Source organism: Saccostrea echinata, unplaced genomic scaffold (assembly GCF_033153115.1).
Source record: "Saccostrea echinata isolate AGI-Se365-2 ecotype Australia unplaced genomic scaffold, CSIRO_AGI_Sech_v1 ptg000016l, whole genome shotgun sequence".
NCBI classification, from domain to species: domain Eukaryota; kingdom Metazoa; phylum Mollusca; class Bivalvia; order Ostreida; family Ostreidae; genus Saccostrea; species Saccostrea echinata.
Window position 1 is genome coordinate 16,596,494 of NW_026889765.1, and position 144,179 is coordinate 16,740,672.

Below are 144,179 nucleotides of genomic sequence, written 5' to 3' on the forward strand. Positions count from 1 at the left end.
TGGCCACAACTTGGTCAAACAAAAATTGCTACAGTCTACATTTAAAGTGAAATATATGGAGAACAAACAGTATTCGAGTTCAAATGTCCATTAAACAATACCAATTCTGGAGCAGAGCAAACACGGACCTCTAAAACATCAGAGGTGGGACCAGGTGCCACAGAGGAGTGAGCATCCCCTGCCGACCGGTCAAACCCGCCGTGTGCTCCTTGTCATGATCGGGAAAATCGGAAAAATCCGTCGACAATTCAGTGTGTAAATAATGGCCTAACAATTACAGTGAAACCTGTCTAATCCAACATACACTGGGAGACGAATTTTATGTTGAAATAGACAGGGTGTCGAATTGCACAGTGTAAAAAATCATAGAAAATAGTAAAACTGGAGAGAAAAATTAACGTCGCAATTCACAATGTGACGCATTGCAGAGGTGTCGGATTAGACAGTTTTCACTGTAGTATGAAAAAAGTCAGTCAGCATATGACTTAATGATAGATTGTATTTGCTTGCAAGGCCATTGTATCGACCATAAAACTTAAAAAATGATGACTTTAAACGAGACTGCTGATATTCTTGTTTCATCAACTTGTTTGTACATAACTTACCTCGTTTTAGAGATTGTTCGTACGTAGAGCATGCTCTTGCGTATCGAATCAATTCAGAGATATGAACCCCGTATGCAGGTGATAAGGGTATATTGCTGCATAGGTAAGGGAATTTGACGATTGAAAAGTTAAAGTCATCACGTTTATCATATACCTTGGTTGTTAGATTACCATTAATGTCTTTTTCTAATAAAATATCCGAATATGAAGCAGATGTTTCAGACTCTGTGGTATCTTTTTTCTCAAGCTCACCGGGATATATCGTGTCGACATAAGAATGGAAATAACCATTGTTAATTGACGATACGTCGTCAATATATCTAAATGTCGAGTTGAAGGCCACAGCAAGTGTTTTCTTCTTTTCACGTAAAAGATTTTGACCAAATTGACCAAATTCTGCTTCATATGAATACAAAAATAGGTCTGCTAATAAAGGGGCACAATTGGTACCCATGGGAATTCCGATAGATTGTTGGAAGATCTGGTCTCCAAATACCACATAGATATTGTCAATCATCTTTTTAATGTCAACTTCAGAGTACTTGTGCGTACAATCAGAATGTTTTTTAACAAAGTAATTTTGCAAATGACCAATGACAAGGTAAGTAAGTTTACGAGTTCCATTTTTATTGAAAAAGCAGCTGTCAACGATGTCAGAAAGTCTGGACTTTAATTTATCGTGGGGAATAGTTGTATATAAAGTTGAAAAGTCTTAAGTTTTTATGTTGTTGATTTTGGTAAAATTTTGTGATTTCAAATTTTCCAAAAGTTCCTTGGAATTTTTTAGTATCCACATCTGATTTACACCACTTCTCGAATATATTGGTGTACAGCACTCTTGAAGTTTGTCCTTCACTACTGTTAAAATCTTAGTGAGAAGTAAAGAAAGAGGCTTGGTAGAACATAAAGCTCAATACTTTGAATATTATCTGGAAAGTCTTCATTTCCACCATAAACCAGTATTATTTATTTCACAGATCTTCAAAAAATATTGAATTTTCAAAATGTCACAAAAAGGTGTTGCACTTCTGACAATTTTAGCATCATTTATGGCATAACTTTTTTTGTGAATTGAGATACCAATGAGATATTTGGCAGGTATTTAGACATTACCTAAAGACATATGCTGAGACATAGAAATTTATTCACATTGTCCGTACTTTAAGTGCAGGTTGAAAAATATGTGTTTGATCATTTTCTTAAATCACCCATAAAGACGATGACATCAACTTTTCTATCCTCAAATTCCCTTATTTATGTTACAATATACCACCTGCATATGAGGTTATGTCTCCCAGACGATTCATTATGCAGAATGTTCAACACTCAAAAAGAAATTTAAAAAGAAACGGTCTACTTTAAAGAAGTTGATGATGCAAGGTATCAACAATATTCGTTTAGAGTCAACATTTCGCAAATTCTGTGGTCGATATGACTTTGTTTGCAAATACAACCTGTCGTTAAGTCTTGTCTAACGTCTTTCACACAAATATATAGTTGTTATCATTTTCTAACGGAATTGTCTTCGGATTTCTCTGTGTTTCCAGACCATGACAAAGGATGTTCAGCATGTGTGACGGGTTGACTGGGGATGCTTACTCCTCCATGGCACCTGATCCCACCTCCGATATTTGTAAAACTCCATGTCTGCTCACAAATTGGTTTAATTGGCCTATTTTTCTGTAAAGTAACAAACTATTTGGATTTTCCATTATTTTCAAGAAAAGAGACAAAATGGACAAAATTCGTTCAATTTTGAGTATAGAATTTACTCAGCGCAAGCTTGCCCCAGAACAATATTCACATATAACGTCGATTGTATACTAGTAATTCTACACAAAGTATCAAAAGTTTGAGTTGGGGCAGGCCTACACTCAATGACTTTGAATCAGAATATCGACGTAAATTATGTAAATTATTATACTTTTTTCTCTCAAAATCATTGAAATTTTGAATTTACGAAATCTTTTTGACATCATATCTAATATATGACGTCATGGCTGATGAAAATATGTATATGTAATGCTTTCAAATCTGAGGATATCCATTTGTTTTAGATATGTAATTATAGATTTCTCAATCAAAGTTTGATTGGTAGGGCAAATATATTGGTATAACAAAATATAGTTCTTTTATCTTATTTTACTTACTTATTTTAGCCATTGTGGACATAAATGTAACTTTGTTTTAAGATAAGCTATACCATAATTTAGACGATGAACCATTCCTTTAATAAGGCAGGGCAACTGAAACCGAGATTTTTCATCGAAGGATGCTTTTGATCAATATCCACTAGAAATCAAGAATTTTTCCACCTCCAACTATGATTACCTATGATAAATTTTATTATTCCAAGTGAAACAAAGAATAAAGTAATTTATTTTAACTGACCTCAAGTTAATCATTACAAAACAAGTTAATAGGAGGTGATCCTTATGTCGCGGGTTCGAATCCCACTGCGGAACGTGGAGACCGGTCCTTCGTATTAGACCTATAAACTGAGGTCCCGTTTCGCAGTAGGTGCTGGCAAGAAAAAGATCCCTCATTGTTCAATGGCTATGAGTGCCGAGTATAGGTCTAAATTTGCAGCCTTCCACCGACAAGTGGCAGCGTCTCCGTATGAGTGAAAAATTCTAGAGAGGGACGTTAAACAACAAGAAACAAACACATCTTGATCAAATAGATTTTTAAAATTAACATTTTTGCAGGTTATTTTTTTTTTAAAGATAATTTTCTATAATATTTGTAAAAATAAAAACAAAATCCTGTAAAAAATAAATAAATATAATAGAGAGGTTGAGATTTCACGTACGCGTACAAGTTTAAAATCTCAACCTGTCTAATAAATTAAGTAAATAATACAGATTTACATGGATAGAACTGTGTTTAACAAGTCGGATTTTCTTTCATGTATACGATAATAGTTATTGATCTTTGGTAAGTAAAGCAAAGATCACACATATTCACTAAATTGAAACAGGAATGTCGATTTCTTTGATCTTTCAATTGCAATTTATAGAAATACTACTTTTCCACTTGGTAAACCCTTAAAGCTTATTCTCCAGATATTTCATATAAATATTTCAATCTGTTAAAACTTTTTTTTAATTTATGAACTCTTCCCAGACACACACATGATTCTCACTACATGGCAGAATCATAGAATAAACACATGAATCGAACGACATTCAAGTATTTCAGACTTTATTACAAATTATTTTCAAAAACAAAGTTTATACTAGGTGGTTTCGTCATATTAACCGACACAAACGATTCTGGTACCTTGACGTATAGTGAAAATATAGTACTTGAAATCATGTACACTGATTCAAAGAAATACATGTAGCCCCACCCCCACGCACACACATGCTGTTTTATTTGTTTTTTTCTCCTTCTTTCCCAATATTATCCCCTTTAAAAACGATACTTCCTATATCCAAACCAGGTACTAATACATGTATCTATTATAGATACAGCAATAAAATATAAAGAACCTCTACTTGGGTTGAAAAATATAATCTATTTGAAAGAAAGGGAATAAAATGAAGAATAAACAGAACCTTATGAATACAAAAAATGCTATTTCTAAAATCAATATAAATATTTTATAATTAAGTACCAGTCCATATAAAAATCAGACAAAAGGTGATACATGAAGGTTCTCAGAATTTGATGATTTTCCACACATAGATTTCTCTTGCAATATGATCCATGTATGTAAAATAAAAAATGTTTTAGTTCATGGTTACTATGGAAACCTGGTCAAAGAAATTTCCCTAGCAACCGGCCAATTTTTCCATGTGGTAGGACAAAAAGTCACTTATCTTTTAAGACATGAAATGAAATGTAAATATGAATAAAATTATTCCTCTTCACTAGCATAAAGAATATACACATTTTAAGTGTTTTAACAACCCAACAAGAAGATATCAGATTTAAAGTTAGTTCTGTAATACACATTGGAAGATATACATGTTTTGCATTTTTTGCTGATTCAGCATTTTTCTTGATTTTGGCAATATTCAAGGTCAAATTAAAATTTGCATCTAAAAATTTCAGCTTTTGCATGTATTTCACATAAAAGTAGAGGAATGTCTCTGATAAAATCCGAATTCAAACACGTGGGGTTTTTGAAAATAAGTGTCCGTTACCTAGCAACAATAATGGGTGTTTTGATAATTAAATAGTGAATAATTGTACAGTGTTACACAGAAAAATTATATTAATTGTTATATTAGAGTACTAGAAATAAATTTTAAAGTGATAGAACATAAATCAGACTTCTTAGCAAATTAAAGACTATTGTAAAGTTATTTATCTCCATGGCAACAGCAAATTCCCCATAGCAACAAGGCCGCAAAGCTTAATTTTGGCAGATATTCATGTAAGTGGTAAGAAATGTTTCAAATTTAGTCCTAAAATTGCAGTTAAGCAAAATTAAAAATGTATTATGGACCTCATAAAAGTATTTTTGTTATATAAATTTCCCATGGAAACGATTTTGAAAACACTTGATTTCATTGAGTGTTTGAAAGATTCATTCTCTGCTTTTACTTTGACCTTTATATATGAGCAGGAGAATAAATAGTCACAGAATTTCTTCAAACATGCTATATATGCTATCACAGAATATGAAACTATTAACTCACATAAGGCAAATATTTGTTGCTATGTAACATGGTTACCATGGCAACGTGCCCAAAATTTTGAGAGAAAAAACATGTATGAACATGTTCAGAGTCCCATTATTAATGTTTACAGCAATTCAGAAAAGTGACAATGGCTGTGTGTAAAGTCAAAAACTTGCTGTCTTGTATGCAAATGGACAATGTAATTTTGGTCTAATGAAAGTATTTATGTATTAACAAATCCCATGGCAACAATTTTGAACACATACATGTAACAACTTAGATATATCTGATAAAGAGTTAAAGCATTTTTTATATAACCATTGTCTTTGAAGAGTAATGGCACACAAATTGTATAGTTGGAATTCGATGTACTTCTCTCAAATATTCACTACTAGGAATACATTGTGCAATCATATCTTTAAACTTTTAGATGACACATTTTTACTATGGAAACCCTTTGTCAGCATGGAAATTGGTCCTTTAATGCTTAAGGTAGTACAAAACACCCATGAAATTTTTAAACTCATTTTTACGTTTGAAAAAAAGAATAATGTCACTCTAATGACTATAATCAATGATCTGAGAAATATAATAAACTGTGACATGTTTTCACCATATTTAAAAAAAAATGAAATTTTTAACTCATTTTTTTACGTTAAAAAAAAATATTGTCACTCTAATGACAATAATCAATGATTTGTATTAGAAATATAATAACTGTGACATTTTTTCACCGTATTTTCTAAAAAAAAAAAAAAAACCAACCCCCCCAAAAAAAAACCCAGATGTGTTTGTGAAATACTGATGCCCCCGTATGGCAGCTAATGGCAAAGGTTAAAGTTTCTCAGACTTAAGTCAAACTCCAAGGTCAAGAGATCAAAAATGTTGTTACCAAAAGAAAGGACTTGTGTCAATGGACATACCTGATAAATATGAAAGCCCAAACACCAACCGTTTAAAAGTTATGGGCAAGGGTAATGTTTTCTAAAAGTGGGTCAAACTCCAAGGTCAAGGTCAAAAAGTCAAAACTAATGGTACGCAGGGGATCACTTTGTCATAAGAAATACACATGCAAAATAAAGAAGCCCTAGCACCAACTGTTCAAAAGTTAAGTTGAAGGTTTAAGTTTTTCAAAAGTAGGTCAAACTCTAAGCAGAAGGTCAAAAGGTCAAAAATGTTTACACCCATGGAAAGTTCTTGTCAAGATGAATACACATGTGAAATATGAAACCCCTAGTACCAACTGTTCAAAAGTTATGGCCAAGGTTAAAGTTGGGTAAATTTTTGCAAAAGTGGGTCAAACTTCAAGGTCAAGAGATCAAATATGTTGGTACCCAACGGAAGATCTTGTCACAAGGGATACACATGTGAAATATAAAAGCAATAGCTCCAACCAATCAAAATTTATAGACAAGGCTAAAGTTTTTTGCGGACAGACAGACAGTGGATGGACAGGACAAAAACTATATACCCCCGAATATTCGATTACGGGGCATAAAAATTAGAGACATCCTATAAATTGGTCTATCAAAAGCTTTCAATTAGATGGTGTTCATGCCATCCACATACAATATGACCATCTGTTAATAAATGCAAATTATCTCTTCATCTATTTAAAATACAGCCCTGATATTTGAACATATTTACAAGGAAGCTTTATTATTTACAATAAAGGTCAAGGTCATATTAAAAGATCAAAGGTCAAATATTGTGATGTCCTCTACTGGTTGTTTTAATTTTTTGGCATTGATTTTTTTTAAATCGACAAAAAATCTTAAACCGCTAATAAATTGTCTGCATTTTGACACATTTCAATCTGTTTGTTTGTTTGTTTCGTTCCCTTTCGAGAATTTTTCACTCATATGGAGACACCACCATTTGCCAGTGGAGGGCTGCAAATTTATACCTATACTCGGCACTAAGGGCCATTGAGCAGTGGGTCGGTTTTTACGGTCTCATCCAAAGGACCGGTCTCCACATACCGCAGTGGATTCGAACCCTCAATGTAAGGATCAGCTCCTCTAGAGCAGACGCTCTAACCACTGAGCCACGCAGGTGACCATTTTAATCTGGGTTCCATTTCAATCATTCTGTTTTTTTTTCCCTTAAAATTTGAATAATTTATTATCTCTTAAAAGAACTTAAAGTGTAGTAAATGTACATGTGAATTTTCAATTCCTAGGCTATGTACTGTATACAGGGAATCCCCCCCCCCATTTCATTTTCGCCCCTTTCACCTTTGCAGCAAGTAGGGGAATTTAAATCGAGACGAATTCAAAGAAAACAGCGTTATCTCTTAAACAGAACTGTATGTGGGCGAATTCAAAACTGGGCCAAATTGTTTACAGATGTGAAAGGGCGAAAATAATCCTGTATACAGTATGTTCTATTTTTACATCACATTCTAATAAAATACACTGGTATCAGTATCTTTTACTGAACTTCGGTAACAAAAAGGTTACCTTTATAAACAGCATCACACAAATGCAATAGATTTATTTGATAATTTTTAAAACAATAAACTTTTCCAAATTAAATGACTGATTTCAAGTCTTCTTACGGGAGTCAGATAGGTCATATTTTCAACTATAAGGGCAAAGAAAATGGCAGAATTCCTTTCATATGCAGGGATATTTTGTATACTAGAAAAAATGAATTTGAGGGAAAATTTGGCCTATCTATTGTCTACTACCTTTAAGACTGCAAATATTTTAAATATTTTTTCCTTTCTACTAGAATGCTGATTAAAAAAGCCCATGTTCATGTCCAGGTAAAATGTTCTAAATCAATAACCTAGAAGTAAACTTTCAAAAGGCTTTACAGTGTACCAAAATGTTCACTTTAAAAGATGGTTTATTTCTTTGTCAATGCAATATCTAATCTAAATTGATACATATCAACATTTATTCAAAATATGGAATAAAACTTTTTTTTTAAAATTAATATTTTTTTTTCCGAAGGTAGGGGTTTGTAGATTGTTTTGGCTTTTTTTCTGTTCGTTTTTTTTTTTTTTTTAAAGAATTTTGAATGTGACACATAAAGTTATCTCCCTTGTGGTACTCTTCTTTTAATTAGGATCAGAAAGATTTAAGAAAACAAAGTGGTCGTGGAGAGAATATTTATTGTTTCACAATGCTTTGTATTCCCATTCCTTCTAATCATCACCTGTAAATAACTTGTGTCAAATTATACACCAATCAAATAGAAATACACCCCTGCCCCCAGAAAAAAGCCAACATACAGCAAATAAATTTTTACCAACAACTCAAAAACTCGCATTGCTGCTATTGGCACGCACTCAAATCATCTTTCAAATTACGAGTTCCGAAAAATAGATATAAAGCTGAAAGTATTCATCAAGTGCATTCATGACACAAATTATTAAAGTTCAAAGTAATGCTTTTTAAAACAAATACTCCAAAAAATTTTAGTGAGGTAGGTACTAGTATTTGCCTCAATGGTTGTTACGGCCTTGATTATAAGGTAATTTAGTGACTTTTTACAAGATCTTAGTTACCAGGGATAACGAGTCACCCGCGTGGCTCAGTAGTTAGAGCGTCTGCTCTAGAGTGGCGAAGTAAGGAGTTGATCCTTACGTCACGGGTTCGAATCACACTGTGGGACGTGGAGACCGGTCCTTCGGATGAGACCGTATAAACCGAGGTCCCGTGTCGCAGTAGGTGCTGGCACGTAAAAGATCCCTCACTGCTCAAGTGCCGAGTATTGGACAAAATTTGCAGCTCTCCACTGGCAAGTGGTGGTGTCTCCATATGAGTGAAAAATTCTCGAGAGGGACGTTAAACAACATACAAAAACCAGGAATAAGGAGTTTTTATCATGCACTAAGTATAAGGTGTATAATTTTTGTGCTTGCTCATGTATTCATTAGACGGATGTAAACCCTACTGGAATATAGCATAGTGGTGGAGAACTCGCTTCGTGGATTAGAGGTCCTGGGTTCGAATCTTGTCCCCGGCGCCATGTCAAACCTAAGACATTAACATAGGTAGTTCCCTCGATAAATCCAGCATAAGAGTTAAATGTCACGGATCTTTTGGATAAGATCTTTTAAATTAAAACAGAGATTGCATGTCATGTTAGGCATTCAGGCAAAAAAGATCCCTCCAAAGCAGAATTGTCTTACTTTTAATGATGAATGTATTCAGATTTTTAACTACTTTGAATAATTAAACCCAAAAAATGACTACGTAAACAAAAGTGACTAATTAAACAGTAACATTACACATAGTTGCCACTTACGATGTAAAGACTATATTTTAGACTTTATCTCTACATAGATGGTAGCCATGGCTACACTTGGAATATATTTTATGTGTTTAAATGCCCAATGTTTACTATAATTGCATCATGTATGGGTTACATGACAAAATTCAATTGCCAATGGCAAAAGAAACAACAACAAAAAACTCACTTTGCATAAATAGGTTATTATAGCAATATCAATCTTAAAGTAAATGCCCTTTTGCAATAATAACACAGCAATGTGGCACAAAATTTGTTGCTTACGTTTAATTTTGATAAAAAATTCCATCTAGTGATAAGATGTGGAGAATAGAATCTACGATCGGTAAAACAGCAAAGTGGCACAGGTTTCATTTTACTAAAAAAATCCATCAAGTGATTAGATATGGAGAATCGAATCTACGAAATTAATTCTTTTAGACCCTGTTAACGCAGAGAGCACAAAAATAGTTCCTATCTTGGTTATGATACCGAAAAGAAAAAATGTTAAATTTTCCTAATGCATGTATCTTAGTAGTATTGTACCGTATGTTATACATGTAGTTTATTAGTTATTATTAGCTTCAGTAAGAGATTGTGTAGGACAAGAACTGAAAGCCAGGTTATTGTTGATACTTTATATATGTATATCAATTTAAAATTTAAAAAACCTGAATATTTAATTTTTTAAAGATTTTTTTTATACATTTTCCCCCATATATTTTCCATAATACATGTATTACATGTAATACATAGCGACGCTCTATATTTAGAGTAAGTTCTGAACTTTTTAAAACGTGGAAATTTAGACCAGACCATTGCCTATAAATTTGCATTCCACTTGTTTAGAGTTTAATCTTACTGAAAAAATATCAAAAGATAAAAACTTGAGGAGAGTTAATTAGAAATTACTTTTCAATATTATTTCCAAAGCAACCCTCGTCGATCAAAGTTATCTTCTTATTTTTCTTGAAATATCCAAATCATAATTGCTTTTATTTTGGAATGTTTAACGAAACAAAGAAATATTAAGAAATTATTGCTTTTTATACTTTTTTTCCAAGGTAACAAGACAGAAAGTTGTTTGTTTTTGTTTGTTTTTGTTTTTTTTTTACTTTTGGACACAGTCATTGCCACTTTTCTGAATTGCTGTGAACATTAATAATGGGACTCTAAACACGTTCATAAATATTATTTTTCAAAATTTAGAGCATGTTGCCATGGTAACCATGTATATTGCAACACATCTTTGCCTCACATGAATTAAAGGTATCCAAAATTACATTGTCCATTTGCATTCAAGGCAGCAAGTTTCTGACTTTTATACACAGTCATTGTCACTTTTCTAAATTGCTGAAAACATTAATAATCTGACTCTGAACATGTTCATACGTGTTATTTTTTTCAAAATTTAGGGCAAGTTGCCATGGTAACCATGTTACATAGCAACAAATATTTGCCTTATGTGAGTTAATAGTTTCAAATCCTTTGATAACACATATAGCATGTTTGAAGAAATTCTGTGACTATGTATTCTCCTGCTCATATATAAAGGTCAAAGTAATTGCAGAGAATGAATCTTTCAAACACTCAATGAAATCAAGTGGTTGTTATGTTCTCAAAATCGTTTCCATGGGAAATCTATATAACAAAAATACTTTTATTAGGTCCATAATACATTTTTAATTTTGCTTAACTGCAATTTTAGGACTAAATTTGAAACATTTTTTACCACTGTACATGAATATCTGCCAAAAATAAGTTTTGCGGCCTTGTTGCTATGGGGAATTTGCTGTTGCCATGGAGATAAATAACTGTACAATAGTCTTTAATTTGCTAAGAAGTCTGATTTATGTTCTATCACTTTAAAATTTATTTCTAGTACTCTAATATAACAATTTATACAATTTTTCTGTGTAACACTGTACAATTATTCACTATTTATCAAAACACCCATTATTGTTGCTAGGCAACGGACACTTATTTTCAAAAACCCCACGTGTTTGAATTCGGATTTCATCAGAGACATTCCTCTACTTTTATGTGAAATACATGCAAAAGCTGAAATTTTTAGATGCAAATTTTAATTTGACCTTGAATATTGCCAAAATCAAGAAAAATGCTGAATCAGCAAAAAATGCAAAACATGTATATCTTCCAAAGTCTATTACAGAACTAACTTTAAATCTGATATCTTCGTGTTGGGTTGTTAAAACACTTAAAATGTTTATCTTCTTTATGCTTGTAAAGAGGACTAATTTAAGTTTATTCATATTTACATTTCATTTCAAGTTTTAAAAGATAAGTGATTTTTTGTCCTACCACATGGAAAAATTGGCCGGTTGCTAGGGAAATTTCTTTGACCAGGTTTCCATAGTAACCATGAACTAAAACATTTTTTATTTTACATACATGGATCATAGTGCAAGAGAAATCTATGCGTGGAAAATCATCAAATTCTTAGAACCTTCATGTATGTCTTTTATACCCATTTTGTCTGATTTTTATATGGACTGGTACTTAAACATCTTGGAAACTCACATTCTGGGAAATATTCTCTTTTATTACATTTATGTTAAACGTATAATTAATCAAAATATAAGCAGTCGTACTAGTTAGATTTTTTCTTAAGACATGTGATTGCCGTAAAATTCCGAGAGACCGTTTTAGTATGAAAATCCTAGATATGACAATTTTTATGAAACTTTGATGTTCTGATAGGGTCACTTGTTTCCTTACTTACATAAATGTTCTACCAAGCCTCTTTCTTTACTCCTCATTAAAATGTTAACAGTACTGAAAGAGAAACTTCAGGAGTGATGTGCAACAATATATTCGGGAAATGGTGTAAATCAGATGTGGATACTTAAAAATTCCAAGGAACTTTTGGAAAATTTGAAATCACAAAATTTTACCAAAATCAACAACATAAAAACTTACGACTTTTCAACTTTATATACAACAATTCCCCATGATAAATTAAAGTCCAGGCTTTTTTATATCACTGACAGCTGCTTTTTCAATAAAAATGGAACTCGTAAATTTACTTTCTGACAAATCTGTTTCATATTTGAATATTTACTAGAAAAAGACGTTAATGGAAGTCTAACAACCAAGCTTTGTGATAAACTTGATGACTTTAACTTTTCAACTTCCCTTACTTATGCAGGAATATACCTTCATCACCTGCATACGGGGTATATATCTCTCAGTTGATTCGATACGCAAAAGCATGCTCTACGTAATGAACACTTTCTAAAACGAGGTAAGTTATTGACAAACAAGTTGATGAAAAAAGAATATCAGCAGTCTCGTTTAAAGTCGTCATTTCGTAAGTTCTATTGTCGATACAATGACCTTGTCAGTAAATACAAATTATCATTACGTCAAATGCTGACTGATGTTTTTCATACTAATTGTTAGGCCATTATTTACACACTGAATTGTCGACGGATTTTTCCGTTATTTCCCGGTCATGACAAGGAGCACACGGCGGGTGTGACCGGTCGGCAGGGGATGCTCACTCCTCCATGGCACCTGATCCCACCTCATGTTTTAGAAGTCCGTGTTTGCTCTGCTCCAAAATTTGTATTGTTTAATGGACTTTTGAGCTTGAATACTATTCGTTATCTCCATATGTTTCATTCCTCTTCCCTCGTACTTGGAATGAGTACGCAAGAGGGTAAGGGACTTAATCATCGCTGTGTGTGTGTGTGTGTGTGTGTGTGTGTGTTGCTCTCATTGTTTTTGAAATGACTTTTAATTCATCAAGGTCTAAGTTCTTAGATGACTGATGATGATACTTAACGAAAAAAGGGAAAAAAGTCTAATTTCCCCATGTGCACAACAACATAGCCTGGTTCCGGCCTACCCATAATGTTCTGCACTGTGCGGAGCATTATGGGTAGGCCGGAACCATGTTACGAAAAGTCTAGAGAAAACAAGTTTGGCGCGGTTTCTGACCTCTCTAAATTTTCCTTGTAATTCCGGGACGCCTCTCTATTTTACATAGTTAAAACTGGCACTTTTGTTGCTTTCAGTTTCAGTGCTATATAGGTATCGAGGACGTTTTGGATTACTGCCTGTTTTACAGTTTTATACGGCAAGTTCAAATCGGCAGACGATTGAAGGGCGTTAATCAATCACTGATTTCTAAAGCTAGATCTCACCTGACACCGGTAGGGAAAGTGTAGATATTGATTAAAATCAAATGTTAAATAAGGCACCTACTGAAATCCAAGATGGCAACTGTCATACCCTCACTCTTGTTATACATTTTATATCGGGGGGGGGGGGGGGGTTAGGTCCGTGGTTATATACAGTAACGTGCTAATTTCAGCGATTTTTTTGGTTTTTATTTTAATGAGTGTATTCAGACAAACATAGAAAACACCTAATACACAAAAATGCATTCTCCTGAAACCAAGCGCTTATGATTTGATTAATGAACAGTACTTTGTTGTCTGAAGATTTTTCCTGGGTAAAAAGGCAAACAACCTACATGTATATGTTAAAAATGAACTATAAATAATTTTAATACGTACACCTCTAAGCTATATAATTTTCTTAAAGTACAAAAAACATTTTTCTTTATTTATAGAGGGTGCTAGTCCTCTGCGTTCATTTGGTTAGCTGTACTTAGTTTCTCTGTTTATTCCGGAATTTGACTTTCTCTCAATACAACCAAGTAGAACTTGAAACTTTACGTTGCGTGGACGACTTCTGGTAGGCCTTCACCCGCCGTCTTGGGTCGAACTAGAGAAGAAAAAACATAAAATTCTTGTATTTTTAAGTAGATACCAGTACACAGGTTAGTTATTTTGAAGAGATATTGAATTATTTCAGCTTATTCAACCGTAAACTATGAACCTGGAATTGGTTTTATGAGTTAATCCAAGTCTTAGTCGAAGTCTCAGTTTCTTTCTTTGTTGTCAATATGGTGTCCAGTTGTCTGCAAGACAAAAGTTCTGAATTTTTCAAGTTATTTGGCCCAAACTTATTGCTCAACCAATCTTACATTTTCCATAGACGTCATTTATGTATATTGTATGGCCATGTTAAGATGGATATTGAACCGAATCAATGACAAGTTTCTGTCATAGGCGCTTGATTTCAGGATGGTGTATTTTGTGTATAATGTGTTTTTTTAATTCTATGTATGTCTAAATACACTGATTATAGTAAAAATCAAAATTCACTGAAATAAGCATTTTTAAAGATATCATATTTCTGTATATAAAAAGACACAAGATTCGCAATTCTCCAACTTGGATTCCAGGAGGTGCCTCGGTTGAATCAGTTCACACTTGATATTATTCAATTTTATGATCGAATAACTCCCTTCTATGTTCTATCCATGTGTGGATCTAGAGGGGGTCGAGGGGTCTGAACCCCCCCCCCCCCCCTGGACTTTGCAGAGTTATTAAAAGTATATACTGAAGCAAATAAAAATGACTTTGGACCCCCCCCCTTGAAAACGTGCACCACACTATCATCACCACCACGAATAGGTTTTTTCACGTTTGGGAAATGGATTTTTTCAGGGGTTTTTTTTTTTGTTTGTTTGTTTTTTTTATAAAAAATCCTCTATCCGTGCTTGCTATCGTCTGCCGATTTGCAATTGCTGTATAAAATATGAGGTAAATCCAATCGTCTTTGTTATCTTAGACTAGCACTGAAACTGAAAGCAACAGAAGTGATGATTTCTGACTGTGTAAAGTATAGAGGTGTATAGAGGGAAAGTCGAGAGAGGTCAGAAGCCATGCCAAACTTGTTCTCTCTAGACTTGCAATTCCGAGACGCCTCTAAACTTTACTTAGTCAGAAATCATTACTGCTGAACCAGTATTTTTTTTCAACTTGATGGGAATGGTTCCCATGCTGATTCAATTAGGAAAAATAGGGTCGAAATAGAAAATTTTGGAAATTTTCCATCAACAAATGATGTTATATTCTTTTATTTTAAACTGGTTAAGTATTGATCTACTTTTTAAATATGATTTAAAGCAAATAAACAACCTATTCATTGCTTTATATATTAATGTCTCTAGACTTGTTCTCACACTATCATGCTTTCAAGTTGTCAATGATTACAAACAGTAGGCTGTCTACAACATGCATCACATCATATTATGACTGATATAAGATGTACAGTGCGGGAGTTAACTTGTGATTTCAATTAAACATTTAACGTGACGTCAAATTTGACTTCAATGATGACAAGCAATACAATCCCGATGTATTTAAAAGAAAATGGTAATAGGCTCGGAATCCCATCCTTGATTATTTGCGCATTTGTATTAAACCCCCTCCCTTCTATCAAAAAGAGAAAAGAAAGATTATCCCTTCAATTTCGTAAATTTCATATACATGTACCATGTACAACATTTTTTATCTGAAAAATATCACATTGTTTTTTTCCATTACAGTTGGCTACATAACATTCAGAATATCGGTCTTTCTTATATATTTTTTTAGTCTCAAAATTGGGAAAATCAATGGTTTTTGGCATTGGGAATTGTAATTGTATTAGGGATGAATGGTATTGTTTATCAGTACCAGTTATCACAAGTTTGACTCTACTCATTATATGTTGTTGACTGTATGTTCTTCAATACCTTTATAACTTGTAAGTTGTAATGAGAAGGCATTAAGAAAATCAAGCATTCCTTTGAAATGAGATTGGAACTTAAAAAGAAAATCAACTATGTAATTTAAATTTGTAAAAGGTGACAAAGAGTTGGGTTCAAATACATTTTTTATATTCAGTATTTCAGCTGTACTCTTCCATCCTATTCAGGCACATAGGAAGCCATTTCAGTTTTGGGGGAACAACCTAATAAAAAAATCTACACAAACTAGAAAAAAACAAACAAAAAACATGACAACAACAAACTAACCAAAAACAAAAAAATGGTTTTGAGGGGGCAGAGCAGCTCTGTTTTCTAATGTATAGTATGTACATGTATATATAATACTGGCAAAATAATTGAGGGGGCACATCTGTAAATTAGCTTTTTCTACAGTAAAACAAGTAATCATGACCATGATGACCATGATAATATTATTTTTTGCTTGATAATACATTCTAAATCAGGCATCTTGCTTTCCCCTCCATTTTAATCAACTTGCCAAGAAAACTTCTGTTTTGTAGGCAGCGCAAACATTTTTTTGTCAGCAATTGATGGATCAATAATCATAATTCATTTATAAATGTATCATATCTTAGTATTGATTTTTGTCCATTAGTTTTGATTGATTATTATTATATCAAGGTTTTATGAGTAGTATATATATATATATTTTTTTTTTGTTTTTTTGTTTTTTTGTTGTTGTATGTGTGGAAACCTCTTTGTTGTACACCAACTAAGAGAGAGAGAACATATTCTTTGATGCAGTATTATTAGTGCTAAGGGCTATTTATGGGGATTATACAGACAGTATCTATAAGGATGTTTTTGGTACCTCTGTGCCTTTATGTGTACTATCTATTAGATGACTTTTCATTCTATTTTCAAACAGATTTGACTTCCTTTACTTAGTAGGTCATAACCACAATAATAGAACATGATCAAGGTAAATATGCAAAGACTACCCAAAAAAAAGGGGGGGGGGGAGAAAATTAATGTAGTAATTAATTATTAACATACATGTAGTGTAAAAAGTCAGTGGTGTAGCTAGACACAAAATGTAATGCATGCTCAAAATGGCAAGGAGTCGGGGGGGGGGGGGGGGCTAAGGCTCCTAGTGGGTCCAGGGCAAAGACCTGATGGGGGCCCAGAGGAAAAGCTCCTGGTTTCTGACGATTTAAACACTCGTAAAATCTTAAAATAAATTGAAGAATGTCTAATTTTTCGTTAGAATAATAATACAAGGCGGCATTAAAAAAGTAGAGAGCGTATTAATTTTTTTTAAATAAAAATTTTAATAGCATTCTTTTAACTTTAAAATAGGGACTTTCGTAGTTTACGGGCGATTATGAACGAAATAATAAAATTTATAGCCCGTATAAAATCTTTCGGCAATGAATTTGCAAAATTTAAGAAAGTTAACAAAAATTGAAAAAAAGAAGTTTGGACATGTATATTCTTGACTCACAAAGTGGACAAATTTTAACTAAATAGGTTACCAAACGTAAATAAATAAAACAGAGAAATTGTCTAGCATATTCTAATTAAAAGTTACACTTTTTTCGGAAGGGGGGGGTGTTAATACTTTTTTAAGCGTCCTGATTCCTTCAACCTTAACATTTAATTGATTAAAAAATGTTTTAAAAATAATCAGTTAACTTCTTGAGGATAGCTGTCTTAACAAATTTCGCACTCGTACTTGAATTTTTTTCCAGGAAATAAAATTGCTTAATAGCAGAGTTGTACATTTACGGATGAATTTGAGAATAGATGTTATTAAATAGTTGCACTAATCAGAAGAGTATTGGATATTATTGATTATGATATATAGACTGACATAAACTACATAATTAAAAAGTGTATATCACTGGGAAGGAGATATAAACTTATCGTGTGTTGCTATTTTTTAAATCAATTTTTAAATGTAATACCGGTATGAGAAACTAGTTAATTCAAGTATATGGGTATAAACAGTTCCAGATTAAACGTAACATTTTTAAAATATAACTTCAACAGTACTTATACTTTTATTACTTTCATCATTTTCAATATTTTAATTTTTTTTCTCTTATTATTTATTGCGAAAATGACGTGCACGCACAAACATACATGGTAGCTACGCCACTGAAAGTGTTGAAGTTTATGGAGGGGGGGGGGGTCAAAATCGAATGGAGGTGAAACGTAGGATTGTACAAACAAAAAATAGCAATAAAAATAAAATGTTAAAGTGTAAGTGGTATTCTTAGAAAATTGTTAAATGATGAAGATTTTTGTTTACTAAGATGACAGTTTGTGTCGTGATCCGCCACCTGGACACATCCTGTATCGGAACAACTGCCAAACATGTACCTGTTTAAGTATATATCTTCCTTGCGGTTGACATTAAGTAATATTAAAACAGATGTTCATGTCAGTGTCCGCATGTGCAGTATATGCATTTAAGTACAGTCGGAGCGCAGGCCCCGCCCACTGACGAAAGTACACCAGACAGGCATCTGTCTTATTTAGCGCAGACAGGAAAATGTTAAAACTTGCCCACAAAATATATCCCTCTATTAATCAGATCTAAAGGTATTTTCCTCCTTTCTCGTGCTGTATAGACGTAGCTAGTATAATACATCGCTGTGTGATGATTAGCGATTGATTAAGATATATTGAGATTGATTGACGCGTCTTTCATTGGTCCGATTACAACCGGCGAGTTTCCCTCGAGGCAGACAGCCGAGTGATTAGACGTTAAATATGTGGACAATGAAACGTGTACACGTCAAGAAAAAAATAATATGCCGAGAATTTTTGTAGACCAGAAAAAATGAAACTGTCCCTGTTTTGTTAGCATAGTCCTACAGCGGTCTAGAGAAACTGACTGTGTTTATTTTTTTATTTCCTCAGGTGTGCTAAAAAAAGTATACCACACCTGTCTGGTGGAATTTGTGAGGCCCAGGACGGGAGACGGAAACTTTTATATCACCGATGGATCCATCGGTGGTGGAGAGTCTTCAGGCTCTGGAGCGGACGGCGGCTTGGGTGAACCAAGTGGCCCAGATGCGACAAATGGTAAGCATGCGCATACTACAGGCACTGAGCAGTCCCAATAATTGACACGTTTTTTTTTTTTATTTTCAGCCTACCTTACCTGATTACATAGTAATCAGTCAGATTGCAGTACAAATTCATGAATAATACGTTGTTTTTCTTCTTTTTTGTTTTGTTTTTTTTTCTTTGATATTGCTTATTTTTATACTGTATCAAACTTTGAGTAAAATGATTTCATAGTGACACGAAAAATTTAAGAATTAAGAAATCTTGTTCATTTATTCACTTAAGTAGACAGGATACATACTCTGATCCCTGGTACACATCTTATCCATAGATTTTAGTCTGCTATCTAATTTTTGAAAGAAGTAATTGAATATGAAAACAATAGTTTTCATTATGTTGTAATGCATATGATACCATGTATTAGTAATGATTATGATTTTTTAATATAGTATATAGTGTCATTTCCCTTGTAGCATGTATTAGTCAGACAAACAAACATCCTCTAAGGAATGTGTTGTCAACACCCCAGTGTAGGATCTACTAGGGAATTAAGATCATTTTAATTCTGCAAAAATAACATAAATAAAGCTGAAATCTTTTGAGGTACATGTATGAATTGTATAATCTTCTTGAAAATGTGATATTTAATAGATATAATTCATCATTATGTAGAACTAAAAGGTACTCTTTAAATATGCATATGTTATGAATTTTTATGTGGTACCCCCATTCAAACACACACACACCCTTTCCCATTGCATAATTTACCAACCAAACATGTGATCTTGACTTGAGAAGGTAAAATAAGTTTAGTTTATAAAGATATGTAGAATAGCATGCCATGCATTAATCAAATTGATTGATGTAGATTGGATGTTTTTCAGGTATCTACATGAAGTAAAGGGCCTTGTTTTGCCACATTATTACTTTTTTCTCTTTTTTCATTTTGAATTTGAATTGCTTGTGCAAAAGTACACGTCAGTATATTATCACGAGTCAGACATGAAAACGTGTACATGTAACAGAAGAGATGAAAAAAGTAATGTGTATGATTTTTTTTCTTTTCCATGCTACATATTTATTTTTCTATTGCATGTGAAGTCGATTTCAAAACAGTGTTCACTTCAATCAACATAAACAATGCACATCTGATTTTCTTTGCAGACTAACTTCCAGGATATGAAAGAGGACTCCACAGGGGACAGTAATCCGGACAGAGATGCCTGCAGTGACAAGGATTATGATGATATTCCGGACAGTTACGAGGGCTTCCAGACAATGGAACCATTTGGATCAAGCGATTCTAGTCGTCAAGCTGATGCTGGCTCGTCTAGTACAATGGTAAGAGTTCAATAAAGATGTATTGAAAACTTTTTAATGTAAAGATTTGATCTGTGAGGATGACCAACTTTGATGCAGGCCTGAAATAAATACATGTATCAGATTCCAATCATCATTAGAAAAACTAAATTATTTAATTATTTTAAGAATTCAGTCAAAAATTTTGATACAGTGAGATCAAAAAAATAAATCAATTTTTGATAATTTGTAAGGATTTTGTGGACATTCCTGCCACAGTCCAGGAATTCAAGGCATCCCTGGAGAGTTCCGGAATCTCCCAGAGGTTTGCAGCCAAGTTCATCATGGAGTCCACCAGTCAGGGAAACCTGAGCTTCCTCCTAGAGAAGGGCAAATCTAAACACTGGTCAGAACTTAGTGGGAGGGGGCGTCTACCTTATATACGCATGAGGAGGTGGTTAGACAGCCCAGAGGAACAGAGGATTACTCTGAATCAACTTAGCATGACTAAAGGTAGGATGAGTTCACAGGGTCAGCTTAGCATGACAAAAGGTAGGACAAGTTCACAATTAGTCTTCCTCATTTAATTCTGGGTCAGCTTAGCATGATTAAAGGTAGAATGATGTCACATGTAGTCTTCCTCATTTTATTCTAGATCATGAAGGCAGGCAAACATTTTCACACCTAGGTATCTCAGACCTTGAAAAAAACTTAACATATTTGACATTTCAAGATATTGATGTAAATGAGATTTTAGGCTTACCAACATATATCCTTGATATTCAAAAATTTATAGTGTTGAATGAGTTACCAAAGTTCAACTATACTGAAAGTTTCTGGTAATTGTTCATCTGCTAGCATATCATATATAAATTTTTATGCCACTTAAATTATCTTATTTTAAACTTTTTTCAGAGTTCAAGAAAACAGGTCCAAAGGATGGGAGTGGAAGAAGAGGGAAATTTACCCTGTTCCAACTGATGGTGCTCTGTCGATTCTTCGAGGAGGATCAAAACCCTTCCCTCAACACACGAATGCTTCTGGCTGAGAAACTCCTCGTGTCCTTAGAACGCATCACAATATGGTTTCAAAACCAACGAGCTCGCGGATTTCCCGCTAAGCGTGTGCTTTGTCTGATGAGTGTCGATCGACAGAATGCCGAGAGTGAGAAAGCCGAATTTGGACGGAAATATAAGAACATTCAAGACGACATCCAGAAGCGGACCCAGGCCTTAACTGGTGCTCTACAAACAATGGGTGGACAAAGTCCTGATATTCCAAACTCTGTGAATAGAATCAATGATGCATTAAACACAAGTTCAGTAAATGGAATGACAGAACATCCACAAAGTATTCCTGGACCTGTAAGCAACAAGGATTTATTAGGTCCTGGGTCTATACGATCCCTGCCAGCCTCTTTACCTATGAATCAGAGATTCAAACCCTATGACATGCCTCCAGGGTGGAGAGGTGGTGAAAGATACAGTAATTTCACAAATTATCTGCTGCATCAGTCCTCTAGTTCAGTAAATAGCAATGTACACATTGCTGATCCATATCAGCAGAGTCCATCAAATGCCAGCATAAAGAAGGAGATTGGAGAGATGGGAAACTCTATGTCCTCAGGAACATGTTCCTCGGAGAAAGAAATGATCAATTCAGACCCCAGGCCAACATTTCTTGTGCAGAATATGGTCAATTCTACTGTTTTCAGTAGGCCAAGTACACAGGGTGCATATCCTTTACAGAAAAATGGAGTAAATAACACAGTTGAGAAAAAAGATACACAGATTCCATCTTCAGCTGTTCAGAAAATGTCTGAAATGGTGGAAACGGCTTCTGACTATAGTAAACACAGAGGTGGAAATTCCAATTTCTTGAATTGCCAGAATAAGTCTGATGAACTAGAATCTTTGAAGTGGAGTGTTAAAGTGGAGCCAGGATCCGAGGTGACAGATGACAGCCTGGCCATGTCCTCCAAATACAAGGCCTCCACACTGCAACAAGGTGGCACTAACCTCATTCTAGGAGGAAGTGATGTCACTGATCATGTGATGGACTTGGTATATGTCAAGACTGAAAATGTCGAGAATGGTGATGTGAGGGACATGGGCAGTACCCCAGTCAAGACCAATCAGCTGGGGTGCCCAGGGGGAAATGTAATCTGTGGATTGACACAATAAAACATGTTATGTGTAAGCCCAGCTGATGCTTAATGGTGTTTGACCTGCTATAGTAATTTAAAAGGAAGTTGAGAACTGGGAAAATTATAGTGAAAAGAGAGAGTGATTTTGTGTTGTTTTGATAGACGTTCAAATTATTTATGAAAAAGCATAGATTTTAGAGACCATTAAGTTTTTGAAAGTCTTTTTTTTTAAATGTACATACATGTATGTACATGATATGTTTATGGATGTTATTTTTTAGCAGATAAACTAGCATATGAAGTTCTGTCACTGTTTGATACATATTTCTGAAAAACCATTTCATGCTATCTGCATCGTAAAATGTTTCCATAGAAAATAAAATAAAAGAATTAAAACATGAATAAAATTATCCAGAAATATGAATTTTTCCCACTTTGCTACATGATGATAATTTTGGATACATTTTTAGAATAAATTGACACATGTACATGCAACATTATTGGGGATGAAATTTATGTGCATATATTACTGGAACTGAAAATACAAATACTTTTTGAACCATCTATCATCCTTTTTTAATTTAAATGTTTTTGCAGTCATTTATATCCATTTTTCGTATATACTATCTACTACAAATCTGAATGTTGTTGACAATTAAGATTGAACGTCAGGGTCTAGGTGGAAAAGATGAAATGAAATGCAGGTTCTTTAACATGTGAAAAAATTGTGCACAGCTGTTTGTATTTTTACAATGTGATTAATATAATTTTCCATGTATCTGGGTTTTTTTTTTTTTGTTTTGTTATGTTTTGTACAGTATAAGGCATAATTACTAATTTGTTGTGTGTAATTGTGCTGAAATAATATGTATTTATTTTGAATTATAAATATGTATATATAATGGTTGTGTAACTTATTGTGAGTGTCAATTTCACAGGTCTTCATTCAAGTTTGACTTATCTTTGAGCTTACAAAGATTATTGGGGAATAAGTGTATAAAAATGCTTATATAAATTGATTTTTAATTTTTTACAGTCTTGTATGCAATCTTTTTTTTCCTCCATATACCATGGTAGTTTAAAATTATGTGAAACAACTTTTCTGTGAAAAAAAAAATAATATGCAGAAATCATTCATTTGGTTAAAAATAATGTAAAATACACTAGTAGTTTGTGTGCTAAGATTTTTTTCTCAGCTTATTTGCCAATCTTCTTTATATAACATGTACACACTAGTCAAAATTCCCAACTTACAATAACACTTTTTGGAGGGGTTTTCCCACTTTGTTTTATTAAATATACTTTAACTTTCACCACACAGGCTGTTTCAGATTTGTGGGCATTAAAACAGTCATTTAATTAAATGTTGTCCATGCACATGAGCTAAAACTAAATAAAAAAACGGGGGGGGGGGGGGGGGGGGGGGGGGGGTCCAATTCAAACAAATAACCAGTTCACATTTGAGAACAAATTGTTTTTCTACTGGCCAGACATCTTTACATGAACACCATGAAATTTTTTTTGCTTCTGCAATGATTTGTGGGATTATAGTATTTTTCACTTTTTTAAAATGGGAGAAGTACAAAGTGGCAAGTTAGGAAATTTGACAAGCATACTTTAATTTTATTACCTTAGCTCACAAAGTTAAAACTTTTCAGGGCTATTTCTGACAAACAATTATTATCATTTTTTATTTATCAAAATATTTTTTGTGTGAAAAATAATGATAAATCAATGTGGGTTAGATAGGGAAGAAAAAAAAACAGTGCAACCCAAAATGTGTTATAACTACAGTACATGTAGTAAGAAAATCAGAAGATTGATTATCACAACCTTACTATTAAATATTCACTGATTGAGAGTTGTGCCTTGATTTCAATTTTATATGAATTCTATACTTCACAGCACAGAATTTTTGTAGTCTTGTACAAATAATGGATCCTAAACATTTTAAAGAAATATGCATAGATTTCAAATATGCCTGGATGTGCTGGCATTTTCAAGAAAAATCACTTTTTGGGAGGAGATTCTATGAAGGATCTGTTGTAAATTTTTAATTCTATTTATAGATGTGAAAACCACCTAATATATACACCACATTTTTGTTTTCCATTTCTTTTGGGCATGCAGGATTATTTTTCAAAATAATTTTTGCTGATATTAAGTCAATGTTTTTTGTTGTCTTTAATTTGTTTACAAGGTGCATGAATAAAGTGCTCTAATTTTGTTCAAGACTTGACAGCATAAAATCTATGTAATGTTATGGCCAGTGTCTGCAAATTCTACTATGAACACAACCTGATTATATTCATATGTACTGAGGGACCAAAAAATATTTCTAGCAGATGGTCTTCAAGTTGTCTAAGGCATAACTTTATAGGAAAAAAATTACTTGTTAATTTTATTCATGTCAAACTTTTTGATAGTCATGAACTTAAGAAAAAGTAAATATTTTATGTCATACATGTGTAGTTTGTCAAATATACATTGCATAAGAACATTTGTAACTTTTGCATGAATTCAAACACCTGCAGATTGATGCCATAGGGGAAATGATCAAATTGGACTCCTGTAAATTTAAACCCTTATTCATTAAATTTGGTATGAATGGATTTTTAATAGTTTTTAATTGAAAAAAGAATAGTCTTATGTCTGTATACATTCATTATGCATCAAGATTCATAATAGTCTTTCATTTACTGTACACCAACGTTTATTTGCATGAGGAAAATATCTTTGAGTTTTGCCAATTTTTTTTTCACTTTCGTCAGTATTTCTATCATACTACTTATTTCAATATGTGATTCTATAGAACATTTCCTCAGTCGTGAAAATTAGTCATTGCAGATAGATTTCAAGCTGATATATCCAGAATAAAACTTGCTGCAAATAATAGTTGGTTTATGGTAATTTTCAACATTTAGTGAAAGCTAGAAGAATCATGAACTCTGAAGTAAATTGACTAAAAATAGCGGTTTCTAGAACTTTTTTGCACATTTTTATTAAATTTAGAAAAATGCTGAACATTGATTAAGTTAACAGATTATGTGATAACTTTTTTTTATTTATAAACTTTGCATACGATACCCTTATTGTGAAGAATTTATCTTGTATGTGTACCTACATGTAGAAAAGACCCTGCAGAATGAGAACTTGGAAGCTCCAATAGTGTGCAAACAACTCTGATGTGCTACAGGGACTTTTCTTTGCTGCTGGTCTACAGTTTTTATGCCAGTTTTGTTTTGTAGATTTGTCTGATTATTCTTATGATTCTATTAAATAAAATTAATGAAATCAAGAATAGCGATTAAGACTCTTGTTTTCACTTTGTAGTCTGTATGACTATCAGCTACTAAGCTTGGTTATGGTCTCAAAATCAGCATAGTCGGTAAACTTGTTTTCTCCAGACACCAATTGTTCAATAGAAATTTGTCAAATTAGACAAAATTCCATATTGGACAATATTTTAAATAGAAAAAAAAAAATGAAAGGGATTAAAAGTTCCTATCAAAACAAGGGGGAGGGGATTCCTTGACAAGAAGAAAAAAGGTCATCGTTCAGATATTTTAAGGGAACACAAGCATAAAGAACATATGTTTTCTATAGTATACTATATATCAACAAAATTATATGGGGGAGTGGCTACCATAATCCGAATAAGACAAGTTTAACAAGTCTGATGTCGGAACAAATTTTCATTCTGAGGTACAAAGGAGACTTGCACACTGACCAATCGGCTCAATGAGTTGAAATGCATTATGGGTTACTACAAGAATACTGAAATTTTATGCTAATTTTTCTACTTCTGGGAAGCACATCATATTTTTTTCCATGCATTTTCACTGGTTAAAAATACATGCATGTACATTTAATATTATCTACTATTTCAATGCCAAAATATAAAGGTAGAATTCTAGTTTTCTTCATTCTGTTGTCTAAGGTGACTTAAGGACAATTATTACATTGCTTATTAGCTCTTCTGAGTTTATACTAAAACTAGGGTTGTGACCCTTAAACAAGGGGAGATAATTCGGAAAATAGAAACAAAAGTACTGGTTGCTAAAAATTCTTCTCAAGAACCTCTGGGCAGATTATCACCAAACTCAAACAAAAGGATGAGGGCATGTTGTAGATTAAAAATTGTACAAGGCATCACCCTGGGGCAAAGGGCGTGGTCTCAAGGTCACTTCAAAGTTGACCAAAAATTACATTTTATTAAAATGTTGATATTTTGCTTACTATAAGAACTAGGATCATCAAATCTTGTCAGTTGATGCATCTAAGGACCTCATATCATGTCGACTCAAAAGTAGGTCACGGTGACCTACTTTTTAAATTTTGCGGCCATTCTTTTTCAAAATGATTAAGAGGCATATTTTGAACAATTTAAGGCCTATGATCATCAAACTTTGTCAATTGATGTATCTTGGGTCCTCAGAGTATTTCAACTAAAAAGTAGGTCACCTTGACCTACTTTTTGAATTTTATGGCTAATCTCTTTCAAAACAATTACAGTCATTAATTCGAATACTGAGAGGTTTAGAGCATTAAATCTTGCACAATGATGCATCTTTGGGCCATAAAATGTATTTATTAAAAAGTAGGTCACAGTGACCTACTTTTTGAACTTTGTTTTTGTAAGTTTGCAGGCCTTCGATTTCAAAGCATTTTTGAGGCATAATTTGGACATTTTAAGGCCTACGATCATAAAACTTTGTAAGTGTATGCATCTTGGGTCCTCCAAAAATGTCAACTGAAAAGTAGATCATCATTACCTACTTTTGAAATTTTATGGCTATATTTAAATATTTAGGGTATGATTTGGCTTAGAATCATCAAAATTTGTCAGTTGATGTATCTTTGGTCCTCAGAGTAGGTCCTGAAAAGTAGGTCACCTTGACCTACTTTACAATTTATATGACTATAATTAAATATATCGGGTACTAATTGGCTTAGAATCATCAAATTTTGTAAGTTGATGCATCTTGGGTCTTCGGAGTAGGCCGACTGAAAAGTAGGTCACGGTGACCTACTTTTGAAAATTTATGTCTTTAATTAAATACTTCAGGTTCTAATTGGCCTAGCATCATCAAGCTTTGTCAGTTGATGTATCTTGGGTCTACAGAGTAGGTCGACTGAAAAGTAGGTCACGGTGACCTACTTTTGAAAATTTATGGCTTTAATTAAATATTTCAGGTTCTAATTGGCTTAAAATCATCAAACTTTGTCAGTTGATGTATCTTGGGTCTACGGAGTAGGTCGACTGAAAAGTAGGTCACAGTGACCTATTTTTGAAAATTTATGGCTTTAATTAAATATTTCAGGTTCTAATTGGCTTAAAATCATCAAACTTTGTCAGTTGATGTATCTTAAGTCCTTGGTGTAGGTTGACTGATCAGTAGGTCACCCTGACCTACTTTCATTTTAAATGACTATAATTAAATATATTGGGTACTAATTGGCTTAGAATCCTCAAACTTTGTCAGTTGATGCATCTTGGGTCTATGGAGTAGGTTGACTGAAAAGTAGGTCATGGTGACCTACTTTTGAAAATTTGTCTTTAATTAAAATATTTCAGGTTCTAATTGGCTTAGAATCATCAAACCTTGTCAGTTGATGCATCTTGGGTCTTCAGAGTACAACAACGGAAAAGTAGGTCACCGCCTTCTTTTGAAAATTTATGGCTTTAATTAAATATTTCAGGTACTAATTGGCTTAGAATCATCAAACTTTGTCAGTTGATGCATCTTGGGTCCTCGGAGTATGACAACTAAAAATTAGGTCACCATGATCTACTTTGAAATTTTATAACTATATTTAATATTTTTGGGTACTATTTGGTTTAGAATCATCAAACTTTGTCAATTGATGCATCTTGGGTCCTCGGAGTACATCTACTGAAAAGTAGGTCACTGTGACCTACTTTTCAATTTATATGGCTTTAATGAAATATTTCGGGTACTAATTAGCTTAGAATTACCAGACTTTGTCAGTTGGTGCATCTTGGGTGCTCAAAGTATGTCATCTGAAAAGTAGCTCACTGTGACCTACTTTGAAATTTTATGGTTAGAGTTTTTAAATATTTTTGGGATTAGTTGGCTTAGAATCATCAAACTTAGTTGATGCATCTTGGGTCCTCAGAGAACAAGTGATAAATAGGTCACCATGACCTACTCTCATGTACTAATTGGCTTAGAATAATCTTGGGTTCTCAGAGTGTTTCATCTTAAATGTAGGTCATGATGACCTACCTTTGAAATTTCAAGGCTAAATATAAAGGATACTTAGAGGCTTCAAATAGAAGTGACAGGTTGTAGAGTTTATCAGAAGAGCGATTCAAGGCCCTTGGGCCTCTTGTATTCCCATTTTGTAGTATCGGTGAATACAAATTTCGTGTGGATTCCCTGGACCAAGGTTAACTCTAATGAATAGCACCTCAGTGGCCTGGTTTTCTCTCCACTGGTAACTTCATCAAACTGGACAGTCAGTAAACAAACTAGAAATGATCATACACATAATGACCGAGTTTCATAATTATCCAAAATATGAAGAAGTACAATATGTATTTAAAAATAACTAGGTCATGGGGAATGCTGCTCATATCTGACTTGCTTAATTGAAAAGCAATCAAACCTAACAATATCATTTTGATTTAACACTGCTTTAACACTGAAAACTTCCTCAGACTTTGCTTAGTTAAACAGAATAACTCAATTTTAATGATATTAACCATTTATTTAAAAAATACATTTTCATAGTGCTTTCCAAAATGAAGTAATTACATGTATGGAAATAAAAAATGAAACTTTAAAAAGTATTTTGCATGATTTTGTATATCAATAAAATAACACATGCAATCAAACCCTAGACTTACCAAAAATAGTATTTTTTGCACATTAAATTGGCAGGTTAACCTTAAAAAATTATAATCTGGAAAAATGACATACAAAAAGATGTCTTAATTTTTTTCTGAAATCCTTCTGCCAAATTTTTGTCACACAGTAAAATTCAGTACATGTATTAGTGTATAATTTTAAAAGCACTTTCAATAGAACAATTCTCATAAAAAGATATATGCTGTATAAATTTGCATAATATCTAGTAGGTCTGATTTTCTGGCGGTGGCTTTGGTAGATCTTCTCTAGGGGGTGGGGGAGGGGGTACATCTTCTGGGGGTGTTGCATTATACCCCCATTGGTACCCCTCAGGAACTGAAGGCTGGTACTGCCCTCCATAAAATGAATATCCCTGATACTGTGTCGTGGAAACTGTTCCAGGATATAGTGTTGTGGGAATTGTTTCTGGATACGGTGTTGTGGAAACTATTCCTGGATACTGTGTTGTGGCAAGTGTCCCAGCATACTGTGTTGTGGGAATTGTTTCTGGATACTGTGTTGTGGAAACTGTTCCCGGATACTGTGTTGTGGCGAGTGTCCCTTTATACTGTGTGGTGGAAACTGTTCCCGGATACTGTGTTGTGGCAAGTGTCCTTGGATACTGAGTTGTGGGAATTGTTCCTTTATACTGCTTTGTCACAACTGGATTAGTAGGATAATTGGTATCCATGGGATTCATGTGCTTCAGGAGTGGATCCAGAACAGGTGGAACTCCTGTAGGTGCATTGCTTGTATATGCCACATTTGAAGTCATGCCACTGACTCCTGGAATTGATAATGAGGCACCCTGGGGATAGGATGCAGATGCTGAGGATACAACAGGGATGGTTGGAGCTGCCTGGGGTAACGTCCTGCTTGATGATTTAGATGAACTTGATTTTGAAGAAATGTGTGATTTTTTTGATTCTGCACTACTTGTTTGCACTGGATTTGTTTGTCCAGCACCACTAGTAAGGCTAGAGGTTAACTACAAATAAACAAGTCAATGTTCAAAGTTTTCCAAGTATTTACTTATATGTAACAATGCAGAAAACAAACTTAAAGAAATGTCAAAGAATGCATCATCTATCAGCCTTAAAATTGAATTTTTCTGCTTAATACAGCAAACATGTTATATAAATGAATAATTCCAAGCATTAGTATTGCAAGTTTTTCAAGGTAATTGAAAATCATAGTCCTGTATTTATAACGATAAATGATTAATAGAATGAGGCTGAGGACAAAATATCATTAATTTGATTCCTGATACAACAGAACATACCTTTTTAAATACTTGTTTGCACAGACCATCATGTATTTCTAACTTCTATAGAAAAAATCATTTGGTCTGTACTGTAGCACATCATACTTTGATAACACTTTTTACTCTACACTGAAGTGCATGTTTAAGTTACCTCTTTTGAGTATAATTTTTTATTTGTCATATTTTTTTTTTACCTCGTTGGGAAGTTCAACATTTTTGAGCCTGTATTGTAGTAAAGCCTGCGTCAGAGCGTTAGACACCTGTAGGGCCATAGCGGCATCCTCCTCTGTTTTAATCATGGTCTGGGACTAAAACGATCCAAATGACATTAATTATATATGAATTCATCTATATTCTTGTGATTTAAACTCTTTTAAAGGAAAGACTTCTTAATCAGGTAAAAATAAGTGGACATAACAGTGTGCATCTAAATCTCATCTAAAATGAATGATTTAATTTCCAAAAGAAAAACAAAAATTAATCATACGAGGGTTGTCCAAAAAGTTCGTGGACAATGGCGTTTTTGTCAAAATGAATGGTTCAAGATATGCTTATTGCATACCAAAATATTAGTTATGAAAATCCAAGTCAGAATAATTTGGTTTTTATTGTTTGAACTTAATATTTTTGTAAAAATCTCGGTCATTAAAGGTCGCCGACAGTGCGCACGGACCAGGGTTAAAATGCCATGAACTTTTAAATAAAGTGGTTTGATTGAAATGCTTATTTCTTTTTAAAATGAGTCAAAGCTGAAAAAAAAAATTTGATATATAACAAATAAAGCGGTTATCGCCATTTTCTGATACCTTTAGCATCGCTTACTAAATAGACAATGAAAATATTATAAGTGAAAACCGCAAGAAGTATGTTTCAAAAATTGACAGAAAAAGCGACGTCGGCCATCCGAACGGGACAGCGTCCAATCATACAATTATGGTTAATATGGTTGAAACGTCGTCAAAAACAAAATATTTATTCAAACAACTTAAATTTATTGGAAAATATTTAGTCTAGTCATTTGTAATTGGTGTATACGATTTTTCAACTGTGTGTAAAATTTCGGAGACACTACAAGAAGTGGAAATCCTCTGTTATTTGGTGAAAATAGGATATGTTCCTATTCATGACGATGTTATGAATATAGCGCCGTCAGGCTGGGCTGTGCACCCTGTGTTTACGAAGTGTTAATATTGATGACGCTCGTAAATTATTGTGTATTGTTTTGAATTTTTAATTTAAATTAATTATAATCTATACATAAATATTATTGCACACATTTGGCAATGTGGCATAATAAAGAAAAATAGCGTGCATCTATGAACATGCGATAAAAATCCAATTCATATTTCTGACGTTATCATGAAATAAGCGTTACGTCAGACTGGCCAGTGCGACTTGCACATACAAAGTATTTACACCTATAATGTTCAGTAAATAGTGTGCATTGTTTTAATTTTTTGTATATTTACTCATTCATGGTCTATATTAAGATATTATCGTACATGTTTGCCATTGGGGGCTTGATAAAGAAATTTAAGCATTTGTCCACGAACTTTTTGGACAATCCTCGTATATTCACCCAAGCATTTACTAAGATATATAAAATGAACTTAAATATGGTAAAGTACCCTATGTAATTGATTCAGTGAGATATAACATTAATTTAAAATAATTTGTTGAGGAAGAAAAATCAGCTCCATTACTTTTAAGGTATGGAGAGGTACTTGTCAATGAACATTAACCATACAAAATGTTAAGCAGACTTACAAGAGCAAACATCATGTCGGCCGCTGAGCTTCCTGAAGCATCTGAGGCACTAGCTTGATCAGGTGCTTTCTGCAATTAAAACATTTCTTATTTTACTAATTCAAAAATTATCAAATTTTTACAAATTTTAAATTCAATTTTTTTTTTTTTATTGTAGTACAAGCCTTCAGCAGTTCTTATAAATTCTGATGGAAGCAATTGATTATTTTCCAGAAAACCATGATGATAAATTATCAAACATGTTTATGCCCTGTATATTCGATATACAACACAGAATGAAACTGAAAAAAATCTGAAATTCATTGATGCAACAATATTTAATGCCAATATTCAGTACATCTACCCAGATGTGCATGGTTCTGAAACTTGTCAAAAAATCTACAGAAAATGGATCAAAACCGGACTAGCAATAGATTTACAGGACATTGTAAAATTTTCATTAAGTACATGTACAGTACATGTATGTTAAATTATCCTAAAGAATGATTATTTACTTTTTTCCTTTCTTTCTGGAAAAAGTCATTAAATTGCATTAAAAACTCACATCAGCATTTGATTTCAAGTCACCTAATACAAAATTTTTATTTTTGATCTTCTTGGTCGAAATATTTTTTTTTTTCTTTCATACATGTACAACCATGACTAGTCTGAACTTCTGATCAGAATGCTTCAAGTTCCATAACCATAAGTTGATAATGTATAATGTATTCTTATCATTTAGACAGTACCTTTTCTGTCATTTGTTGAACTGAAGATGAACCCTCCCCTGAAAAAAAAAAAGAAAAACTTTGATTAGAATATCAATAGAATTGTAAATTCATTATTTTTGTGACTTCTCAAGAGTTTTTCCACTTTCTTGAAAAAAAAGCAACAAAGTCGGCCTACATATATCAACAAATAGATAGGATAAGACCTAAAAGAATTTACCCTGTAATGAGCTTTGACTGTCTTTCCTGAAAATAGAAAATAACACAAATGGATTAAATGTAACCTAGACATATATATATTTAATATATATATATATATATTAAAATAATGACATATACATTTTTTTTAATAACTTCAATGATGAATCTATAGAGGCTGTAGTCAGAAGACTTTATATAATAAAATACATGTACATATATTAGACGTGCATACTCGAAGGTCTACACTTACCATCTAAATTCACTTAATGGAACCATGAAAAATATTTGAGATATCCATGAGTTCAAGATATTAAGATTAAAATACATTAAAAAAAAAGTTTTGAGAATTCTAAATCTCTTCGACATATCCACGGTATTTGAGATATCGAAGTTCAAGATTCGAAGTGGAATTGTTAAAACTGTGCCCAATAAATATGTCCCCTCTAATTGCCTCAAAATAAGAAAATAACAAACTACATTGCAAAAAAAAGTAAAGAATACTGCATAAAGGCACTGTACTTTTTCTGCTGCCTCTTCCATTCCAGGAATTCTCTGAAGAGTTCTTTGTCCTCATCATCTGTATCACCCTGAGGGAGGTTCTGTTGGGGGTCACCAGGGGGGTAACCTGTCTGATGGCCCATGGAGGTTTCTTGGTACGGGTTAAACTGATCCTCCGAACCTGAGTAGCCTCTGCTATTTAAACCCATATTGCAGTAAATGAGCATTTTAACTATAGCTTTTTCAAAGCATGCACTGTCAACCATCCGTAATTCATATACAACTTACATTCATATGAATTTGCAGTGAAACAAAAACTCCAAAAAAACAAAAAAAAAGTGTTGCAGCCACTAGACTTTTTAAAAGTGCAAATGCCAAATGGGAAAGAGGATGATGAAACAAAATGGCAAAATTGCACAAAGGAACGATGGTCGTAACAATGCATAAAATATATTACAGTCAAACTTGTCATAGCGGTCACCTTTATCCAGCTGTCACCTGTCCTATGCGGTCATTTTATTTCCTCCCAATGAATTTTCCTATATAATGTAACTCGATTAAGCGGTCACCTGCGTAATGCGGTCAGCGGTCATCAAATTTCATGTAAAATCGCCCTTTTACCTCGTATATAGCGGCCATTTTGTCCAATCACGTGCCCAGATCTCAAGTCAGGTGACTGCCAATTTTTGTCACTAATATAAATAATTGGTCTTGTGTAGCGAAATCATGGCAAAAATAATTGGCCTTATTAAAACCATTTAAAATATTGGATATTTTATTTGTTTTTTTTTTTTTAAACAAAACTAAACAGGGGTGCTATAGTGACCAAAAACGTTATCAGGAAAACGGACTTACGAGAATCTTAATCTTTTTGAATTGGAATCTGGTTTAAAAAATTCTGAGTGATATTAAAAAACAAGGCCTCCTTATTTATCTATTAATGGATACAATAATTAGGTGTTTCCTAATTATTAGTTCACGTTTGGTATGCCCAACTCCAATAGGTGTAATTGCGTAAACGCATGACAGGTCATTTTTTACACATAGGAAACGTATTACTTGTAGAAACCCTAATTAACTGTTTTGTATATTGAATGTGTCCTGATTATCTCATGATTTTCAACTAGGTAAGACGACCATTAGGATTAGTCATGCTTCATTGCTCACAACACCTGTGAATTTGATATCAATTTGTATTATGCACTGCTTTGATAAACTGAAAATATAATGACTTGTCTTTTATTACGCTTTTTTGTCTTTTATTAAACATACAATTATCAGGACTAACTAAACTTGTTTTTAGAGGCAGTTTAGATAAAAAATACATTATATTTTATTCATGACACAACATGATAATGTAATCTTATAATAAAAGAAAGTTTTGTTGTTGTTTGGAGGGAGGATGATGCAATGTCCTATTAGACTCAATATATTTTTTGTTGGAGTCATCAAATTTATCTTGAACTTAATCTTGAGACTATTTAAATTTAGAAAAAAAAATCTAACTGAGACCATTGATGTCCAAAACACATCTCTCTTTAATTTTCTATGATGTAGTATTTTAAAACACAGAACTTACATAAATTGGAAAAGATTTTTTCTTGAAAAAAGATGAACCTCTTTTCAAAGGTCACCTCTCTATAAAGGTCACTTTTAATGGTTCCCGCAGGTGACTGCTTAATACAGGTTTGACTGTACTATGAACAAATGTTTAATGACTATGTGTGATTTTCGAAAATTTTGTTAATGATACTTATAAATAATGCTGTGTAATATGTGATAGTCAAGTACTCGGGGGATATTTCTTACAAATAGGCAAATGTAGGAAATGGCTGAAAGATGAATTCTAAAATAAGTTTCCAAGAAATTCCACTAGAATAGTGTACTGACCTTTGTGTCACCTTGTGGTTGTAATCAAAAACCTGTTTGGGGCCTACAGTTTCTCCATAGATATCTCTAACATAAAAAATTATTCATATTAATTTTTTTTTTTTCATAACACTTATACTGTATGCGTACTTAAAAAAGTGGGCTTCATATTTTAGCAGCTTTGGCGCAGACAACGATGCATTAATTCATGAATACTGCTAAGAAATCATTTATAAATACAATATTTGGCACGGACATGTATACTGCTAATTCATGATTTCGCCAACAACTCCATACCCAGTGATTGCGCTAAATTTTGAATACGCCAATTTATGTACACGTACAGTATAATAGTCTAATATGCTCTAAATTCAAAATTTCTTTAATGAATATGAAAATGGGCTTTAAATCTCCATGTAATGAGCTCAATAAAATATTTTAAATTCCAAAAATGTATAGTTGTTCCTCTCCTTCTTTGTTTAAATGTAAAGGGGAATCCATTCATTTCTTGTCGTCTTACCTGTTGCCAGGCCCTCTGGGGTGTTTTGATGTGTAGTTGTACTGGGTGTCAGACGCCCTCTTATTGTAGACTCGCTCAGATTGGTCTGGAAATAGAAAATGTTCAGACTTTCAAAATATTACAGTATGGAGAGTTTAACGAAAAAATGATCAAACAAAAAGACTGCATACATGATTTTATTCTAGCAAGGAATTGATCTTTTACAAGCACTTTTCAAAAAGATGGTGTATCTGATATTATCCTAGCATGCAGCAGAATTGTAGAACTTTGGAATTCTGAACACTGTTGATCAATAACTGCAGGTTTCAAGTTTGATGTCTTTTTTAAGGAATGAAGCTTATTTTAACCTACGTTATATGATATAACATAACTTGGGGCAGTTTACGCTTTATAAACCGCGAAGCAGTTTATAAAAAAGCGTAAACTGCCCCAAGTTATGTTATATCGTATAACATAGGTTAAAATAAGCTTTATTCCTTATAATTTAATTTCAGTGCAGACAATAAGACAATTTTTCCTCCAAAAATGGCCTCAAATTGAGCATATTTTAAAAGTAACGTCAAGCGGAGTAATACGTTTTTGACGTAACTCATTGTGACTAGGCAACTTATGTTATATGATAGAAACGAAATCTTTTATCCAATCAAATGACGTGTTACAACTAAAATTAAATTATTGTACAATGTATCATAATACTAGACTAAGTCTCAACTTCAGTATCTCCAAGTATCCATCTTATCAAACCCTATATACTGTTATTAAGGTTTGACTATATATTAAGACAATGTAATATTCATTTCCTTGCTTAATTCTTACAGTCAAATATTTTTTTTTTTTTGTCTAAAGCATAAAAAAATAACCAACAAGCACTTTTTTTCTTCCAAATTTTTCTTTCTAAAATGCATGGATTTGAAAATGCTAAATGCACACCTTCAAAATCAGCAAAAATAGGCAGTGTTTTAATCCATGTAAGTTTTTTTTTTACTGTTTGACCTCAAGATATAAATTTAATATGTATACTTATTTAAATCTCTGAAGTTCAATTTCCAGTAATTTTAGAAGAAACAAGAGGCCCAAGGGCCTTAACGGTCACCTGAGCACAACAATTTTGAGGATTCATAAACTGACAAATGAAGCTTTGTTGCAAAAAAGCATGAAAAATAGTATGATTAAGATCAACTAAATAATTGTTCTAGTATCTATCTATCTGTCCTTCATTTATCACTATTACCATGCAGACTTTTAATAAAATGTCTACAATCTCTCACATTGACCTCACTTGGCCTTTGAATGACATTTAAAAGGTAAGTTATTTTTGTTTCATTTTTATTCATGCATTATTTCCAAGTCTACCTGATCATTTAGACTAAGAAAGTACTTTTTCTATTATACAATAAATGTTCTTGCATAATTCTCTTATTCTATTAACCTTTCAAATACAATACCTACAGTGATTAATTATCAAATGTGAATGGCAAAGGGAAATAACTTCACTTAGTAGAATACAAATTAATAGAGCCCTGACCAGGACCAGAACACTTGACTAAATGGTCCAGATGTTCAAAATTCTGGTAAAAATACCCTTGCTTATTAAAACTTTTTACTCTGAAATTGCCTCCAATATGCCCAGGAGCAGAGATGATCTTCAAAGAAATAATGAATTTTCACTATTTAACACAGCCCTACCTTAACACCAGAACCCATGACCCAGGGTCATGAAATTTACAAATTTGGAAGAGGTACCCTCATCATCATAACTATGCAATTATATGTAGCTGAAGATTTTCAAAGAATTCACCCATTTTCACTGTATTATCAATAGAGCCCCCCCCCCCCCCCCCCCCCCGACACAACAGAACCCCTGGGACCACAAGTTTTAAAAAAATTGTAAAAGCATCCTAAGCTTGCTCATCATAACTATACACTTGTTTCATTGCTTTGTAACCAGGAGTAGAAAAAATATTTTGAAAGAAATTATGAATTTTCACTATATAATCAATAGATCCCCCCCCCCTTTCACCAGAACCTCTGACCCTGGGGACAGGAATTTCACAATTTTGGAAGAGGTATTCTTGCTCACAATAACCATGCATTTCCTTTATTTAAATAATACCTAGGAGCAGAGAAGAAGATTTTCAAAGATTTGATGCATTTTCACTATATAATCAATAGAGCCCCACCCTAACACCAGAACCCTGACCCAGGGGCCATGAAATTCATAATTTTGGAAGAGGCACTCTTGATCAACATAACTTTGTACTTAGTTAGTTTATCTAATACCCAGAAGCAGAGAAGAAGATTTTCAAAGAAATAATGCACTTTCACTATATGTTCTATATAGCCCCACCCTAGCACCAGAACCCCTGACCCTGGGGCCATGAATTTCACAATTTTGGTAGAGGGCCCAATGCTTACTACAATCATGTCAACAGTTTGACTGCTTGGTGTCCAGGAGTAAAAAGAAGAAGATTTTTAAAGATTGCATCAATTTTGGTGGTTTTAGCCCCACCCCTCGGGCCCCCAGGGGGGCAGGGACCATGAAATTCACAAATTTTGTTCCCTTTCACCCATAGATGCTATATACCAAAATTGGTTGAAATTGGTTAAGCGGTTTTGGAGAAGAAGTTGAAAATGTTCAAAAGTTAACGCACTACGGACGACGACGGACGAAAACAGATAGCAATAGGTCACCTGAGTGATGCGGGTGACCTAAAAATAGAGTCTAACATAAAACAATCAATAACTGTATCATGTTCTTGTATGTGTACATAGAAACCTAATCTTCCGGTATTTATCAATCAAGGAAAATTGTGGTTTAATTCTCACCAACTATACATAATGGAAAAAATTTCCCTTGAACTTTTTTTTCTCTTGTTTCGATAAATTACAAAATGTAAGAGGGATTATCTTTCCTTTCCTAACATTAAATGTACCTTGTCTAGGGAGAACAGGGTTGATTCTCTGTTTCTTTTCTGGAATGGGTGTTGGATCTGGCTTGTTTTTCAAATCTACCAAATACACAAAATTCCTCTTTTTTTTAATCATAGCAAATCTATCTAAATATTTATTTAATGGTGTATGGCACAGATAAACCAAAGAAACAATTATAATAAAGATCTACAAATATTTCTACATTTCTTAAGGTATTTGATGTATTTGAAATTTCAGTAAAATTTTAATACATGTACCTAGTCTAATAAATTAGATTTTATATGTTTACAGATCAAAATACAGTGAAAATGTTCATTTGTTGACCAATTTTCAAATGCTATTTCATGTACAACTTCCAAATTTTACTGCACGAATCTGATATATCTAGTTAAATTTACATAAGTTCAACATACTGAAAGATTAATAATCATAAGTGGTTATTTATCCATATAGTCAAGAAAATTTATAAGGGTGCTTACTTTATCATAATCTTTAAAAATAATGTAAGAAAAGATGCATTAGCTGCTACAGTAAGTAAATTATGTTGTATTGTTTCAATTTAGGACAAAGATGCAAACCTGATATGAAAGTCTTCATTTTGATTCCAGACTGACTTAGTAAATTAGCGGCAACAGCCTCCGTGACTGAATCAATCTCCAGTTTGACCCGGATTTTTCCTTGACCATCTTGTTTCATGCAATCGACAGCAAATTCTTCTGCTGATGCGTTCTGTTCAGACTTTTTCTTGGCCGTGTTAGATGTCATATGGTTGTAAATTTCAGGGTGGCATTCTTTCTGCATTGAGATCAAGTTTTATGTGAAGTCACAATGGAACAAAACAATTGAAATATGAAAAAGCAATTTTGACACATGCATACACATAATACATGACTATTGTATAATATTTGCATCTTGTTATTTATTCTTACTCATTATTATTTTTTATTTCCACTCTACAATTTTTCTGATCGATAAATAAAAAAGCATTTTTGCAAGCTTTCAATATTAAAACACATGACATTAAATCACTATTTACAGAAAATTAATGCCATGCTGAACTGTTATCAGTTTAAATCACATACAAAATAGTTCGATCTGTGTCTGAAGCCTGTGACATGGGATAGGACAGTATTCATATCACACTTGGACTCGCACAGGTTACAAACGTAGGTGGGTCGGACCGACGGGTCAGGCTTCCGAAACTCGGTCACAAAATTCAAACCTAGTAAATAACCAAAACATGTAATCAAGTCAAGTATAACTGATAAATTGTATTTGATGTATTACAATCTAGGCTATTTAGTTTAAAGACTAATTTTTAAAAAATTAAGACTTTCAAAATGCAAATTAAGATAAGTTTTAAAATCAATATCCAGGGAAAATGAAAGTTTTCTTAAGAAAATTTGAATTATTTAATGAAAAATCTTTTAATTCTTTACTTAATTGAATACAAGGAAAAATGTCTGGCATCCATCTAATTATTGAAGGAAATATCGACAGAAAAAAGAAATATGGCTGATATAAAGAAAAGTCAAAACCAAATCAACAAGATATAAAATGACATTTAAAGGGAATGAAAATATAATTTCAAAATAGTAAAACAGTTAACATTATATTTATTTCCCTGAGGAAAACAAAGATGGAGGAAGGATAAATAACGGGAAGAAAAGATAGCCCTTAATCAATCAAGATAAAAAAAGAGGTTAATATGGAAGAAGAAATTCCAAAATAGTAAAACTTTTAAAAATATCTTTAACATCTGATGTCTGTGCAATCTTAAAATCAGAATAGACAACTGACAATTAGGAAAGGGATGGTCCCCAAAGTGATGGTAGAAAAATTGCAGAGTAAGAAAGTTTTCCATTAAGCTGTATTTGGACCTAAAGTCTCATGATGTGTTACATATCATTAGCACAGTGTGACCCCTTAACATCAATGGGCTGGTACTAACTTTACATTGAAATATTAATCTAGCATACATATATGTCACTTTACCAACGCATTTCTTGACCTTCAATCAACATATCATTAGTATAGTGTGTCATTTTACCAACTTTAGGCTAATTCAACCTTCTATCAGGCTTGCAGATCATTGCTGCAGTATTAAAATGTCTTATCAACTTCAGCATGTCACCTTACCGATAACTTACCAACAATAGGCTGATCCGATTTGTTAATGAGGTGGTCCACCTTTGAGGGACGACTGGTACATTCTACCACCATTTTCTTTTTCTCTTCTTCCTTTGCAAGAGCTGTATCTGTGCAAAAAAAAAGTTTCACTTTTTTAATTCAAAAATTATGTTCAGTAGGTTTACCTGCCCCTGTACATTTAAGAACTTCAGAAAATCTATAATTTGAATGATATTGATGATCATTCAACTCTTGAAAGAAATTTGTACATAATCCAGATTTACTTTTTTTTATCCCAAGATGCAAAATGCAACTGCATTGCAAAAGCAAAATTGAAAACTGATATTCTAAACTGATATTTTTTTTGTTTACTTCAGTAAAAGTATTAAACAACTACATGTATACATAGTAATACAACAGAAATGATCATATGAACAAAACAAAAACACAAATATTAACCTATAAATAGATGTAAATTTCTCTCCAACAAAACCAAAATATTTTTTAAACATATCTTTCAATCGGATGCATAGAAGTCTGGAAATGACTGTCTTAGAGAAAAAAACTAGTACAAAATTTTCTTAGACATATACAGGCAAGAAAGTACACTGAAACAAATAAAGAAAAAATGCAGATAAAATACTGCTTCATATTTATTATTTGACAAATTTGTTTATTTGTTATTGTCAATCATTTAAATACTAAAATAATACTGTAGAATGTGTCTCAGTCATTATATTCTTAAAACATTTGAACAGTAAAAAGTTTCTGCTTTCAATAGACAATGAAAATATTTTGAAAAGGAGTTAGAAGCAGGTAATCAGTTGTATATCACTCCTCTCTGAAACACTGCATTTCCATACTTCAACACATCTAACTGTATCACAGGAAATTTTTGTTCCTTTAATGAAACATAATCCCTTTATCTTACCCCCCCCCCCCCCAATACTCAGCACTCACACTCCCATACTGTACCTCTCACAAACACTGTCAATTATCTCACAACCTAGCTTTAACATTTATTCTTTCCTAGATAGAATTATTACTAATTTTAATTGAATACCTATTTGAGGTAACATTAAGTTTTTTTCTAGTTATGTTGAGGTTTATGTCATCAACATATATTTTTCCCTTACAAAAAATGATTTTTAAATGAGATTTTAAAATCTCTCAAATTCATTTTTTGTATTTTTATTCATCCAAAGACATAATTTTAAACAGATGCCATGATATTTCATTTAATGGATTTAAAACATTTCAACTTTCTGAAATGTTTTTCACCTGTCTCTTAAATACTTGAATTCCCAAATGGAAAACCATTTGGGAATAAATATTTGGACTTGCAAAAAAAACGGATACCTTTCTCCAAATATTTATGAAAATATTTGGAATTTTTTTCAAAGGTTACCTGACCTTTGAAAATTGTCCTTTTTTCCCTAATTTTACCATTTCTAAAATCTTTTAGAAATGTATTTCGCTATACTTACCTCCCTTTCCAAGTAGAGTTTTCTGTGAAAGAGAAGAAAAAGATTAATAAATTTAATTTCAGTAAATTTATAATTCCATATAAAGTTTTATCCCCCAACATCAGTGTTGGGCAAGTTAATTATCAATTAATACTCATACAGATTAAGAATTTATTTAATAAAACCAGTTTACCAACATTTTAAACTAAAGACTGCAATGAAAAATTCCTTATCCCATTTCAGAATAGATTGATAAGCAAAAAAGTTTTCCAAAAAGAAAGAAAAAAAAAGATTTTTTTCAAAGCAATAATTAATAAACCTGTTTTTAAATTTATTTTTGAAAAGCTTTCAACTATTACATCTCTTTATATTTATATTTATCATATTTATACATAAAAATAAGGTAAAATAAATAGACCACTGAAAAATTAAGCTACTTGGTAGGAAGTGAGTTATCAAAAAAATCAGGAAACAAATGGTTAACAAAGTTTTGAAGGGTGATCTGAAGTACAAATCTAAAATATTGTAAGCAAAGAAATTTTGTCATTCAATTATTTTTTGACTCTTTATTTCACATATGTATACTTGATATGTACACAATGTACTACTAATTTCATATATTTATGTATACTAGAGATGAAGAAAAAACATGTCATATATTATGTATTAATTCTTTTAAATAAATATAATTATCTTAATTCACACATAATTAACATACATAACTATGAAAAATTAATTTTGCTTTGCAAGTACAGAAACATCATTGCAAGTTATGGGTTTCTGTGTTCTTTTTCTTTCCACAAACCTACACCTGCCTGTTTCAAGATTTGTTTGCATGTTTTCGCCAATAAACTACTGTATATTTATGAAGTGAGGCCAAATTTAACTTGAAAACTGTAAACAGGCATTAGCAATTTTGAGATTGCTTTCATGGCAGGCATCCATGGTGAAATCTTGTTTCATTTGCTTTGTTAGACGGAAATTACCAATTATGAATACTAGATCTTAGGAAACAAAGACAATGTATGAAACATTTATAAACTTAACATCAAAAGATGGGGAATACTTTACAAATTTCATGTAAATAACTTTAAGTGTTTAAAAGTGGAATTCTTAGTTATTGTTACATCCAAACAAAGGATAGACCAATCATTTTTACTGGACAAAGATTTCTGGTGAAAATGTCAGATCATTATTTCATTGGTTGAATTTTCCTCATTAATATTTATGAGATTGAGCAAATTAAACTTTTTTAAGATAATTAATATTCATAGTGAGCATTTTCAAAAGAAAGGTGTGTATTCTTTTCTTTTTGCAGAATGATTCATCGACTGACACCTTTGGTACGGTTATTTTTTTTTAGCACCATACATAGCTTTCAGGCTGAACAACCTTCCATGACAATGTGCCTGCTAGCATAAATCAGCTAATTGCTAGAGACATCACTCGATTATGACTCACTTTCATATACATAAGCAGTATAACCTTGAAAATTATTCCTATTAAGTAATAATTATATACATCCACCAGATATTCCAGATTTATTTTGCTAACATTGCCGATTTGTGAATATTACAATGATTAAATTTCTCTTAAAGTTGCAATCAAATCTTTATTCTCCTTGATTAAAATTTAATCAGGAAAAGATTTGTCTGCTTACACTAATTTAAAGTAGACATTCTTTAGCAGTTTTGTATATAGGTCCAGGAAGTTAGTTGCAATGGAAACATTGCTTTATTTCCTGACCTGTATTTTGCTTTAAAAGTTCCTTGTTGTGAAGTAGGATATGTGAATTTTTTTCTAATTCACATAAAAATACATCTTCTTTGCAAATCCCTTCACAACTTGCTGTGTAACATTTTAAACAAAAAGTCACTTGAAAATGTATGGGATAAGGTGCCTCTTCATTCCTTAAAAATAAAGTAAGTTAAGATCCTTTTGAGGCCCAAGACACACTACTTTTAAGGAATAAATAGGCAAGAGGATTATAATTGTTCCTCTTGGCAATCCTCTATTAATTTACTAATTTTCTCTCTGTGCTCAACAGTTAATAGGTACATGAACATATATATCAATTATTGAGCATATATATGTAATATACTAGCTAATTAGGCATATTACCTCTGAAGATTGAAATGTTAATAAAGAGTTTGTTGTTTTTTCTTCATTATATACCATTTCATTGAGGGGTTTTCTCATTGTGTATTGTTTTTCTTTCTTTCTTCTTGTTTGTTTGTTTGTTTTTGTTTCATTTTGTTTGTTAGTTTGGTTTTTTGGGAGGGGGATAAGTTTTTTTTATTAAATATTTTATTTATTTTGAGAGAGGGGTGCATAGTTTTTTGCATTAAATATTTAATACATTTAATTGTTATTGTACAAAAAGAATTTCCATTCATGTAACACAATGGAGCACTCAGACATTAGAGGGATGTAATAAGCTGATATCCTTAGTACATGTATCAACAAATTTCTCTTGCTGAAATACTTAGATAAGATCATCGTGAAATAATATACAGAGAACCTCCAGGAGAACCTAATTTTAGATCATTTTATAATTTATTAAAATATATATTAAATATTTTGTTAATTGTCTTGAGGGATTAATTTTTATTTCAATACCTATGCGACTGATTACTCTGGTAAACTTTTATGAGTTTTAATCAAACAACATTATTTTACACTACATGACTATATTCTGGACAGAAGAGTCATATAAATCAGCGACAGTTGATCCTTTTATGGGCCAAGAACTATTTTAAAAACATACTGTTACCACTTATGTACCAGTATTTTATGGGTACTAAGTCCAACGCTGGGCACCAAATGTACTGCCCCTAACATTTGGTGGGTGAAAGTAATTGCCCCCCAGAACTTTGCCTACAGGTTCTACCACTCCAAAAAAGATGAGAACATCTCTTTTTTTGGAGGGGGGTTGGGGGGTTGGTATTGTTTGATACATGGCTTCCTACTAGCTTGGGCTAGTGGGTTAACCCTTTAGCTTGATTGGTAGAACACTGGATAAGCATACTAAAGGTCATCGGTTCAATCCATCTTCGCTAGCCAAGGGTTTCTGATCTGCTACTCTCCTCACAACCCTTGGCATACGGTGCTATCAAAAGTTGGGATTGTTTAAGTCACATGATCTCGAATCTTCCCACATATGCATAGATTGCGTCATCGACAAAAATAAAAGGTGTATTTGAAAATTTAAGCTTTTAAAGAACAATTAACAAGAAGGTATCAAGCAATGTTTTTATTTGTTATTTATCGTGCAAATCTACATCTGCAAGAAAGATTCCTGATCACAATATTTGTTCATCAGCTTAAGACTGGATGACACCATATCTATTTACAAAGTGGCTTATTATCTTGTTATTATCGTTGTTTGCTTGTGTTTTTCATTCCCGAGACTAAAGAATCAAGATATATCCCGAAGGCAAATATCAACATAATATACAAAAGCAATTGCTGATTGGTCGAACGATGTCGATCAACTCCAATCACAACTTGAGAAAAAAAACAATTTTAATAGCACCGTATGCCAAGGGTTTGTGAGGAGAGTAGCGGATATGAAACCCTTGGGTAGCGAAGATGAGGTTCAATCAATCTCAAGCAAAGACAAAACTACCACATGTACCACATATAAAATAAGTTTTTGTTGCATGGTTGTATTTATACTGACCACAAAGTTCCACTTAAATTCCTGTGGTAGAACTCTGATGCCTGCACAGGCTTTTTTGAATTAAATTGATTTATCACTGGACCCATTAATGTATGATGGATAACGGTTAAAATTCATTTAGTTATGGGCCCTTGCTATATTTAATCATCCAATCAAGAAACAAAGAACCATGCAACAAGTGGGTTGTTACATAGTTGCTTCTGGCACACAAAGTGCACCCTTTTCAAGCCATGTAGCAACCCTTATTGTAGTTTTTAGTATGACATCATTTGGGTGTTTGAAACAGTTGGTGTCATACAACTACAATATCTGAATGCAGTAGGTTAGAGGATAAGTGTGTGTATTCGACATTCACTAAAATAAAATATTCATTTAGAATGTAATTGAAGTTAACAGTTGGAATCAGCAGCCCAGGGAGCCAAAGACTTTTTTGAGGGTGATTTCAATTGTTAACTTCAGATACAAGCAAAATATATATATTATTCCAAGTAGTACCTGGATTTATAACATTTTTGTTTAGTTCTTTAATTTGTACATTAAAACTGTAATTAATTGGTTATATTATATTGTATTTTTGTCATGTTCGTCTTTTTTTGGTAACTGTCGATTCATATACACATATTAATCTGATACTACACATATTAATTTTATAACTTTATAGTTACATTATGGTTATTACCACAATGGAGATCTGTTTGCAAGTACATTATGTCAATCAAAGCATTGTTTTCATGTGCAGTCAATTGCTGAGATACATTTAAGTGAATTATTTTTAACCCATATTAAGTGGCACTTTTCATTATCAAGTTGGGTGTCCAACAATTTATTTTACAAATTTCTTTTTTCACTGCAGTGAAATGTCAATGTTTAGCAGTTCAATGTTATTTAAAAATCTGATTTCCAATATTCCATTTACTTTAACATAGAAAATATATAAACAGAACATTTACTAAGGTGCAACTATTAAATAAATGTACATGTACATATCAATAAAAACATCATACATATCTGAGTTGAGTTGAGAGTCTTAAATTTACTGCATATTTTTACTATGAATTATTTTAATGTTAATGATAATATATATGTTAAATTTCATCCTGATTGTGATTTTTAAGCATTTATGCACCAGGAAAATTACAAAATGATCATTTTACCATTTCTATGTGAACGAGTCTGCAGTGACATGTTAATTAACTATGAAAACGGTTTAAATATTTACAATTCTACATTTGACTTACATGTTTAAGCATCAAAACACGTAATTCACTGTCTTTTCATAAGATTCTGTAATTTGAATTTTCAACCCTCTTTTAACTTTAGAAACTCTTTCTTGCAAACTCACACAAACATTCATTCACAAAAAACACAATCACATCAACTCTCTAATGAATTGAACTGTTTCAACATTTAAAAAAAAAGACAAATCTTCCTTTGACATTTATATAATATTCAATGATAACCCTGTGCAGATGATAAAAGTTAAGCCTACCATTTTATGCTTGGTTCCCTCCACATGCATCTCAAAATTCTTCTGACTGGTACATTTGACATCACAGTCCTACACAAAATAAGAAAGAAAACTTAGCTTTATGCAAGTATATGTGTACAACATCCAAAAATTTATGACACTGGTAATCATTTTGTTTCTCATGGCAAGCAATAGAACTCAACTTTCTTTCATTTGTGTCTATAAATACTAACATGACATGGGAGTTTTGCAAAGAAAAGTAAAAGTTCAATTGAAAGTGTCTAAAGGAAAATAATTACCCGGTAGTGCTGACAGAAAAGAAAAGATTCCTTGGTGCAATAAAATTGCTGAGTATACATTTAAAGAATTTGAAATCATGAAAATATTGAGTATAATAATACTCCCTCCCCCCCCCCCCCCCCCCCCCAAAAAAAAATGGCTAAATGTGGAATTACACATACTTTCAAAAATTTGTTGAAATCATTAATAATAAACATGATAAATAGCACATGGCCAAAAACTTCTGCACTTCTGCAAAAATTTATTAACAATTTAGAAAAAAAGATTTATGTTACAGTGAAATATTTTCCCCACCTTGCAGTAGAAGTCAGAAGGGAACTTTGGTTTTCCAAGTGTATCAGGGTAGTAGTCTCTCTCCCTCACGGGAATCTTCTCAGGGGGCTTGTCAATGTCCATCCAGTTACTGGAGTAAAAGTTGTACTCCTCTTCCTGTTGGCCCTCTTCTTCATTATTGAAATCTCCATCGTCGTAATCACCAGCCCCCTCATAGTTTTCACCTTGGTCTCCATATTCCTGATATTCCTGATATTGATCGCCCTCTTCATACCCATAATACTCTTCTGCTTCCTCTTCCTTTTTAATCCTTTGACCAAAACCTGACTTATATGTACCATCACTAAAACTCTTACCATGATTATTGTGACCTTGACCCCTCCCTCGCCCTTGAGTCCCTCTGTCATATTGTCCTTGACCTCGGATGTAACCCAACTCGGTCTGACCTCTGTTGGTGTCTTTAGCTGGTGATTGATATCCACCCCTGTTGGATCCTCTCCCTCTACCTCTGTGAGGACTAAATCCTGCTTGTCGGAGATATTTCAGATCTTTCGCTGAAGCTTTGTTTTCCATCATGGTGGTCCCAAAAGATGGTCTAGTCAAAATATTATCTGAAAATAAAGTCACCCAGACATATTCTTGCCGATTTCCTTTAATGTCATTCCATAATTAGAAATCTATATGTAATATTTAAAAATATGGCCTGAAAAAGTTGTTAAACACTAAAGTACAGGCTTGAATGTTGGTCAAGATCATAATGGCTACATACATGTAGCTGTCCTGATCTTCATTGACATGCTAGTATTGCCCCAGTATAGGGGAAGCTCAGAGTAAATGATGTTATGTATCAGACATTCAGAGAAATAAATCATAGAAAGAACAAAAACATGTCCCTTCACCATCTTCTAACTCAGAGGCAGCGTATAACAAAGGAGAAAAGGGTAGGAGACACTATACATGTATATATGAAATAACAATATGCAAATCCTTTTTTTTTGTCAATATTGTACAATTTTCCAAAAAAATAAAAACTTTGTGAAAAATCAAAATTATTCCATTTGTACAATGTATATGTTTAAATGTGATTCTGGTAACTTAATACTGTGCACACCATTACTTTAAATATAACACTACAGCTATTCTATAGACAGACCTTTATTTTCTGGTTCCTTGTCTGGTTCCTGACCCTTCTTTTTGGCATTTTCTGCCTCCATCACCTTTTGAGTGTGTAACAAGCCCCGGGTGTGCTTCCAGTATGCCTGTTGATCAACATATGATAGAACAATTGGATAGAATTTTAAAAAAAAAAAAAAAAAAAAGGGTACATTTTATAATTCATGAATACTGTTGTAATAAAGACACTTGAACGACTAGTGTTTAAGCCCAAAATGTGTCTCTGTAATACTTCTACTGCAAAAATACATACTTGATAATGCTTTCTACCAAAATATCAAAGAAAAGCGGTTTCCATTTCTAAGTGTTAAGATCTAGATATTTCACAATTTAACATTAATATGTTTTAACTTTAACTTTGTTAATTTACAAAATGTATTTGATCCTGCTTTATTTATAATTAAAATACTTACATCATCATTGTCAAATGGCATGTTACAGTACTGACAAAAGCCTGTGTCTTCTTCATCAGATTCCTCCTCCTCTTCCTCCTCCTGCTCTTTTCCCTGTTCTCCCCCCTCAGCTTTATTATCCCCCTGACCTGCATCTGTCTCCTCCTTGTCATCCTGGTAAGTGTTAAAATTTGACCCCTGGTCTTGAAATGAGTCCTGATAAGAAGCTTCCTCTGAATATGAATCTTGATTGGTTGTTTCTTCAAAATATGAGTCCTGATTGGCTGTCTTATCAAAGTATGAATTCTGATTGGATGTTTCATCAGTATTTAAATTTTCATTGGTTGATGCTTCAAAATATGGTTCCTGATTGGCAGTTTCATCATAAGTGGAATCTTGACTTGTTTTTTCATAAATTGCAGATTGATTTGATGTTTGAGCTGAACCAAGCTTCTCTGGTTCCTGTTTTTCAGATGTTATCTCTGTTTCTGCTGACTTCAGTGTGTCTTCATCTGCATGGTTTGCTGAATCTTCTTTTAAACTGCTGTCTATAAAAAATTAAAGAAGACAATTGTCCTTATTTATACATATTCACATTATATGTATAAGACAACTGTACTCTTCTGTTTGTCAGACTTAAAACTCTGACACCCTATTAACGGGAGGTTCCAATCAAGGCACCTGGGCCATGACCTGAACAAAATTAAATCTTAACTACCATGGGGATGTTGAACAATTAACAATTATCCAATCAAAATTAGATCTTCTGATTCACTCATAAAGAATGCAACACAAAGGATAGCAGGTTTTTCCCCAATAGGCAGAGGCTTCATCATACTTTCCAACATCCCACATGTAAAAATAGGGGCATGACCCTCTTTGGAGAGTAAAAAATCTGGTCATTACTATAGTAATAACATTTGCAACATATTCACCATGATTATACTGTTATATATACTTCATATTGCATATACATGTACCATGTATACAGTATCAGTGTGCAAAACTATAACTTTTTAAAGCTATAGACAATTGGTCTACAATAATTTGAAATTCTATAGACCTGGGAAATTTCCTATAGACCCAAAATAATTATACAATTATCTATATTTTTATTTAATTGTATATTTTTCAATGGCTTATTCCTTTCTTCCAACACTGCATTATTTTATGCATTGGCATAAGATACATGGACGTTTATAACCATGATTATAAAGTAATGATTTAAGGGTTTTTTTTTTACACTTTGAACATACACATTAGGGCTGGGACGATACTGAACTTAGCCGATCCGATACATATCACGATACCTTAGGTGCAATACGATACATATCATGATACATTTAAAACCAAATAAAACTAGAATTTTTTTTTAGAACATTTAATTTGAAACATAACAGTGTAGACCGGATGTATTTTCTATAGATTTTGTCTATCAGTCTACAGTTAATTTCGCACACTGCAGTATATACATTAAGCTAGCTTGCGTACATGTATTTAGAATTGTTGTTTTGAAAAGAAGCTTTTTAACTTACAAATGCAAAATTTTAATATTTCATTTGATTAAATAAATTTATGATTATTACTAAATTTACATGATAAAAGGGCATTGAAGGTTTCATTGTTTAGCACTCAACGGAAGTAAGTGTGTATTCTGTTTTTTACTTTTTTTTAAATAATGAAAATTCTTTCAGAATGTGCTTTGCTGTTTGGAAGAATAAGACAAATTTAAGCTAGTTGTGAAAGTATTTAAATCAATTTAAATTATTGAAAAAATTTAAATTTTTTCAATTTAAATCTTGGTTTAGAAGATAATCCCACACCTAATAAACGAGCGCAATTGATTTAAAATGTAGTTAGCCTCATACTATTGTTGATCACTTTACTTTATCCAATGAAAGTTATTTTCAAGATTCTTTAATATGTACATAAATATCATTTTCCTTTGTGTTCCTGCTATCCTTGATAACAATTCTGTTCTATATGAAGCCATTTTATCATATTTATAATGACTTCAATCTTCAATTTGTAAAAACAACTCCCAGATAATTGTTAATAGCTGCACTGATAATTTACCCAACCTACTGTACATAGCCATCAGAATTGTTTATGTAGAACCAAGTGTGGGTAGATAATTAGAAATTACAGGTGCAAACTAATTTATAAACTAAATCCGGAAGTCAGGAGATTTTCTGGTTGTTCAGCAAAAATTGGGTGAAAACTGAAAAGCATGACCCACCATGTCATAAAAAATAAAAAAAGATTCTGAAATGGACTTACCTGTGTTTGCCATATCTGATTCTTTTGTGTCCTTATCAATTTGCTTTGAAGAAACGGAACCTACAAAAATTGAAGAGCTATGCATTCTGATAACAATATCAAAAAGACATTTTCTCTTTAACAGCTCATCAGCAATATTACAGTACAATACACTGTAGGCACAGGTGAAGACTTAGCTGCAAAACTGTACCTTTCTGGGACAGAAAATTCTGTCTGACAGACATAACAGAAAGCTACTGTGCCAACCAATTTAGAAACCACAGGAACTAAACCCATTTTTACCCCCAAATTCTTTGTACCCATCATTAAAGAAAGGGCCTTAAATTGATACAAAATTACACTCATATAAAATGCCCAAAAAATTAAAAAAATTAAATGTTTTTTTCATATTAATGAAAAAGAAAATTTTAAGTCACAGATTCTTAAAATATGTACATCACCATTCTCTCTATTTCACCAGTTTATTTTTACTCAGTCATTTACTTGTACAGGGCTCCCGACTGCTATCACCTCTGATGAAAGTGAAATTCTGACAAGTGGGGAAAATTTCACATCAGTTCATTAAAATTTCACATCAAACACATGCTACTTAGTTAGGCTAGCTGGCATACTTCAAACAACGCTACTTAGTTACGCTGGTATACTCCATTAAAGTTTTCTGAGTACACTATATCAGAGTTGTTGATTCCACAAGCATGGACTACTGATAAGATATATGCCATTTTTTATGATACAAGGCCAAAAGAACAAAGTCCACTTGGGGCCTTTTTTGGCTTTGTGAATTTCTGAAAAATCAAATCTGCTCAGTTTTGGTTGAAAATGTTAAAATTCACTTGGACACTTGGTGATTGCATATCAGTTTAAAATGATATAATTTTCTCTCGAGTACATGTACTATGACATTATGATTTGTGTCATTTTCCTCAAATCCTGAAAAATTCTTTTAAAACAGACAAAAATTTGAGCTGTTTTTCAATATTTTGCATAGTACCCAACCTCTGATCTAAAGACTGAGTTTAATTATATAATGAAATAACTGTTTCGGAGGATTCTTATCCATGAAAAATTTTTCGGATCACGGGATGGGCTCATATTTTATTTATTGGCTGAAGATGCTCAATTTCATCCATTTTGAAAATTCTTCAAATTTCAAGAAAATTGCAATTTCACAAAGCCTATTTAGCAATACCTGAACTCTCAAAGGAAACTTTTTTATGGGAAATGAAAGCACTCTCTCTCTTCTATATTTTAATGTTTAAAATGGGACTTCGTCAGTTAATTGGTATAGGGACAGGGCCATTTTATAGATTTATTGAACCTTAGCTGTTTGATTAGATGGCCGACAATATCCACAATGAAATCAAGTGTAACATAAGGTATTAATGTATGAACATGATGAAAATGGCTGGTCAGCAATGGATGTTATTGTGGAATAAAATTTCTAAAAACTTGAAGTTTGATGCTTAGGTCATTTGACCTCTTTCATTAATTATAGGTACGAAGTTCAAGAGTTTGGGGTCAAAATGGGCTTAGCCCCATTGGTAAAAAAAACTCTGATTTACAGCACCGGTTCTTTGTTGCATCGCAGCATGCTTTGAGAACTATAATATTATAATAACATCTACAATGTGCAACAAAAACTGTCTGAATTTTCTGTCCCAGAGAGTTTCAATCTTGCTGCTTCAGCCTTATGTGAGTACTAACAGTTGGCAAATGGGGTAAAAATTCAACACACTAAAATGAAAGTAGATCTAGTTGATTAATCAATCATTACCGGTATTTTCTGGTTCTCTATAATTTGGCGATACATAATCTTTTCCTGTATCATTTTTTGTTCCCGTCTTGTAATCTGACATCTGACCATGCTGAGGTCGGACTGGAATCATGGGGGTTGCTTTGAACCCACGGAATGGCACTTGTATGTTGCCCCTTGGCGATGGCGTCATAGTCCGGGGTCGAATTGCCCTAGGAGGTTCAAACCTAGCTCGAACTGGTGTGGACAATAAAGGTCTAGGTGGCCGAGTTCTGGGAGGACCAGGACGATTGTATCTAAATCTAGATATCTGCCCTGGGAATCGACCCATTCCTCGATATTCCATTTTGATAATCTGGTCCTCTTTTTCGAAAGAGAACCAAACCTTGGGGCGTGTATAAATTATAAACCAAAACCAAATAATGTTCCGGATACTGAATATGAATATGCATGTATATTTATATTCTTGATAGTACATCGTAAATAATCTGAAACACTGTTTTTGTGCATTCTTTCCATGGGTGATTTATGGGTGATAAATAAATTGTTATATCATTTTTTTCTTCAAATATTATCATGAGTATACAACTGCAATGTGAAAGTCCTAGCACCAACGTTCAAAAGATAAGTCCAAGTTTAAAATTACAAAAGTAGGACACAAGAAGGTCTGACTTCAAGGTCAATAATGTTGGTACCCAAAGAAAGATATTGTCACAGGGAATACACAGGCCCGTAGGAAGCAATTTCAGTTTGGGGGCTGTGCCCTACATTTTTCAGTTGACAGTTGAGGGGGCACTACCAAAAATTTCCTGACAAGCAAAAAAGAAAAAAAAAAGGTCATCAGACGTTTTTATTGAGGGGGCACCAGCATATACTACCTATGTTTATATAGTAATCTATATATCGGCCAAATTTTTTTGGTTCCTACGGCCATGATACACAAGTGAAATATGAAAGCTTTATAAATACATCAACTGTTCATAAGTTAGAGTCAAGCATAAAGTTTTACAAAAGAATGTCAAACTCCAAGTTCAAGGCAATGGGGTAAAAAATATTGAGACACAAACAATGGTCTTGTCGCAAGGAATAAACAAGTGAAACAAATGAAATGTGAAAGCCTTGGTACATATATATACCTTTCTCTAATTGTTAAGAAAGCAATGACCTTCAAAAGCAACCCTTCATGTTAGAACCTAAACAAAGGTCTTGTCACAGGGAATGTACATATGAAATGCTTTGGCACCACCCATTATGGTCATGGTCATGGAAAAAGTTTTATAAAAGTAGGTCAAATTCCAAGGTCAAGAGGTCAGTACTGTTGGTAATGAAATAAAGGCCTTAAATTGTCACAATGAAGGAACACATGTGAAATATGAAACAATCATGCAATTATCAAGCATTCAAAAGTTTATGACCATAGTTAAAGTTTTTGCGGACAAACAGTCAAACAGTAGACAGACGGACGGACAGAGCAAAAACTATATGCCACCGAATCTTCGATTAGGAGGCATAAAAATGTAAGAAAAATGCTCCTTTCCATAATTCATGAGATCTTAAGTCTCTATTCTACTTATGTACATTGACATTTTTATATTTTACTCAAGCATTAAGCTTTAAAGATGTATGTATTGTCATCGTAGTAATACCCCTTACCACAATATATATATACAAATGTCTTATGGGTTTTTTTAATTATGTTTTTAATTTTAAATGTATTGTCATCGTGGTAATACCCCTTACCACAATTATACAAATGTCATACAGTGTATGTATACATGCTTAGACCTTTTTCCTTCTTATGTTTTTAATTGTTCTCTTTGTGCTCATATGGGTTCAAACTTGGACATAATGCATCAAATTAGGGACCGACCATTCAAGAAAAAAAAATCAATAATAAGAATTTAAAAATCTTCACAATAGCGTACAATCTGAGCAAAGTAAGTGTGCCCCCCCCCCACCCCCCTCCGAAAGGGTGTCAGGTGGTTACGTTCCGATTCCGTGTTCGACCCGCGTGGTTACGACCGAAGTGGTTTCGACCTAATCTAATATATATCCCTACATGTCAATACCTGAGTACAGGGGTATACACTGTGCGGTAAACAAATGGATATCCGGTAGCTGTATATTGTATGGCTTCAGAGATGTGTGTGTCAATAGGTAGTTGTTTCCGTATGTGTAGTCAACATGCAGGTTTCCTAACATTTTTTTCTACTATCGCGGAGCATGAATGTTGATAAATTTGATTCAGTAATGAATTATATTTGAACAATTTTCCATAAAAATTAATCAAATACTTCTTCAAATGTACCGTGATCACATATGCACTGTCTGAACAATGTACGTTTCTCCAAATTTAATTACATACGATAATTAACACAAATATACGTGGTCAATATAAAAAAATGTAGACGAAAAAATAAAATGTAAAACTTTTGAAAGTGTTAATTAATTTCGTTCCGAAGCAATTAATTGTTAATTAATTGCTTTGGAACGAAACCACTCGGGTCGAACATGGATTTGTGTCGAAACCACGCAGGTCGAACAAGTCATCGGAACGTAATCGCGTAACCACCCGCATTCCTCCGAAAGCTACTACATTAATTACTATGTGCCTTGCACATATTGCACTTCAGAATTATTTATATCGATATTTAAATCATAAACTAGCTTTGAAGTACATAATTTTTTTGGTTTTGTATTGTTTTTAGATAATCAAGAAAAGTTCATGAAGTTTGTGGTGTACCGATTTATTAATCCTTTGGATCCGCCCATATGTTCGGTGGATAGGTGGAAATAGTGACACGCACCAAATATCAGCCTAATATATATCTTTTCGTTTGCTTAGAACTTAAATCACTACTATATATTAAGAAAAATATTTTGATTTTTTACTCAAATTTTATTTATCTGTTATTTTTTATATTGTACTAGATTCGGTTTGTGTAAATATTTTGTGCGAAACTGGTGTCTTGAGAAAATGAAGATAGACATGGCTGCCCAAGATGGGGAATATTTTAATATCGGAAGTATTGTGTCCTGCACGACGTGTTACAACCAGAAAATTCAGGGCGAAGTGTTAGCTTTCGACGAAGGAACCAAAATGCTTGCGATCAGTATCTTTTTCTTGTCTGTGACCAGGAATAAGGACACATCTTGTGCTTTGTTTACACGAAACGTCAAGTTAAAGAATGACCTGAAAATGGAATTTTTGTCATTTAGCTTTAGAAACTGACATGCTTTGATTTTAAGCATCGAAATTTGAGCTAGAACTAATAATTGTAGGAATCGGTCGCAAGTGGTATCTTAACCAGCACAATTACTGAAATATTTAATGATATTACAATTGTGTGATTGAAACTTTTACTAAACAACTTTCATGTAAAACCAGCAGGCATTTTCCCCAATAAGTATCACTGAATTACATACGTTGTTTCTTTTGTTTATGTTGCACACAGTGTAAGACCTTAAATGTGGTTAGATTTATTTTGTTAAAAATTAAGGTCCTCTTTTCAATCTGATCCTATAGCTGCTTGTTAATTGTTGAATTGTGAGTTTCTGAGTTTTTTTTTTTAACTTGAATTCCTCTGCTGAATAACCAGTTAGCCCTTCCACACCTGTTTTATACAAGTTTATAGTGAGCACTGCTCCTTTAACAAGCTCTATTATAGATTACATGCATGTATATATGAACAAGTACTTGAAAACATACTTTCTAAATACAGAATATATATGTTATGGTATAAATGCTATGATGTACAATTTTGAGATTCAATTAATTTTGGAAATCTATTGAACCTTAACCTTTTGTAAGAATCTCCTGCAGCCAGTGGTAAGCGAGATGTTCACGATATAAAGATGGTTAATTTGTCCTTCGTTAGCCACATCAAGGTGACAAAAGAATGTAACGACCCTCCACCTCCACTTACTAGCATCAGTATACAAAAGGTTTGTCACCTTTCAATCAAAATAAGGCCATCCTTAAAAAATTGTTTTTTTTGCAGTAACGCGACTCATCATTTTAGATGTGAGTAGGTAGGTAGGTAATTTTTTTTTTTTTTTGGTAGACAAATGTCGGGAATGATTTAATTTTAGGTGTTGTAATTTTAACACCAGCATTTGATGCACCCAGATTTCTTAAACGTATAAGAATCACATATTCTTACTGAATCTTTCTGACAATTGTTGGCACACTCATGACTGCAAGTTAACAAGAAAATTTTTTCGTTTTTAAAACAAGTCATCTTGATGGTTAAATGCTAATATGACCTGTCTCTGCAATCATCAGGAGACCACCTTAACCTAATCTCTCATTTGTTTTTAAGTTTGATCTAAAGATTTTTAAAATTAAATTTTGTAATTACTGCAACCCATAGGTGTATTTACATTCTTTAATTCATCCTACTGCATTTAATATTTCATGGCCTCTACTCTATCTCTCTCTATCCATTTTTCTCCGATTCTGTATTTGACATACTTGTAAAAACCATTTTGATGTGAATTGATATAAAATATGGAATAAAATTCCCATTTACAAAATTAATGTGCTGCATATCAAAGAATTTTTTTTAATAAAAGGGTTTGAACATTTATTTTTAATACATTTCCAATTGATTTTTAAAATTCATTAAATAGAGTGGATCGATTTTCCCCCCTTTTCTTTCTCAACTTAACACAAATTATAATAAAAGAAGTGATAATTTATAATGACAACAAATCATTGTTTCCGACAATTAAAAAACACTGAAAAAAGTAAGATTTTTTTTGTTTTACCTTTGAACATCATTTTCATACTGATATATTTATTTACTAGAACTGTTCAGTATGGCATTTAAATAAGTTTATATATATAGGTCTTCATGTTGAACAATTAAATGACAAGAAAAATAATGTATCCAGTACAAAGCATCTGTGTTCATTTACCGAATGTACTGCATTATTTACATTATAGCTGGAAAATACGACCCGATGTTGATTTCTACTGGATTTTTAGAACTGTTGCAGTGAAAAACTACATTGGATGGAAATTGTAACACTTTGACCTTCAATGTCGATTTTAAGTGTGTTTAAGACAGTGATAAAAAAAATGTAAGACGACTAAAATCTCGATCTCTTGGAAACCTGGCAAAGTTTTAAGCCTAAGGCGACTTTTTCGACCCAAATTCCCTCTAGCTTCATAGTAAACGCGTGTGTCAATGACAATAATCATAGATGTGTTTCCCGCGGACTTGTCATCGCCATTTTTACACGCCGGTTTGTCGTGATCATCAAAATGCTTTTAATAGTTGCAGATTGAGGAAATCGAGCGTCTCTGTAATTCAGACATCAAGAAAAAATGGTCGGATAAAAACGGAAAGTAGACACGCATGTAAAAAAAAAAGTCATACTTTGAATTGGTTAAAAAAAATTTGAATCGGATGGATTTTTATGAGTCGGTCACGTTACTGCAAAAAAAACAATTTTTATTAAGGATGGCCTAACAACAGATTTTTCCTATTTTAAAGCTTGCAGACTTAGTCACTTACTCAAATGTTGCAGAGCAGTTTCACTCAAAAGTTTGCATGGAGTATATTAAATGACCATTTTCCTGTATGTATATAAATATCTGGTAATTACCTCTTTTTAGGTCAATATGGTGAAATGAGGATCCCAAGACCTGGTTCATGAGGTGACAACTTGACCAAGGTCAGGACACAGAGTGAATCAGATCAAGGGACCTTATTTTACAATATTGACCTCACGAGGGGAAATCAACTGTTTTATTATACCAATAATTCTAAGAGAAAATAATTTTAAGGCAACATGCTCAAGTCTCCTCTAAATCAACAACTGAGGACTAGAAAGGATGATAAAAGATAGACATAATCAAGCCATTTTGTGCAAGAGCAGAGCTGCCAACCCTTAAGATTTTGGCTTAAGGCTTCAAAAGCATCTAAAATACACCTCACAATTTCTCTGCTTAATCTTCTGATTTTCTCCATCAAAAGTTTAAAATACCAGGATTTTCTTGGCTGTTTGTGACAGTTTTCATTATTATAATGAAAATTCATAGTCCTTACAAAGCTTTTTTATATTTTTATTATCTGTCCATTTAACATGTTTAAAGTACTGGTAAACAAAATGGAAAAAAAAATCTCGAATGGATGGGGGCCTTGCTTGATATATTGCTTGATATACCTGTTATTTTTCAGGTGTAAACATTGATTCAGCAATGGTTCTTGATCTGCAGAATATTTGTTACAAATATTCTTAATTATTTACCAACATTTTTTATTCCGATTCAAAAGTTCATCAGTGTTCTTCTGTAACCAGCAGAAAAATTCTTCTAGTAACATCTCCTCAGCTGAATTTTGAAATAATATTACTATTAAGTTTCATGAAGAAAAAAAAAACTACCAGGTACTGTTTTATTAAGTTTTAAAAAATCTCTTCAATCATGTTAACTGAAAGGATAAGAAAAAGTATATTTGTGAAGGAAGGAGGAAAGATGTGGGAAGGAGGAGTGGGGTAGAATCAGAACCCCTGGAAGAGGACACAGCTTCAGTAAAGATTAAATACTGTATATTTTGTAGATACAAAGTAGATTACGACAGAATTTGGAAGAGAAGAAAAGGCAGGTGAACTACATAGGCATTGGTGTAACCCCAGAGGGACAGAGGGCATTCAACTCCATCATCAAAACGTATGTAGCTACGTATACCAGAAATCTGATGCTTGAGCTTCAGGAGTGTTTTACAAATGTGCAAAAAGTGTTTATTGGTAGCCATTCAGTATTTGGATTTGTAGAAACGCATGCAAGCTATAAGCCTTAATACACCCAAACTCAGTTGTAAACATGGAAACATTATTTACAAACAAATGGTCATTTGAGAAATTCCATCTAACAAAAACTTCATATTTAAAAGAGCTTATAATTAAATGATTTTGGTTCTGTTACTATCATCTAAAGTTGAATATTTAAATGGACACGGAATACAGAGGATATATCCTGAATAAGGAAGATACTGTTCATTCTCCTAAATGTGAATGAGGAACAACTGAATATGTCATGAGGATTGTTTGACTGGATTAGATAAACAAATACTGTAAACCAACTTTTATTCGCATGCGAGAAATATTCGCGAGTTTCACGAGCCTCTTTAACTCGCGAATATTAATCATCGCGAACCATTTATCTTTCCTTTTTTTGTAAAGAATATTTCCTCAGTTGCGAAAAATTAATTGTCGCGTATTGATTTCAAACTGAAAAATCGCGAATAAAAGATCTCACCACTGTGCCCTATACAGATCAATGTAAACATAATTGATTAATATTTGTCCTGGTTTTTGACAGGTTAAGTGATGTAAAATGGAACGGCAAAGACATTGTTGTGATGGATGACGTCAGAATTTCTCCACCATACGGACCAGAAAACTGTAGTGGAAAGGAGGGGCATCTCCTTAATCATGTCAAAAAAATAGTAAGGCATCTCCTTATTCATATCAAAACAAGATGTGTTTGTGAAACATTGATGCCCCCACATGGCAACTTATGGCAAAGGTTAAACTTTCTCAATGCAAATCAGATATGTTGGTACCCAAAGAAGGTCTCGTCCCTAGCAATATACCTCTGAAATATGAAAGCCCTAGCAGCAGCCATTGAATACATATGGAAAAGGTTAAAGTTTTTCAAAAGTAAGTCAGACATCCAGGTCAAATGGTCAAAATTAATGGTGCCCAAGGATAGGCCTTTTCACAAAAAGTACACATGTGAAATATGAAGCTGTATCACAAATCATTCAAAAGTTATGGCGAAGGTTAAAGTTTTTCAAAAGGAGGTCAAACTCCAAGGTCAAAGGATCAAAGTTGTTGGTATCGAAAGGATGGTCTTGTCACAAGGAATGGACATGTTAAATATGAAAACCCTAGCACCAAATGTTTATGGCCAAGGTTAAATTTTCCAAAAGTAAGTCAAACTCCTAGATCAAGGTCAAAGGGTCAAAGTTGTTGGTATTCAAAGGAAGGACTTGTCAAAAGTATTACATATATGAAAATGAAAGCCCTATCACCAACTGTTCAAAAGTTATGGCCATGGTTAAAGTTTTTCAAAAGTAGATCAAATTCTAAGGTCAAGGTCAAAGGGTCAGTTGTTGGTATCCAAAGGAAGGTCTTGTCACAAGGATTACACATGTGAAGTATGAAAGTCCCAGCACCAATTGTTCAAAAGTTATGGCCAAGGTTAAAGATTGGTAAAATTTTGCAAAACTGGGTCAAACTCCAAGGTCAAAAGGTCAAATATGATGGAACGTAAAGAAAGGTCTTGTCAAAAGGAATACACCTGTGAAATATGAAAGCCATAGCTCCACCCAATCAAAAATTATAGGCAATGTTAAAGTTTTTGTGGACAAACAGACAGCTAGACAGACGGACGGACAGGGCAAAAACTATGTACCCCTGAATCTTTGATAGGGGGGCATAAAAATAGTAAGGCATCTCCTTAATCCTGTCAAAAAAATAATAAGGAATCTCTTTGATAATGAAAAAAAAATCACAGAAGTGGTTATTTGAAAAATGCAATATACACACATATTATATCCTTACATGTCGTAATATTTAACGACTCCTGCTTGACATCACAATGTGCCTGTGTGTTTTCATAATGTGCTGATGGAGTGAAATAAATACTCGCATAGATACCTCCACTTCTTACGTCAATAGCCTTACAAATTTTGCTGCAACATTTTACCAGAACTATAGATTGTGGAATCATAAATGTCTTAAAACTAAATAATACTTTGCCTTTTGGGATCAGGGTCTTAATACCAACAAAATTTCTAGATGCCTTGTTATAATGCAGCACCATGCCTAGACACAAGTTTTTACACATGTATGTATCAATGTTGAGTTGAATGTCTCCTCCTTTCTCCAGACCTTTCTCAATGTTATAGTATTGCATGCAAATACAACTAAATAATATGGAAACATTAATATAAGGCTATAAAATTGAGTTCCTGAAATGTAATGGACATGCATGAAAATTGATAAATTATATGTCGATTTGCCAAAATCACTCAATGTTGTCCCTAAGACCCAGATTCCTGGGAATTTCCCCAGTTATTCTGGTATTCCTCCTCAAACCCCAGTTAGGGGAGGAACGTAGACCCCCTTCTACTTTTTTAATGTCCCCTGCTATTTCAATTCTTATGGACAACCCTGATAAGTTGTTTAGTGTAGATTTTTTTTTGCACTACCGTAGGACAATCACAGGTAATTCCACCCGAGGCATCTAGCAATTTGGGTGCATGATACAGGACTACATGTACTTCTTTTACAGTGGAGGAGCAGCTTCCTTTAAATTTTCCTGACATTTTCTAAAGAGCAAAGAGAATAAATTGCATTCTTTTTGAGATGCAAACACTAATCTGGTAAATAGTTTCATAGTGTATAGACATTTTTCACTGTGAGCAAACTGTAGCTGGCAAAATGATTGCACGACTGTGATGAGTGCTCAACTTTTAAGCAAAATTGGGAAACTCATGGCCCTTGGATTCAGATTCAGACTCTAGGGTGGATCATGTAATAAAAATAAATTATGTTTTTGAAAATCTACTAATGAACATTCAGCAAGTAAAATGTTTCATGATAATGATAAACACTTTGCCCTCTACCAAAATCATGGAACTCATTGCCCCCCCCCCCCTACCCCCACCCCCTGGTGGGGCTAAGATGGTCATATATTTGAATACATTAACTTTTGAAAATCTTCTTCACTCCTGGATATATATATAGCAGGCAAATTGTTTGCATTATAAACATTTTGCTTTGTTAATTTTTACACCCCACTTTTTAGAAAGTATAGGGACATTAAATCTCATTTGTCTGTCTGACAGTCTTTCACAAAAACTTTAAACTGCCATAACTTTAAAATTAGAAAAGATAAGTTTTTTTTTTCACATCTGCATTACCTGTGACTTTCCAAATGTTTTATGATTTTTGACTTCATGGTCTTGAGCTTGAAGTGTGATCCACTTTTGAAAATTTTTAACCTTGGACATAACTTTTGCATATGAAGAGACAGGATTTCATATTTTACCTGTGCAATACCTATGACTAGACCTTTACAGATGTACTATGATTTATGACTTTGACCTGAAAGTTTGACCTTGTCTTTAAAAAAAAATTATCCTTGGCTGTAGCTTTTGCACCTGAAGAGATGGGTTTTTCGTATTTTACATGTGAAGACTTATGGTTTTTGACCTGTCAACCTTGACTTTTAAGTTTGGCCTATTTTTTAAAAGATTTAACCTTGGCCATAACTTTTGCACAAAAATACACAAGGCTTTCATTACCTTTAATGAGAATATTTCAATCGAACATTTTGACCTTATTACCTAGATCTCCAAGTTTGACTTTCAAAAACTTTACCTTGGGGTATAACTTTTGCACCAGAACATATCACTTTAAAGATATAGAAGTAATTAAACTCTTTTTAGCATGGTGTACAGACAAGACAGTAACAATATTACCTTAAACCAACAAGACACTGAAGGGAGGGTCAACAACTCTCTGAATTTGCTTGTATTTTCTTTTTTCAGCTAAACAAACACCACAGTGAAGAAAATCAGAAATCAGACCCGAGAAAATCAGCATCACCTGTGTCCAGTACATCATGAACAAAAGCAAAGTTTTAAATATTAAGGAACTCCATTACTCAAAAAAAGAAAAAGAAAGGGGGAAAATTAAAAAATTAGATCTCTTTTAAGATTTTAATGAGTTGCAAAATGCAAAATTTACATTAACATGCTGAGTGTTAATTTTGATAGGATATGCTTATCATGTGTTTTATTTGAGACCAAAAAAAATTAGGGAAGTGACTGAAGCATGTCCATTATTTTTTGTTCATACAAGGTAAAAGAAAGGTTATGAAGAAGAAAAAAAGTTTTATAAAAAGATTCTAAATGATGAATTATAAAAAAAAAATACAGTGAACATGTAAATGGTAAATTTAAATTGAAGTTATATATATTTTAAACTCTGTTTATTTAGACAAATCTATGAGATTTTAATCATGTTAAAAATTTGAAGCAGTTTGTTTTAAACATGTCTATTTGAAATGTTGTGCAATTCCAGAATTGATGGGTGGAACTATCATTGTTGCACTACTTGTATTTTGGAAAAAATGAATGGAATTATGTGTAAGAAAAAAAATGGGGATAAAAAAATTGTTTGGGGGTGCTATTTATTAAATTGATAAACCAAAAGTTGTGTTTAAATCAAGATTAAATTGATTATTGAAGGAATTTTTCTTTCTCTTCTCTTCTTTCTGTCAGCAGTGTTTGCAGAGAATGTTGTTGTATGAAGCTACATTGGTGCCATGGTGTAAGAGTGTCAGGGTCTGTTCCTATTTTCTTGCACAGTGGAAGCAATGACTTGCATTTTTTTAATACAGTATAGCTCACCTGAGCTGAAGGCTCATGAGCATTTCTGATCAAAATTTGTCCTTCGTCCGTCATTGTCATCATAAACTTTTCACATTTTCATCTTCTTCATAAGAACCACACAGCCAATTTCAACCAAACTTTGCACAGAGTATCTTTAGGTGAAGGGAATTCAAGTTTGTTTAATTGAAGGGCCATGTCATGGCCTCTTCCAATAAGAGATAATAAAGAAATAATGAAATTGGGTGGGATCATTTAAAAATCTTCTCAAGAATCATTGCTGCAGAAAAGATGAAACTTGTATGAAATCTTCCTGACATAGAGTAGATTCTTAAAGAATCATCATCTCAAGAACAGCAAAGCATCATCAGGTAGTGTTGATTCAAATTTGTTCAAATCATGACCCCTAGGGAGGGGGGCTGCTATGTACAATCAAAGTTTTACGTTGGAATTTATAGGGAAAATACAGTGAAACTTGTCTAATCCAGATGTTGTATATTCCAAAATCTGGTCTAATATGATGTAACCTTCAAATCCCTTTCAGTTATTTCAATTGCTCAAAATGTTGTCTAATCTGGAATGTCTAATCTGGCCAATTTTTCTGGAACCAGTGGTGGCCGGATTAAACAAGTTTTACTGTAATATATAAAAATCTTCTCAAGAACAGTAAACTGATGATGAGACATATTTATATTGAAACCTTAGGTAGTGTAGATTCAGGTTTTGTTCAAATCATAATTTCTGGGGTAGGGTGAGGCCACAATGTGCAATCAAAGTTTTACATAGAAATATATAGAAAAAATCTGAAGAAGAACAGCAAACCAATGATAAGTTATATTGATATGGAAGCATCTTCAGGTAGTGTAGATTCAAGTTTGTTTAAATCCTGACCCCTTGGGTAGTTTTGGGCCACAATGGGCATGCAAAGTTTTAGTGCTTGGGAATATATATAGGAAAAAGCTTAAAAATTATTGTCCCCAATAACAGCAAAGGCATGATTAGTCATATTGAAATTGAAGCATCTTCAGGTAGTGTAGATTCAAGTTTGTTCATATAATGACTCCCAGGGCAATCGAAGTTTGAAGTGAATATATAGGAAAAAAAATCTTTTTTGAAATCTCAAGAACAGCAAAAGCTATGATTAGTTATATTAATATGGAAGCATCCTAAGGAATTGTAGATTCAAGTTTGTTTAAATCATGACCCCTAGGGTAGGTAGAATGTGATCTAAGTTTTATATCAGAATTTATATATAAGGAAAATAATCTATTATGAACAACAGGTTTCCTCTCCATCTGTCCGTTTGTCTGTCCCTCTCTTTGTTTATTCAGATTGACCCACTTGGTTTTCCCGACTTTTTTATACACTTACAGATATTGAGCTGATTTTTACATGTAGTATGAGAGTCAGTCTATCTTGATTTACCATTCAACGCCCTTAATTGAACTTAAAGCCTCAAATTTACCACAGGCACTTGAGGAATGGATTATGCTCCCCCCCCCCCCCCCCGAACTTCTGTTTTAATTAGTACTAAAGAGTCATAGAGGCACAACCTTCAAAATTTTCCAAAAACGGAAAATATCAGATATCGGAATATAGGTATGATAGGCTAGGAATTCATGTATTTTTGATGAGTTATTGTGTCTAGTAAAAATCTCAGACGTGAATCGACATTTAGATATATCGACAACGTTTTATTAATTAACAACAATCCATTTTCTTTTCTACGTTAATTCGATATAAAAGACACCACAGAGTCTGACACATCTGTTTTTATATATGGATATTTTGATATTGATGGCAAACTAACAAATGAACTTCATGATAAACGTGATGACTTCAACTTTTCTACCGTCAACTTTCCTAATTTATGGAGTGCTCAATATACAGTTATCGCCTGCAAAAGGAGTCTGTCTCCCAGTTGATTCGATACGCAAGAGAATGTTCTACGTACGTACAATTTCTAAACAGAGGCAAGCTATCGACAAATAAGTTAATGATTCCAGGATTTCAGGAGTCTCGTTGAGAGTGAACATTTTGAAAATCTACTCGTTGAGTGGAATGTTGACTGACGTTTTCATACTTAATGTTAGATCATTATATTCATACTGAATTGTCTACGGATTTTTCCTTTAACCCGATCATGATAAGGAGCACCCATGCAGGCGGATGTGATTTGACAACAATGGATGCTTACTTCTCAAGTTTTCCGTTTTTCCGATCATGACAAGGAACACACTGCGGGTGTGACCGTCGGTAGGGGATGCTCACTCCTCCATGGCACATGATCCCACCTCTGATGTTTAGAGGTCCGTGTTTGCTCGGCTCACAATTTGTATTGTTTCAATGGGCTGTTACCATTATATTCATATTTCATACTTAAAGTTTAATTTATATATAAAACATATAGGAGGTAGCTTTGCGTAGGGATTGTTGCCTATATTCATTCTCGGTGTCTTTGCACACATCCCCCTCCCCCTTTCCCCGGTGTATACTGGCAAGCTAAAAATAATGGCCTTGAAATGAAGGTTATCCTCAGATAAACACGTCCTCTAGCTCGAAATGTTGTTATGCTCTTTAAGTATATAAGCTTTTCACGACAATAGCAAATTTGGCAGCCTCCTTAATATGTCAGGGGTCTAGCGTCCTGACGTTGTGGGGGATAATTTAACTAAATACTAGTATTTTCCTCCAGTGAATACGATGACTATTTATTCATAGTAAATGGTTTATTCTTATCGTGAGATTACGTTTGTACATTTGTTTCGGCTTTTGAAGGAAGCGTATGTGCTTTTATAGTGTTTCTTGTGAAGGATATTTCAGTGAAAACAGGTGTCTTAACTGTTCATCATTACAGGGCGAAAAAACACAATATTAAAAAAAAACAACACTTTATTTACATGAAAATAAAAAAAAATATGCATGTTAATTGTTTCTTTTTTAAATAATCTTCTTCGACAGAACATATAATATATGTACAATCAAAATCAAAAGTTAATTACATAGATACAATGTCTGGATTATATTAATGTGCTTTTATTTTATCTTCCTTTAGCAACGTATATGTAGATTTTCATTGCAAAAGAAAAATCCCAATCATTTCCAAAAACTACTATATAAAGGCCCTCTGACTGGGTAACTATAAACTATAACTATATAATTCGTAATTTATATATTGAAAGCCATTTTGATTTTCATCTTTACATCGATATTAAAATAATTTATCAATTTCACCACTGTTTTCACTTAGAGTAATTTATGAATAATCATGATTGATTCTTTTTATCTATGTTGATTTTAATGACGAAATTAAAATCAAGATACTTTAATGAAGAACTCTTATCATACATGTAATGGATATATTTTATCCTCAATCTTCCTTTTCAGTCTAAGTACTTAATCCTCTTGATCATTCCTGTATTACACTCTCCCACCATTAACTCCCCCTCCCTAACGACACACACGGCCCGTGGTCTCCGTATCCCCTGATCAGGAATGATGTACCTCAGGAATCGACCGTCCTTGTCCAGCATGTGAATCTTGACGCCGTTAATATCAGTGATGATGATGTGATACATGCTATCTGTGGTAAGGGAACTATCAAATTTCTCCTTGGATGCTTTGTTTCCTGTGTAGGAGAATCTGAATATTCCGAACTTGTCAACAACCGTGACGGCTTTTTTACTCCAGTCAGCTACACAAACGTCTCCGTTACCATTCTCCGCCACGTAATTTGTTTTTCCAAACAGAGGCTGGTACTGGGAGTCGTACTGGATTTCCTGCAGCACTTCACCGGAACTGCTGTACCTCACGACCTTGGACTCTGTTTGATCTGTTGTCCGGAGACAGACCAGGAAATCCTGTGCTGCGGTACAGGTGACACCGTAAGGTTCCCACTCCCCGGTACAGAATAACGTATCTACTTTACCGTTTATTACTTTCTTCACGGTCTTATCATTTATATCGGTGTACACCACGTGTCCATCATGAAGGGTCAGGTACATACCAAAACACGTGATGGTGACAGTGTCGTGGAGTCCTCCCTGGAGATCAAACAGCTTGAGCTCTTTACTGTTTCCTCCTGCCCATACTTTGTCATCACCGAGGGGAACCATGTCAAACAGCCGGTTGTTTTTTTTTGCTAGCTGGAAACTCTGTATCAAAGGCGGACAGAACTGTGGGTACATCTAGAGGTTGTCGTGATGAGATATTCTCTTCTTGGGTCAAATCGTTAATAGTTAATTTGTGTGTTTCTATACTCTCTATGTAACCAAAGTATGATGTTGTATAGCTTTCATTGAACTTGCAAGGTTGAAAGAATGCTGGTCGGATTTCTTCTATAAAGGTTGGCACCTGCTGATGTTCAAGTTCAAGCTTAAGTTCCATTAATCCAGAGATATCTTTGGATTTTGCCAAGGTGAAGACTGTTTGTTTCAGGCTTTTTAGTTTCTTCAGTATCTCCTCAAATTCTCTCTTTTGCTTCAATAATACTTCTAAATGCTTTTCTTGCAATTCATCTAGATCTTTGTGCAGTGTCTTCTCTGCTTTATCAATCTCCTGATGCCACTCTTTAGCATGGGATGAAATGTTATCTTTTGTCTGTTTGTAGACATATGGAAGTGCTGCCGATCTTTTACTTATATGCTCGAGAATTTTCTCCAACTCTGATCGCATCGACTGTAGCCGTTCATTTTCTTTCATTATAAAATCTGATAATGCGTCGACTTTCTCTGATAATTCGCATATTTCATGTGTTTTATGTTTGATTGATACACACAAGAGACAGATAGGAATATCACATGTTTTGCAGAAAGCACTACACTGATGTTGGGGGTGGGCCAAACATTCTCCACCCTCGGGTTTGTTTTGTTCATTATATTCTGTAACATCATGACCATTTTTAGATTTGATAAGCATGTGAGGCCCTACACATGTGCTGCATAATTTAACGGCACACCTTGTGCACTTGAAGTTGACGGGACTTTTACAAATATCGCATTCTAGGTAGTGTTGTCCTTGACTTGAATCTGAGGACGCCATCTTTTTATCTTTAAAAGAAAATGCAAAATACTGTAAACTTAAAAAGTAAGAATGATTCATTTATTGAAATTATTTAATAGAAATATGTCAAGTGTCCAAAGAAAAGAAGAAGTTGCATTAGAGCTTAGAATAAGGCATTTCAGAACACACGAATATATGCTAAATAATATTCCATTTCTTAAGATAAAGGTACTATAAGCATCATGCTTTTCATTTAAAAAAAAAAACAAGATAGATACTAATAAAGATTTTATTTTAAACAATAGTTCAGTTTATCAGTTTTCAGTTTAAATTTAATGGTTTACAGCATGCAACTATTATAACAAAATTGAAGCTTTAAAGCGGGAACATCTCCTTGATATAATCGTGTCAGTTTACAATCTAATTTTTCTTATATCCTTATTGCGTCCTAGTATAGCCTGATCAACGTTTTTTCATTCTATGTTTTCAGATTTATATTCAAATTGGGGAGGGATTGCCAATTGTGAGAACTGTTTATTCAGAATTTTCCAAATGAATCCTTTTAAGATTTTGATTTCATAGCAGGGTTTCATTCATTTTTGTTGAAAAGATGACTGTATCATGACCATTATGAAATATATTACTAGAATTAATTCCAATATTTAAAAAAAAAACCATATAGTTGTGAAATTTCGGGTATTGTATACGATACGTCTTTGCCTATGAGTTAATGGTAGAAGCAACTTCCTTTTTGCTCTAGATCTGTTTTCATTTTTTTTTTTATTTCATATCCTTTCAAATTAATATTCATTGGTTTGGCTATAAAATTTTATCCATTTCATTCTTTCTTGCATTTGACATGTTATGGCACATAAGGGTTCTTATTTTACGAGAACCGCTGACTTGGAAAAAAGATACAATGTACTATATTAACTGATAAAGGATAGCACGTAATTAGAAAAAATACGTTAAAACAAATATGCCAATTTGCTTTGGACAGATTTGATCAAAATTATTTTTCACGTTCTCATTTCTTCCTGGTTTGATCATACGATTTTTTTTCTTTTATTTATGAATCATTTTAAAAATATTTGATAATTTTTAATGTTGAATAAATTATAAATCATATAGACATGTATTTCAAATCACAGATTGTGGATTTCCTCTGTGCATATCACAGACACATTAGCCTTTGACTTACTTTTTTTTTTCACGACTAGACATGTCGAGTGACTTACAACTAGGACATTCTTTCTTTGCAGAAGGAAACATTTACTATTGTCAAGTAATTTGTGATTTAAAAATACTGAAAATAAAGGACACTAAATAAACTTAAAATCAGCAATATCATTTAGAGGTAATTATTCATAGCAAACCTCTTAACAATCAATCCTCCATCTTGAACTCATACCTTACCCGGCCAACAAATGAAGTGGATCTTGTGTCAATTTAAAACTCTGGTGGAACAAAAAGGGTGCACGCATACAGTTAATGTTTTGTATATGTTTCCATAACTGCATCTACTATTCAATAGATGCATTATATCAACATCTATAACATAATTTGACATGTTTGACTAAGATTGTTTCTATATAAATTTATTTGAAATTAAACAAGTCAGTAAATTATAATAACATATACCCTTCGTGGCCCTCCAAATATTTAGCAAAATCATGTGATATGTAACACTGTGTAATAGTAAACTATTTATGTGCACAGGCAAGATGCGTAGATTAAACAGTCTCGAGAAAGCAAGTGACGAACGTTGCGAAGGCTATAATGTGAAGATTTCACCCGAGGCGCGTAGCGCCAAATTGGGGTTAATGGGGAGGGAGTCGACTCCTCCCATTGGAAGGTGGATAAGGGGCACCCTCCTGAGAAAAAATAGATATGAACTCCATCGATTTTATTAAATAAATTAAAAAAGGTTAAGAGTTATTTTTAGGCACTTAGTACCCCCTCCCTCCTTACTTTTTAGCAAACTCCACCTTTTACTGCTGAAAATGTTCAATGAAAGCCCCCCCCCCTTTGTTGCTGTATATTCAATTTAGTCAACTCGTCCCATGGTTAATGTACAGTGTATTAATAAAATTTGTTTGTGGAAATAGAAGGAATTAAAAACCCCACCCACCACCACAGGGCCCACACCCGAAGAAGAGATTTGAGTTTTTGACACCCCCTTTTCTGGATTTTTCGGTAATTTGTCGAATATTTTTTCAGTCGCCCGCGTGGCGCAGTGGTTAGAGCGTCTGCTCTAGAGTCGCGGAGTAAGAGTTGATCCTTACGTCGCGGGTTCGAATCCCACTGCGGGACGTGGAGACCGGTCCTTCGGATGAGACCGTATAAACCGAGGTACTGTGTCACAGTAGGTGCTGGCACGAAAAAGATCCCTCACTGCTCAATTGCCCTGAGTGCCGAGTATAGGTCAAAATTTGTAGCCCTCCACCAGCAAGTGGTGGCGTCTCCATATGAGTGAAAAATTCTCGAGAGGGACGTTAAACAACAAACAAACAAAGGATGAGTGCACTTAAGCTATGAGAGTTGGGTATCGGTGTTTTGCGCAAAATAAAATTCCGAAGTTCATGAACTTTATGTTTTATAGGTATTAAACAATGTCTTAAGAGCAGGTTTTGGTATATTATATTACATAAAAGTATTAAATAATGCCGAGCGACACTAGCTTTTGAGACGGCCGGGTCTAACAGTTTTGTCACATTTCTATTGTTATTCATATGCATACCACTTTTCAACGACATTGTTTACATCGAGCCGCAACTTGTCCATTGGTCTCATTTGCACAGAATGTGTATTTTAATTTATACTTCAACATATCCAAAGGACAATTAATGTTGGACAAAATTTGGCTCATGTCTAATTTTTTGAAAAAGTCTCCAAACTACGGTCGAATTAGCCACTAAATTAACAGTTCACCGAGTGTCAACGATTGATATTATAATCGCTTTACTCACGTGACATTCCACTGTTCGATAAGCTAAGGCTTTCATTGAGCATTTCATTGTGTTTGTCATTGAAAGTTTCTATTGTGACAGTATCTATCGTACTTCCAACTTCAAACTATGGAAGATTTTTGCGCAAATTTTAATAGGGTTTGAAGATTATATGTCTCTTATTTTACTTTGTATTTTTCATTAGGGGTGTTTTGAAAGAATTCTGGTATTGACAGTGTGATTAGTAAGTTCATCTACAGGCTCATGTCGCCTCTGTATAATGGTCTGCAGGGCGAGACATCTTCCCCATCCCTTACGCTAGAATCATTTATTATTTGTGCACCATGGAACTACACAATCTCTCTCTTCTCCATTTAAATTCGCAGTGCGAAAAAAAAATCATATGTGCTAATGTTTACATTCCACATCCATGCGATTTAAATGTCTCCGCCTATTTGCGGATACCTTAAATTCGAAAGTGGTCCCGTTCAAATTTCCGGAATTTAAGGCTTGTACATGTTCTTTTCAATGACATTGTCTGTAATTATAGAAATATGTATGACAAAAAATTCAAGGAATAAATATCAAAAGAATATGAATAATCATAGATTATTTAAGCGATATATTGTAATGTAAAGCTTAAAATGGGTAGCCGAAAAGGTTCGAATTCCAAATGACGTACTAAGTGCACTCATTCTTTCTGCCTTTCTCCCCTTTCCCAACATTCAAAAGCAATACTGCATGTATATGCCTGTTTGTTATATATATTATCCAAAAATATATCCTTATAGTATCACAAGGGAGAAAAATCCACCTTTTTTATGTCACCTGCAGAGCAGAGCGACGTCTAGGGATCACTTTACCTGGCGTCTATCTGTATGTCCGTTCGTCCGTCTGCCACACCCTTAATCTTGAGAACTATAAGAGGTATGGATTTGATATTTTGCACACTTATTGCTTAACACTTTGGCTTTTGTAAAACATCACGTTTACCAACCTCGTGACCTTTGAACTTGGCTTGTGACCTACTTTTCAAAATAGTTTATTATGTCGTTATACAGCATATCTTTGATATTTAAGAGATAAGTGTATGTTATTTAGCATGTGCATTGTTTGCCACAAAACATTGTAGAAAACACCAGCGTTACAGTCCACTTTTGCAAAAATACTCCTGATGGTTGATTTAACATGTTTATATATACGTATATCAGGGAAAATGATGTTTAGGCTATAGAGCATTTTATCCTGTAATGCTTTATGGAATATACGTCACTGTCGTGAAGCCTGCAGACGATTTTAATTATTATATATTTTTAAAGAGAAAAAAATAAGGTTATATAAGAAATACAAAGAATCAAGAAAATTAAAAAAAAAAAAAAAAAAGAAAAAAAGATAAAACAACAGAAAAAAATTGTTCCCAAATTAAGGACAGATAAAACAAACTTTTTTTTACTTAAAAAATTATGAAAATAACAGCTAAAGTCATATGTTTATATAAGTAAAATGACTGTAAGTTAAACCGTATATATTCTAATTTTTCATTCAAAGTTTCACAATAATATCCTATAAATGATAAAAAATTGTATTGATTAATAAGAATGATTGCAGAAAGGTAGAATTTTGAACATCATAGAAAAGTTACGTGTACTATTTAATTTAGAAACCGGTTGACAGGAGATGCTTACTCCTAGTCACCCTATTCCACCCTTTGTGCATCCAGGGGCTTTTGCCCTCATCACAAATCGTTTTCTTATACTGGATGAATAAGATTTTTTTCTACTCTTGCAGACACTGGACTGAATTTCGGTATGCTAGTCTACCTTGATAAGTTACATATAATATTTGAATTTCAACGGAATAATTGTCTTTGACTTAGAGCCTGAAATTTTATAAGGAACCGGATACATAACACATACCGGTGGGCGACTATAGTATTGCTTAAGAAATCAATGTTTGATGCAACCCGTCAAGTTAGACAACTTAAAAGAGGGTTCAGTATTCAGTGCCGTTACTTTAGTATAGTATTATCGGGTGCTACTCATGGACAATTTTAAAAGACAGTATTAATCTTCTGGAAAAGAAAAGTTCCGTGTAAAAATATATGAAAGTGCATTAAATATTTAGTTAAAACGTGATTTTTTTCCTTGACTAAATAAAAAATCTCGATCTTTCAATTGGCGACAACATTTCACAAATATAATGAATATAATGAATTCTGCTGAAGATTATGCCAGACGATGGGTTAAAATTGAAGGAGAAAACCTTAATTTGTCAGAATGGATTAAAAGTTTAACGTGGATGTTGAAATCTCGTGTTAAACGCGTGAGGGTGCAATATGAAAACATCTATCTTTCTGTCTTCTGTAATTCAGAAGTGAAAAAAAGATTTACATAGATTATATGGTCAATATGTACTGGTCCCAGTTGACAATGCAAGTAACAACATATATAGTTTTTGTTTGTAAGACTTATTATTACAATTTCATTTTAGTGGAATTTAATTCTACAAGTGGTAATCCAACTTATTGTTCCCATCCTAAGGAGGAAATTCTTAAAAATCATATGTAAGTTTTACGTACCATACCTAAACTGCATTCCTACACTTCATATAAAAATCCTTACAAAGAAAGATACATATAGAGGGCTCTAGATAGTCCCAAACCTCTCCACAAGAAAATTTGAAATATTTGAAGGAGAAACTTCAAGAGTACTGTATAACAACATATATATTCGAGAAATGGTGTAAATCAGATGTGGATTCTCACAAACTCCAAAGAACTTTTAGAAAATATAAAATCGCCATTTTTTACAAAAATCAGTAACATTAAAACCTACGACGATTCGACACTTTTTACAACCATTCCTCACGATAACTTAAAAACTAGCTTTCTGATATCATAGACAACTGCAGCTGCTTCTTCAATAAAAATGGAAGTCGGAAATTTTCCTACCTTGTGATTGGTCAGTAACAAAATTCTTTGTTAAAAATTATTCTGATTCTACACACAAGTACTCTGAAGTTGATATTGAAAGGACAACATTTATGTAGTCTTCGGAGACCAGATCTTCCAAAAAAAAAAAAAAAAAAAAAAACTGTTTGAATTTTGATGGGCGTTAATAGTGCTCCTTTATTAGCCGACCTGTTTTTATATTCCTATGAAGCAGAATTTATTCAAATTTCTACATGAAAAGAAGGAAACACTTGCCGTGGCCTTCTACTCGACATTTAAATATATTGACACGTATGATAAATTATCAATAATTACTTCCATTCATATGTCGACTCGATATAGTGAACTTGAAATAAAAGATACCACAGAGTCTGCAACATCTTTTTCATAATTGATTGTTTTACTGGCTGTAGACGATAAGGGCCAACTATATGTAATAACAAAATTGTACGACAAACGAGATGACTTCAGCTTTTTTATCATTCTCGTTATTTATGTAGTAGTATCCCGCTATCACCTGCATATGGTGTTTACATCTCCCAGCTTATCCAATACTCAATAGCATGCTCCGAGAACGATCATTTTTTAAACCGAGACAGGCTACTGACAGATATGTTGATGTTACAGGGACTTCAACACCCTCGTTTAAAGTCGACATTTCGTAAATTCTATGGTAGTTAGAATGACCTTGTTCACAAATATAACCTATCACTGGTCGTATTTTGGCCTTTGTTTTTATACCGAATTTGACTACCTGAAAATTTGAATATTGTCTATCTGATCATTTTGTAGGGCTCATAACAGGTGTGACCGGTCGACAGGGGAAGCTTACTCTTCCTAGCACGTGATCCCACCCTAGCTGGAATTTCCAGGGATCCGTGTTTGATGCTCTCTTCACAGATATTTGTATTGTTTAATAGATTTTTGGAGATCATTCACTATTTGTTATCTTCACCCTTTTCTTTTGGGTACTTAAAATTTAAAATCCCAAAACTTTACCAAAATTTATGGCATCAAAACGTACAACTTTGCAACACTTTATACAACCTTTCCCCATGATAAATTAAGGATCAGACTTTTTGACATCATACTAAACATCTGCAGATGATTATCATAAATGTGTCACTGCTTAACAAGAAAGAAATAAAATAAGAGGCTATGTACAGTGTACTAGGTTGTGAAACTAATGATCGAAAGATTACTATATATTCAAATTCTATGGTAGATGCAATGACCTTGTTTGCAAATAGGTCAAATGCTGACCGACATATGTTAAGCCATTATTTTCATACTGAATTGTCTACAGATTTTCCCGTTTACACTATCATGAGAAGTGGCACACGGCGGGCGTGAACTGTCGAAAGGAGATATGTTTACTACTCTACGGCACCTGATCCCACCTCTATTTTCAGAGGTCAGATTCCGTGTTGGCTCTGTCCACAATTTGTACTGTTTAAATGGACTTTTGAGCATGATCGCTCTCGTTTTCAAATTTCATTTATGTGGATTTTTTGTTGTTGAAAATACTGAGTCTTCTGGTAAACCAATCAAACTGTGGATCTTCACTCTAATGTATGATTTTGACCGATCTATGAAATTGATTTACCAAGGACCAAAAGATAATTTCTTATTTTCTAGAGAAGACACAAAAGTACCAGATGTAACATAAATGTCACCTCCAACGACAATCCTAGGATTTCCGTCACAGTACGTCTTTTTGAACCACGTTTGGGTGGTACATGTATATTCTTTATCAAAGCCCCATCGAATAGTCCTCAACCAGTAATACATATACACACACCTCGCCGAAAGAGCAGACAGTCCACTGCAGATCAATTTGGACAATACAGTGCTATATTAACAATTAAGCTGAGATTTGAGGAACCACTTAGCAATGCCCCACAAACTCTCTTAAGAAAATTTTAGGAATTAGAAATTGAAAACGATTTTGCGACACTTCGTGAAATTTTATAAAAACGTGAGATTTACTTTATAAAAGCAGTAAAAATTAAATAACATATTTACCAGAGACCTTTAAAATTCTTTGTCAGAAACCTTCTATAAATAAGGACGATTTTGATTAGAAATGACAATAAATCCCTAAAATATAAAGAAATTGCAAGTTTTCTTTGATATTTAGATATGCAACTTTTCGCCGTTTTCCATGTAATTCTATACAAAATTTTGTACACATTTTTTAACACTGTGACAAAATCTTACCAATTCTCCCACTTTACCTGGCAAAAATTATTCAGGTTACCTATTTGAATATAAATTAATGAGAAATATTGCTCATTTGTGAAAAAAAAGGTTTGTGTTATTTATCCATAATTCTTCTTGCTCACCTTTGTTTTGACATTCCCTAGAAATACAAGAAACAACACAAAATAGATAAATAACTGTATTATTCAAATAGCATCATGTTTGCTTTTTAATACATAATAAATATTATATGTCTTTTAATGTTCTGCCATACAATATTATATATACACATTATTTTAAATACATGTATACCCATAATTATGACTCCAATTTTTTAAAGATGCATATGTAATCCTTGACTTTTGTTCATTGAACATTTCTTTACCACAGACATAGTGAATAATTTAAACTACACTGTAATATATGCATGTTCAACTTCTAATCAATTCAAATGATTTCAATTCATTGTTCATAGCTAAATAATTAGTTATCAAATAACTGTGTAACAATATCTGGAATCCAATGTACCGATGTTTAGCTAAATATATCTGATAATAAAATGTCAACAATTTACTACAAAAAGAAAACAAACTGCATATGTGTTATTTATATTGTGCAAAAACCTGTCAACATTTTTCTTGATATAATTATTTTCTTGGTACAAAAAGCTTCAGGAGGGAAAGAATTAAATTAATATTGCCATTCTTGCTGTTTTCTAGTCTCTTTAAGGGAAAAAAACAAGGGGAATAAATAGCACTTTTACACTGATTAAAAAAAAACAGTTATCATATCATCACAAAGCATGCACACACACATATAATGGAATGCAGAGACAAGGTCACATCAAGATTATATCATGTCTATGAAGAAGAGAAAAATTGCTTTGATCAACATTGATGAAAAAGCATAATCTGAATGAAATATTTGTTTGCAATAATTAAGATGTCTGAAGTATGAAAATCAATGTCTTTTAGTTTGTAACATTCTATAAAAATTGGAATTAAAAATTAATGTTAGATGTTGGAATTAATAGAATTATGACTAAAGTCTAAACACATCCGTTTTAATCATTTAAATTTTCTCCTCAATGCAATCATTAATTATGAATCTGATACAGAGCTGGAAATGTTAATTAAAAAAATTGAAGTCATGGCATCAAATGATATGAGACGAAACAAATTTAGAAATCCACAATAAACAAAAACAAAGATCTTACAAGGATTCTTAAGCATACAAGTCAATATAAAAAACAAAATTTTTGATTATTAATTTTTCAACATAATATAATATAATTGTAAAATTAACAAGTGCACATACTTGAAGAAATTCTGGTACAAATATTTTGCAAAAATACACAAAAGATCTGTTAGAGAGAAAGAATTACATACATAAAGCAGCTCATACACTATCTGTCAACTTGGATACAAATTATAAACTCGCTTCCAGGATAAACTAATAACCTGTAAATACATGCTTCATGTCATTATAATATAGAAAACAAGAAGCATGTAAAACCACTGAAAGACTGAGAAAATTCCTGATCTCTTCCATAGATCAACAGGAATTGTGATAAAAAGAGAAATATCCATCTGCCAATCAAATTGATTGACAGAAAAAGGTGCATATTGTTCAATGATTATAATGACCAGTGGGTGTGGTCTCTTGCTGTCAATCTGCTCAACAGATTGTTTTAAAGCCCTTCCTGTCTGCATGAAAGTCCATAAACAGCACACACTGGAGGGCTCTGCTATGACTGGATACAAGTAGTTGCTGGGTGGATCCCATTATTTTGGAGGCGGAGGTGGTGGAGCTCTTTGATTAGCTACAAAGGCAACATGACCATATTAAAACCATTGTACAATTTCTCATTTCATGTAAATTATGGAATTTTAATTTGAAAAGGTATTTCAATAAATGTTGTTATTAAAGTGTTTCTCAGGGAATTTTTTCACCCATTTAAGCACAGGCACTTGTTTCGTATATGGGGACCCCTACCTATTTTTACCACAAGGTACCTAACTCAATTTCAGGTACCCCTGCTTCAAGCTCGTATTTTGTTTATAGATCAATCATTAACCTACTTTAAAACGACATCGTTAGCTTCGAAAGACTTTTTTCTTGTCAAATTAATTGTTTTGGACATCTCTGGTCGATCCTCTTTATTGTAAACCAATCGTTTCTTCCTTGAAAATTATCTCGATACAAAATAAAACTAGGAATGGGATACATTGACTTCCAGTTGGGGTATTAAATGTAGGATAAGTCCAGAGACTTACAAGTATTCCTTTCTGAGGTCTCTAGTTTTATCCTTTATTTATAACCCAACTGGAAGTCTATGTATCCCATTCGTAGTCTTATTTTGTATCGAGATAATTTTCGAGGAAGAAATGAGCGGTTTACAATAAAGAGGATCGACCAGAGACATCCGAAACGATTAATTTGACAAGAAAAAAGTCTTTCGAAGCGAACAATGTCATTTTAAAGTAGGTTAATGATTGATATTTAAACAAAATACGAGCTTTAATCGGGGGTGCCTGAAATTGAGTTAGGTACCTTGTGGTAAAAATAAGTAGGGGTGTCCCGTATACGAAACAAGTGCCTGTGCATTTAAGGCTACTTTTTCCTTCTAAAACCTAGTACTAAAGAAGCAAGTGCAATATAGCACTCATATACTTTCAGAATAGAAAGTTACAGCAGTACATAGTCAATGGAATTCTTTAAACAATATATATCTTTTATAAAAACAGAGTATACAGATAAAAGAGAATAAACATTAAACAGTAAGGCTTGTTGATAATAGGATATAGATATGTGTTTGAGAAACGATCACCGACATTGTTTTAAAATTTTTTTGACATAAAAGGGGATATATCCACATAAATTATTCATGAAATAAGTGTAAACCACTTCTAACAAATTCAAAGAAGTTTTGGACAGATTTCAATTTATATATTTTTCCTTGCTTTGTAAAATAAACTGAAATATGGCTCATTTATGTAAATAACTTATATAAATTATATATATATATATATATATATATATATATATATATATATATGGATTTTGCATGAAAAATACAGTATTTCAAATCATTGTAAGAGGAGCAAATAATTTTTTTTCTAAAAAATAAAATTTTAAAAATGCTTTGTTCAATAAACTAAGCTTGTCTCTGACAGCTGAAGTTCAAAACTCCACTGTACCTTCATAGCTTGGTCTAAGTTCAGAAAATGATTCTTCAAAATAAGGAAAATGTAAAATTAAGATTGACACATTTCTTGTGATATAAAAGAAATATTCAGTTAAAAGTATTGTTTTTTTTTAATTAGAAGTGTTTTTTTTTTTTTAACACAAATGTGCTTTAGAGAAATGAATAATAATCTGACACATAATTACATAAATGTAGAAATATTAACAGAAACTATACAGAATAACATTTGTACATTCATTAAACACAAGTTATCTTCCTTGCCATTATTTACATGTAGCATATAATTTAATTATGGTATATAGACAGCTAATCCACATGAAAACCTGTGTACAATATTTCCTGTGAAACATGATCCATAACTTCACAAAATACAACAGTTCTAAAGTAAATACTACAGTACTAAGAAGTAAATAGTATAGCAAGATATAGAAGATATGTACAAAACATAATGTATTGTGTAACTAAAAGTTTAATACAAAAGAGGAAAAAAGTCAACAGACCATTGTACATAGAGTATAAAAAGAATTTGAGAGTATATCTCCCACGAGTAAACAATTCATTAGCATTATTTCTACATTTGTTCAGTCTTGGGGCTTTTCAACCTAAAATTACAAAGCAGACCCTCCCAGCTAAAATTTACATTAATTATTGTGAAATATCCTATTCCTCGGTCTATATTACAGTTGAATGTCTGACAAAAACTGCAAGGCTATGAATGTCAATCTGCTGAAAATCAAATCCCCAAGAATTTTTCACAGCAATAATAAATTTGCAGCTTTGTCCATCTTGCTAAAGAGGAGCAAATACATTCATCCACTATAAATAATTTTACCATGTCAACTTATTGAATAGAAATAAATAATAGCTATCATTTAAACACTTTATAGAGATTTGTCTCTATATACTGAATACAATGAAACAAAGACATCTTCATACAAAGAGTCAAATTCATAACAATTTTGACAGATTTTATTGATTCCATTAAGGTAGAGATTACACCAGTAAAATGTTTCAAGTTTTGTATACATGTATACAACGGAATACACAGTTTCTTTTTTCCTTACCACTATGCCATATAGACACTAAAAGCTACGGGAAAAAATATAAAAGATAATCAGCATTAAGTTTCTAATGACAGAAAGCAATTTTCTGGTTGGGTTCAAAACAGAACTGTACCATCCACAATCTGCCTTTCTGTGCTGCTAAAACTTCTCTTGAAGTAATAATAATAAAAAACAAGAGGCCCATGGGCCACATCGCTCACCTGAGCACATTGGCTAGGGGAAAAAAAAAATCAGTTTAGAATTGAAAAGTTAATGGGGGGGGGGGGGGGGGAGGGATTTGAATTTTAAACTACCTGATGATGCTTTCATATCAATATAACAAATGGCATTGCTGTTCCTGAGCAGAAGATTTTTTCCCATATATTCATTTGTAAAAATTTGATCCCCCATTGTGGCCCCACCCTACCCCCGGGGTCTCTCATTTGAACAAATTTCATTCTACACTACCCAAGGATGCCTCCATATCAATTTTACTAATCATGGCTTTTCTGTTCTTGAGAGAAAGATTTTTTCCTGTATATTTCTATGTAAAACTTTGATCCCCCATTGTGGCCCCACCCTACCCCCAGGGGTCATGATTTAAACAAACTTGAATCTGCACTACCTGAGGATGCTTCCATATAAATATGACCAATCATGGTTTTGCTGTTCTTAAGAAGAAGATTTTTTTTAAATATTTTCCTATATATTTCTATGTAAAAATTTGATCCCCCATTGTGGCCCCACCCTACCCCCAGGGGTCATGATTTGAACAAATTTGAATCTGCACTACCTGAGGATGCTTCCATATAAATATGACCAATCATGGCTTTGCTGTTCTAAAGAAGAAGATTTTTAAAGATATTTTCCTATATATTTCTATGTAAAACTTTGATCCCCCATTGTGGCCCCACCGTACCCCCCCCGGGTCATGATTTAAACAAACTTGAATCTGCACTACCTGAGGATGCTTCCATATAAATATGACCAATCATGGCTTTGCTGTTCTTAAGAAGAAGATTTTTAAAAATTATTTTCCTATATATTTCTATGTAAAACTTTGATCCCCCATTGTGGCCCCACCCTACCCCCGGGGGTCATGATTTGAACAAACTTGAATCTGCACTATCTGAGGATCCTTCCATATAAATATGACTAATCATGGCTTTGCTGTTCTTAAGAAGAAGATTTTTTAAAATATTTTCCTATATATTTCTATGTAAAATTTTGATCCCCTATTGTGGCCCCTTCCTACCCCTGGGGGTCATGATTTGAACAAACTTGAACCTAAACTACCTGAGGATGCCTCCATATAAATATGACCAATCATGGCTTTGCTGTTCTTAAGAAGAAGATTTTTAAAGATATTTTCCTATATATTTCTATGTAAAACTTTGATCCCCCATTGTGGCCCCACCCTACCCCCAGGGGTCATGATTTGAACAAACTTGAATCTGCACTACCTGAGGATGCTTCCATATAAATATGACCAATCATGGCTTTTCTGTTCTTAAGAAGAAGATTTTTTAAAATATTTTCTTATATATTTCTATGTAAAACTTTGATCCTCCATTGTGGCCCCACCCTACCCCCGGGGGTCATGATTTGAACAAACTTGAATCTGCACTACCTGAGGATGCTTCCATATAAATATGACCAATCATGGCTTTGCTGTTCTAAAGAAGAAGATTTTTAAAGATATTTTCCTACATATTTCTATGTAAAACTTTGATCCCCCATTGTGGACCCACCCTACCCCCGGGGGTCATGATTTGAACAAACTTGAATCTGCACTACCTGAGGATGCTTCCAAATAAATATGACCAATCATGGCTTTGCTGTTCTTAAGAAGAAGATTTTTTAAAATATTTTCTTATATATTTCTATGTAAAACTTTGATCCCCCATTGTGGCCCCACCCTACCCCCAGGGGTCATGATTTGAACAAACTTGAATCTGCACTACCTGAGGATGCTTCCATATAATTATGACCAATCATGGCTTTGCTGTTCTTAAGAAGAAGATTTTTAAAGATATTTTCCTATATATTTCTATGTAAAATTTTGATCCCCTATTGTGGCCCCTTCCTACCCCTGGGGGTCATGATTTGAACAAACTTGAACCTAAACTACCTGAGGATGCCTCCATATAAATATGACCAATCATGGCTTTGCTGTTCTTAAGAAGAAGATTTTTAAAGATATTTTCCTATATATTTCTATGTAAAACTTTGATCCCCCATTGTGGCCCCACCCTACCCCCAGGGGTCATGATTTGAACAAACTTGAATCTGCACTACCTGAGGATGCTTCCATATAAATATGACCAATCATGGCTTTTCTGTTCTTAAGAAGAAGATTTTTTAAAATATTTTCTTATATATATTTCTATGTAAAACTTTGATCCTCCATTGTGGCCCCACCCTACCCCCGGGGGTCATGATTTGAACAAACTTGAATCTGCACTACCTGAGGATGCTTCCATATAAATATGACCAATCATGGCTTTGCTGTTCTAAAGAAGAAGATTTTTAAAGATATTTTCCTATATATTTCTATGTAAAACTTTGATCCCCCATTGTGGCCCCACCCTACCCCCAGGGGTCATGATTTGAACAAACTTGAATCTGCACTACCTGAGGATGCTTCCATATAAATATGACCAATCATGGCTTTTCTGTTCTTAAGAAGAAGATTTTTTAAAATATTTTCCTATATATTTCTATGTAAAACTTTGATCCCCCATTGTGGCCCCACCCTACCCCCGGGGGTCATGATTTGAACAAACTTGAATCTGCACTACCTGAGGATGCTTCCATATAAATATGACCAATCATGGCTTTGCTGTTCTTAAGAAGAAGATTTTTAAAGATATTTTCCTATATATTTCTATGTAAAACTTTGATCCCCCATTGTGGCCCCACCCTACCCCCGGGGGTCATGATTTGAACAAACTTGAATCTGAACTACCTGAGGATGCTTCCATATAAATATGACCAATCATGGCTTTGCTGTTCTTAAGAAGAAGATTTTTAAAGATATTTTCCTATATATTTCTATGTAAAACTTTGATCCCCCATTGTGGCCCCACCCTACCCCCGGGGGTCATGATTTGAACAAACTTGAATCTGAACTACCTGAGGATGCTTCCATATAATTATGACCAATCATGGCTTTTCTGTTCTTAAGAAGAAGATTTTTAAAGATATTTTCCTATATATTTCTATGTAAAACTTTGATCCCCCATTGTGGCCCCACCCTACCCCCAGGGGTCATGATTTGAACAAACTTGAATCTACACTACCTGAGGATGTTTCCACATAAGTTTCATCTTTCCTGGCCCAGTGGTTCTTGAGAAGAAGATTTTTAAATGATGCCATTATTTTTTCACTAAATCCTAATTATCTCCCCTTGAAAGGGGGCGTGGCCCTTCATTTGAACAAACTTGAATCCCCTTCACCCAAGGATACTTTGTGGCAAGTTTGGTTGAATTTGGCCCAGTGGTTCTTGAGAAGAAGTCGAAAATGTGAAAAGTTTACAGACGGACAGACGGACAGACGGACGGACGGACAGACGGACGACGGACAAAAAGTGATCAGAAAAGCTCACTTGAGCCTTCGGCTCAGGTGAGCTAAAAACTAGAACTTATAGTTTAACATCATTTTTGCTCCACACTGTACCTACCTTGATTTCTAGGATTTTTGCTAGGATAGCTTTTGTTCGAGCCCATAAATGGTTCAGGGGGAGGTAACTCATTTCCATTATGAAACCGGAATCTGTTCTCAAAATCTACAAAACATCAATGACAACTTCAAAATATAATTTTTACAAAGTTAACAGAGTAACTGTCTGTAAGATGAATTGTTTTGTCTGAATACAGTTTACCATTGCAAATACTGTAAATCACTTTTTGTTTGCGGGAACTTTATTTTCGTGTAACTACGCGAGACAGTGAGCTCGCCAAAATTTCATTCTCGCGTAAATAGTATTCCTTAAGATTATATAGAGGGATAACAACAATTTGTGAAAATTCTGTCTCGCTAATAAAGAGTAAATGACTATCTCGCGAAAATAAGGTGTCGGGAAAATTTAGTGATCTACAGTAATCCACATCCTGTTTTTTTTTCCTTTCTTTTTTCTAAATTTAGTAAGTTATTTTGACTTTGACTGTTGAACATTACCATGTGATTATATTCAAAATAAGGCTCAATTTTTTCTTGATGAATTAGACCTACCATCATCTCCCGAGTAATTCCCCGATGACCTCCTGACAGGGGGTGGGGGAGGCTGCATGCTAGCACCAACATTAGGTCCCCTGGCAGGAGGGGGAGGGGGGCCTCCGGGTCGTCTGCCTTGCTGTGTTGTTACTATATGAGGTGTACTGGAAGAAGTCCTCATTGGTGGAGGAGGGGGCTGGGAGGGGCGATCAAGCTGTGGATTGGATCCACTATTTCTGGGAAGTGGAGGGGGCCTAGATGATGGGGGTGGTGGTACCTACAGAATTAAATTCAATTCAATAATTCCATTGACCAAATAAAAAGATAAAATACACTACAATAACATGTACGAGGGGTTATCAAAAAGTTTGTGGACTAGTGTCATAAAATTAAAACCGCTTTAGGTACATCAATGAATTTTTACACATTTAGTTAGCATCATCTTTATAGAATAAACCATAAATCATACGTTTTATTTTTTAATGAATTGTTAATGTTTTTGTAAGCAATGGTAAGTCCAGGCGACGCAACCTCAAATATGACGTTTTTCTTCCTGAGTGTATCTGTTAAAAACTCTTTAGATATGAGCATTTGTCATCAAAAAATCCTGTTAATTCAGGCATGTGGTACAACACAACTGTTCCGTGAAATTTGCAATTTTTTCAAGCTAAAATTTTCAACATTTCTTAAACTTTTGTTGTTTTATGTTCCTTATAAATTTTGTAAGAACGCACTACATAGTCTGAATTTTATCGCGTCAGTCCACAAACTTTTTGATAACCCCTAGTATTTGTATTTCAGGCAATACTGAACATGATTGCATATGAATGCTTTATCCAATGTTTCCATTTTATTCTTGGAATCATTTTTTCTTAAATACAAGAAATCATGATGTAATTTATTGATTTTTGTGAAATTCTAAATTGGCCATTTTGAACATTTCTAAAGATACATTTCATAGCAGACTGTTGCATAATCTAGACACCTCAGACTCTTATGGCTGATCTGCTATATTACCATTTTTACAAATATTCAGCTTTTCAAAACATTATGAGCAGGAACATAATCTAACTAAATAACAAACATTTCCCCCTATTAAGTATGTTGAAAAGGAAGACAGAGACCCTGTGTTAAGTGCACAATCATCCTCTTATCATTAACTGTGTGTTTACATGTACATAAAGTGAATCAAGAGGCACTTCTGTAAAAGCATGTCCTATATATATACTCAGATCACAGTAAAATTGTATAGAGGCCTATGGTACCATATCAATGGTAACATGCTCTACTTCTGTTATAAATATCAAATCGTGAAAAGGAGAATGCAGATTCAATGTGTTGATCAAAGACTTAAACTGCTGTTGACCTAAGATCTCATTAAATTTGTAGTGACTACTTAACCTACATTAATGATATTTTCTATAATTACGATTATATAGATTTAAAAGGAAACACGACTGTAATGTAACTATACCCACTTATCTTTAAAGTTGATAACTGTTGACAAGTGATCAAGCAGGATATATAAAAACAAAACAAGCAAGCATCTAATAAATCAAAGCTTCATCATGTTCATTGAGAAAGAAAAATATTGGATCCTCCGAAAAATATTGGATCCTGAAATCCCAACTCGGTTTAGATACCATACATTATATGAATTAAAAAACATTACTCAAGCAAATGCTTAAATAGCAGTATGACAATTTGTAATCTTGTTCTTAACGTAGAACCTACGTCGTATGACATCATATTGTTTAGAGCGTCTTTTTGGTGCTAGATCCATTATGACGTCACAATTAATTTAATGTTACTCTCCAAGACTGTCTCATGTAATGAGGTTACACAGCTGTGATAATGTAAATGGCATGCAACTATTTTGAAGGAAATCAAAAATCCTAAGAAATCTAAATAGTATGAAATATATGGAGATAACGAACAGTATTATACAATATCTTGATGAAATGTATCTGAGTCAAAGATCTGTTAAAAATTGTTTGTAAATTTTGTAATGTCTATCATGAAATGATGTGCATTCCCTTTCATAATTATTTCTTTATTATTCATAATGGTTGGTGTATAATGATAATGTTTCCCTAAAATATTATCTTTTAAAATAAAAAATAATTACATTTTAGGATAAATATTCACATTGTTAATCAGAACAAAACCCTAAAACAGTCATTTAATAATTAAATCCTGTGTCAGTGCAAAAAGGTCAACAAAAGAAGTATTAATAAATAGAGTGTCTCTCATTCGTTTGTGGCGAAAGATATATATATTAATCACTTTTTGTAATTATTTAGGTATGTTCTTCATCATATTAAAGATTGAAAACATTCTGACAAAGACTTTTGAAAAATATTTACAAATTTAGGTGGTAAATTGACTCAAAAAATATTGAGCAAATTTGCCTATATTAGTTGAAATGTGGACTTAATCTTTTATGTCAATTGAATAAAAAAGAATTTATTCTTGAATAATATTGCTTAATACGGTTCAGTTAAAAAAGTCTGTAAACGACGATGTTTGAAGAAGTATTTTTGTGATTTCCTATATTCTCTTTATGATTGACCAGTACCCCTAAAAATGGCTGAAAATATGTAGTCGCAGTGTAAAATTATCATTCCAAGTTGCACAGGCTGTATTACATTTAATAATAAGGAAACATACCATATATTTTTAACTGATTGATAAGCAAGTGCTAATTTATCATTTTGAAAAGTTTGAAAATCTTGTGACAAAGACTTTTCCGACATAGGTTCTACCTTAAGGTAAAAAAAAAAAAATATTAAAAAAAAAATTCCCTACATTTTCTACTTCCATTAGAGAGTTGCTTTTATCCTGTCTTTAGTTAGGAGACATAAAACCTCCTCTATATCTACAATACGCATGTTACAGGATGTCACTTTCCCGTAGTTTGGTCATTTCTGTCTTGGGGAAAAGTATGTAAATAATACTCATTTGATGTTGTACAGACATACACAAGTACACTAAAACAATAATATATAATGAAAAAAATGGAAATGCAAATTCTTACAATTCCATTAACAAATGCAGACCTCAGAAGTACATGATTGTATAGGTAGAGTATTGACTTATATATCAGAACTGGAAATTACATATGCATACTTCTGTTTGACTGTTGAGTAACTGTGCAAAATCTGACCAAATTTACAACTGATTAGCCATCAATCGATTTAGTTTGATCAATATACTAAGTAAAGTCAATAAATATGTTATATTCATCTGAGTAAAAGATATCCTCATGAATAAAAACAAAGTTTCAATAGAAATCTGCAGATAATTCTAACCATTTTAGTTAGAAAGATTTTTGCCATATGCTTGAATAATAGAGTAACTTCATTGATAATGTTTTTAAAAAAAATCTACTTATTTAGCAACTACTGAGGTTAAAAATGTTTATCAATTGTCACCGACTCACTGCCTTCAGCAATGATTTTTTCAATAGTCAACGACTATCATAACAACACTACTAATGGACTGTTGTTAAAAAAGATCCATTAAGTGTGAAACTTACCAGTAAATGTAAAATATGTCACATAATGAGCAAAGTAATAAGTTAGAACTTACCGCAGGACCACCTACACCTGGCGGTGGGGGAGGAAGAGGCCTTCCCACCATGCTAGGTGGTCTGTTGTTGGGCAGTGTTGGTGGTGGGGGAGGAGGCCCCACAGATGGCGGTCTGACCTGTGATGATCTCTGTGAGCCAGACGATGGCCTAGACTTCCCTCCACCAGGTGGCGGACGTGAGGGAGGGGGAGGGGGCACCCCTCTAGGCATTCCTCCACTTAATCCATTTTGTGCACTATTATCTGGTTTCGGTTTTAAAGAGTTTGGTGGGGCTGGTGGTGGACCTGGAAGACCAGGTTTTCGATTCTGTGGGGGAGGTTTGGGGGGTCCTGAGCCAGGTCGAGGAACGTCACTACTAAAATCAGGTTTACTTGTTTGTGGAGGAGGAGGGGGTGGACCTGCACTAGGCCTCGAAACACTGTCACTAAAATCAGGTTTGCTAGTTTGGGGAGGGGGAGGTGGAGGACCTGGTCTACCAACCAAATCCCCATTTAGAGAGGGTTTATTTTGTGAAGGGGGTGGATGTGGAGGTCCTCCTACTCCCCTCCCTGAGGGTCCATTACTGAAGTTTGGTCTCACAGAAGGTCCATTAAATGAAGGTTTATTTTGTATGGAAGGAGGTTGGGGTGGTCCCCCACCAATATTTGAAGGTCCATTTGGCACAGGTCCATTAGGCATCTTTGTCCTCTGTGGAATATTCACTCCTCCTTTTGTGGGTTTAAGTTTTGGCATACCACCAGCAAATAATCCTCCTAAGCCCATAGGAGCACCTCCACCTCCCATGGAGTTATTGGACTCACCTAAAAAGGAGATACAAATGTTAAAAGAATAAACCATTATTCTTCATTTTAATCATTCTGGAAATTTTGTTAGTGCACTAAACAATTTTGCAACATTTTCTGCAGTCAACATTTTATGCACATATATGTATATAATTATATGAATAAACATTAACATATTTGAGTACAACTTGTGTGTGTGGTGAAGGGAATAGGGGAAGGGGGAGGGGGTGATTTCCTCTTTTTTCTGTCATGGTGGTCTAAGGACTATGTTTATTGCAACTCTATGAGTTGGCGTGTGTATGGTATATGGAGAACAGATATATAAATTTAGACTTTATCAAACCCCCACTCTTATCAAGGAAAAATAACTCCTTATACAACTAAGAAGAATTTTGATCCTGACTTTTTTACAAGCATGTGACAGTCATTCTAGAGCAAGGCTTTCTTTCTCTCCTCCCTCTTCCCCCAAAATTCAATCTTTCTAATTCTTGGTTGGTTTTTTACTGTATTTAAGTTCAACTCCCTTTTGAATATGCCCTTGAGGTGCACATATATATATATATATAATTATTAATTTTATTATATAATAATTTTAAACACAAGTATATTTCAAAATATTCGTGGAAACTGCACCAGGAAATACACTACATGTCATTTCTTTCCTTCTTATCTTTATTCAGCTTTTATATTTATCTATTTCCCTGTATTTTACTTCTTAAACATAAACCTATAATAGCTCAGCTAAATTTGTATCTATCTCTCTCAAAACAAAAAAAAATTTGGTTTTGAATACAATTTAGATTATGCATCTCATTATCCAATATTCTACAGCATACAATGTTCTTTAGAGTAAATGAAGTATTTGCTTTGCCTATAATAATTAATGATAATCATGCCATTAACAAATAATAAATCAGATAACAGATAAATCTTATCAATGAAATTTCATGATGTCAGTAAGCATAGCTTCAGCAGTAGATGGTTTATCAAAACTAAAAACAACAAACAGTATTGCGTTCCTTGGTGTAGTAATATTCTATATTTCATTTATTCCAAAGAAGATGGGCGAACAATGCAAGCAAAATACCTATGATGAGACAAATAAGGAGAAAAATTAAATCTCTATGAAAAAATCTCAACACTACAATTTTCCAAATGAGTGGGTCTTCGCTGCATGTTTTTTTTTTACTCAAGTTGGTTGACAAAAACATGAAGCAAAGACCCACTATACCAAAAAATGCACTTTTATCATATCTCTCTAAGAAATATTTGAAGTCCAATAAGGCAAAGGTCATATCATGAATATGATATAAAATGCCACAATTTGTCATAAGTTGTGTAGCGTAGTGGTTAAAGCATTAGTCTCAATGAAAAATGATACTGTAAGTTGTTTTAATTCCAAGGTGTTAAAATTTTTTGATTTCTCAAAAAGTACCAATCGCCATGGTTTTAATTTCATGCTGCAAGAAATTAATTTAAATTTCGCATAAGCATTTAAACGTTTTTAAAAACTAAAGATAGCATTCACTATGGGTTTAATTTTGCGGAAAAATGATGAATCGCGAACATAATGAAATCAAAATCATTGTGATTATATTTGCCAATGTACATTACTTGGGATTTTTACTGCCTGGGTTTGAACCCCAAGAATACCACAATACTTTTTTAAATTATCATGATTATAGAAAATTTTTTGCCGAAAAAATATTTCCATGAAATGTTTTGTTTGTCATAATTTCATATACAATGTGTGTATTTCAATAATAAGAACTTTACTCTGAATATTAAATTCAATTTATTCAAATTGAATACAATTTTAAACTTCTGAATTAAGCTATAGACTTTTTTGCACGCCTTGTTCACCCATCTCCTTTTGGTCTATATATAGAGCTATAACCAAATACCTATTCCATATATACATGGTATGTTTAAGACCCCACCAGGTGAACAATATGCTTTTTATGTCTTTTTTGTCTCTGAACATGCTGAATAACCTAAGATAAAATAAAGCTTTGTTTTTCTAAGCAGCAGGAAAAAAAAAAACTATGGCTGAAAATGATAAGACAGACAACCACACATTCTCTCTCTGTATGAACAGTTATTATTATAATTATGAAGTTCCTGTGGTAACAGCTATTACTTCCTGTCATGTGACCTGAGGAGTCATCAGTGTTTGTGGTCTCCTAATATCTGGAGAGAGAGCTTTTATCCCCATTATTGACACATTACAGGTCAAATTTACTAAAAATAGATTTATGACCCAAAATATGGCTTAACAAATCTTACCTAATATGTACATGTCCATAAATTAATTTGACAATAACCTTTCAATGTATACACATCTGTAACCATGCACTTAAATGAACATGGGTACTTAATAACAAATCTGACACTAAATTAATTTTTTTTTTTCTTTTTTTGCACAAAAAATTAAAACACCATTAACCGTTGTAAAAGAAAACACTCAACCTGAATGACAAGAACTACAAACCTAAAATGTCAGTTCAGTATTAGATTGGTAAGCTCTAGATCAACAACAAATTAGTGATATTAAAACATCTAAATGTCAAGGAAAAGGTTAGTAAATTAAGAACCTACACATTTAATTTATACAGTTGAACCTAGTAGGTATCTTGAACACTGATATCTCAAATACCATTTATCTGTAGAAGCAATTTAGAAATCCCAACCACTAATTCTTAAAGTGTTTTACTCCAATATCTCAATTCCTTGAATATCTCAAAGTTTTTCTTTGGTACAACTGAGCTCAAGATATCAAGGTTTAACTGTATATATACCCTTTGTTGGTGATTAGCAAAAAGTGCCAGATTTTGTTTGCTTTCCTTTGGTCATGTACCATTTTGAAACATACTAAGATGGCATGAATATGTGTTCAACAACCTGTCCCAAATTCCTACCATCTGTTCATATAGTTAAATATTCATTTTTCACTCAGATATTTGAAGTAGAAAATTTTTCTTTGTTCTTGAGTTTAACTATTTAGAGTTGTGAAGTTTTTCTCTGGTTCATTGCAAAGGTGACACAAACTTTGAACCCTAAGCTAACCTTAACGCTGAGTTATGTTTTCCTCTACAATTTCCATATAAAACTCTATAATCATATCAATACATGTACACTGCATTAGTCCTGTCATCTTGCAACACACAATACAAAGAGAATCTTCTCAAATCTTTTAGCCCAAGTCCTATACCCACTCATTGTCTCAGACCCAAACATGCAGGGGAAAAAAAAAGAAAATCTGAGTTTATTCAGACTGGGTATTTGATGATTTACCTCCTGATAAAACATTATTAATATGTACTGTGTTTATAACCGCTGATCCCCATGCTTATAAAATTACCCTGGTTCTCGAAAGAGTAAGACTGGGAATGCCGCAGTTTCGTTTTGGTGTGAGTATCCCCACCAAGACTAAATTTACGAGCTTTGTCAGGTAAATTTTTTGTAACTTGATCTGAAAGAGTTGTTAAATCAAAATATGACAAATCATTTCCTGTAAAACAAAAGGCATTTCCAAAGTACAAGTTGTAAAAAAGTTCCTTGGGTGTGCACCCTGTGCAAGAAGATATTCAAATGTATGTATAGAAATAAAAGTTCAGATCGAAAACACTGTAGGACTGTCAAAAAAAAAAAATTCTGATTCTCTTTGTTCATGACACAGATATCAAACTTTCCAGCTTTCTGATGTGCCTTTTCTCCTTTTGCATTTTTGACATAAATATATCTGCTGCACAGCAATTTCTTTTTGCAATTTTTTTTCTGGTCAAATGTTATCTTTTCTGTCCCACCAGAGCAATTCACTTGTTTAAATCTACAGATCTTGCCAATTCTCCATCGTTGCAAAAAATTGGCACACCTTAGTCAAATGCAGAAAGAAAGTTGGTTTACAGTATTGAAATTTAATGCTTAAGCTCAAACTCATAAAAGGGTTTGGACCACTAATTCATATATCTTAGAATTCAATATTTTTACATATACATGTATTAAATGCTGCCAAGGTTTAGCCATTCATATCTTCTCCAATAAAAAGCAACTTGGTAGCTTGTGACTTGAGTGAACTTATGCAAGATTTGACATTTCTACAAGAAAAGAGCATTTAAAGTATAGAAAAATATTGAGACTTTACAATTATTTCAGAATACAAGAACAGCAAAATTATGACACATGTAACTTAGTGTAGAACTACACACACTACACAGACTAAACTACATGAGTTAACTATAGTTAAATGCTAAGGATGGTACATCTATCTGCAACACTCAAAATAATGTGCAACTGTGAAATCATTTTACTTCATAGGAGAACAATTTTGGGGAATTAAGTGGGTAACCTTTGCCCCTTTTACAACCTCAACCACCGATACATTTAATACCACCATGGCTGCTTGTATAATGTGCATACCCAATTTTTTCCACATGATTCAGATTAGAAAACCTAGTTCTACTGTAAAATCACATATTTTAATGGGATCAAATTTCTGTGGTTTAAGGAAAAACTATGGATTCATGGGGATTTGATTTCGTGGATGAAGAATTGTCAAATAGTTATGAATATGAAATTTTACATTTTGTGGTGGACATGAATTTGTGGGTCTCTTTATACCAATCAACAATGAAAATTAACCCCCATGAAAATTAGTGACTTCAAAGTTCTATGTGTATTTATTGTAAGTGTTTATGTAAATATAAAAGAGAATGTTTGAAATGTATTTGATCATAATTTATTCAAAACCCCTCCCCAGCACCCTTTCCAAAAATCTGGTGAGGACCCTGCATATATGTGAAAATTGTCTCCCTCAAATTAAATTGATATCACAGTAATTAACATATTATATGATTTAATACAAACAAATATACATGTATCTTTTACAATGTACAGCATTTTATTTTGAGATCTTAAATTCATTAAATTAATCAGTCTAGATATATCCAAAGACAGTACATTATCATGATTGTACAACTACAGGTACATTACTACAAGTTTTATTATTCCTACTTTAACACAGTAAACTATTGAACACTTACTATCATCATGGCTGCGGTTCCACGAGTTTGGAATGTTTCTATCTGAGGCGCCACTGGTGGGTCGTGCAGCGACTGTGTTAAATTTCCCTCCACCACCACCTGGGGTCATTGGCATCCCCATCATACCACCACCACCCGATGGCTTCTTCGCATCTGCCAAAACAATTTAGGTAATGAGTTAAAGTTCAGTATGATTTATCAGCTACCCTCACAAAGAACAAGGTATCTGTCAAAACAATGCAGATTCATATCTGTCTTTGATGGGAACAAATCCATGGACGTATATATATTTTCCATATATGTAGTGAAGTTCCTTGAAAAAGACACATTTTCTCCATTGAATTACCAACAGATGTACATACAGTACGATACTTGAACTGTGACCTTTGACCTGCCACCTCTGATAGTTCCAACAACCTCTTACTATAAATGTGAAACAGCAGGAAAATAAATGATAACATTTTACAACAATGCACAATACTCATTATATTTCAGCAAACTTAAGAATCTTTCAGATATATACAAAATAACTCCATTCTGATAAATTTGTGAGGTCAATCAATTTTTTTTTTTTTTACATCTCTCATGCTGTCTAAGTACTACCTGTCTCGATGAAATGAACATTATCATCCCAGTGTACATGCATCATGTTTGCTCACAGAGTGATTCAGAATACTGTTTTTGTGAAAGTTCTTTTTTCATAACTGATTTTCTTATGTAACATACAATGCCACTGGATGAGGGGGGAAATGTGATTTGCAATTATAAAACAAATAACTCTGATAATAATAAAGTTATGACATTCAGGTCTGCAGCAGAAGATTCTTTTGAAGCATGACTTGCAAGCTTTACACTTGAATGCAAACATGAACCTGATGTGGTATACAAAGCATTACAATATAATCAATTCTCTGGCATTTGTTGTACAAACTTGTTGATGTTGCTAACTGACCAATAAATAAATAAATGCCAGATTTTACAACTTTGAATGCTCTGACTTGGGTCAATTTAACAAGGTTGTAACCATTGGACATCTCTGTAGCATATTTAGCAATGAAAAATACTATGCACCACCAATGGATTTTACAACTCAAAAATAATTTAATGTCCCTCAAATTCGGTAATTCAACATTTCACCTCTAAAGGAGGGGGAGGGGGGAGGTATTGCACCACTGCCTTATATCAACCTTGCCTAGATCACACTTTCAGAAGGTCCTACCACTATAGTTAATCTGTTGACCATGCTGATTATTTCCACTGGGCAAGCTTAACTCTCCCATTTGTCACTTGTATTAAACTGTAGTACAAAGCCAACCCTCCAACATCAATATGCTTTGAAAATGTTGTTATGATAATGTATACTGTACGTGTACATGAATTGGCATATTCAAAATTTAGCGCAATCACTGGGTATGGAGTTGTTGGCAAAATCAAGAATTATCGCTATACATGTCCGTGCCATATATTGTACTTATAAATGATTTCTTAGCGGTATTGATGAATGAGCACATAGTTGTCTGCGCCAAAGCTGCTAAAATATGAAGCCAGCTTTTTAAAGTACACATACAGTATATTGAGGGTTGTAATTGTGCTTTTCAGTAACTTCTTGTTACAAAATCAACTGTACTTATAATTGGGCTATGAAAGATTTTTTTTGGTAGCATACCACGGGTTCATCATATTGTAAATTGTAATGCAATGATCAAACTTCAAAATTTACCATGTTTACTGGCCTTAGGACAGCAGGCCATCTGTTATTTCTAACCTGGATATTTTGTTAAATTGTACAATATACATATGAAATCCAGTATTACTTTATATTGAAAATTAATACTACAAAAATACACCTAATTGGATGAGGTTACATGATTTAAAAGTTGAACTTCGGGGTTTCTTGGTTTAAAAAAAAAAAGACTCAGAACCTCTATATGTAGCACTCTCCATTTTCAAAATCTGTGATTCTATATTTTAAAAGTTAATATATATATTCTAGCTCCAACTCCATTTAAAAAAATCAATAATATTCTCTTCTAATTAATTTATACTAATATAACTGTTAGACAAATTGATTTTACATTACAAGTTAATTAATAATTAAAATCTGTTTTAACAAGTATCTTTTTTTTTGTAAGCTACATAAAATTTTCTAATTCATGTTGAAGTGGGAACACACCCTTTCAATACTGCACCTTGTTATCAAATATAACTTCCCTAGTCAGGACAAAGTGAACTGATAAGTCATAACTCATAACTTTTCACTTTTCATATTTTTTACTCAGGTAACACATTTAAATCACCCTGGCTGCAGATGTAGAAGATATCAAATTACTGTCTGCTGTATTTTTGAACATTTGAAATGAGGAAAGTTTGAAAGCTTGAAGGCATGCATGGTCTTACAGAGAAGGCTAGGGATCTGAACCCTAACCCCAAGGGGCATTCAGTTATTGAAATCATATAATATAATAAGCAAAAATTGACCCCCCCCCCCCCCCCCCCCGGCAAAATCACCAAAAAAAAAAAGAAATTGGACAGGTTTTTATTCTTTGTGCTTGTCAAAAAATTTCCAAGTCACCCCCCTCCCCAAAAAATTCTTGGATCCACCAATGGAAAGTGAACAAATTTTATTCTGATTCTACAAAAGTACAATGATAATTAATTGGAAAAACATGCAACTTCTAAGCCTTTTCATCACAATACATAATTTTTTAGCTAAAAAAGTCCTATAAATTCTGTTCCAAATAAATGACATTTTCATTTTTGTTGAATCATGTAAAAGGAGAACTTTCCAGACTTTATCATGTATTGTAGCAAGCTTTTTCAAGGAATGAAACTCTACACAGAGTAATCCTTTCCATATATTAAAAACTCACTTTCAAATCAATATGCAGTACAGGTAACCAGTACCTGGCGGTCTCACCTGCTATGGAGAAAGAGGCTAGCAGAAGTCAAAGAAGGGGTGGAACTTTTTCATGTATAGTTTAGACATCAAACTTTTCGGTTTCTCAATTTATTTTTTTAATATTTTTTGGTAAATCTTGCCAACATTGCTGCCTGTGTTTATCCACTCACACTCTAAAATTTAAAAAAAATACTCACTTCCTACAACAGGTGCACTTCTGTCATTGGTTACAGTCTTCTTTAACTTTGCCCCTTTGTGGATTTCCCCAAGGAGGGCCCCTCTATTCACTTCTCCACCTCCTCCTTTACTTTTGGGGGCCGCCTTTGCTGGGGGTGGAGCCGCAGGAGCAGAAGGTGGTGCAGGAGGTGGTGGGGGTGGGGGAGGCATACTGATGAAATCTGAAATAAAATAAAAAAGTTATTATGTACGCTTTAATATTTGTTGTTTTTTTCCCTCCAAAAAAAAGAGTAAAATCTTAAATACAGTAAAACATGGTGAAAGTGAACATGCTTATAATGAATTCAAATTTAAACAAGTTAAAGCAAAGTCATTTTCATTCCCTGTCCTTTTATAACATATTATAACCTTAACAGAAATATAGCAAAGTATGTTAATATAATTTAATAAATCAAAATTGTTTATCCCTAGCATTTCACTACAAGCATGTTTTACTCTAACTAGTATGTTTACATTTCACAAAACTGATAACAATTTTTATTTTTGATGATCAAAATCTCAAGATTCGCACTCTTTTTCTGGGTTTTCTGTACTTCTTGACATGATGCACTGCCTGGATTCCCTTTTAATTAAGCTTTGCGAAATGGAAAGTATTTCTGGTAGAGTCGCTAGCCATCATGTCTACTCCTGGGATTTCATAATGTGAGGTCAACCCCATCCCCCTTTCATACTTAAGGGGTAGGGGTTTGTAACATTTTTTTCTTTGGATTAAAGACACAGTTATACAGATAATACATATCATGTCAAAGGATATCAATTTAAAGAAGCATAAATGCAGTGTTGGAAGTTTATATCCATCCAAAATTTCAGTAGAATTCCATATCTTGTATGTTATGAAATCCATGTATTGTAAAAGCATGATTAGAAAGTTCTTCAGTCTATTTGACAATTTTAAAAACTACGAATTTCAGGCGTGTTTTATTGATATGCATTCTTGCACTTTCACAAACTGGTGATGTTTTGATAAAAGGTTAGAAAACCATAATAAAAGTCATAGTAGAAATGAAAGAAAGCAAAACAAACACACCAGTATTGATTGGTCCCTTGAACTTCTGAGTTTACTTATAGAGTCACCTGTATATTAATACCAATGATTAAATTAAGATGAAAAACCGAACCTTAACCGAGAAGCCTTCAGACCAAATATAGTGACTTCATCATCGGACTGAATCCATTTTCATCAGATTTATCATGTTTATCCTGTAACAGGAGAGAAGAAAAATGTGATGGACCAGACCAGGACCTCCCAGGCCCACTAAATCTCCAGTTAGGTACTCTACCAACTTAGCTATCTTTCCACCAGCATAAAACCAATCTGACAGCCACATTCCTGCCTCGTTAAAGGTCTCTGGACTCCAAAGACACAAACCCAGACTCTTCCCTTGCAGATCTTTTCACCTGTCACTTCCAGGGCATGGCACGGCACCAAATGTAACAGGAGAGGATAAAAATGTGATGGACCAGACCGGGATTCGAACCCGGCCCCCCGAATCTCCAGTCAGGTGTTCTACCAATTGAGCTATCTGGCCACTGTCGAGCAAACCACCGTCTGACTGCCACAATCCGATGGCCCGGTGCTTTTGGAATAACACCAACATTTTCTTACAAGAGGAAAATATACAGATTTATCATGTTTATACCTAGACTGTGTGTTAATTATTTGAATTCATTATTTAATTCCTTTGAGCATAAACATATCATTAGTGTGCATTTAAATCTCTATGCTCATGACCATTCACTTCTGTCAATTAAATTTGCTTAATCATGATCATAAGTATGGGTGTGAAATACGAACAAATCAAATAAGCTGTGTGGGGAAAAAAAAAAATTTTTTTCAATAAAAATATTGTTACAGGACTTGTTTAATTTCACTGAACGGGCATGATATCAAGATTCAAAGAAAATGGACTATATGTCAACAAAACTCCCAATCCGGAAATGATCGAAGAACCATCATTTCGTGTATTTACTGCACAAAGCAAATTGAAATTACAAAAATAAAATATAAACTCTGCAAAATTAAGCTGTAAAAACTTGTATTCATAATGAAATGAAAGAAACATGAATGCTTCACCCACCTCGCCTACTTATGACACATCAGGTGCAGTGTGTTTATTGTCCTCAATCTTCCGCGGCAAAAATAATCAAGTTTAATTTTCCAGATTGAAAATCGGAACAAGTCAAGTTGTTTCCGGGCAGTAAAACATTCTCCAAATTTATCTGGTAGTCTTAATGTTTTGATTCAATACCCGGAAGATTCTTATTTGTTGGACAGCAAGCAGGAAGCGAGCAGTCAAAGTCTCAAGATGGCGACTTCTCGTACAGGGGTCACGATATTGATCAATAGTGACACCCCCCCTGAACGGGTCAGACTAACTGCAGTAAACATATTGCCAATACGCAATTTAAAAATATTATAAAGACGTCTACGCAAATTTACCAATACTCACAAACCAGTGACATTGATATATTTCATATTTTTACGATTAAAAAAAATTAACGTATTTGTATTTATAATTTCGTTTGTTATGCGGAAGGGGGGTGTTCTTCCGTAATTTTTTTTTTAGCTCGCCTGAGCCAAAGGCTTGTTAAGTCGTCTGTCTTTCGTTTGCAAATCAGCGGACCGATTCAATTTTAAACTTTAATTTACAACAAAGAAACCTCGTACATGCAAGTTTGTTAAAACAGAGAATAACAAATTTTATAAAATATTCATTCAACCAGTTTATATCTGGTTGAAATGAAGAAACTACAGTCAAGAAAATTAGAAAATAGTCAAAAAAGTGCTTTGGTATTTAAAAATCTTATGAAAAAGAAACACTGGACCAGAAAAGACAAAGCTTCGTATGTCACAGAAAGCTTCTTTACATAATCCACCAGATACATTCAGCCGGGATGGCGGTAATGTCTGACATTTTGGGTGGCGGTTCCGAATAGGCGAAAAGACAATAGACGTGTTAGTTCAAATTATTATCATATATTTTTACGGAAGATAAATACCACCAAGCAACCCCCGACTGTTAAAAACGATCTATAAATGTGCTCCTTTACCTCAAACATATGCCTCGAAAACTTTTCGGGGTATCAAAATTTTCGAAATTTTGACGCAAAAGTCTGTATCAAAATTTACCCAACAGAGTTTCATTCATAATATCTTTAACAGTTGCAAAGGAATTTAGCTTCAGTGGCACCTTGTAGGTTAATAAATTTTACTAATGAAGTCAATTAGGCCTCAAACTCGATGGGACTCTCGGGGCGGCAGTTTCAATGTCTTATGGGATGGCGGCATGTTTAAGAAACAAGGATTATTTTTGTGTGCATTTCTCTCCTGGTCTATTTTCGGGACAAAAGAAGACTTATGTCACATAGAATTATAAATATTAGGTCATGGGACGATGTTAATTCGCTGTTAATTGAACAAAGTATGCGTACTTTCAGACTTGTTTACACTGTAGCTGCAGAACTGTAGCTCTCTACATGATTGAGAAAATTCAAAGCTTTGTCTGTCCGAATTTTCTCAAGCAGAGAGCTACAGTTCTGCAGCTAGTTTACAGTGCAGAAAGAGTCATCAGAGTTTTCAAGAAAGAAATGACAGTCACATTAGAAATATAGAGAAATACATGTAAAGGCTCTTAATTATTACTGCTTTAGAAGGTATACGTGTATGCTTTTGTTCATCATATAAAATGAACATGATGAGCAAAGTAAACAGCGTACGTTGCGCTTGTCTATATCCAGGATGTCTTTGGGTGTCATATATCATTTATTCATTAATGATAGTAAATAAAGATGCATTAACATATTTATTATGCTCGGTTATTATAAAGTAAAACATCAGAATGTTTAGTAAGAATGACATACTGTTACATAAACGCCAAGTCCTTTCTTGCAGGTTAACGTAATTGGATAGTTGAGAGAAAGAACTTCAAAATTCATTTCTATTAATGGATATGAAAGATAAATTATACTACCATAGAGAATACTTTCAAGTTTATCCTCATACTCTTCTGTTCTGTTTACATCACGACGAATTTGAAATAGTGAACCGTATAAATATTGCATTACATAATTACAAGACGCATACCGTACCTGGAGTCTTTTAAATATTAACTTTGTATTGTGATACAAAATGCAGACAATTCAACAACTGGATGTTACTAACTTATAATGGACACACCTGTTATATTCCGGCTTCTCTTCATTAGTCCCCTACCGGTGAAACCGGAGGGGACTATAGGTTTCATCTGAGTCTGTCCGTCCGTTTGTCTGTCTGTCTGTCTGTCCGTCTGTCTGTCCCTCTGTCTGTCAGTCTGTCCCACTTGGTTTTCCGCACTTTTTTCCTAAACGTTTGCATATATTGAGCTGATTTTTGGTATGTGAGTGTATCTTGATGAGTTACAGATCAAGTTTGAATTTCGTTCCGCTTCATTGATATTTGACGGAATTACGACCTTTTCAATTTTTAAGGGTTTTCCGCGATTTTTTTCTAAACGCTTGGAGATATTGAGCTGATTTTTGGTATGTGAATTTACCTTGATAACTTATAGATCAAGTTTGCATTTCGTTCCGCTTCAATGATTTTTGACGGAATTATGGCATTTTCAATTCTTAACTGGAACCAGATTACACTTGCCGGTAGGGGACTAGTATTGCTAATGCAATACTCTCAGAGTGCTTGTTGTTTTAAACATTAAAGTATTTGGCTATTTAAACGAGAATTTAGAAGTGTTTAGAATTGTGTTTAAAATCAAAACATGCAAGCATTTAGGTTCAAAGCACTTTCCATTACGCGTTTTGAAATTTATCATGCTTAGAATTTAAGCGAGTTAAAAAAGTATGATAAGAATATGTTTAGAAATGTGTCTATCATCTAAACACATTTTATTACAGTGTAGCAATACATTATTTTAAAAACAAGTTTAAAATTATTCAAAATTTTTGAATATCCCCCTCCTCCTTAAATCCGCCACTATTTACATGCATAAAACAATAAACAATATTTATACTTTTAATCATACTTGTGAAAATATAGGAACTTTACCATTTGTCTGACTACGAATGAGTAAAGTACATAGGCCCCTATATATCTATACTTATAAATTAATAAATTTTGCAAATAAACTCCGAAACGGGTGCACCAGAGTTCTTATACTTACTCCTCTAAGAATACACAAGATACAAGATGATGTCCGTAAACTATATTTAGATTGCACTCGCATAGTAAGTATCGTACATTAAATTAAAAGTCTACTTTCATTTTCAAAAAACAGCCATGAAATAGCAAAAACGTGAGTACGGTGGCGTTTCCGGTTGGCGGATCCAAGTTACTGGCAATTTTTAGTGAAACTGACAACAAGCAATCGTTTATTTATTTCATAAAATGTCATCACTGAATTATTCAATCACAACTTGATTTAAATGATATAAAAAAATAAGTTGTGATAACCAATTAAAAATGGAAATGTGCAAATTATTTTCGTCATTCACCGATCTTAATATTGACGGAAGCGTCTAGAACATCAAATAGCATCGAGTCCGATGTTAAAAAGAAAACCGAGGCGATTATAGTCGCATAAAAACATAAAAAAGCTTTTGTGTGAATGGTCATTGAAGTAATGGTAAATCATTGATAACACTATAAGATGTGATCGAAAGATTATTAGTAGGTTTCCTAATATATCGGTAAAATTTGTATCAGTGAGAGCATCGTGGCAACGAACCCGAAGTACATTTTGTACTTCGTAATACATATAACTTGCTTATTGAAAAAGGTATTGTTCAATTACAATTAAAGCTGCAAAATTTTTTGCTTTAATCAGTACATTTAAGATTTTTTTCTGAATACAGTCTTTTGTATCAAATACTCGGCCTATTCATATGGCGTTAAAAGCTAATTTTTACATAGTCCTGTACTTGGGTCTTGGTTTATAAATATGTATGTAACTTACTGATATGTAAAAAGAAAGTAAAGCAGATTTTTTTTACATATCAACAAGGAACATACATATTTATAAACCAAGACCCAAGTATTTGTGAACCCCCCCTGCCCCCCCCCCCCCAAAAAAAATCAATTTATCAGTCTGATGTACGACATCCATAACATAGTATAACAGGTTTCACAATCAACGTCAATTAATGAAATTGATATTTTTCAAGTTTTTGCAAAAGGGCGGGGGTTGAGACGTACATCTACTTCATGCGGGATTTTGAACAAAGTATTTCTTCCTGCTATAAGCCTGTAGGCTGCCAGTAGTAACTACAATATATTTTCTGTCGGTAAGTGGTATAAATTCAATTCCCCGCGATTGCGCGGGATTTCAGCTAGTATATTTTAAATGAAATAAAAATCATCAAAGTACGGATAGTACTGGTAAGTTTTTAACCAGGGATGTTTCGTTTATACCTTTTACCAGGATGTTTTATTAATCAATACCCCCTGACATCTCCCTGATTATTTGTCCTAAATATCGATGGGTACATAATATATATATGGATATATATAATGTTATTTGTAAACGTTAGCTTTTAACGCCATATGAATATTTGATACAAAAGACTGTATTAAAAAAAAACTGTAAATGTATTGATTAAAGTACAAAATTTTATCAGCTTTCATTGTATTTTAACAATACCTTATTCATCAATTTTCTCTTTTCACGTAAGCAAGTTTATTACGAAGTACAAATTGTACTTCGGGTTCGTTGCCACGTACGATGCTCTCAGTGAGGAATATACAAATTTTACAGATAAATTTACTAGGTAAACCTAGTAATAGTCTTTCGATATATAAATGTACTCACAACTTATAGTGTTGTCAATGATTTACCATTATTTCAATGACCATTCACACAAAAGTTTTTTTTATGTTCATGAAGCTATTATTAAGTCCTCGTTTTTCTTTTTAACATCGGGCTCAATGCTATATATGATGTTCTAGAAGCATTCGGCAAACCTCGGCTGATTCCGTCACCTTCATCAAACGTAACGAAGTTAGATGAGGTACGAATCATCCGAGGTGTGCCGAGTGGTTCTAGAAGTTTCCGTCAATATTGAGATCAGTGAATGACGAAAATAATTTGCACGTTTCCCTTTTTAATCGGATATCACAACTTTTTTCTTTTATATCATTTAAATCATAAAGTTTTGATTGAATAATTCAGTGATGAAGCTTTATGAAATAAATAAACTATTGCATGCTTGTTGTCAGTTTCATTAAAAATTGCCCGTAACTTAGATCCGCCAACCGGAACCGCCACTGTACTCACGTGCGTTTTTGCTATTTCATGGCTGTTTATAGAAAATGAAAGTAGACTTTTAATTTAATGCGCGATGTGAGTGAAATCACAGGTAGTTGGGTCTTGGTTTATAAATATGTATGTTCTTTATTGATATGTTAAAAAAGTTTTTTTTTTTTTTTTTTTTTTTTTTTTTTTTTTTTTTTTTTTACATATCAATATGGTACATACATACTTATAAACCAAGACCCAAGTACCTCTGAGTGAAATCTAAATTTATTTAATATAGTTTACGGACATCATCTTGTATCTAGTGTAATCATAGAGGAGTTAGTAAGAACTCTGGTGCACCCGTTTCGGAGTTTATTTGCAAAATTTATTAATTTATAAGAATAGATTGCATGGCCGTAGGAAACGGGGGGGGGGGAGGGGGCACGGGGGGGGGGCGTGCCCCTCCCCCCAATAATTTTGCCGATATATAGATTACAATAGAAAACATAGCTACTATATGCTTGTATGCTTGTGCCCCCTCAATAAAAACGTCTGATGACGTCTGATGTCAAGAAATTTTTGGTACTTGATAGTGCCCCCTCAATTGTAAATGTATGGCTGTGCCCCCCCCCCCCCAACTGAAATTGCTTCCTACGAGCCTGGGTTGTTCTACTTTTATCATTATTTATTCATTTATTAACAGCAGCGAAGGAATAACTTTAGGAGAACTGTAGAACAACATATTCGAGAAGTGGCGTAAATCAGATGTGGATACTTAAAAAACCTCAAGGAACTTTTTATAAATTTAAAATTACAAAATAAACCAAAAATCAATAAAATCAAAAGGTATACGAATTTTCAACCTTTATAGAGCTATTTCCCGCGATAAATTAAAAATAAGACTTTTTGCCATCATAGACAGCTGCTTTTTTTTTTATAATAAAAATGGAACTCACAAGCACTCCAAAGTTGATACTAGTATTAAAATGAACCCGAGTATCTGATTTACAACATCTACGTATCTGTAGGAAATCTTCATGGTCACTATTCGTGCAACGTTATTAGCAGACCTGATTTTTCTAGTTATTGTTTTTTGTATTCATATGAAGCAGAATTTATCCAAAAACTTCCACATGAAAAGAAGAAGTATCTTGTAGTGGCCTTCAGTTTAATATTTAGCTATATCAACGACGTTTTATTACGGAAGCCGGTTGGTGCCAGGTATATTTTATCTGGCGGCCGCCAGATAAGTTATATGGCGGCCGCCAGATCTTTTTATCTGGCGGCCATCAGAAAATTATTTGGCGGCCGCCAGTTATTTATGTGGCGGCCGCCAGATAAAATATTTTTTCTAACTGGCACCAACCGGCTTCCGTATTTTATCAATTAACAATATTCTTTTTCACTCTTACTTTATAAATTCGGTATATCCAATTGACTGATTGATTGTTTGTTGTTTAACGTCCCTCTCGAGAATTTTTCACTCATATGGAGACGCCACCACTTGCCGGTGGAGGGCTACAAATTTTGACTTATACTCGGCACTCAGGGTCATTGAGCAGTGAGGGATATTTTTCGTGCCAGCACCTACTGCGACATGGGACCTCGATTTATACGGTCTCATCCGAAGAACCGGTTTCCACGTCCCGCAGTGGGATTCGAACCCGCGACGTAAGGATCAACTCCTTACTCCGCGACTCTAGAGCAGACGCTCTAACCACTGTGCCACGCGGGTGACGTACAGTGTATATCCAATTGAACTCGAAATAAAAGACATCATAGAGTCTGAAATAACTATTTGATTTTTGGATATTTTCAGAGAAAGATATTAATAGCAAACTAAAAACAAAATTTATGATAAACGGGATGACTTCAACTTTTCTATCGTCAACTTCCTTTATTTATGTAGCAATATACCATTATTACCTACATATGGAGTTTATGTCTCCCAGTTGATTCGATACGCGAGTTTAGAGCATGTTCTATGTACAAACAATTTCTAAAGCGAATCAAGCTGTTGACAAATTACTTGCGAAATAAGTTGAAGATAAAAGAATATACAAGCATCTCGTTTAAATGCATATTCTATACAATGACCGTGTTAGCAAATACAATCTATCGTTAAGTCGAATGTAGATTGACGTTTTCATACAAATTGTTATTCTCACTGAATCATCTACAGGTTTTTCTGTTGACCCGATTAACGACAAGGAGCACAAGACTGGTGTGGCTGGTCGACAGGGGATGTTTACCCCTCCATGGCACCTGATCCCAACTCTGATATTTTTAGAGGTCTGTGTTTGCTCTGCTCCCGATTTATATTGTTTTAATGGACTTTCGAACTGAAAAATACTGTTCGTTATCCTCATATTCGATACAAGCAAAACATGCACCTTTCACAGAAAAATATTGATGATGAATAGACTTTTAAAAATTGATTCTTCACTAAAATTCAACTAAATTCAACTATTTTATATAGATATTCACTTAAATTAGTGGTCATTTAATTAGCAAATCCCACCTTTTGGTCTTTGGTAGTCATGTTCATTTCTCTGCATGTTTAATACTGATGTTCTCGAAATCTTTATGCACCGAAACATTTGTGTAATGTGTAATTTGTGTATAGCCTTGTATACATGATTTTTTTTTTTTTTAATTTTAAACACATATAGTCAAATAATGCTAAATTTTAGAACTCATCACTTTAATGAGAGATCATGTAAATAAGAAAAGATATACATATATTTTCATCCATGCATGTGTACTCATGATTTGGATAAAAATACTTATATGCATGTATATGCAGTCTACTAGTATGCAAGATGGATGAGCGAAATGCATTTAAAATTTGAATATTTTTGTCTCTTTCTTTGTTACCCTCTATTTTTTTTAAGTTTAGGTTAGATTAGAATAAAAATAAAGATGTCGATTGACCTAATCTTGCATATTGATTGTGGTGCTCGAGGAACCCGATGATACATGTACTATACATCAATAAAAGATGACTTTTTACTCAGTTTCGAGAGTTACATTGGGAAGATAAAAAAACAAAATTATGGGCTGACAGATATATGACGAAGAATCAGAAACAAAAATATGTGCAATCTTTGATCTCAAACGGATCATAGCCACTTTATGATTCTGATAAAGGAAACTTTTAAAGTCATTAAATATGTTGTGAAAAATTAATGCGACAATTTCTTATGACCGTTGTCATTCCAAATCACGCGTCGAAATTAGTGTCTTATTGCGGAAATTAATATCAACAACTTCCATTATATTTAATATATATACTAAAATATAATACATACATGTACACCATATCGAGAGTGACAAAGACACATATATTAATATGAATATGTTGACCCGAAGTCCGTAAATTGAACTTTCTACCGCAGTATACATAATCCTTCATTTTTATTTGCTGACGATAAAGGTGTGCACAGCTTGTATGAAATCATCTATACGTCTTCCAAAATCTGATTATTTTAAATATTCCTTGTTAAAGTCAATCTGACTACTGCTATAGATGTACTAAGGTTAAGTTCTTTATGCATTGCTTTTCAGCAAATTAATTTAAAGATGTTCCTGCATATTGATGGAAGTGATATTATTGTCCTTAATTCTGCACATTGCTAGTATGTTGAAAAAAAGATACAAAAAAAAAAATTCTTTAAAAAAAGAGATTCTTTTATATATGTAAAGCACTCCATGCACTAATGCTGTTTTAACAAAGCTTGAAAATTCTACAAATGATAAATTTATTTATCTATCTATTTATTTATTTTTTGGAATCAGGTTTGTGGAAATCGCAAAAGAAACAACCAGTAGATTCAAATGTTATCAGTTTTTATTAAATTTATAACAATCTAGATCTGTTTGAACAGGTTGTTCTCTCACAGATGTACCCCATCCTTAGGCTTGATGTGGAGGGAACTTTGGTCCAATCTAGTTCTTCTTTCAGAATAGCAGCATACTGAACATTGCCGATGTCGTACCGAGGGCGACGGAGAGGGCCACGACCACGTGTCACCGACTTACGAGACAATGGGTCACGTGCCAATGTGTTAGTTGACAATGAGTCTCGGGACAATGTATCGCGTGGCATTTGTAACTGGGAGCGGGAACCTAACATCGAGGGCTCTGAGAAATGTGTGTAAGTCATCTGGGACCCATCTGCCCATGTCCAGAGACCACCATTTTCCGACATTCCGCCTATAAACCACCCATCGCCTCCTTCATCTGATAGGAAAAAAATTAAAGTTTCAAGTTAACAAATTAACAATTATTTTATACACATGTAAAGAAGACTATAAGTTGTGTTTTACAAATAGAGTCCCCAAGGCTATTCGGCTTAATTATTTTTGGTCTGTTGAAATGTTCATATTTTAAGTTAACTTATTTAGATACAGAATTTATCAATCTATTCTTTTCTTTAAAAAATCAGAATTTGTCTCAAAAACATCATATTGAAATAAAAAGTAGCAATTAAAGTAACAATTAATTGTGCAGCATTAACCAATACAGCTTTTAAAAATGTACAATTTGAAATCAACCGCCGCCTCGTATATTTCAGAAATGTGATTTACTCTGTCAAAAAATTAAAGATTAATAATACTTACTGCATTGTGCGGCAAGAAGAGTTTTGAGGGCATCGTCTTCTTTTCTGTTGTCAATTCTCACCAGGTCCCAGCCAATTTGTCTACGGCATTCAGTGCGGGCCTGTTCCCAGGTAGTCTCATAGCCACTATAGCTGATTATTTTGTAACGGTCACTGCCGCGTGTGGTGTCTGCAAGTAAGGACCAAAGTACTATCTAGACTGAAAAAGATTCTAAATTTGGCAATATACATTTGAAATCAAGTCCTCAAGAGTGTTTTGTGACGCTGGTTTGAGGAATTTCTTCACTTGGGTTCACCTCAAGGATTTGAGAAGAACATTTATGTTCCACGGAGCCACTTCTTAAGAAACTTTAAGGTTAACTTATTAAATAAATATGATCAAATTCAGACTATGGTTCATCCATCAAAAGTGACATGTTTCTGAACTTTGTGCATAAACCATATCGATAGAGCAAAGTATTCGGCACACAAAAATGTATTTTTAATTCCGAGCCCTATTACGGTGGTCTGGATCCTCACAAAATTTTAGATAATCACTAAATGTAAAACCCCAGAAAACGAAAAAAAAAAGTTAATCAAAGGGCAGGTTACCGAAACCGATAATTAGCTATAAATAGGTAAAAAGAAAAATCCGCGAGCAAGAGGAGAACAAAAAGAAGTATTCCTTTTAGAGGAAATGATAGGCAAGTGTAATTCTATCACCTTGACTTCGAACGTACTGCAAGGTTCCGTACAGAAAATTAAACTACTCAAAAGTGTGCAACATCATGACCGAAATATTTCCCGAAACCAGAAAAATAATTACAGGAACACTTATACATATCTAAAATATGGAGATAACGAACAGTTATCAAGCTCAAAGGTCCATTGAAACAATACAAATCGGGAGTAGAGCAAACACGGACCTCTAAAAGCACCAAAGGTAGGATCAGGTGCCATGGAGGAGTAAGCATCCCCTGTCGACCGGTCACATCGGCCGTGTGTTCCTTGTCATGATCAGGCAAACGGAAAAAATCCGAGACAATTTAGTGTGTAAATATTGATCTAACAATTAGTATTAAAAACGTCAGTCAGCATTCGACTTAATGATTGTATTTGCTGACAAGGTCATTATATCGACATTGTAGACCTTCGCATAATGTACACGCAAATAGTTACTTTGCCGGATGCCACTTGGAATCAGCTGCAGATCTCAAAAGGAGTCTGACAAGTGTGGAACTAAAAACAATTTCATGCAACAGAAATACAGGGATGATAAAAAAAATTCATTTATTTCTCATAAAAAAAGTTTCACCGGTGATCGTTTGAGATCATTTAATTATAAATAGTCATTACTTATACTTTATTTTTTTGAAAGTCAAACAGGGATTACGTCTTACCAACAACAATGACAGCAAGCACAAGAGCCAGGAAAAATTTCATCTGTAACAGAAATACATTTTAAAAAATATTTTCTGTAATCTTTATTACAATATACCGGTACTTAGTTCAAATGAAAGAATAATGAAATTCTGAGTTTGTATGATTTCAATTTGTTGCCAAAGATTGCGAAGAATTGAATCATAAGAAATTTTATTTTTGAAATACGAAATAAGAAAGCTTTTTATTTCTTACTTGACCTTATGTGTTTCATAATGTTTCAAAAGGATACAAAAACAAATTTAAACGACCAAACAAATTCAATCTCTTCTCAGATGTGAATGAAAGGATATCTCTCATCATAGATTTGTCATTGTAATTGTAAATTAAAGGTGCTTCCGAGTTGTTTTTCAAATCTCGAAATATTAATCATAAAGTTGAAGTTTGTTCTTAAATGCAGGGATTAATAAAAGGACTTAGATAAAATGATTTCATTACCTTGTTCAAAGCCGCTAAATGTGGACCAAGATCGCATCTTGCTTTTTTATATACAGTTAAACTTGGCAATGACCTATAGGGTCAATTGCCCAGAAGTTTGTTAAACAGCAAAACTAATAATCATCCATTACATACAAGGTGCAGATGAAATTTAATAAGACACAGCTTGCATTCAAAAAAATTACGACTTATGAAAATATGACTGGGCATGTGTGGGCTATTAAATTTTTGTGTGGGATTTATATATATATATATATATATATATATATATATATATATATATATATATATATATATATATATATATATATATATATATATATATATATATATATATATATATATATATATATTGCATTGTTATTATTCATGATTATTTTTTTATACAATTTTCTTCGTCATCCGTTACATTATTTTTTAATGCTGAAATGTTTTGACAACATTGAATGATTGTTGAAACAAAAGATCTAGATAATCAAGCGCTATATAATTTAAAGAATTTTCTTTACGAAAAAGAAGAGAGTTTTATCTTCCCATCTTTGAAGCCCCCTCCTTCTTCCGAAAGGAGAATGAGAATTACATGTATTGCGTGGTGTCACACTATCTAGTTGAAAAGCCTATTTCACTCAAAATTAAGTTGTGTAAATTATACCATAAATTATAGATTTTTTGATATTCTTTTTAAAGTTTTTATTTATTATGGTTTCTAGAACTACTGTTATTGTATAAGGAAAAATGTGTCTCACAAAGAAGTGGCGTACCTGCATATTATTGGCTATATTTTATTTATTTTATTTATTAATATTTTTTTTTTGTAAAACTGTTGCGTTCTTATTTATAACAGTCTTATAACTTATCGTTCGTGAAATACATGTACGCGAAAATTATAGCCTATATATATCAGAGGACAGAAATTAAGTCAAAATTTCAAATCTGTATAACTTTTGAAATAATCAAGGAAATATACCAAATTTTCATTAAGTGTTTGTATTTGAATATTTTACAAACTTGCAATTTTTCAAACAAGTTTCTTGAATTAAAATCAAGATATTCAAGTCTCGAGAAAATAAAGGAAGAGAAATACGATTGATTTGAAATATTTTGGATGAAGTGGAAAATGTGGTAAACTTCAGAGATTTATTTTTGTATTCACCCTCAGGCAACAAAACGAGGTCTAGAAATTTTTACTTTCATAAATAGCATAAAGTGAGATAATTCATTATCTATTATAACTAAATGACAAGTAGTGAACTTTGCACAGCTTGGGCTATTGAATCTGCGCACTATAGAATTTTCATTGTTTCATAATTATCTTTATGGAATTTATTTTAAATTTCGAGTGCCAAAACGCAATAATCATACGTTTTGACATATTTTATATGAGAAATTATTTGTTTCAGATGAGAGAGACGCAATATCGTAAGCATTAGGTATCTGCGCCGTAACCTCGAATGCAGTGAGGAAAATCAAATCTTTGCTGCATAAGTGGATATCATTTCGCTATTTTATATTTCTTTGTTGTCAATCAAAAAAGTTAAAACAGTTAGGTTCTGCAAATGAATCAAAATTAACTGAAACATTACAAAAATTGTTGAATGATATACATACTTCCGAGATCTGCATTAATTTTGTGACTTGAATAATGGAAATTAGCAGCTTTTCAATCGCCATCTTCCCTTATTTATGTAGGAATATTCCATTTTCACCTACATATGTCTCCCGACTGATTCGATACGCAAGAGCATGCTGTGAGTACGATCCATTTTTGAACCGAGACGGGCATTGATAAATAAGTTGATATTACCAGGATTTCAACAGCCTCGTTTAAAGTCAGCATTTCGCAGAATAGGACATTGCTTTCAAAAACAGCCTATCTTTGGACTGTATTTTGTCTGACATGAATCATACCAATTGTTAGGTCACTGTGTTTATACTAAATTTGACTATGATTTACTCCATCCACCTGAATAGTACATAAGGCTCGCGGGTTGGTGTGACCAGTCGAGAGAATTTGCTTACTCTTGGTACCTGTTCTCAACTCTGGTGTTTTCAGGGGTCCGTATTTTTGTCCTGTTCACGATTTGTATTCTTTATGAGACTGATCACTGATCCTTTTCTTAACGTTTCACATCTCTCCATTTTCCTAAGCTTTTTTATGTGGTTGTATACTTGTGTATACTGTGAAATAACTTATTTTCAAGAGGTCAAATTTTCGTGGTTGGACAAAAATATATTGGTTTGTTGGGATTAGATTTCGCTGATGAAATTTTTTTGGGTTTTTATACATTTGGAATTAAATATCTCGTGGCAGACGTAATTAAATTTCTGAGTCTCTTCATACCACCAAAACAACGAAAAAAATTAACCCATCCCCCGAAAATAAGTGATTTCCCCCCGAAAATAAGTGATTTCACAGTATCTGTGCAATATGAAAATTGATGCAAAATACATACTTTTCCTAAATTAATTACTAAAAATTTTAATTTCTATTCCAAAAAATATCAGTAATATAGTGGCTTTCCGCGTCAATGTAATGAGTGTTCATTTCGATTAATATAATTTTCTTGTTTGTTCTTTTTTCTTCTTTTTTAGTCTATATCAGCTTACAAACAAAACAAGTTAAGCAGCATAATTTCAAAAGGACAAGGTATGGTAACGGCCGAATCTGGTCCGTTATTTGATGTAAAATTCAGAACACAATTAAAATTGTGATAGTTTGTATTTGGGAACTTAAAATGATGCTTGTTTTGAAACCAGCACAAATTTGGATTCAAAGCTTACATGGAGGCCACAAGAGAGTGCAGAAGTAGGACATTTTCCCGAATTCCTTCAATTCTGGTGGAATTTCTTCAAATTTGAGATACATTTCACTTCGGGAAACATAGAGCATAGAGATTTTATACATAAGATGCAACTGATACTAGTGTATGATATATATAAATTTGGTAGATAGGCAAGATTGTGCTCTATGTCTCCGAAACAAAATTTGCTGTAAAATGAAAGAAATTTTGCATAAAAATGAGAAAATTCGGAAATTGACATATTTTCTGACCTTACTGTGACCTCTATGTATCCCATAACTTAGAACCAATACTCATTTTGTGGCAGAGGTTTTTTTATTGATTAACTATTGCAACATTCTAAAAGACACCCCAAACCAGGGCCAAAAAGGGATCTTAGCCTATCTTGTCCTTTTTGTCTATGAAAATTATAATAAAAAAGGCAAATAGATAAAGGATTAATAAGAATTAATAAAATGCTAAAACTTCAAAATATGTTGTAAAAGCAGTATCAATAAAGCTATATGGTGCGAGAGATTCCTCATTTTTCTGGTGCTCCTATGTAAAAGGTCTGCATTCATTTTTATGGTCATTAGATTACTGTGTTGTTTGGGTTCTCTTTAATATACTGTGTCTTTTAAATGTTCACAGGGAAAAAAAAGTCAAGGGTGATTCAGTCATTTAAGCATGGAGGCCAAATTTCTTAGAAATGAAATGGATGAATTTGTGCTTGCAGGTCAAAGACACATTGTGCAGTATAAAGCTACTCCATCTTGCTGAAACAAGAATTTTCAGCATTATTTTTTTTCTTCTGCACTGAAGATTGATACTCTTTTCCTATAACACTATCAGATCTCTTGCTGTGTTAACAGATTCCACTTGTCCCTTTGAGTCTTAAAATATATGGGCTAATATTTTATTGTGTGAAAAGCAGACCAAGCTGTACCCTTTCCACTAAGAGAAATCAGTTTTCTTTTTGGTTTACCACTGCAGTAAGTACAGCCTGTTGTTCTATTTATTAAACCCAGGATTAAAGTATCTTCCAAAAACGTTCATTTGTATATAAATTCAAAATGATAAAATACATAATGGGGGTCATCGACATCTTGATAAACATTTCTATGCGCCTGACCACTTTATTTTTCAATGAGGGTTAGTTTTCTGGAAAAAAATATATCAACAAGTCCTAATTTGAGTACTCCATTCCGAAGACAACGAGAAGAATACTGAATCAGGAAACTAGGCACGGCCTTTCCGTGCGGTTGCAACGACCACATAAATAATGTAAGGAATCTTTCAAGCCCGCAATGTGCTAATGTGAATGTGATGGGACTTTTTAACAATACATCTAGATGTAGGTATAGTCATGGAAACAGTCATACAATAAACAAAATATACAAGCTTTGTGTTTGTGATTATTGATGTTGCCAAGCACAAGGTCTTTAATCCACAGAGTGTGTCGGAAGATAATTCCGACTCGACCCTTAGATTATTTTAACTTAAATTTGCCAACAAAAGAATAGGCCTCGATGCTGTGAACATTAGTAACATTCTTAATCATAAAAAGGTTCTACACCCGTCATTTCCCACAAAATTCCCAAACTGTTGCTTCTAAACTTTTCAATTATAATCAAAACTTGAAGTGCCTAGATATTGAACATCTAAAACAAAATCCTCTTAAGTGTGCTTGTTCTTCTTTTTCTTTCAAATACAGTTTCGCTGGACACGCCATTGCCGGTGTTTATATTATTGAAAATGAAGACCTTAAATGCAATCATCTTGAAAATGTCCGAAATACAGCTAGGGAGCCCCGACAAAATTCATTTCTATTATGAATTCTGTCAAAAGAGTATGTCAGACGTTGGGCTAAATATGAAAGCAAAGACCTGAAAACTTCGTCAGAATAGATTAAGTATTTTTAAAATCTTATAAACAATCATATTATAAAACGAAAAGCCATCTATCTTTCTGTTTTCACTAATGTAAAATTTATACGGTACCAATATCGATGCACCAGATGTGCATTTCAACAAATTATGTCTCTTCAGTGATGTTCATGCCAAAACGTTGGACATCTGAAATATTTAAATAAAAAAAACTGAAGAGCTGAAAAAGGGGTGTCAAATACTGGAGCCAAATACATCGAAGGATCATGAGGGAAATAATCCTTAATTTTGAAATAAATTTCTAAATTTTACCACAGCAATTCAATATGTATCCGCATTTTCTAGCTAGTACCAGGTACTTCAACTCGGAGGTGCTTACAAAATTAGAAAGACTACATGATCAATATGTTATAGTTCCAGGAGACAAGGCATCTAACAATATCGTCTTTGTAAGGCTCATTATTGTAACTGTATTCTAGAAGAATTTAATTGTTTTTAATTCTACCTCTAGAAATCCAGCTTATACTCATGGTTCACTTTCTAAGGATAAAACTTTTTAAAATCACATTTCAATGTATAATACTTTTAACATTCCAGTCAACTATGACGAGTTCGATCTACCCTACCTATACTGTATTCCTTAACTTCATAAAAATCCTTACAAACAAAGATACATTGCCGGGTCCAAGCCCCTATCTTTACTCCTTACAAAAATATTTACTGCTGTAAGGAGAAACTTCAGACGTACTGTCTACAACATATTCTAGAAGTGGTGTTAATCAGATGTGGATTCTCAAAAATTCCAAGGACTTTTTAGAAAATAAAAAAAAATTCAAAGGAAAATAACATCAAAACATACGACTTTTCTACACTTTATACAATCAATCCTCTATAAAATCTAGGCTTTTCGATATCGTGGACAATTGCTTCTTCAATAGAAATAAATGTCGGAAATGTTTGTATTTTTTTGCGATTGGTCATCAACAAAACTACTTTGCTAAAAACCAATTTGGTTCTACACACAAGGACTCTGAAGTTGATATTAAAAGGATGCTTGAGTTCCTCATTGACAACATTTGTGTAGTCTTGGAGACCATGTCTGAATTGTTGAAATTCCGATGCGCCTTAATTGTGCTCCTTTATAAGTCGACCTGTTTTTATATTCCTATGAAGCAAAATTTATTCAAAAACTTCTATATGAGAAGAAAACACTTGCTGTGGCCTTCTAGTCGACATTCAGATATATCGACGACGTTTTGTCAATTAAAGTTACATAATGAGTCAAAATCATGTGTTTCTTTTAAGATGTCTGTATCATAAAGCGAAAGATTTATGAAAATTATGAGTATAGCGAAGATATAACAACTAAACTGCACTGCAAAGCAAGAAGAGACTGCACAATATGAGTGCCGGAAAAACAAAGGTTGTATCAGTCGTTTCGTTGATATCGTGCATGTCAAGGTCGCGCCACTTTTATTTTTAGTGTTAACTTGTAAACAACATTCAATTAGAGCATGCAAAGGTGAGATATATTTTCTAATAATCTTATTTGAAGATTTTATCAAAAATTTTATCAAAAATCAAAAATCTTGGTCTACCAACATTCATTTTTTGGTACTTGAGACCATGATAACTTCTTCAACACTTCTGCGCAGGCGTACTATAAGGAGGAAGAAGTAAAGCAATATTTTTGTGTTGGACCATACAAAAAAATTTTTCTCTCCATAAAAGTAGATTTCTTAGGTTCCGAAACCTGTAATTTTCTGAAACCCAATACTTTCAGGAATTGAAAAAAAATTCGCACGGGTCATGCAAAAATTCCATTCATATCTTGACTCGATATATCTCAGTGAACTTGAGATAAAAGACAACACAGAGTCTTTCACATCATCATATTTGGATGTTTAACTGACAATAGACGGTAAGGGCAAACTAACGAGTAAACTGAATGTCAAACGAGATGATTTCAGCTTTTCCATCGTCAACTTTTTTTTATGTAGTAATATTCAACTATCACCTGTATATGGTGTTTATGTCTCCCAACTTATTCGATACTCAAGAGCATGCACTTAGTACGATCAATTTTTATACCGAGACAGGCTACCGACAAATAAATTGATGTTACATGTATTTCAACAACCTCAATCAAAGTCAGTATTTCGTGAATTCTAAGGTCGTTATAATGACATTGTTAGCAAATATAACGTTTTTAACCTTTCAATGGGTCGTATTTTGGCTGACGTGTTTCATACCAATTGTGAGATCTTTGTTTTTATACTAAATTTTACAACGGAACCTTCCATCTACCGGATCAAAACATGTGGCTCACAGTGGATGTGAACAGAGGATGCGTACTATCCTATGCACCTGATCCCACCTCTGGAATATCTGAGGGGGGAGGGCCCGTGTTTTATGCCCTGTTCACAGATTTGTGGTTTTTTTTTTATATCGATCTCTATTTGTTATCTTCACTTTTTTTCATCCTTGCCAATTGTCTGGATATTGCAAGAATTCAAATGTTACATTATATTGATTCATATAAGGTTAGATTCAAGTCATATATCATCATGCTATTTAATATATAAATTAGGTGTACGACTCATTTTTGAGTCGCATCTTCACGAGCATATAATTTTTTTTGATCACGGTCTGCTTTTCCTTTTTATGAATTTTTTTTAGAGAAATTCCACTAATCGTGTTCTTTACATTCTGAATATATTTTCTTCTGAATCACAAACACTTGGGCGTGCTTTTATAAAACAGTATTATTACATTTTCAACAGTTAAATACTGTAATTTATTTACTGGAAAAAAGGGATAATCTGTCACAATGTGAAAGAATATCAAAGTGATATTTTGTCACAGTGTACGTGAAAGAAAATCAGAAGTGCGGCAAAACTTTAGAGTCTCCTTTCCTTCACGAAGAGTGTTGTAAAAAATACTTCATGATGGCCTGTTATAAGAGAGAGAGAGGGAGAGATAGTAAATAAACCATCCTTACAGAGACTAAAACTCCTAAAGTTTCTTCAAATACGTTGTTGAAATCTATGTATACAGTGTTTTCAATCTCACATTAGCTAAAGTTGGACGTCTCAACCACTTAACTCTGATGTCACAGCCTTTGGCACTGTGTTACAAAAAGACAGAGGCAAGGGGAAAATCAAAGAAAATGTAATAAACAGAAACTTTAATATTTTGTAGTTGAATATTGAATTTATTTCACTCGTGCTTCGAATTCGTGGAAAAATATAAAAAATTCCTGTCCCACTTGTGATATAAATTCCATATCCAACTACAAAATAATAAATATCCTCTATGTGTTGCTTCTTAGTAAATTCAATGTTGAAAATCAAAATTGTTTTTCAGTGATGTCATTTATGACGTTACAATTTACGTAATTGATATTAATTTCCGATCGCTTAATACTGTAAATTCCTTATTTTACGCGAGTACTTAATATCGCGAAAGGGCTCTTAGACGCCAAATCGCGAGAACAATAATTCGCGAATGGACAGTTTACAATGAGATTTAACATTAATTTCAACACCATAAAAATAAAAGCGAGTTATTTTATTTCGCGAGTGGTGCTCCTCGCGTAATTACGCGTTAATTAATTCTTCGCGTATATTTAGGAATCTACAGTATTTGTTTTATCAACCTTAAGCATAATTGGGTGAAAACATTTTTTCTGCATTCATGCCAATAAAAGAAAGAAAGTAAATGGTTGCATTTTTTGAAAATGAACCCCCGTTAAATGCAATGATTCCACAGCATTACATAATCAATTGTTTCTCCTTTCCAAGAAATACATTTTTTTAAGAAAGTGACAAAAATTAAAGAGAATAAATTGTCAGGTTCTAAATTTTGAATTTACTCCGATCAGATAAATTCAAGATTATTTTGATTAATATTTCATAGTTTTAATGAATAAAACTTGAACTATTTATTTTTTATTAAAATTGTAGAAATTCTAAAAAATTTAATAACTATTCCTTTATTTTTAAGTAAGAGAAATTTACATCTAGAAAAAAGTGAGTTAAAATTTTGTAGGCATTTCAGCTCAGACTGCAGTCCATAAATCTGTTTTGCACATCCAATTGACCTGACAATGTAGATTCTATAAAAGATTTGATGCCATCCTTTACATTTTCAAATTTTTGCAGATATTTACCTTAGTTAATTATTTATGCAGGTGATTAAAGGAAGTAACTACTAAATGCCCTGCGCATCTGAGTAAGCAATATGAGCTGCATTTTTGAGAATTTTATTTTGCTGTTAAAATGGGTTATTATGATAAATTTGTATGTAATTTAAACCTTTCTGATCAATTAGACAGAAATAAAGTATCAAATTGTTTGAGAATAAAGGATACTGTACTATCAAATATATAGCATTATAATATAAGAAATCAATACTGTATAGGACGACACCAATGTAATTTTGGCCCAATCGAAGCTTATAAATAGTTCTTCCATCGCAAATATGCGCAAATTTGAACAACAGAAGTATATAAAGGTTCTTTTTTCTGTCATTGAAAAAGCTAATTACAATTTTGTAACACAAATTTCTGACATCAAAGTTGCAGCTCATATTGCTTTAAAATGAGAATATTTTTCCTATAAAGGAATTGTTTGTTTGTTTTACACACAGTCACATTTTGTAAATTCTCAATGATGAACTGTTGGGAAGGTAAGGGTAAAGGTAGGGTTTTGCCCCGCACGACCCCCTTACGAGATCCATACGCCCACAGCATCCTCACCCCCTTCTGGGGGTTACATGTAAAGCTGCCATATATACAGAGCTAATGCTTATACACTCACATAGCCTGCTTGTCTCATGTGCCCAGCACCCTTTTTAACCTACGGTTTGAGAAGATGCGCAAGGAGAGTGATGTAAATTGCCCAAGGTTACAATGTTAAAGCAGTTTTTAGCAACGGCCAGACTCGGAACCGGGGCCACCGGGTCCGAAGACGTCCAAGCTAACCACTGCGATATCACCTCCACAAATGCAATTTCTGAGACGCGGGTTGCCCAGAATCAAAACTTGAATCTTAATTTTCTCTTCTCTTTATTTTCTTACAGAGTACCATAAAATTTAAGGTCATTTATAAAAACAAAAGAAAGATATTATAAGGAATATTGTTATCACAAATTCATTATTATTAATTCTGAAAATTCAAGTCAAACCTTAGATGTAAACATAGGTAGTGACTATTTCTTCGCCAAGCGCTCAGTATTAGAAATTAAAGTCACTGGTCTTTCAGATGAGACCTTAAAACAGAGGTTCCGTGACACGGTAGACGTTGGTATGACAAAGATCCCTCACTACTCAATGGCCCTGAATGCTAAATATAGATCTAACTTTGATGTATATGGTAACTTCTCTAAATGTCATAGTGAAATATTCTCGAATGGGACGTAAAACAATATACAATCAATCAATCAATCAATCAATCCTGTCTTTCTATTTCTTTCTGCATACTGCTTTAAGCATATTGGTTTACTATTTGTTTCTCCTGTATTCCTGATGTGTGTACCAATAGTCGATCTCATGATACTGCAATCCAGCGTAAGCCAAAAGGTATAAATTATGGAACAATTTTTCAAGAAGACTCCAAATAGCTTTCAAAAGAAAACTGGATAACCGCATTTCACATCCATCTACCAACCTGTAGAACTTAGATTAGACATAATATCCATACCTTGCAAATTGAAACCAAGTTACATATTAATCATGCGGTCAAATCAATTCATACCGTTATCCCACAAACATATTAGTATCTTTATAAAGCTCTCATATTCTTTATTTACTCCTTACAAATAAATTCAAAATTTAGATCATGTCAAAATGTAAATAAAGTAAAAATAAATTATCTTTTAAGTTTATTAAGTTTATTCTACTCCATTGTTCTTGGGACTCTGAATCGATTCAAAAAGGAGTTTACGCAGCATTAAATAAATGTTATTTATTGCAACAAGTTTTGCACTGACATTATACTGTCTAATTCTTCTAGATACCAGGTTTACAAAATCCTTGGGCAACATCAAAATTGCAGGAAGTTTCAGTTTCCGCAGCGCATTCCTCTGGAGTAGTATTTTCTGCACAGATACATTCATTTACATACGCATTACAAAACTTGTTCAGAAACTCTAAAAATAGAAGAAAAAAAAGAGGAAACAATATTTAAATCTAAATTAGAATAAAGTGATAGAGACTGCATGACTAATTTTCCTTTTTTACACTATGAATCCTTGAAATCAAAATTCAGTCAAATATCATAGGAATTGTTATCTTTGGGAAAGCTGATTATTTATCAAATTTCGATCGAAAGAACATCTACTGCAAACTTCTGTGATTATTTAAAGGATTGTTATTGTTAAGGCCACAAGCCTTCGAAAAGCATGTGACAAGGTTTATGCAAGAACGTGTTTGTTCAAGGTGAGCTATTTTCTGCATGCATTTATTGTAGGACACCTCCTCAAATTCAATATATACAGGTAACTTTCACATAAAAATCACTTTTGAAGATGTGTCTTTTTGATGAATGGTTTACAAAACTTAAATGACGAAAATAAATTGTACACCATAAACAAACCATTTTTTATAATAATATTCAGCCAATTTTAGAACAGAATTCGCATCAATATGCAGCTAAGTTTATTTTCTTCCGCTACAGTACATATTTCCTTTAACAAACTAAAAGCCGTTTGTTGAGTTTAAAAGCACATCGCAATTATAATAATCAATAGAAAACGAACAACAAGACATCTTTTTTATCATGTGATGCGGAGCATCTTTTCAAGATTTTTCTGGTATTAATCTTTTAATACAAAGACAGAAAAATTGACAAACTGAGAAACAAGCATGAGTAGAAATGTAATCTCTTTCTTGACTTTGATGTAAATATGATTATAAATACCTCACCTTTAAAATTCCCGCCAAAATCATTATCACACTTCTCCTTGTCCTCCTTTGCTTTACTTAGATCCTCCTGTGCCTTGAAGTATGCCTCCTCACATTCACTGTGCCCTCTTCTACATTCCTCCTCTTCATCCCTTGCCTTTTTCAAACTGGCTTGGCATTCTTCCAAGTCTTCCAGTTTGTCCTCACACGCCTCTAGATCCGCCCTTAGATCTTGAATCGCTGAAGACAATATTGAAGTTGATGCGCTCACTGAAAAAAAGAAATAAAAATCACATTTATGAACTATTAACAAGTAAGTAAAATGTCACAGTGTAAATGTTTAAATAAAAGGTAGCTACATATCAATTATTTTGGCAAGAAGGATATTAGAAACTTTTGGTATACCATTAAAAAGTGTAAAAAAAAAAAAATAATAAAACTGCTCATTTACGAAATAATGGAAAGGAGATGGGTGAACAAGGCATGAAAAATACCTATAGCTTCAAATGTCTAAAAGTTATATTCAATTTGTGAATTTAGTAATTTAGAATTTGAGTAAAGTTCTTATCATTTAAAGTATGAAATTGAGACAAACAAAATTTTTTTCTGCGGAAAATTCTTTGGGCAAAAATCATTCTATGATTTAAAAAAAATGTGGTATTCTTGGGGTTGGAACCCAAGCAATAAAAATCGATAGGATCAAGTTTCTTCGAGATGAACAAGATAAGCACTACGCCATCGGCATTAAAATCTGTTTGTGATATGACCCTTGACCAAATGGACTTCAAATATATCTAGCAAAGTTACGAATGTTGTGTCATAAAAGTGTACTTTTAAGGTATAGTGCATCTTTGCTCTATGTTTTTGTTAACCGAAGAATGTATATTTTTACGCAAACTGAGTATAATCTTTCAAAAAATGGAGTCAACACCCACTCATATGGGAAAATTGTGTTTTAGTATGAAGAATTGATCACACAAAGTTTCGAAACCATTACAGATGCAAAGAAAATTTAAGAATTCTGGTCTCTGAGTCAGTTGTTTAGATAGTAATTAAAAAGGTAAATTAAGATATATATACTGGAAATTCCCAAGACTCCTAGAGCGCCTATCGATGGCAGCTCTGATCCTGTTTGTTGTGCATAGATAGAAGTCACTGTGAGAAGGAAACATCCAATCACAAGCACAGTGTTCTCCATACCAAGACTGGAACGATAATTCCAGGAACGCATTCCTTTTGTTTAAAAGTTGAGGCGAGTTTTTTGTTCTGTTGAAAGCAAAATGAGATATGAATAAATGAATTTAACAATTCACATTATTTTGGCAAATTGAAATGGTTTTGTTGTTTAAAACTATGTCCAAGTGAACTTTTCTTATGTGTACGTGTATTTGTATGTTAAACCTTGGTTATATTTTCTTTTAAGCAATACACTAGGCAAAAGTAGTGCTACAAGATAATTTATACAGGTTTATATAATAATAGGCAATCTTTAAGCCTGGGATTTCCAAAATACAATGCATTCATCAAATCAACAACCACATGTTATTATACTGTAACCCAGAGATCATATGTTAATACAAAACCCTGTATAAGATCAGACTGCCCCAGGACTGGCGTTCAGGGTGTATAACCTTAGCTTCTGTGTTATATTGCTGTGAATCATCATTAAATTAACCATACTCTGTATGTCACTCAAGAGACGTAATATTGATATGAGAGAATGAAATGCAAAAATATTATGGACTAGAGTAAATAGAATTAAATACGATATATTTGAAATGAAATTTATCATTTTACTCAAGTTCCATACCTTCCACTTTCGTGGGCTTGTGATTGAGCCACAAGGGCTTTTTCTGTAATTTTCTCTTCCATATATTATTACTAAACATGTATAATGATTAAGAGGATGCTGCGTTGACTTTAATAAAATGCTTTTAAAATGTTTAAAGTAAGTTATATATGGTAAAAAAAAAAAACCTTGTATATTTAAGACGAGATAAATGATTTAAAGATGTCTCTTGAAAGACTGGAGAATTCAGGATACCTCTTAAGGATTTTTTTCTATATAATCTCAGAAATTGATTCGTAAAAATCATTTCACTACAATTTATTTTTATTTTCAAACTGTTTACAAGATATATGTTGTTAATTTATTTTTATTTGTAAAATTCAAATAAGTGCATGTTTGATCGTTAACTTGTTTTAATTTTAAAAAAAATCTATCAAATCACAATGTACAAAATGGTTTAAATTCTACGTGTGTTACTCATACTTACGATTTTTATCGTTGATATCTCCTCAATCTAAAGTTAGGAGTAAACTTTCCTATCCCTTGTGTTTTGTTGTATTAATATTGTGGGCTTGTACAAACATGTCGGGTAGAACATCATAACATCACTCAATCAAAACAAGGAAACAACATTACATGTATCATACTCAACACTAACATGCACATTTCATTTGTTTATTGTATGTAAAAGTTCTTCTAATGCAATCTGTTGCAATGTCTATGGGCTAAGTTGTACTCCTTCATTAGCCAACGTTTTTTTAATTTTAAAAAGCTAAATTTATTCAAAACTTTTATCTGAGAAGATTGATTAATTGATCATATGCTGTTTTACGTCCCATTCGAGAATTTTCACTCTTATAGAGAAGTCACCAGATACCGGTGAAGGGCTTCAAATTTTGACCTATACTCGGCATGCACTCAGGGCCTTTGAGCAGTGAGGGTTCTTTATTGTGCCAACACATACCGTGACACGGGACCTCGATTGTTAAGGTCTCATCCAAAAGACCCGTGACTTTCACTTTGAATTACCATTCTTATTCTATATTCCTAAACTACATACTTACATCATTACTTACATATACTTATCCTACCTCTGATAAAAATCTTGAAATTTCATTGGTCGAGAAGAAAACTGTATTAAACCATATTATGCTGCCTACCGACATTATATTGTTAATATGCCCCCTCCACGTGACCTACCAACCACAAATCAAATCAATATGCCCCCTCCACGTGCCATACTGTCCAGACCATATTCAGTAAACAGTATATTGTTTTCATTTGAACAAGCAAGGAGCCTAATAACTGACGTCACATAAGCATTGGACAAAGTCAAAATATAAATAATTGTTACGGAACGGTTTGCTTAACTCAGTGAAAATGAACTTTATCAAAAAATCTTTGACAGGATAAATTCGTTATGTAGACACTTAGAGGGGTAATTCGGAAATATATTGGGTCCCTAAAAAAATGCATATTGGGCTCGACTTACGCATCGCCCAATATGCATTTTTTCAAGGACCCTATATATTTCCGTATTACTCCTCTAAGTGTCTACAAAAGTAATAATAGCGGGTTCCAGTAAATGTTCTACCAGCCTTTTTCTTTACTCCTCACTTAAATATTAACAGCAGTGAATTAGAAACTTCAAAAGTACTGTACAACAATATATTCGAGAAGGAGTGTTAATCAGATGTGGATACTTAAAAACTCAAAAGAACTTTTAGAAAATTTGAAATCACAAAAATTTACTAAATCATTAACATTAAAACATTAAAACGATTTTTCAACACTTTATACAACCATTCCCCAGTATAAATTAAAGTCCAGGCTTTTTGACATTATAAATAGCTGCTTTTCAATAAAAATGGAACTCGTTAATTAACTTATCTTGTCATTGGTCATTTGCAAAATTATTTCGTTAAAAACATTCTGATTGTACACACAAGTACTCCGAAGTCGATATTAAAAAGATGCTTGAGTTTCTGATTGACAATATCTATGTAGTTTTTTTTTTTTTTTTTTTTTTTTTTTGATCAAGTCTGTCGGAATTCCCATGGGCACTAATTGCGCCCCGTAATTTGCAGACCTATTTTTGTATTCATATGAAGCAGAATTTATCCAAAAAACTTTCACATGAAAAGAAGAAGTCTCTTGCAGTGGCCCTCAGTTTAATATTTAGATATATCGACGATGTTTTATCAATTAACAATATTCATTTTCATTCCTAAATTGATTCGATATATCCCTTCGAACTCGAAATAAAAGATGCCACAGAGTCTGACACATCTGTTTCATATTTGGATATGTTACTAGAAAAAGATGTCGATGGGTAACCTAACTTTATAATAGACATGATGACTTCAACTTTTCTATAGTCAACGTTTTGTTGTATTTATGTAGCAATATATAATTATCACCTGCATATGGAGTTTATGTCTCCAAGGTGATTGGATACACAAGAGCATTCTCTACGTACAAACAATTTCTAAAACGAGGCAATCTATTGACAAATAAGTTAATGAAACAAGGATATCAACAGTCTCGGTTAAAGTGTACATTTCGCAAATTCTATCGTCGATACAAGGACCTTGTCAGCAAATGCAATTTATCATCAAGTCGAATGTTGACTAACGTTTTTATACAAATTATTTTCACACTGAATTGTCTACGGGTTTTTCCGTTTGCCCGATAATGACAAGCAGCACAGGGCAGTTGTGGCAGGTCGACAGGTTATGCTTACTCCTCCGTGGCGCCTGTTCCCACCTCTGATGTTTTTAAAGGTCTGTGTTGGTCTGCTCCCAATTTGTATTTTATCAATGGACTTTTGAGTTTGATTACTGTTTGTAATCTTCACATTTCTTTAATACAGCGTGGAAGGGTTTGAGAGTGTAGACGTCACTTCATAATACAGTGTGAATATCTTTCCTTTCATCTCATTCTGTATTCAGGGATATATTAACAGGATCTTATTACCTTGCAGTAGATAGGTATTGTTTGTATAATGCCTATTTTCAAATTTCTTGGACAAATAAAAATATGCAATATGAATTTGATATTTTTATTTCACAACAAGCGGAGATATTTTTGACAAAGATTGGATTTAAAAAAAAAAAAAAAGAAAAAGAAAAGGAGGTCCTTTTACAAGCAGAGGAAAACATTTCTATGAAAGTTGATGCAGATTTTTGATTTTTTTAAGAACTGCAATTATTCGGGGGAAGGGGGGATTATTTACGGAATGAAGAACACTTCACTTACGAAAATATTACAAACGAATGAAGCAAACAAAATTACTTTCATGCATGTGTAATTAGTTACAGTGAATATTTTTTTAAAGTTTATAATTCTTAGTTAGAAAATTAATTTATTATCAGCTGATACTTAGTGTATGCATGTCTGATTTAACCATATTTTACTGTACATCCTTTTAAAAGTAGAGCTAAGCAGGTAATACAAAGCCGGCAGTTGTGCAAAAGTCACTTTGCCAATCGCACCCAAGGTCCTCCTCGCAATCAACTCGATTAGTATATTCTGCACAGGAACACTCATCATTATGAACACGACAAAGATTCCTTAGAAACTCTATAAAGTAGAAAAATGTATACTTTTGTTATGCGCTATTTAAAATTAAATGCGTTTTTCATTAAAAAACAAACAAACTGAATACCATCAGCACTTTTTAAGTCCAATTATGATAAATATTTCTGGTGAAATTTAATTTTCAATGTTCCTTCTTTGAATGCTTCTTTTATTAGTTTCATTTTGCACTCCAAATTTGTATTTAAAAAAAATTCCTGCATATAATTTGAAAGTAAAGAATTAAAAATCATTTTTCTACTTTTCATTATTTATATTAAATAGAAGTAAAAATAATATAAAGAACACCATTCTGTGTTTAAAGGTCGAGAGTTTGTCACGCAGCAACAATTTTCCCTGGAAGGGATATATCCTATAGTTATTTATTTTGTCAAATTATAGATACACAAAAAATAAAAAGCCTCACCACACTCCTTAAGATCCGCCCTTGTATTTTCAAGCTCACTCTGCACCTTAAAATATGCTTCCTCACATTCGCTCCATTCTTTTCTACATTTTTCCTCCTCCCTCTCAACTTTAATTAAATCGTCTCTGCAGTCTTCGAGACAGGTGATCTTCTCCTCGCACTCCTGTAAATCTAGCCTTAGGCGTTGGAATAGTGCAAATAAATAAGTATTAGCCGCTCCAGCTGAAAAAGACATTTCAGAATGTTAAAGGGGATGAAATGACACTGTTCATATGTACATATAACAAAGTGTTGTTTCGTAGTCACAGTGTTACCTTGAGCTTTTGCTAATTTATTAAGGCGAATTCAAATATTAGCTAAGAGTACTAGTACATTTTATTTACTGTTGTTTAAGATAATCGCTATTGTTATCAATATGTTTTCTTGAAATAAAATACAATAAAATAAAATAAAATGCTTTGACAGATAGGAATAGAGAAGCTCACAGATAAACATGTACATACAAAAAAAATGCCCTTTAATACCTAAAACTTCAAGGTTATTCAACTTTATCACTCGTCATCACTTTAAACGGGTTATTTCAACGACTCTAAACAGATCATGAAACATCATTTTCGATGCAACATGCAAACTAGTAAATTTTCCTCTCATGCCAGCTTTCATCTACAAACTTATTTGGTTAAAAACCATTCTGATTCTACACAAAGTACCCGAAAGTTAATATCAAAAAGATGCCTGGGTACTAAATGTGCCCCGTTATTAGCAGTTCTCTTTTTGTAATCGTAAAAAGCAGAATTATTTCAAAAACTTCTGCATGAAAAGAGAAATTATCTTGCTGTAGCCTTCAATTCGATATTTAGATATATCGATGACGTTTATCAATTAGCAATATTTATTTTCATTCATACGTTGAATTGTTATATCCCACTGAACTCGAGATAAAAGACAGTGCGGATTCTGACACATCTGATTCATATTTGGATATTTTACCGAAGAGAAAGACGTTGATGACACACCAACAACTAAACTTTATGATAAGCGTAATGACTTCAACTTTTCTATCGTCAGCTTCCCTTATTTGTATAGGAATTTACCATTTTCATCTGCATATGGAGTTGATGTCTCCTTGTTGATTCGATACACAAGAGCATGTTCTTAGAATTAACAATTCTAAAAACGATGCAGATTACTGAAAAATAAGTGATGATACATGGGTATCTACATTTTAGTTTAAAGGCAACATTTTGCCGATTCTCTAGTCGATACAATGACCTTGTTTGCAAACACATCTGTCGTTAGGTCGAATGTTGACTGACATCTTTTATTAAATATGTTAGGCCATTATTTTCATACTAAATTGACTACGAATTTTTGCGTTAACATGATCATGATAAAGGGTACACGGCGGTTGTGACCGTTCGAGAAGGGATGCTTACTCCTCCATGGCACATGATCCCAACTCATGTTTCAGAGGTCCGTGTTTATAATCTCTGCTTATAATTTGTATTCTTTCATTTAATTTTGATTACTGTTTGTTATCATCATATTTCATTTTGAGACGGTAAAACTTAAATGATTGTATATAAATTGCAATGTACACTTTACCATAAAACACTGAGAAGTAAAATATATAATTATGATATTATTAGCCTCGTGCTGGTGAAACTGGAGAGGGCTATAGGTTTCCTTTCCGTCAGTCTGCCTGTCTGTAACTGTCCCTTTGTCTGTCAGTCAGTCTGTCCTTCTTTTTCGGGACATTTCTGTACATGCTTGCAGATATTCAACGGTATTTGGTATGTGAGGCTACCTTAAGTAAGTTGAAATCTTGAAATCAATCCATCAATGTGTTGGAGTTGCTAAGTTTTTTTCCTAATAAATAAACTTTGCAAACTAGTATTATTGACAAATAACCTGCATTCGGTTCCTTTTTGTCTATCAGGATAAGTTTTTCCTTTTGAGGAAATCGGAAGCAGGGTAAAACAATTTAAGTATAATGAATGAAAGAAAAATGAAATATAAAATAATCAACTATTCCATGCAGCTTACTGATAGAAATGGGTAGATATTTCCATGTATAAATGTTTGGAGATTTTGGTCATCTATACATAAATATATATATATTGTAACAGAACAACTCAGAAACAAAAGAAACTTTTTTTTTTAAAAAAGCCACTTACACAACTCCGGGAAAAAATTTTATCTATTACATGATTTGTTTTCAATTTGTGTGAGAAATATTCTAGAGTATATACCATGTAATCACTTGCAAAATATATCATTATTTTGTAATTAGTATGTCATTACCTGAAATTCCCAAAGCTGCAAGGACACCAATCGCAGGAAGTTCGGATCCCGTCTGTGCATTAATAGCACTTAAAGTAAGGCAAAAGAATCCAATCACAAGCAGTGACTTATCCATGTCCACAAGGTAATTCCAGGCTTTCTACCGGATAAAATGAAAATATTCTCTGTGTAGCCTTAACAATCATAGACAAATACTGATGCACTTTATCTTCATTTACAGTAATGAAACACAACGCAATATCCACTGTTAGACTTCCTCGAAGAGTCGGAGATGAACTACACCCTCTGAGCCAGCGTTAAAGTTTCTGGAGCAGTCCATTTTCTAAGTAATTATCTCTAACCTGGACCAAACTCGAATTTTAAGAAATATGTACTAAAGACTTGCTTGGATGCTGCATCTATCCTATTTTTTTTTAGAGTGACTAGGATAAAGTTTTTGTAGCAGTTCAATGCTAAAGTAAATGTATGCCCTTCCTGGATCAAATTGGCAAGCATACTCAGTAATACACCAGAGGATGTTTACCACCAGACCTGCTTCTGATGCTGCACCTGACCTATTATCTTAACTAGATGCTTGACCAGGTTCAATGTTTTTAAGCAGGTCCATTCCAAAGTAACAAAAAACCCTATTGTGACCAAACTTGCATGTATTATGCATCTCCGGATGCAAGCTACACTTTCTTGTGATACGCCATGTGAAGAGTTTAAGTTTTTGGAAAGGCCCATTTCTATGTATTTATAAGCCTTATTTTGACCACACTTCCAATGACTGAGGCCTCTAGGATGTAAATCCACCAGACTTACTTTGGATGCTCTACTGATCTACATGTTTATTTTTTTTCTTTTAAGATGCTAGATTTAAGTGTATGGAGAAGGTCCATTCCAAAGTGATTATATGTCGTATCTTGACCAATTTTGCAAGGATGATAATCTAAAATGCATACTTACCACCATGCTTAAGATCCCTCGAGTAATGTGTATTTTTGGATGATTAATAAAGGTCTATGATGGCGAATTGCACGTAACTAATTGCCCTTACTGAATATTCATTAGGTGTGAGATTTTTCCTTAATACATGCACTTATGAATAACATTCGTAAACTTAAATTACCTATTTAATTTTTTAAATAAAGAAAGAAAATATAAATTGATTTAAGAAAATAATTGGAAAAAAAATCATTAAGATTTGTGAAGGTTATACTTGCTATCAAAAGTTTTCTTCATATTTTACGTTATAACATTGTTTGTATTTATGCTTACTGTAAACCGAGAATTATTCGCGACATCTTTTATTCGCGATTCGTAAGTTTGGAATCCATCTGCGATGATTGATTTTCAAGAGAATTTTACTGAGAATTAGGCCTATACAAAAACAAAATAGAAAGTAATGGTCTGCGGCGAGAATTAAAAGAAGATCGCGTAACTCGCGGATATGTCTAGCACACGAATAATATTTGGTTTACAGTATTCATACATTCAGTATTATTGAATTATGATTCCAAGTTTATCAATTTTAACATACTGTTTATTATGCACAATGATTTTCTTTATGAGTGTCTCTTGGTAGTGTGTTAATAAGAAACAGTTCATGAGTTCAAATAACCCAAGGCGCCCTGCTTTATGTAACATTTGTCACTCTACCCTATAATCATCCAAGCTACAGGTGTAAAACATGAAACACATATCTCAACGTGTCTTTTATATATATACATTCTAAATTACATAAAACTCAATGCATCCTTTATAACGCAACGCCTCTTTCTATACGTAAAACATGAGTGCATTTATACTTCATATTGAGTCTATTGATTTGGAAAATTGAAATTCAGCATTTCATTAATAAATGTTTGGCAAAGATCAAACAATGCTGGATGTCAACAATCTGATTTGAAATGGACTGTTTTAATCGTACATTTTGGTAGATTGACCTTAACTTTTATACACTGTATACATTTAGAAAGTGTATAAAATTAAAATTGCTAATTTGCGTTTGTGATCATTATTCTAATCAATATTATTTAGATAGAAAAGAGGTTTACATAAAACAAATACATATTTTCATAAAACATACCAAAAGGAAGATAAAAGAAAAAAATATATATCAAGATACTTACAAGTTTTTGCGTCTGTTTCTCTTCGATCTGAACTGTAATTTTCTATATAATATTTTTGTGTGTTTGATTCTGTAACTGGTATTGCTTTCATTCAGTGGGCAAGATATCAGCAGGAGTTGGCTAATCAAAATGTCACTACTCAATCAAAATACGGAAACAAAAAATATGAAACATGCCTGTTCACAGTTACATGCATTCCCATTTTGTTCATTTGTTGCACCCTTACCTGTAGTTGATACCAGCGATAAAATAATCCTCAGGTAGATTTATACTTTGGGATTGTACCTCTGTTATATGGCGATGTTGCCTATCTAACGGCCAGCTGAATTGTAATTCCGTACTATTTCATACTTTGGTTTGAAGGACAAAGAGGCTGTGCTATGAGCAGTAACTCTCATTATGATTGCTATTTAAAATTTTGCCACCGTCAAAAATTATGTATTTGAAACTTCGCTTACTGTCGAAATCTTAAATTATTTGATTTTCATTAAAAAAAATCAATCTCCTTGTTGAAATTGTTCATAATAACAGAAACCTTGTGTTTTCATTAAGGGTTTGAAATTAAAAATTTCTAAAATTTCCGGTATATTATCATGACGTACATGTTGCTAGAGCATTTCAGACCGATATATTATAAAAGTGTGTCTAACAATTTCTTTCATCTGAAAATTATTAAAACTATGAATTTCGGGACGCGTTTGATTGACACACATCCTTGCACTTTTATGAAGTATAATTTATCCTTAATATTTAGGGAAAGTGAAAAAATTGCTGTGTATTAATGAAAATATTTAAATCTATAAAATCCAGAAAATTAAGTGTAGAAATGAGGGAAAGCAAAATCAACACATCGTTGTTGTCAGTTCGTGTCCAGTGATGTATGTAGAGTTAACAAATTGAACATACCCGACAAAACGTAAACATGAACAATAACAGAACTCGTGCCAACGTTTACACACACATGTTTGACCATATGTTATGAAGAAAATCGTAGACATTGAATTGTAAGAATATTCATGTAAGTTCAATTCATTAAACTGAAGTTATTTTTATATATAAAACGGCAATGAAAATGTGTCCAGGCCCCTTTAAAACAAATTGTAGAGAAGGTAGTTTTTTAAATTCCTAACTGTAAATAAAAGTTAGTGCAATCACTCTATTTGTCAAAATCCTAATTGAAAATAGAGGTAGTCCAGGCATTTTTTATGTCAGAGTCCTAACTGTAAATAAAGGTAGTGCAGTCACTCTTCGGGTCAAAGTCCTACCTGTAAATTAAAATATTGCAACCACTTTTTATCAAATTTTGGCTGTAAAGGTACTGTCGTTTCCTTGTCATGAACAACATAGTAATATTGTTTGCATAAATCACGTATTGTGTCGAGATGAAATCGTTACATCTTGATCCTTGATTTGAACCGATGACTATTCCAGTGATTTTGGTGATAAAGGATTTGCGAAGTTAAATGAACTCACACTTCTGACAGGAAGATAGGGGTCAGTTTATATAAATATATTCGAGCTTCAATAATCGGAGCATAAAATAAATATTAAGAAATAAGAGAATATGGAAGGGCACATAACAACAAAACTAATTCTGTTGCAGTATACAAGTTCTTTAAGACCACAGGGCGTGCTCCATTAAAGGAATTATGTATAAAGAAAAAAAACAGGTCTATATGGAGGAAACACGTCCAGGATTTTTTTCTATATGATAGTTTTGAATATTCGCAAAATTATAAATTCAATACTAATAAATTCATTATTATTACACTCATTGTAAAATTACATGTACTCTATTCAACAAAGCTAACGAAAAAAGAAAGATCTTACTTGGAGAAAAACTAAATTCCACAATAGAATGAAGTAACAAACACAAAACAACAAGATATTGTTCAAATGTTGAATGTTTTATTCATATAATTATAAAGGATATAATAGTCATATATATGCAATTATGAATACATGCATTCTTTAGCCTATATTGATGACATTATTTCCCATTTTTAACTAATTGGAGCAGTTTCCATAGCATCTCTCTGAAATTTAGAGTGCTTAAAATCTTTCTGGACATATTTTCCCCATGGATATCTGCAATTATGGGTAAGAAGTACTTACAAATACCTTTCATTCTAAGTATGTAAATGCTTTCATCAATATCTTTGACTGGGCCCCTGTGTATTTCCTAACACATAGTACAAAATCAAATGCTTAAATTCATCAACAATCTTTGAAGTCTTTCACGCTCGATCCATCATTACCTCTGATATTTTGTTTTAAAATGTCATCGCTTCTTTATATCTCTTCTTTTTTTTTATCTTCTTCATTATTTCCATTTACTTCTCCCATCGTTTCCACTAAATTCTCCGATCGATTCCACTTCTCCTATCGTTTGCATTTTGATCCTATTTATCTGCATCTCTTTCTTTCATTGGATCTTTTTTCTCTACTCTATTATATACTATAATACACTCCCACCTGCACATTGATTTTTTTCTTTTATATCTCTTTCATGTTTGATACCTTTGTAAGTATTTTAATGTCTTTTAATACACCACCATATTATTTGATATTCGCTTATTTCTGTATTCTTATGATTTAAAATGTCTTTCAGAATAAATCGAATTATTTCTCAAGCCACAATTTTTTAAAGTTTTATTTTAAAAAAAAAAAGTGATAGATTTTCAGGAGGGAATGTAATAGATATATAGGTGTGAACATTTGTATAATTAAGTCATTCCTGTTAAGAGTTAAAAATCATATCTTTTGAGAGGAAATAAAATCGAATAGATGTTTGAGTTTCCGATTGACAATATCTAGTATGCAGGTTTTTTTGGAGATCATGTCTTCCAACAATCTGTTGGCATTCCTACGGTACTAATTACGTTATTAGAAGCCTGTTTTTGTATTCATATGAAACAAACTTTTTAAAAAAAACTTCTACATGTAAAGAAAAGTCTTGCTATGGCTTTCAACTCAACATTTAGATGTATCGATGACGTTTAATCAATAAACAATATTCATTTTTATTCCTACATTGATTCGATGTATGACTTTGAACTTGATATAAAAGATACCACAGAGTCTGACACATCAGTTTCATAGTTGAATATTTTATTAGAGAAAGACATTAATTGCAAACTTACAACTACACTTTATGATAAACATGATGACTTCAACTTTTCTATCGTCAACTTCCCTTATTTATGTAGCAATATACCATTATCACCTACATATAGGCTTTATGACTCTCAGTTGATTCGATACGCAATGGCATGTTCTACGTATTTGCAATTTCTAAAAAAAAATGAAAAAAAAAAAAGAAAAAAAAGAAAAGTTGATGATACAAGGATATCAAGAGTCTCGTCTAAAGTCAAGATTTCGCAAATGCTATGATACAAGGACCTTGTTAGCAAGTACAGTCTATCGTTAAATTGGTGGTCATGTTACAAATTTTCATGTAACAGGGAGAACAATAACAGAGTAGATAATTTTATGTAATATATGTTAGATGACTTGCCTTATAGCTCTTCTTACAGTGATGATAATATGTAACTATGAAACAAAATTGTGTGACTATTTAGTGGATGAATTAAATATATCTTATTGCAAAAATCAGCCCACCTTTCCTTGAAATAGTTTCGCACTTTCTTTCCACTGGGTAAAAGATTAACATTTCATAATCTAAAGTAAATGTTTAAACATATGGTTTCAAAAGCATGGCATATCTGATTTAACAATAAGGTTGCCAGTGAATTAGAAATCCAATTAGAGCAAGTTTTTGGTATTTCTAACAAGTCTTCCTTTATGGTTGTTACAGAATAGACAAAATTATAGTGGAACAGAGACCAAAATGATAAAAATTCTTGACTCTAAATAAATTGAAAAAAAATTTCAATGTTCGTATTTCATTAAACAAAGGTAATTAGATCTCGAAGTGAAAAAAATTTCAACACAGCAGACCTAAAATATTTTAAAATTAATACTCACTGATCCCAAAGTATAGTGTTGATATCAAAATATGGGCTGATACAGAGAGGTTCCGAGTCCAGTATTGCTGTGTTTCGTTTATTGCATTTTTTTTTTCATTTTTTTATATCTTTTCTGTCAGTTTTCACACAGATTGGACCTAAATGTTGATAATGACTCTAATTTAATCCTTCTTACTCGGTGTAGAGTGTAATTTATTTTGGTAACAACATTGGCCCCGTGATTGTAATTATTCACAAAAGATTCCAGATCATCTGTCCTGTGGGTGAATAAAATGTAAGGATCTCACGCTTATAACTTTTGGATGCTGCACCTGATCAATTTTTTCCATCTCTGTGAACGGTTAAAGTATTTGGATCACCCCTTTCTATGTAACTGCAAGCCTTAATACGGCAAAGTGCATCTAGAGATGCAGATTTTTTTTCTGGATGCTGCATCTGATCTACGTGTAAATTGCCTGAAACGTCCTGATTACAGTATTTTTATAGGTCCATTCTTAAGAGACATTGTCATACTTTCACCAAACTGCCATGGATGTAGCATCGACAGATACATACTAACCGTCTTGCTGAAAATACTGCGAGTGACATGCAATGTAAGCCGTTAATAAAAGGCATTTAAAGTACAGCTTACATCTTACATGTAACTCATGGATTTTACTGAATATTCACTTAATATGAGCTTGAATTAAAGAAAAAATTGTCGAGGTGAGTAATAAAAAATCTTTGATTAAATGTTTCTATGTTTTATAGACATTAGACAATCCTTATTCTGGCATACACTTACTCATTGGAACATTTTTCTGACTTGTAACTTTTACTTAGATTTTTCAATTGCAAGATGTACGAGGACATCTCAACTGTTTTTCATCAATTATATGCGTTTAGAAATAGGCAATATTTTGAGTAATATACTAAATTGTTGAAAACACACTTGGAAAAATATTCTTTTGAACGAACTTCTTGAAGACGAGATCGTTCTACTAAGGATTATCTCTTACGGGTCAACAGGAACGTTATAGGTTTTAAAAAGAGTACCTTTCGACCTTATCTAAATTTAGTTTCTTATCAAATTCAGTTTTTATTTTTAAAGTTTTCCCCAGATTTCAGGTCTTTTTCTGTACCAGATACCCCGTTGGCAGTTTACAAAAAAACAACACATCTGGGACAAATCGGTCTGTAGAACCATACCGCATGCCGGGCATCGGTAAACAATCCAAGAGACGCATTAGTAAGGACTCAGATCTTTTCAATGTCCGGGTGCAATGTAAGTTCATGTTCTGAGATGGCCTTTGGGAAGCTCTGTAACACATGCTAATATCTTTCACACTATTTTCAAGTTTTGTTACTGTACAAGAGGAAATGTCGTGGACATTGTCTTCGATAATGGTTATCAAAGACTTTTCTCTGCACTAAAAATGAAAGAATGTAGACGGTGCAGGAAAGAAAATCTATGATGATAGAACGTTTTAAATTCTGACAAAATTGCTGAAAAATTCATTATTAAATCAAAACTATAATAATTTCAAATACAGAGATAGAAGTATTTTACATATTCATTTTTTGTTATAGAAGATTATAATCAAATCGATTTTACTTTGTCTTCACAAATGTTTTTGTTTTCTATCAATGGGAAGACACTGGATTCTAGATGCAGGTTGTGTATTTGTGCTATTTATTCTGTCGCTGTCCATTTTCGAAACAAGCACAATAATATTTGAACTTTTGATATATCACAAATAAAGGACTTTGTGAATCTCTTGTTATTGGTTTTTTAAAAGAACCTTTGTTTATGGATATACATGTATCTATAAACCTGAATGTAGAACATGATAAAATTGATTCATATTTATCATGAAAACACAATTTATCTAGCTTACAAATGCTTTCCGTTATCAAATTTTCAATAGATTTCTCTGTTTGGGTCCCTTTCTAGAACAGGTATAGCCCGCCTGATCGGGTGCTTCCACATAAATAGTCTAAACACCTGTCACTTGTTATCGGCTTCACAAGTAGGTCATCTCCTTGTACTTTATTTCAGGTGTAACCCCATAAGGAGGTAATCAATATATTTTATGTTCATGGAAGAAAAACACAAAGTGAAAATTAAAGAAGACAAATGTTTAAAATTGAAGGAATAAATAAACTTTTATTTCATAGATTACGAAAAGGAAACATTTAGCCTATCTGATTTACTCTAATGCATAATGTCAAGTTTAGATTGTGTGTGTGTGTTTAAAATCAAATTATATCATCAATTTGTTGAAACATTTGTAATCATAACGATTATTGGAGGTAATTTCAAAATTCTGTCGACAAACAGGTTTAAGGTTTTCAGAAAATGAGTTTTTATGTTAAGAATGCGACGAAATGTAACATATTTATTATTCCTTAAAAATGGTCATCTCCTTAAAAACATATATTCTCGAGAAACAAAAATCCAGACTTGATGAAATCTAATTCAATTTTTTTTAACTAAAATTTAAAATAGAACATTTTTACTGAGAGATTACACATTTACGTTTTTGACAAAGAACAAGACGACGTAGGTATTTTGATCGAAAATAAAAACACTGAGTGCAACTACTAAAGTCTAAAAAAATTTACGATGTTTCCAATCGTAGCACTAAATCCAATATGCGAAATGTACGCTTTAAGTCACCGTTTGACAGTTCGGTTTGGTGCAAATTCATGATGAAGTAGGTGATGATACATGTAACAAATTCTAATCTAAGAACCCACAAACAACACAAATCTGTAAAACAGGGCATAAAACACACCAGAGGTACGATCAGGTGCTTAGGAGGAGTAAGCATCCCCTGTAGACCGGACTTACCGCTGTGGTCTCTATGCTTTGATCAGGTAAATGAGTAATCCGTACCAAATTTAGTATAAGATAAAGACCAAACATTTAGTATGAATATGTCACTCAAAATATGACCCATTGATAGAAAATTATTCAAGGTAAGTATAACGACCATAAAATTAACAAAATGCTGATTTAAAAGCGGTTGTTGAAACTCCTGTAACATTAACCTATTTGTCAGTATACTGTCTTGGTTTAAAAATTGATCGTACTCAGAGCATGCTCTTAATTATCGAATAAGTTGGGAGACCTTAACATCATATGAAGGTAATAGTGCAAAAGTTTTATATGAATAAGGAGAGTTGACGATGGAAAAGCTGAAGTCATCTCGTTTGTCATACAGTTTAGTTGTAAGTTGGTCCTTTTCATCTAAAGCACAGGTACTTGTGGACAGGACACCCCCCCCCCCCCCCGAATATACCCCACGGGTCAAAAAATATTTTTATGTATTTTTTTTCATAAATTATTCTTCTAGTACACATTTACAATGTATTCCATTAGTAAAAATCCAAAAAAATAATTAACATTTTACTAAAAAATTATACCCGCGGTATTATATTTTATAATATCGCGGGTATGATTTTTTAGTAAAACGTTAAATATTTTTTGACCCGTGGGGTATATTCGGGGGAGGGGGGGGGGGGGTCCTGTCCACAAGTACCTGTGAACAATACACCCTTACCACCTACACATGGCGTTTATGTAACTCAATTGATAAGATACGCAAAAGCATGCTCTACGTACGAACAATTTCTAAAATGAGGCAAATTAATGACGAACAAGTTGCTGAAACAAGGATAAAGTTTAAAGTCAACATTTTGCAAGTTCTGTGCTCGATGCAATGACCTTGCCATATACAAGTCGAATGCTGACTGACATTTTTCATACTAATTGTTAGGCCATTAATTACACACTGAATTGTTTATGTATTTTTTCCGTTTGCCCGATCATGACAAGGAGCACACGACGGGTGTGACCGGTCGACAAGGGAATGCTTACTCCTCCATGGCACCTGATCCCACCTTTGCTCTGCTCCCAATTTGTATTGTTTCAATGGACTTTTGAGATTGATTACTGTTCGTTATCTCGATATTTCATTTAAGAAACAAAATTTGTAGATGTTGAATCACATTTTCTCCTTTTTTATTGAAAAAGCAGTTGTCTGAAAAATCTTAGGTTCTAGTTCATCCTGAAGACTGATCGTTTAAAATGATGAAAAGTCAAACGTGTTATGTTATTGACTCTTTAAAAATGTTATTTTAAACTTTCAAAAAGTTCTTGGAATTTTTAAGAACCCACATCTGATTTAATTCACTTTTTGAGTTTGCTGTATAAAACTAGATCTGAATCTTCTCCTTTACAGCAATATTTTAATTTGTGAGGAGCAAGAAATGGGTTTGTTAGAGCAGTTGACCACATAATAATATTATCGATCCAGGATCCAGATAAATTCATGCAATAATCTAGTAAGTAAAATAAAATGCAACTTAATTGTTTACGATGTTTTTGTTTTTTGTTTACAAGTCATTTGGTAGAATTTTTTGCGAAGACATTTGTATGGCACGCAAATTCACAAAAATGAGATAAGCATGATTAACTACGTTTATCAATTGTAATCTATAATTTTCGAAGCGTAAATAATTGTAAATAAATTGATAACTATATTTTTCATCTGTAAAATTATATTTAACGTTGTAAACTGTAGTGCACAAATGCTAAACCAAGTTTATCTGTCAATGAATAAAAGGAAATGTTGTTTTTTTTGTTGTTGAAAATATAAATAAACATTTTTTAACTCTAATTTGCATTCGTCAATTTTAGTTATAAATTGTTAATCATTAATCGTGAAACTATATTAATCAGATAAATGCTTTCGTTAATTATAGTTTAACGTTGTTAACCACGGCTTACTTATCGCGAAACTGTATCTATCAGATTACCATGTTCTGTAGTTGCAAATACTTTGTCCACCAATTTCTATTGATTCGCCTTTCTTAAATTTTAGAACACCTACATTATCCTTCTCTGGATTTCAACATTGCAGACGTACCCTTCACTCAAAATCTGGGCAGTCCTTTATAATTCATGTCTGGAATTCACAAGCAACTTCGGACAGTTTTGGCTATTATTGTGCACCTGCTTTTTATAGGTGTGTATATACACTTCGTA

At 33.1% G+C, this 144,179-nt stretch overlaps 8 protein-coding genes across 9 annotated transcripts; 2 read left to right on the forward strand and 6 right to left on the reverse strand.

The window, feature by feature from the left end:
* The first annotated feature begins 14,192 nt into the window (after positions 1–14,192).
* LOC133188518 (uncharacterized) lies at positions 14,193–23,989 on the forward strand. The gene is made up of 5 exons (XM_061323986.1): positions 14,193–14,288; positions 18,999–19,163; positions 20,313–20,489; positions 20,702–20,960; positions 21,363–23,989. The coding sequence occupies exons 2-5, from the start codon at positions 19,080–19,082 to the stop codon at positions 22,628–22,630; spliced, it is 1,788 nt and encodes a 595-aa protein (XP_061179970.1). The 5' UTR covers positions 14,193–14,288; positions 18,999–19,079; the 3' UTR covers positions 22,631–23,989.
* A 5,361-nt stretch (positions 23,990–29,350) lies between these two features.
* Positions 29,351–54,493, reverse strand: LOC133188516 (uncharacterized). Of its 2 annotated transcripts, none has more exons than XM_061323984.1 (19): positions 54,164–54,493; positions 52,390–52,449; positions 50,131–50,657; positions 49,698–49,803; positions 48,566–49,155; positions 47,993–48,061; positions 42,843–42,864; positions 41,376–41,483; positions 40,308–40,447; positions 39,804–40,020; positions 39,228–39,302; positions 36,295–36,379; positions 35,796–35,861; positions 33,927–34,097; positions 33,427–33,452; positions 33,228–33,265; positions 32,500–32,568; positions 30,927–31,040; positions 29,351–30,456 (listed from the first exon to the last, which is right to left on the reverse strand). In XM_061323984.1, exons 1-19 carry the CDS (start codon positions 54,486–54,488, stop codon positions 29,692–29,694), a joined length of 3,573 nt encoding a protein of 1,190 aa, XP_061179968.1. In that variant the 5' UTR covers positions 54,489–54,493; the 3' UTR covers positions 29,351–29,691. The 2 variants fall into 2 exon arrangements, with proteins under 2 accessions (XP_061179968.1, XP_061179967.1); XM_061323983.1 differs by having other exon boundaries at positions 33,927–34,100.
* Positions 54,494–57,102: 2,609 nt separating this feature from the next.
* LOC133188522 (protein LSM12-like) lies at positions 57,103–65,418 on the forward strand. Its single transcript, XM_061323991.1, has 5 exons — positions 57,103–57,255; positions 57,954–58,087; positions 60,712–60,821; positions 61,473–61,599; positions 64,714–65,418. Exons 1-5 carry the CDS (start codon positions 57,120–57,122, stop codon positions 64,789–64,791), a joined length of 585 nt encoding a protein of 194 aa, XP_061179975.1. The 5' UTR covers positions 57,103–57,119; the 3' UTR covers positions 64,792–65,418.
* A 3,493-nt stretch (positions 65,419–68,911) lies between these two features.
* LOC133188521 (uncharacterized) lies at positions 68,912–70,604 on the reverse strand. The gene has a single exon (XM_061323990.1). It carries the CDS (start codon positions 69,741–69,743, stop codon positions 68,940–68,942), a length of 804 nt encoding a protein of 267 aa, XP_061179974.1. The 5' UTR covers positions 69,744–70,604; the 3' UTR covers positions 68,912–68,939.
* Positions 70,605–78,840: 8,236 nt separating this feature from the next.
* Positions 78,841–102,014, reverse strand: LOC133188520 (WAS/WASL-interacting protein family member 1-like). The gene is made up of 7 exons (XM_061323989.1): positions 101,753–102,014; positions 99,635–99,835; positions 96,539–96,691; positions 90,715–91,514; positions 87,142–87,400; positions 86,591–86,695; positions 78,841–80,479 (listed from the first exon to the last, which is right to left on the reverse strand). The coding sequence occupies exons 2-7, from the start codon at positions 99,822–99,824 to the stop codon at positions 80,442–80,444; spliced, it is 1,545 nt and encodes a 514-aa protein (XP_061179973.1). The 5' UTR covers positions 99,825–99,835; positions 101,753–102,014; the 3' UTR covers positions 78,841–80,441.
* Positions 102,015–110,732: 8,718 nt separating this feature from the next.
* Positions 110,733–113,415, reverse strand: LOC133188188 (uncharacterized). The gene is made up of 3 exons (XM_061323566.1): positions 113,379–113,415; positions 111,523–111,690; positions 110,733–111,142 (listed from the first exon to the last, which is right to left on the reverse strand). Exons 1-3 carry the CDS (start codon positions 113,413–113,415, stop codon positions 110,760–110,762), a joined length of 588 nt encoding a protein of 195 aa, XP_061179550.1. The 3' UTR covers positions 110,733–110,759.
* A 10,570-nt stretch (positions 113,416–123,985) lies between these two features.
* On the reverse strand, positions 123,986–127,305 carry LOC133188959 (uncharacterized). Its single transcript, XM_061324427.1, has 4 exons — positions 127,225–127,305; positions 126,029–126,214; positions 124,970–125,218; positions 123,986–124,194 (listed from the first exon to the last, which is right to left on the reverse strand). Exons 2-4 carry the CDS (start codon positions 126,177–126,179, stop codon positions 124,055–124,057), a joined length of 540 nt encoding a protein of 179 aa, XP_061180411.1. The 5' UTR covers positions 126,180–126,214; positions 127,225–127,305; the 3' UTR covers positions 123,986–124,054.
* Positions 127,306–129,790: 2,485 nt separating this feature from the next.
* LOC133188961 (uncharacterized) lies at positions 129,791–135,272 on the reverse strand. Its single transcript, XM_061324428.1, has 4 exons — positions 135,159–135,272; positions 133,045–133,183; positions 130,741–130,962; positions 129,791–130,319 (listed from the first exon to the last, which is right to left on the reverse strand). Exons 2-4 carry the CDS (start codon positions 133,157–133,159, stop codon positions 130,177–130,179), a joined length of 480 nt encoding a protein of 159 aa, XP_061180412.1. The 5' UTR covers positions 133,160–133,183; positions 135,159–135,272; the 3' UTR covers positions 129,791–130,176.
* Between the last annotated feature and the right edge of the window lie 8,907 nt (positions 135,273–144,179).

What these genes read in the sequence shown, in the direction of transcription:
- LOC133188521 (XM_061323990.1), bottom strand. Translation starts at nt 69,743, where the DNA reads ATGTACCCACAGTTCTGTCCGCCTTTGATACAGAGTTTCCAGCTAGCA.
- LOC133188518 (XM_061323986.1), top strand. Translation starts at nt 19,080, where the DNA reads ATGGATCCATCGGTGGTGGAGAGTCTTCAGGCTCTGGAGCGGACGGCG. An exon ending in CTGGCTCGTCTAGTACAATG is followed by an intron (nt 20,490 to 20,701) that starts GTAAGAGTTCAA and finishes ATAATTTGTAAG; the next exon opens with GATTTTGTGGACATTCCTGC. An exon ending in TCAACTTAGCATGACTAAAG is followed by an intron (nt 20,961 to 21,362) that starts GTAGGATGAGTT and finishes AACTTTTTTCAG; the next exon opens with AGTTCAAGAAAACAGGTCCA.
- LOC133188522 (XM_061323991.1), top strand. Translation starts at nt 57,120, where the DNA reads ATGAAGATAGACATGGCTGCCCAAGATGGGGAATATTTTAATATCGGA. An exon ending in TTCAACTCCATCATCAAAAC is followed by an intron (nt 60,822 to 61,472) that starts GTATGTAGCTAC and finishes GGTTTTTGACAG; the next exon opens with GTTAAGTGATGTAAAATGGA. An exon ending in TTAATCATGTCAAAAAAATA is followed by an intron (nt 61,600 to 64,713) that starts GTAAGGCATCTC and finishes TTCTTTTTTCAG; the next exon opens with CTAAACAAACACCACAGTGA.
- LOC133188516 (XM_061323983.1), bottom strand. Translation starts at nt 54,488, where the DNA reads ATGGAATATCGAGGAATGGGTCGATTCCCAGGGCAGATATCTAGATTT. An exon ending in TAGAGAACCAGAAAATACCG is followed by an intron (nt 52,450 to 54,163) that starts GTAATGATTGAT and finishes CAATTTTTGTAG; the next exon opens with GTTCCGTTTCTTCAAAGCAA. An exon ending in ATCGGATCAGCCTATTGTTG is followed by an intron (nt 40,448 to 41,375) that starts GTAAGTTATCGG and finishes GTTATTTACTAG; the next exon opens with GTTTGAATTTTGTGACCGAG.
- LOC133188520 (XM_061323989.1), bottom strand. Translation starts at nt 99,824, where the DNA reads ATGCCTCCCCCACCCCCACCACCTCCTGCACCACCTTCTGCTCCTGCG. An exon ending in GAACCGCAGCCATGATGATA is followed by an intron (nt 91,515 to 96,538) that starts GTAAGTGTTCAA and finishes TCTCCTTTTTAG; the next exon opens with GTGAGTCCAATAACTCCATG. An exon ending in CAGGTGTAGGTGGTCCTGCG is followed by an intron (nt 87,401 to 90,714) that starts GTAAGTTCTAAC and finishes TTAATTCTGTAG; the next exon opens with GTACCACCACCCCCATCATC.
- LOC133188959 (XM_061324427.1), bottom strand. Translation starts at nt 126,179, where the DNA reads ATGCGTTCCTGGAATTATCGTTCCAGTCTTGGTATGGAGAACACTGTG. An exon ending in AGGAGTCTTGGGAATTTCCA is followed by an intron (nt 125,219 to 126,028) that starts GTATATATATCT and finishes TCTTTTTTTCAG; the next exon opens with TGAGCGCATCAACTTCAATA. An exon ending in TTTTGGCGGGAATTTTAAAG is followed by an intron (nt 124,195 to 124,969) that starts GTGAGGTATTTA and finishes TTCTATTTTTAG; the next exon opens with AGTTTCTGAACAAGTTTTGT.
- LOC133188961 (XM_061324428.1), bottom strand. Translation starts at nt 133,159, where the DNA reads ATGGATAAGTCACTGCTTGTGATTGGATTCTTTTGCCTTACTTTAAGT. An exon ending in TGCAGCTTTGGGAATTTCAG is followed by an intron (nt 130,963 to 133,044) that starts GTAATGACATAC and finishes TGTCTTTTTCAG; the next exon opens with CTGGAGCGGCTAATACTTAT. An exon ending in GGCGGATCTTAAGGAGTGTG is followed by an intron (nt 130,320 to 130,740) that starts GTGAGGCTTTTT and finishes TCTACTTTATAG; the next exon opens with AGTTTCTAAGGAATCTTTGT.
- LOC133188188 (XM_061323566.1), bottom strand. Translation starts at nt 113,415, where the DNA reads ATGCGATCTTGGTCCACATTTAGCGGCTTTGAACAAG. An exon ending in ATTTAGCGGCTTTGAACAAG is followed by an intron (nt 111,691 to 113,378) that starts GTAATGAAATCA and finishes CCTTACTTGCAG; the next exon opens with ACACCACACGCGGCAGTGAC. An exon ending in TCTTCTTGCCGCACAATGCA is followed by an intron (nt 111,143 to 111,522) that starts GTAAGTATTATT and finishes TTTTCCTATCAG; the next exon opens with ATGAAGGAGGCGATGGGTGG.